Source organism: Schistocerca gregaria, chromosome 6, assembly GCF_023897955.1.
Source record: "Schistocerca gregaria isolate iqSchGreg1 chromosome 6, iqSchGreg1.2, whole genome shotgun sequence".
NCBI lineage: Eukaryota > Metazoa > Arthropoda > Insecta > Orthoptera > Acrididae > Schistocerca > Schistocerca gregaria.
Window position 1 is genome coordinate 269,749,425 of NC_064925.1, and position 129,732 is coordinate 269,879,156.

The following is a 129,732-nucleotide window of genomic DNA, read 5'->3' on the forward strand; positions in this document are numbered from 1 at the left end:
CTCGGCTTTGTTTAGAAAACGAGTACAACTACTGATTATCATTAGTTATACAAAGATTTGTTGTTGTATAGGTCAACCTAATAAATTTTAATGAGTTATAGCCAGTAATAAAAAAATAGTGTGTTAAGATTGGGAGAAACGGATGGACAGTTTAATCACAATAATCCCCAAGAAATTGCGATTTTGTGTGACACGCTTCGCATATCTTTCATTATTATAGTTAGAGGAAACTCCAGGGAAAATGATAATTTTTCTATAACTTGGGAAATCGTGTTAAAATGATCAATTGACAATGTAACAGTTTTATACCTTATGGATACGTTTGTTGTAGTCTCGATTGTAGAATATGTAGAATATACTTCCTTGAACGTTAAAGGAAGGCAGAAATCCGTGCGTGTAATATACTTCCATCATAATAATATTTTGTTAGTGTAATAATAAAAACATTGACATGTAAATTACTAGATGTAGCTAAACCAAAAAAGCTACAAAGCACATAAATTAACATCAACGGTTATTGCTTTGACGATGGTACCGACATTCCGGCCAGTCTAACTCGCTGGTTGAAGAACATTACAAAGAAGGACTTTTGTGACAAGTTTCATCTAACCATATGAAGCTTCTGTGGGTGGTTCTTATGTGGGGACAGGCTATGTATAAAAGCACAATTTTAAATTTCTCTATAAATTTTTATTGTATTCTTTCGGTCATTTTGCACTATCGAAATAATCTGACTAACTCATCACGAGAGTGTTGCCGCAACAGTTAACAACAATATTTGGTAAAACCTGTGTGTACCACTAGCATAAGATTAGCTCACAATTTTCTATTCCAATTCTTCGTGAACTTAAAGGATGAATGAGCTTTTATGTAAATATTGGGTAACGTTCTCTTACATAAACATTTAGTAGATAATTGTGGAAGAGCCGCTCTCTAATGCCTAGTAATCCCATGGGTCTTACGTGATTCTTCTTTATATGTGTCAAAGTCACCCATTAACATCGTCTGGAATATTTTGTAACACATTCGTACTCGTAATTTACTACGAGATTTGCAATGCTCCCTAGAACTGCGGAAAGTTAATTATTTTAAAATAGTTTAATGGTACTTAAAGAAGCTGAAATTCCTCAATAATTCTACATCTACATCTACATCTACATGACTACTCTGCAATTCACATTTAAGTGCTTGGCAGAGGGTTCATCGAACCACAATCATACTATCTCTCTACTATTCCACTCCCGAACAGCGAGCGGGAAAAACGAACACCTAAACCTTTCTGTTCGAGCTCTGATTTCTCTTATTTTATTTTGATGATCATTCCTACCTATGTAGGTTGGGCTCAACAAAATATTTTCGCATTCGGAAGAGAAAGTTGGTGACTGAAATTGCGTAAAAAGGTCTCGCCGCGACGAAAAACGTCTATGCTGTAATGACTTCCATCCCAACTCGTGTATCATATCTGCCACACTCTCTCCCCTATAACGCGATAATACAAAACGAGCTGCCATTTTTTTGCACCCTTTCGATGTCCTCCGTCAATCCCACCTGGTAAGGATCCCACACCGCGCAGCAATATTCTAACAGAGGACGAAGGAGTGTAGTGTAAGCTGTCTCTTTAGTGGACTTGTTGCATCTGCTAAGTGTCCTGCCAATGAAACGCAACCTTTGGCTCGCCTTCCCGACAATATTATCTATGTGGTCCTTCCAACTGAAGTTGTTCGTAATTTTAACACCCAGGTACTTAGTTGAATTGACAGCCCTGAGAATTGTACTATTTATCGAGTAATCGAATTCCAACGGATTTCTTTTGGAACTCATGTGGATCATCTCACACTTTTCGTTATTTAGTGTCAACTGCCACCTGACACACAATACAGCAATCTTTTCTAAATCGCTTTGCAGCTGATACTGGTCTTCGGATTACCTTACTAGACGGTAAATTACAGCATCATCTGCGAACAGTCTAAGAGAACTGCTCAGATTGTCACCCAGGTCATTTATATAGATCAGGAACAGTAGAGGTCCCAGGACGCTTCCCTGGGGAACACCTGATATCACTTCAGTTTTACTCGATGATTTGCCGTCTATTACTACGAACTGCGACCTTCCTGACAGGAAATCACGAATCCAGTCGCACAACTGAGACGATACCCCATAGCTCCGCAGCTTGATTAGAAGTCGCTTGTGAGGAACGGTGTCAAAAGCTTTCCGGAAATCTAGAAATACGGAATCAACTTGAGATCCCCTGTCGATAGCGGCCATTACTTCGTGCGAATAAAGAGTAGTGATTTGATAATAAAATCGTGAAATTGCTGCTCGTAATGAACCCAGTCGTTATGCAGAGAAGAGTCCCATTCATTGTATAGGCAACTAATGCTCCTTTACAGCTCCTTTACTTGCATGCTTTAAAATAATTTATTCTTACTTTGGGTCATACTGAGTAACATCACTGGAAAACATGGTATCGATAGTGTTTTATCTCAGCCCGTCTGTATAGTCAAGCTTGTTAATGCGTCGCTTTCGGCATTCGAGGACGCGGGCCGGCACTGGATTGAATTCGTTCCGAGAATTAAAGACAGCGGTTCGTGAGTCTACTATCCTGGACGTGATTCTAAGACGGTTTCCAACGTCCAGATGCATAAACACCTGGCTTGCATCCTCGTCCAGCCTAAGACGGTACGCAAACATTTATAAAACGCTCTACAACTTAAACATGAATGCCGTGAATAACTTACAGGAAGAGACGAGTTATCGGATAACGATAAGGACATATACATATGGTGGTAGTATCGCACACAATGTATAGAAGGCCAGTGCATTGGGGGAGCTGTCATTTGAAATCAGATGATTATAGGAAAAGGTATCCGACTTGACTGTGGCCGCACGAATGGGATCAATAGATCTTGAATACGGATTGGCTGTTCGAGCTTGACGCAAGGGATATTTCATTTCGGAAATCATTAGGAAATTCATTCTTTCGAGATCCACAGTGTCAAAAGTGGGCCGAGAATACCAAATTTCAGGCGTTATCTCCCACGACGGACAGCGAAGTGGCTGACAGCCTTCACTTAACGACGAAAAGCAATGCCGTTTACATAGAATTGTTATTGCTAACGGACAAGCAACACTGCGTGAAGTAACTGCAGAAATCAACATAGGGACAATGCGGCAAAATTTTGCATTAATGGGCTGTGGCAGCAACGAACGACGCGAGTGTTTTTGCTGATGGCACGACATCGTCTGCAGCGCCTCTACTGGGTTCATAACCATATCGTTTCGACCATAGACGACTGAAAAAACTGTGGCCTCCTAACATGAGTTCCGGTTTCAGTTGGTAAGTGCTGATGTCAGGGTGCGACTGTGGCGCAGACTGCACGATGTCATGGGCCGAAGTTGTCAACAAGGCGCTGTCAACTGGAGGTGACTCCACAACGGTGTGGGCTCTGGTATCATGGAATGGACTGGGTTCCCCGGTACAACTGAACCGATCATTGACAGGATATGGTTATGTTGTGCTACGTGGAGGCCATTTGCAGCCATTCATGGACTTCATGTTCTCAAGCAACGATGGAATTTTTATGGATGATAATGCGCCATATCACCGGTCCACAGTTGTTCGCGACTGATTTGAAGAACATTCCGGAAAACTAGGACGTACGAATTGACCACCCATATCGTCCGATATGAATCCAGTCGAACATTTGTGGTACATAATCGACAGGTAATTCGTGCACAAAATATTGCATCACAATAGTTTCGAAACTGTGGAAGGATACAGAGACAATATGAATCAGTAATTCTGCAGAGGACTATCAAAAACATATTGAGTACATGCCGAGTTGCTGCACTATGCCGGCAAAAATGATGTCCAACGCGATGTTAGGAGGTATCTTCGAACTTTTCTCACTTCCGTGTATTTATAACAATCACTTTTTTGAATTTATTCAGATGTTTCAGTCGTGTATGTCAGTGGGCCAGTTGGCAGCACGTCTGTTAGCACTTGAAACTGCTTTAACTTAGTACCACGGCTTGAGAGTGACAAAACGAGAAGGAAAAACAAATCTGCTATACTTATTATGAACATGGACGTGCCCTCTTGATAAGGAACCGTTCCCGCCTCTTGAATAGTTTTTCAGTTTGCAATGGCTTCTCTTCTTGAAAAAGGTTGCGCACGCATTTGCTTCTTTGAGACATACATTATGAACTTACAAACCGTGTTCGTACCATGTCTGATCAAGTATCACAGCCTTATTAAAAATATCGTAAGGTTTGTCACGAAATGAATGTCTGGCATACGCATAGAAACTGCGAGTTTGTGGAATTGTTAGTTGATTTCAGCTGTTTTGTTATATGTCAACTATCATTGTTTCTTGACTACGAATACAAGTGTTTACCCTAAAATGTATGTTGTTTTAAATCTGCTAATATTTTGGGTGTGAAGAATTTTTGTTGAAACACTGCAACATAACGGTAGACCTTAATGTTCCAGAATAGATTTAAGTGTTACGAAAATATTTCCGTTATTTCAAATGAGTTTCTTTTCATTACTGAATTCCCATTTTTATTGATTTATTTTCATTACAGTTTCACTGATGCGTCGACCAGTATACACTGCTGGAGAAAATTCGCAACACCAAGGAGTTGTGTGTTACAGGGTAAATCCGGGGGAGATGGCACACATTTTCAAAATCACATATGTGAAGTCCCGTGGAGAACTTGTACAACTTAACACACCAGTTGCCTGTTTTTTTTTTTTTTTTACTTCAAAAAGTCTCTCCTCTCTCTCTCTCTCTCTATATATATATATATATATATATATATATATATATATATATATATATATATATATATATATATATATATATGCTAAATAATTTGAACGAAAATGCAAGCAAAGCAGAAATGTTTCCACTTATTTAACACTGTTATTTCAATTCTGCTCGAGTATTCCTAACGAAAAAGTGTGCGGCAAATGCATCTGAATTTACTGCGGTATGAGTCCCGGCCCATAAGGGAGAGACGACGCACCTTATAAATTCATGACCGTGATAGCCAAGATAGCAGCAATAGAATAAGAACATACTGTTACTAAAACTACTCAAATATTTGGAAATATCTGACTTTTAAGCACAGACCAATAGCTAATCGTTACTCTGAAAAGATTTTGAAGGCATATTTATAGACTTACCTCGGTTATCCGCCCTAGAACTTATGGAAAACGTACTCGACGGAACGTGAACACATTTATTATGGCCTTGCATCCACTGAGCAAATAGCGGCGCCTCTTTCGGATTTACTTTAAGCGAAAGTTGGTAGGGCGTGTTTCTACATATGAAAGACGATTTCTATTACAATTTCGCACCGGTCGGATAATAGTGGCGCTAGTAGCGTACAAATCAGGTTTGCTGTAAATACACGCTGTAAGAGTCGTGAGAGTTGATTACCTTTGAGACTGGACATGCTGAGTTGATGTCAAGAATGCCTTTAAGGAGACAACGACGCCATTATCGACACCTCACTGAGGCTGACGAGATCATGTGATAGGGCTATGAGGGCTTCTCCTATATTGCAGAAAGACTTGACAGGGTTGGAGCCACTGTACAAGGTTGCTGACAGCCAACTTACAGGCTCTTGACGATCATGTGTCACTACCACGAGGGAACATCATCGTTTTCGGCAGATGGCTCTGGCGCATCGTACTGCATCTACAGCAGCAATGTGAACAGAAATTGGCACCAAAGTGACACAACGAACTGTTACAAATGTGTTACTTCAAGGACAGCTGCGAGCCACACGCCATGTAGCGTGTATTTCACCGACAGGAAAAAAGCGATATCTGCGACTTAAATGGTGTCAAGCAACGGCTGACGGGTGGGCAGGATGGAGGTCTGTTGCATTCATGTGTTTTCTGGTGAGAGCTGCTTCTGCCTCCGTATCATTTCTATGTGTTGATTAGGAGCACACCTGCTAAGGGCCTGCAACCAACCTGTTTGCGTTTCAGAAAACACCGGATCTGTATCAGGGGTTACCTTCTGGGGCGCGATTTCGCATGAGAGCAGGAGTACTCTACAGTTATCCAAAGGACCCTGACTGCAAAACTGTACGCCAGTCTGATGATTCGACCTTCTGTGCTGCCATTCAAGGCAGGGGGTGTTTCTGGAGAAGATAACACTCCACCCATACCGCTGTCGTAAAGCAAGATGCTCTACAGAACGTCGCTCGTTGAGCAGATCTGTCTACAGTGGATCATACATGGCATATCATCGGACAACAACTGCAGCGTAATTCACAACCAGTATTAATGTCCCTGTACTGATCGACAAAGCGCAGTAGGAATGAACTTCATCCCACATTCTGACATTCTGTACCCACACAAAAGAATACATGGACGTCTGCGTGCTTGTGTTTAACATTCTGGCGGTTACACCGCTTATTACTGTAGCTGCGTTTCACATTTGCAATGGCTTCTCTAGGACTTAAATTAACCTGCGATGCTGCCACGTTGTTCAAATGCTCTAAGCACCAAGGGATTTAACATCTGAGGTCATCAGTCGCCTAGACATAGAACTACTTAAACCTCACTAACTTAAGGACATCAAACACATCCGTGTCCGAGGCAGGATTCGAATCTGCGACCGCAGCAGCAGCGCGGTTCCGTACTGAAGCGCCTAGAACCGCTCGGCCACAACGGTCGGTGTGGACATGTGAACCACTTAACTATGTTAGCTAGGCAAATGTATGCCCAAAATTTAATTACTCTACACTAAGAGTCTGCCTTTTTTCTCCGTCAGTGTATCTAAAATCTCCCTTCCGACTGTTTTGATTGTCAACTTCACCATTTCGTGACACGTGCTATACTTTTCATCACTGCACAGCTACCATACATAACATACTATACAACATAATTTTACCTTTCCCTCCAATTTCATCCACCTGGCCCTTCCGGCGACATTTCTTGATTATCCCACTAACGAGTTGCTTCTTCTAGTGTGGGTCTTAAATAAAATTGTTTCGTACTTACTTTCTTGGTAAATCTGCATTCGTATATGTACCCGTCCGTATTATTTTTACTTTTCTTCAGTAGCAACACATTTTACACGGTCGTAGGTCCTTCTCCATAGTTCTCTTCGATTACATTCCGCTTCAATACAGTGCTGAGTCCCAGACGAAAATTTTCCACAACTTGTTCCACATTTCAGTACAGATATGTCATACCAGAGGAGCATCTTTGAAACCTTCCTGTCTGCTCAATATCTCTTATGTTACCCAACCTTTCCTTCTCCAATAACCTATTAAATCTTCCTTTAGGATGTCTATTTTTTGCTTAATACACTCCTGGAAATTGAAATAAGAACAATGTGAATTCATTGTCCCAGGAAGGGGAAACTTTATTGACACATTCCTGGGGTCAGATACATCACATGATCACACTGATAGAACCACAGGCACATAGACACAGGCAACAGAGCATGCACAATGTCGGCACTAGTACAGTGTATATCCACCTTTCGCAGCAATGCAGGCTGCTATTCTCCGATGGAGACGATCGTAGAGATGCTGGATGTAGTCCTGTGGAACGGCTTGCCATGCCATTTCCACCTGGCGCCTCAGTTGGACCAGTGTTCGTGCTGGACGTGCAGACCGCGTGAGACGACGCTTCATCCAGTCCCAAACATGCTCAATGGGGGACAGATCCGGAGATCTTGCTGGCCAGGGTAGTTGACTTACACCTTCTAGAGCACGTTGGGTGGCACGGGATACATGCGGACGTGCATTGTCCTGTTGGAACAGCAAGTTCTCTTGCCGGTCTAGGAATGGTAGAACGATAGGTTCGATGACGGTTTGGATGTACCGTGCACTATTCAGTGTCCCCTCGACGATCACCAGAGGTGTACGGCCAGTGTAGGAGATCGCTCCCCACACCATGATGCCGGGTGTTGGCCCTGTGTGCCTCGGTCGTATGCAGTCCTGATTGTGGCGCTCACCTGCACAGCGCCAAACACGAATACGGCCATCATTAGCATCAAGGCAGAAGCGACTCTCATCGCTGAAGACGACACGTCTCCATTCGTCCCTCCATACACGCCTGTCGCGGCACCACTGGAGGCGGGCTGCACGATGTTGGGGCGTGAGCGGAAGACGGCCTAACGGCGTGCGGGACCGTAGCCCAGCTTCATGGAGACGGTTGCGAATGGTCCTCGCCGATACCCCAGGAGCAACAGTGTCCCTAATTTGCTGGGAAGTGGCGGTGCGGTCCCCTACGGCACTGCGTAGGATCCTACGGTCTTGGCGTGCATCCGTGCGTCGCTGCGGTCCGGTCCCAGGTCGACGGGCACGGGCAGCTTCCGCCGACCACTGGCGACAACATCGATGTACTGTGGAGACCTCAAGCCCCACGTGTTGAGCAATTCGGTGGTACGTCCACCCGCCCTCCCGCATGCCCACTATACGCCCTCGCTCAAAGTCCGTCAACTGCACATACGGTTCACGTCCACGCTGTCGCGGCATGCTACCAGTGTTAAAGACTGCGATGGAGCTCCGTATGCCACGGCAAACTGGCTGACACTGACGGCGGCGGTGCACAAATGCTGCGCAGCTAGCGCCATTCGACGGCCAACACCGCGGTTCCTGGTGTGTCCGCTGTGCCGTGCGTCATTGCTTGTACAGCCCTCCCGCAGTGTCCGGAGCAAGTATGGTGGGTTTGACACACCGGTGTCAATGTGTTCTTTTTCCATTTCCAGGAGTGTAATAAGAAATGAAATCTTGCCTTTGAAATTAATTCTCATTCTCAATCTTCGCATACAAATTTAAAAGCTGCTTATTAAAAGCGATTTTGTGATTATTTCGACGAAACATATAATGTGTCGGAGTCGTGGCCTTCAGTCGTTACGTGCAATAACCCAAAACTGTTCCTTACCTTTTTTACTGTTACTGTCGCAATCTGACTGTTACATCAAACTGTGACATGAATATACTTACTCTGTTTTACTACACTCTATTAGCTGCTGGTGAGCTGTCAAACCTGGTGTTATTCTTTAATTAATTTGAGTGAAGTTACGTAATTCACAGTTAAACTTTTTCTTGCCATAATTAAATTTTGGAAAGTTTTATGTTGTTGGATTATAATCAGTAACTCAATATTGCTGGCAAATATTAATTGTATTCTGAATGAAATGATTTTACAAACTTTCAAAGGGGACTTACTTTTTACAATAATCTTACAGCTAGGATTGCGCAAATAAACCTCTAGTAGTCTTGAGTTTCACAAAAAAAAATATTCAATAATATTAGTTCCTCTTATGATAATAGTTAACTGATGTCTCTGTACATCTGTTTATAATCTCTTGTAAATCATAGCTGGTGGCTGGCAGGCACACCGCTCCTCTCAACCTCTTGCTTCAGACCTGGTACCGACTCGCTTCACTTCTCGCTTACTGCTGACTTCCTACGAACGCTAAAGTGCGGTCTCTCCCACCAACAATGCATTCTTTTGCAGACAATCCGTGCTACCATTACAAAATGTATCAATGCGCGGTCTTTCCCGCATTTTCTTAAAATGTATCCATACGCGGTCTCTCCCTCCCTTTTTAAAATTATATCAATGTGCGGCCTCTCCCGTCAACAATACTTCGGTACAGACATTCCCTACTAGCACAATTATTTCCAACATGACATATATTAATTATACCTACTTAATCCTATTAATAAAATACAGACTTCTTTCATAAATTGTGGTTTGACAATAGACAATAGAAATATACATGTCTTAAACCTTTGTTGAAAAAAGATTTCCTTGCCTTCAACAACGAAAGGAGCGGATACCCCCAAAGAGCCTCCAACGTACTGCTAGCAGAAAGGCTGTATTTCCCAGCACCTAAAATACGAGGGCTATCCAGAAAGTACATTACGGTTTGGAATTAAAAATAAATAAAGTATTGAAAATTTTTTTAATTATATACAGATGAAAGCCACACTTAAATACTACTTTTCTACATAGTTGCCATTTAAATTAATGCATTTACTCGTAGTGATGGACGAGCTTGGAAATTCCTTCGTCGTAAAATTCGGCCGCCTGAGCCTTCAACCACGTGGTTACCTCTTCTTGAAGCTGTGCGTCGTCATCAAAACGCTGCATAGCGAACCACTTCTTCATTGCTGAGAATAAGTGGAAGTCACTCGGTGCCAGGTCGGGACTGTACGGCGGATGAGGAAACAACTCCCACTTAAAAGATTCGAGAACTTCACGAGTGGCATTTGCCGTGTGGGCCCGGTCGTTGTCGTGAATCAGCAAGATCTTTGAGCCCAACTTTCCCCTGCACTTGTTTTGTATTGCTCTTCTGAGGTTGTGCAGAGTTTGGCAATACCTTTGAGAGTTTATTGTAGTGGCTCTTTCCAGGAAATCCACAAAAATCACACCTTTTCTGTCCCAAAAGACAGTCGCCATCACCTTCCTTGCCGACATTGTCTGCATGCATTTCTTGTGTTTTTGGGGGGAATTTGTGTGCCCCCACTGCATTGACTGCAATTTTGTCTCGCAGTTCACATGCTTAACCCATGTTTCGTCACCAGTAACGATGCAATCGAGTAATGAGTCGCCATCTTTCTCGCAAGCGTCCAGTAACGTCAACGCTGTAGCCATTCGCTGATTTTTGTGAATCTCTGTCAAGATTTTTGGTATCCATCTTGCACAAAACTTGTGGTAACCAGGCTTTTCGGTAATGATTTCGTGCAACAAACTTCGTGAAATTTGTGGAAAACTCATAGAGAGTTCCGTTATCGTGAAATTACGGTTTTCACGGACCGCGGCATCGACTTTTTCGACAAATTCGGCAGTCACTATGCTGGGTCTTCCACTTCGCTCTTCGTCGTGAACGTTAGTTCGGGCATTTTTAAATTTTATGACCCATTGACGTACTCCACCTTCAGTGATTATGTTGTCCCCATACACTTCACAAAGCTGCCGTTAGATTTCTACCGGTGTACAGTTTTTTGCAGTCAGAAACCTTATTACATCACGCACTTCACACTTCGCGGCATTTTCAACTAAATCTGACATTTCAAACTGTCACAGTAACTCAACGGAGTACCGCACGAACCTCTCACTAGCACGGCAGCATGCCGACTGAGCTGCGGAATGCCGTGGCACCAAGATTGGCGCGCAAGCCCCGCCCCTAACGGTAACAAACGAAAACGTAATGTACTTTGTGGATAGCCGTCGTACATTGACGGTTTATGTACACAGTGAGGGCCGACGCGAAGCCCGCCCACGATGCAGTCCGCGCCTGTGGAGCAGCCGGCGGCGGCGGCGGCAGCGGCAGCGGCGGCGCAGGACGCCTGCGACCTGGACTACCTGCTGACGTTCCTGCACTGGACGGGCACCATGCGCCACCCGCGCGCCGGCCCGCTGGCCTCCCGCGCCTACCGAGCGGCCAACGCGGCCGTGACGATGGCCTTCGTCTACTTCGTGTGCTCGCAGGCGGTCATCCTCTTCCGCGGAGGGACGTCGGACTTCGACAGCTTCACGCTCACCCTCAGCCTCATTGACACACAGGGCACGTGGCTGGTGCGCATTAGGCACATCGCCGCGCTCCAGCCTCAGTTCCACAGGCTCGCTTACCAGGTCTCTGCTGTAAATTATACTTCCCGCATTCACTTGCGTTAGAATACCGCTGATCAAACCGTCACGTTTCGCGTTCATGCAAAATACTTTCAGCAAACCGTTGAGGGGTTGGGTTGGTTTGGTTGGGGGAGGAGACCAGACAGCGAGGTCATAGGTCTTATCGGATTAGGCAAGGACGGGGAAGGAAGTGGGCCGTGTCCTAGCAAAGGAACCATCCCGGCAATTGCCTGGTGCGATTTAGGGAAATTACAGAAAACGTAAATCAGGAAGGTCGGACGCGGGATTGAACCCACTACGCCACCTCGCTTGGTAAACAAATCAATGAACATCACTGAGCTACAGTATATAATATCTTGTTTACTGTCGGGTCGCACTAGTCACGCGGGTTTGGGCGAGCAGTCTTGGGCGCTGCAGTCATGGACTGTGCGGCTGGTCCCGGCGGAGGTTCAAATCCTCCCTCGGGCATGGGTGTGTGTGTTTCTCGTTAGGATAATTTAGGTTAAGTAGTGTGTAAGCTTAGGGGCTGATGACCTTAGCTGTTAAGTTCCATAGGATTTCACACACATTTGAACATTTATTTTTGAAACCCACTATTGTCAATAACGTCTGTCTCACTTCACATCTTAATTTCTTATCATAATAAATGATGCTTTTCCAGTTTCTTGCGAAGAGGCCGACAGATATGAATACACTTTGTCATTGACTCATTTGTATTTCAAGTTATGTCGTAAATCTCCTCTTTTCTGTTATCTACTGTGTGCTAATGCTTTTACCTCTTCCTGTTTGTTTTTGCAATAGCCTCTTTAATTCTGTTTTCCACAATTTCCTCTGTTCCTCACGTAGATTTCTATTTCGATCCGTTTCCAAAGGGTCTAACAACTTCTGTGTATATGAGTTAAGGGCTCCCCAAATAGTCCTTCTTTCGCCTATTATTCTTAGTAATGCTTCATCCACACTATCTCTATGCAGTATTGTGCAAAATATAAGGACATAAATAAATTACGCATCATGTATCATTACCACTTAACATAACTCGGTGACAAATGTACGATGCATACCTATAACTGCTACATTATAGCAAAGAACCTAAGCGAAAGACATACTCAGTCAGCTGAACAGAAATTACAGAGGAATGAGATTTTCACCCTGCAGCGGAGTTTGCGCTGAAATGAAACTTCCTGGCAGATTAAAACTGTGTGCCGGTCCGAGACTGGATCTCGGGACCTTTGCATTCGCGGGCAAGTGCTCTACCAACTGAGCTACCCAAGCACGACACACTGCCCGTCCTCAGTAGGTAGAGCACTTGCCCGCGAAAGGCAAAGGTCCCGAGTTCCAGTCTCGGTCCGGCACACAGTTTTAATCGTAGTTTCAGAAATTACACATTTGTTCAAAGGTAAGATTTACCTGAAGTCACCGGAATTTGTGATTGTCGGTCGGCATTACAAAACTTCGGACATCGTTCTTAACTTGTTATCACCACGTAGGGGCAACGCGTGCTATGCGACGTGCTCCCATGCTGTTCATAAGGTTCGTAAGACGTTCTCGTAGGAAGACGTGAGGTTCCTCCACCAGCGCCGCTAACAAATTATAGCTGAATGGTCGTTGGGGTATATGTACGTGTTGCAATACGTCTCACCAGTGGATCCCATACGTACTTCATGGGATTTCAATGGGGAACGTGCCATCCAGTCCGTTAGTCGCACATCCAACACCTCCTCCATCTGCGCATTTCGATTCGGTCATGCATTGTCATCCATAAAAACGAATTCTGGGTTGAATTACCCCCGAAGACAGGCACTTGCGAAATGAGGACTGTGTCACGATAACGTTTTCCAGTGTTGTATCGTGTACAAAAATTTGGTCAGTACGCCCTCACAACATTATGCTTCCACACAGCCTAGCACCTGGACCCCTAATATGATCAGGTTCAACAATATTCCTCGTCCAGATTTCACCACTCAGACTGAATCAACTCTCATCCGAGAGGAGCACACGGCCCCACTTCTCGGTGATCCTGTCCGTATGTTTTTGGCACAACCGCAAATGCTGCCATCAACGTTCGAGTCTGAACGGGCTGGTCGTCGGACAAATAGCCCACAGCCATGCAGTCGCTGTGCCATTGTGGATCTAGAAACTGCATTCCTTGTAGTCCTGTTAATGTGGTGGGAATTGCACCCAATCTTTCATGTGGCTGACCTCTTGCCATTTGCAGTAGCGGTCGTTTGCTGCTGCACTTGACGGTGGTCCACCATCGCCTCTCCTTCTTGTGGGGGTAACTATGGTTCGGAATGCTCCCCCTGCTTGTGAAACAGTGCTGTGAGCAATACAGAACTCTTGGTCTAGAATCGTCACACCCCGTCCTTATTCCATTTTCCCGATAATTCCACTCTTGTAAAATAAGCCAAATGTTGTCTTCTGACCATTTTGCAATGAAGAACACAACCACAATAAATACTCACTGATTGACACACAACCTCTTTTTCACCATTTCTTGAACTCCGTCGTGTTGCAGGGCTAAAATCATCTAGCTTTATAATAAAGCTTTCATCACGCCATATGTCTATGAACTTCCTGTGCGCGACTGGGACACTTTCGGCAACATGCTTCCGTCCTTTGCTTCGTTTCCACAGATTAGTTAATATGTTACGATACTTTATCTATCGTGTCCTGTCGTTTTGAAAAGGAGTGTGATTAACATATGGTATTCTTCTAGTCCACAAGATTTTTATAGCTTGCAGTTTCTACAGTCAGTAATTCAGCTCATTATGAAGGTCTGCTCCAGGCATGCATGTAAACTTCCTATCACTTTAGGAATCCCGAGGGAATTAATTTGGAATACAACACTTTCATTAGATACAACAATATTTTCATCCATCTCCCTTTCCAGCTTTGCCATTCTCTGTAAAGTTTCGTTCTGTCATTGCTTTTCCCTAGTTTAAAGTGTAGTGCTACTCCTAGAGTCGACGCAGCTAAAGTGACTTAAAATGTAAGAGCTGACAATGACGAGTTACATAAGAAAACCATTTGTTTTACTACTATTTACGGAATACAATATACACTGAAAGTCTAAAAACTAGTTAGTGCCTCGAAGTCGTAAACATGAAAGATACCAAACTAAGGATTCCGCAACAATGGCCTTAGTTGAGCCAGAACCCAATCAGTCGCTATGTGGAACGATAACAACAAATAATAATCACAGGAAAGTCCTAATAAACAGCCAGGCAGAATGGAGCACAGTTGTAGGAACTGTTGTGAGTGACGCACAGCACACACTGAGGTTATTGCGCTTCGACCTGTGTTTCCGCCAATGGCCGTGTGTTTAGAAGCCTGGCTTGGCGTCATAAGTCGTACTGGCCAGTACCACGTTTGGTGACGGTAACGGCTGGTGATGAGCCGGTGGTTCGCGGGGACGCAGCTGATTTGTGTGCCACACCAGCATGGGTCTATGGACTACGAACATTTGTCGGCCCCGGGCGTATCAGGTCTGAAAGGTGTTCTCACAACGTCGAAATTGAGCTGTAGCTGTACATCTTTACTATCTCTCAATCAAAGAGGCGTTGTCCCGAGTTTCTAAATTGTTAATAAGCGTCCGTTTGATGGTTTAAATTACATTAATGTAACTTGGTCAGTTAACAAACCTTTTCTAGGCGGGAAGGAGCGCCGGTCCCCGGCACGAATCCTCCCGGTGGATTTGTGTCGAAGTGGGATGAGCCGGCCGGTCTGTGGATAGTTTTTAGGCCGTTTTCCATCTGCCTCTGCGAATGCGGGCTGGTTCCCCTTATCCCGCCTCAGCTACACTATGTCGGCGATTACTGTGCAAACAAGTTCTCTACGCACGCGTACACCACCATTACTCTACCACGCAAACATAGGAGCTACATTCGCCTGGTGTGAGACGTTCCCTGGGGGGTCAACCGGGGGCCGAACCGCACAGTAACCCTGGGTTTGGTGTGGGGCGGCGGTGGGGTGGACTGCGGTAGTCATCGTGGGGTTGTGGACCACTGCGGCAGCGCTGGGGACGAAGCCTCTCTGTCGTTTCTAGGTCCCCGGTTATCATAACACAACAACCCTTAAGAATTTAGATCTGATCTTATTAAGATTCTACTCTTTATTCCGATGAAGTAATGAGTGATATCGGCAGGGGATCTCACGTTGATCACACACTTTCAGGTTTCCATGAATCATTTGACGTCATGCGTCACAAGCGCTTTCTGGCCAGACTGCGTGCCTGGGAAGTAGCTTATCAGTTGTGTGACTGGATTTGCTGTTTCTTGTCAAATAGGTCCCAGCTCATAGTAACTGACTGACGAAATAATTTAGATAATGTACCTACATGGTGCGAAAAGAAGCAACTGATTCTAAATAAATAAAAAGTGCGGGTCCTCCAGACATGTACTTAAAAAGTACGTTAAATTTCGATTAAACCTTAAGTCACGCAAGTTCATAAGTTTTCGAAGCCTGAAGGCACAGACAACTAAAATTGGAGAATACAGAAGAGGGCAGTGAGCTGACATTGTTTCAGGTCAGTGTGAGCATGGACTACAGAAGCGCAAGGAAGCTGACAACGCCGTCTTCAACAGAAACCGAAGACACGTATACACAGCTTTAAGGGTTCCAAGAAATCCAACTGCCGTAACCGAAAGTGGAGATTGCTTGGTGCTGGAAACAGGTTCGGTACCGGTGCACTTATAAGAGTCTAATTGACATCAGCGGCGCCCAGTACCTTCTCTGACAAACACACCGCAATCATCTTGTTGTCTTAACGGAAGCTTTGTCTTGCGGAGCAGGCTACTGTTTCATTCCACCGAAGTACATTGAACAGTCAGTGACTGACCGTCTGCTGACGTTTCTCACAGAGCAAAATTCGGCGATTCTCAACGCCTATCTCAAATAATTTTCGTGCTAGGTGATCGACAGCACTAACAACACAGGGGACAATAACATGTCGGGTGCAGTGGTTAGCACACTGGACTCTCATTCGGGAGGACGACGGTTCAATCCCGTGTCCGGCTATCCTGATTTAGGTTTTCCGTCATTTCCCTAAATCGCTCCAGGCAAATGCCGGGATGGTTCCTTTGAAAGGACACGGCCGACTTCCTTCCCCATCCTTCCCTAATCCGATGAGACCGATGACCTCGCTGTTTGGTCTCTTCCCCTAAACAACCCAACCCAACTCAATAACGTGTCGCACATTGTCCGGGGCGGCGACGAAAATGAGGCTCGTGTTCACCTCAGCAATAATGAGAAAGGTGGCCGAACATAGGGCTTCTTAAGCGAACTACCTAGTAGGAAAAGATTGTGGCAGACGCACCACGTGGTTATACTTGGAGAAACGGACGACGCGGTCGAGTTTAAACAAGTCTTAAGCACCTGCGTCATGCTTTCTGCAACAGACAAAGAGCGTTCGGCAGAGTTTTTCGTTCTCTGCTGTGAGCGTCGTAGCTAGTGGCAGTATTGAACGTGATCATAGCACGTTATTTGGCGAATTTTTAGTCCATTTGTTACGACAAATTCTACAAAATCAAGTGAGAGACTTAATTTTCAGAATACACGTTTTCTTTAAGCGCAAAGCGCGTCAGTACATGTATCATAACTATCGCTCGGAACTGGGAACAATGGAGTCCCCGTGTGTTCCTCGATCTGCGCTAACGGCTATCGTTCGTGAATTGTTGGACTGCAGTTTACTTCTTCCTCACACAGATAGTCTCAGCCTCCTCTTGATATCTGGACATAAGTATAGACTTGCATAAGCAGTTAACACGTGGTGTTTCGGTTGTGATGTGAATGGAATTCCTTTATCGTTCATCAGTTCATCTATGTTATTGTGTCATTAATTTCCTTGCGTATATGAAGCCCATTAACTCTCTGGGTGTATTAATGACTGTTGTTTGTGACTTCTCAATACCAAAGTAAGATGTGAAGAAGCCATTATGTCTTAATAGGACAGAGGGGGGCAGGATGGCCAGGCTAAGGTATTCCTATTTTTTAGGCTGAGTAGCAGTAGATGGAAAAGCGAATAAGCGAGTGATTATAATCTGCATCTGTTGAAGTACAGTATCAAATAGTTTATTGACATTAAGCTAAGAGTATATATTTCGAACATATTCATTTTTGCAAAGCGGAAAATGGCCAGTCTGCCCAATATGACGTACGAGTACTTCCGTTTTTTTTATCTTCCATATGTATCACTAATTTATTAATTGATATGCAAAACTATCAGGAGGATAATGGCAGTTCCACGAAGCTACGCCTATGTAGAAATTGTTAAATCACATGAATCATTAATCGCCTAACAGTAGAACCAAACAGAGTGTTCTCCGGTTAAAAGCAGAATTGTATATTCATTGTAATTTGTAGTTTGCAGCATTCAGTTATTTTTTTATGACTGGATGACTGGTTTGATGCGACTCTCCACGAATTCCTCTCCTGTGCCAACCTCTCCATCCCAAAGTAGTTCTTGCAACCTACGTCCTCAATTATTTGCTGGATATAGTCCAATCTCTCTCTCCCTCTACAGTTTTTGTCCTCTACAGCTCCCAGTAGTACCATGGAAGACATTCCCTGGTGTCTTAACACATGTCCTATCATCCTGTCCCTTGCCCTTGTCAGTGTTTTCCACAAGCCTCCTTCCCTCTTCCATCCCAGATTCTGCAAAGAAACTGCTGTTTCCTTACCTTGTCAGTCGACATAATATTCAAAATTGGTCTGTAGCACCACAACTCATATGCTTCGATTGTCTTCTGTTACGGTTTTCCCACAGTCCAGGTTTCACTACCTTACAGTGCTGTGCTGCAAACGTACATTCTCAGAAATTTCTTCCTTAAATTAAGGTCTATACCGGCCAGGAATGCTCTTTTGGGCAGTGCTAGTCTGTTTTTGATGGTTTCCTTGCTCAGTCAGCCATTGGTTGTTTTGCTGCCTAGGAAGCAGAATTCCTTGACATCAACTACTTCGTGAACATCAATCCTAATGTTAAGTTCTCGTTAAGTTTCTCGCTGTTCTCATCTCTGTTACCTTTCATTACTTTCGTATTTCCTTGATTTACTCTCAATCCGTACTTTGCACTCATTGGACTGTCCATTCCATTCAGCAGATCTTTCAATTCTTTATCACTTTCACTCAGGATAGCAAAGTTATTAGCGAATCGTATCATTGATGTTCTTTCACGTTGAATTTTATTACAACTCCTGAATCTTACTTTCATTTCCGTCATTACTTCTTCGATATACAGATTGAACTATAGAATCGAAAGACTACATTCTTGTCTTACACCCTATTCAATCCGAGCACTTCGTTCTTAGTTGCCCACTATTATTATTCCCGTTTGCCTCTTGTACATACTACTTTTCTTACAATTCGGAACTTATTGCACCATTTTACGCTGTCGTACGCTTTTCCAGGTCAACAGATCCTATGAATGTGTCTTGATTTTTCCTTAGTCGAGCTTCCATTATCAATATATACGTCAGAATGGCCTTTCTGATGCCTTTACCTTTCTTAAAGCCAATCTGATCGTCATCTAACGCATCCTCAGTTTTCTTTTCCGTTCTTCTGTATATTATTGTTGTCAGCAACTTGTATGCTTGATCTACTAAGCTGATTGTGCGATAATTCTCGCACTTGTCAGCTCTTGCAATCATCGGAATTTTATGGGTGATATTTTTCCGGAAGTCAGATGGTATGTCGATAGACTCATACGTCCTACACAGGAACGTGAACAGTCGTTTTGTTTAAACTTCTCCCAAAGCTATTACAAATTTTGATGGAATGTTATCTATCCCTTCTACCTTTTTTGAGATCTTTTAAATTCTGATTCTGATAGTGGATCCCCTATCTCTTCTAAATCGACTCCTGTTTCTTCGACTATCACATAAGACAAATCTTCCCCCTCGTGGAGATCCTCAGTGTACTCTTTCCAACTTTCCGCGTTCTCCTCTGCATTTAGCTATGGAAATCCCGTTGCACTTTTAATGTTGCCCCCCCTTGCGTTAAATGTCACCGAAGGAGGTTAGGACTTTGCTATATGTTGAGTCGGTTCTTCCGAGAGTCATATCTTTTTTGAGTTTTTCTCTTTTTTATGCAGCCATTTCGTCTTAGCATCCCTACACTTCCTATTTACTTTATTCTTCAGTGACTTTTATTGCTGTATTCCTGTATTTCTCTGAACATTTTTGTACTTTCTTTTTGCACCGAACATCTGAAGTATTTCTTCTGTTAGTCACGGTTTCTTCGCAGTTACCTTGATTATACCTATATTTTCCTTTTGAAATTCTGTGGTTGCCCTGTTTAGAGATAACCATTCCTCTTGAACTGTACTGCCTTCTGGGCTGTACCTTATAGCCTTAGAGAACTTTCTTAAAACCACTGTATCCCACTTCTTTGTATCCCACTTCTTCACACATTGATTATTCCTGACTAATGTTTTAAACTTCAGCCTCTTCATCACTACTGCATTGTGATCTGACTCTATATTTGCTCCTGGGTACGCCTTACAATCCAGTATCTGAATTTGGAAACTCTTTCTAACCATGAGGTAATCTAATTGAAAGCTTCACGTAACAAGCGGCCATTTCCATGTACACCTCATCCTCTTGTGGTTCTTGAACAGAGTATTCTCTATTACTAGCGTAAATATATTACAGAATCAATTAGTCTTTCTCTTCTCTCAGTCCCTGTCCCAAACATGCGCTTTCCTTTAACCATTTCTTCTGCTCCTTCCTGCGCTACAGTTCCCCATGACTATTGGAATTTTACCTCTTCTTACCCATTGTATTACCCTTTCAATATCTTCATATGCTTTCTCTATCTCATCATTTTCAGCTTGCGACGTCGGCATGTATACCTGATCCATCGTTGTCGGCGTTAGTTTGCTGTCGTTTCTGATGAGAACAACTCTATCACTGAATTGTTCACAGTAACACATTCCCTACCCTATCTTCTTATTAAAAATGAATCCTACGTCCATCCTTTATAACATTGTCTGCTGCTACTGATATTACCCATACGCATGTGTCCAGAAATCCTTGTCTGCTTTCCATTTCACTTCACTGGCGCTTAACATATCTAGATTGAGCTTCTGCGTTTCCCTTTTCTGATTTTCCCTACCATGTTCAAGCTTTTGAAATTCCACGCTGTCGACCGGAGTGGCCAAGCGGTTCTAGGCCCTTCAGTCTGGGACAGCGCGACCGCTACGGTCGCAGGTTCGAATCCTGCCTCGGGCATGGATGCGTGTGATGTCCTTAGGTTAGTTAGGTTTAAGTAGTTCTAAGTTCTAGGGGACTGATAACCTCAGATGTTAAGTCCCATAGTGCTCAGAGCCATTTGAACCAAATTCCACCCCCCCCCCCAACTCGTAGAACGTTATCTTCCTGTTTGTTATTCAGTCTTTTTCTCATGTTCACCTCCCCCTTGGCAGTCCAGTCACAAAGATCCGAATGGAAGACTATTCCAAATCTTTAACCAACGGGGAGATAATCATAACACTTTTCCTGTTACAGGTCACATGTCTTATCGGTACACTTAATGTGTGTTTAATGCGGTGACCTTCATTGCCTGCTGCATCCCTATGCCGTTGATCATTGCTGATTCTTCCGCCTTTAGGAACAGTTTCCCACCCCAAGGACAAGAGAGTGCCCTGAACCTCTGTCTGCTTCTCTTCTCTCTTTGACAAGGCCGTTGCCAGAATGAGGGTGACTTCTTATGCTGGATGCTTTCGGCACCAACTCTGCTTATTAATCGAAATTTAAGCAGTGGGTGGCTTGAAATCTGCAACCCAAAATTTTTTGATTACTAATCAAAGACGCAACCCCTAGATCACAGGTGCTTCGCAACGACAGTACAAAAGAATTTGTTGCAAGCTGTAACTAGCGAAAAAGAATACATTTTTTGATGTTTACTATATATTTTACAGTGTTCGCCCACATCTTAGCTAACACTTTTGCCAGGCAATATTGGGTTATCTCGTCCGTTTCATTTGGCAGCTCAACTTTTATCGTAAAACACGATTGGAATTAAATTATTTACACTTTTCAAAGTGAAACTGACACTACTTTTGGATAGAAATCGTCGCCCTAGATGCAGCACAACTGTCAATATGTCCACTGCTCTTCTGGCGTTCAATTTGTCATTTTTCCTTCGCAGTTCATGCACTCTCAATCTTCAATCTTCAACGATGTTCCCAAAAACAGGTCTTTGGGGTCCTTGCGCTTCACATTGTTCTTTTCACTGCCTTCTCTTCGGTTGCTTTTCATTCTTCCTTGATTCTAATTTCTTCTTCTTCTCTGTCTTTAATTGGCATTTGTAGCTCAATGCCCTAAGTATTTGTTATAAATATTGCCTGGAACCCTTCCTTTCGGCCGATACCTTTACGTTTTCCCGTGGCCAGATGAGACCCCCGAGGTGGCTACTTTTCCCGTAATGACCCCTTTACACAAAAGCTGTATATTTGTTAATAGCATGATGGAAGTTTCAATAGCTAAAGTAGGATTATGGTGTCAAGATATGAAACATTAAAGAGTTTTATTAAAAATACACAAGTAACATTCCCTCTCCACAATAAACGCACTAACTGACACAGTTAAGAGGACGGACTTGATTGGACTTGATTTTAGATAGAATATGTTGAAATATTTCCGAGCCATGAGAATGCCTTATAACACCGAGGTCCTCAGCGGCCACTTTATTCTGTTCTCCATTACATCCGTAACTAAATTTTTTGCTTTGTTATTTTCTTTTAGCATTTATCAAGCTATGCTCTCTAGGAAAGCATGGTCCAACTAACAAGGGAACTTATTAAGCCTGACATAAGATTGAATCCTATTCACCCTACTCTTATTAGTGGAAATTAATAACTCGTGAAGATCAAGGATGTTGTAACGTTAGATTTTGGAATCGAGAGAGAAGTAGACATTGTAAATCATTCTGAAAGGGTTCCATTAGTTTCACGTCGGGAGTTTGGGCAGGCCAGTCCACTTCAGTAATTTTGCTGTCTACAAACCACTGAATCACAGACGCAGCTCTACGACATCGTTCATGCTCACGGTCATTCAGACAATCATCATCACCGAAGTTTTGCATGCAGTAAATAGTGCTATAAAATATATGCATACCCTTATGCGATCAGATCCTAACGAGGAAAGGCACCCCCATAGCGTAATACCAACTCCTACTTACTTCACTATTGGAAATGCACATAATGGAAGGTACAGTTCTCCACGTTTTCGTCAAATACAAAGCCTTCCACGGATAGCTACAGGGTATAAGACAATTCATCACTCCAGATCACTCGCTTCCATTCATTTACTGTTTGATGGCGTCATTGTTTGCACGTTGTTTAGCACCGACAAGACAAATTTGTGTGTTATCAGGACCGCATTCTTTTAGTCATTTTGGTAGGTTGGCTGCAACTAGCAATTTGGAGTTCATGACTCTTTCCGCTGATTTCATGTACTTTTGTAAACCTCTCCTTTGCAATGCTTGGCGGCTCAAGCTTCTCAGTACATGAGGTCTGCATTGTCTTGCTTAGCTTTAGTTGTTGCTTCGCGTTTCCACTTCACAATCACTACAAGAAACGATCTTGGATAGCTTCAGGAGGGCCGAAAAGTTCCTGATGGATTTGTTACACAGTTGACATTCAATGACTCGTCCACGTTCGAAGTGAGTGAACTCTCCTGACCGAACCATTCTGCTGTTAACGGTTCTCCACTGACAGCACAGTACCGCTCGTCCTCATTCATACAGGCGGCTGCGCCTCTAGCTTCATCTAGCGATCAACTCCTCATTACATAGGTGCGCCCAGATACCTTTGATGAGATAGTGTATACGGGAGCCTTCTTACAAATTGAAGTAGGAATAGTGGGACATTCATCGTCTGTATAACATTTGACACCCATTCATCCCCAGCTACGTTCACATATAAAGATATCTACTGCTAAGATGCTTTTGGAGTCGAATGAATATGTTAAAACCATCATAGATAGGTATCTTGTAGATCCTGTCAGAATCGCACTTCAGGAATTGAGTTTACTCATGCGAACAATGTTTGATATAAGGCATTGATCTAACATGAACTGCATTTTAAATTAAATTCATTTTGGACCTCAGAGCCACAGTTTCTTAGGCACCTGGCCAAGAAATTTATACTCTCCATACTCTGCCTTTCATCTAGGTCTCCTTACATGTTGCTCAAAATCCTATAAATTTATTCAATGGTGCATTAATAAATGTTACGTATTTTGCTTTCTATAACAATTTTGTGGAATTCGTTGTTTGATACGCTGGCTCTTTGGGTCGTAACCTCGTAGAAATACTTTTCGTAAATAGGACGGCTCCTACTTGAGTGATTAGTCGGTCACCCGTTCACAATTTATTACGAAAGCCCGAGTTGTTGTCCAACAAAAGAACACATCTGCAGCGTTCTACTCAATTGTGATATTATGTGCCTGCCTGCCTTTCATCTAGGTCCCCTTACAAAGTCATCACGAGGCAAGAAGCGATGAAATTCTTAACACAAGGTAAAGAGGGCACTAAGAGAACAGTCTTAAAATTGATTACATAAGGTAGTTTTCAGGAAAGAGAGCTCACATGTTGCAAATATTTGTCGAAAATCATGTTGTGTGTCATCACATTATATGAAAGTTTTGATTGTCCATACTAGTTTCGCTTAACGCGAGTGAAGACTGCAAGTGGAATGAATGGCGATAGAAGAATACTTTCGCAATGTAGCTCTTTTTTTTTTTTTTTTTACTAGGAGTAGTGATAATTTTTTAATTATCACCTCAAAAATATCAAACTTTCATTGTGAAAGTAGATGCGTTCTTAAGCCTTCTCCTTCAATGTGACACATATTTCACAAAATTGATAAATAGGCGACAGACTCTGTTTGATGAAGTTCGTATTGTTTCTGTTCACAAAACGATCCATTTTCTTCCCATTCAGGAAATCCTTGCTACGCAATAGTTTCTGTATCTGAAGAAAGAGGAAGCCACTATGTACCACTTCAGGAGTATATGTGGAGTGGGGTAAAATTCTATAGCCGAATGAAGCAGCATGTATAACTATGCACTGTACACAATGAACTGGAGCGTTGTAAGGGAGCAACAGCACCAGACGGCTTCCCTCAATTCTTTGTATTGAAAGCCTCCCATAATTTCGTAAGGAACCGACAGTATGGTCTGTCATTTCCTTTACACTGTCCAGTCATATTAACATGAACCTCTGTCAGAAGCCTGAGTCACCACCTTATTTTTGCTGCGGACCACTGTGAGACATGTAGGAACAGATTCAATGAAGTGATCCCACAGATTCTAGATTCGATTTAAATCCGAGCTGACAGGTGGCCAGGGGCGCACGGTATACTCATCCCGGTGCTGTTATAGCCCTACCACTCCTGTTGTAATTTAGTATGGTTTTACCTGGATAACAGAAAACATTGTCTCGGTGTTGCCACGTATCCCATACCCCAACAGAAAAAATAGTCCTGTCACGTAAAAAGCCACGTCTAACCCTGTTACTAAAATTTAGTTTAGTTTCCAAATAAGGTACACTAAAGGGGTAGTGCTGTTTATAGGGAAATCTAATCAATAGAGTTACCATTTTTACAGGATTTGACCATATGTTGTGTCTAATACATAAGTATTCACTTCTTTTCTTAGGGTCTTACTCTGTGGCTAGACAGAAACGCCGTATGAATAATATTATCCAAAAGCTAAGACAACTCAGTTCCAAGTTCATTTACTGGTTTAAAACTTGTACTAAAGGTCGCCAGCCTATCTAGACAATGAAACAAAAAAAAATGGTTCAAATTGCTCTGAGCACTATGGGACTCAACTGCTGTGGTCATTAGTCCCCTAGAACTTTGAACTACTTAAACCTAACTAACCTAAGGACATCACACACATCCATGCTCGAGGCAGGATTCGAACCTGCGACCGTAGCAGTCGCACGGTTCGGGACTGCGCCCCTAGAACCGCTAGACACAATGAAACAGTGAAGTAGTGGAAAAGGAGAAATTTGAATTCTGCCTACTTTCTTGCTACTGTTTAATTTCGTTCTTCAGGTAAATAGTACTCCACTCAAACAATGTTGGACTACATCCTTATACACTAAGCTTTTAAAAGAGAAAAATTCCAGTGAATAACTTCAATGAAGCTAAAATTAATTGGCCAGGGGGGACCTTTAGAGAAGCACTTTCCATAATCAACAACCTTAAATATTAAAATACTTAGATACTAAAGCACACACTTTTCATACTGAATATTTCACTTCAAGAAAACCCCTTTCTTACTGGAACTTAATTTTAAAAGCTATTACTCTTTGAACTAAATCTGTATAGTCATTTAACAGATTCTAGTAACTTGGCTTCACTCTGATTGCATTTTACGTAAGCAAACTTTAACTATAACAACTTGCTATAGTTAAAAAAAAAAAACCATTTATATGGTGCCTCTTTATATTAACTTGGTAGTTCATAAGTCTGTAAAACAGGTTACTCGGATTAATCATATACCATTAAGCAAACCTATATAGGAGTATGATTAGAATGAAATAACAGGGTGAACCAGTTTCTTTAAAGTTGAAGAATGATGATTAAAAAACAGTTTAAATTAATGGTTCACGCTGTACGACAGTAAAAATAAAAAAGCTCTTATCTAGTTACTGCAGGCTTGGGTGAGGCGAACAACAATTATGACGGCACACTAGCCACAGAACGGCCTGCAACTATCTTGATGTATAAGCTCAACTTCTCTTCTTGGCGTCGTTCAATTTTACGTACAGTAGCCCAACAGCTCGCAAGTATGCCGATAAGCCATTTTCAGTCTTGACCTGAGGCATTTTTGTGAAAGCTTGAAGGTAAAGCTTCTCCTGCTCCACAGACGTGTTGCCTCAAACACTGCTACTTACACACTGTGTGACTCACTTCCCTCACTTGCTCTAGGTAGAGCTCCAACTCGCCCATGTCACCTTTTCCTCCCCCAGAGCCACTTTCGTTTCAAACAAAAGGACACTGACATTTTACGTAACATCCATTTCTTACATTGTTTCTAAGCATGATCATTTCTTAAATTGTCAAATTTATAAAAAAAAAAAATGGTTCAAATGCTCTGAGCAAAATGGGACTTAACATTTGAGGTCATCAGTCCCCTAGAACTTGGAACTACTTAAACCTAAGGACATCACACACATCCATGCCCGAGGCATGGTTCGAACCTACGGCCATTGCAGTCGCGCGGTTCCAGACTGAAGCGCCTAGAACCGATCGGCCACCGCGGCCAGCGAACAATTCATATACCCAAATATTTTTAAATATAAAATGTCATCAGAAAATTATTTAACCTAATAAACAATTTACATAGCATTTTACATAAATTACTCACATACAAAACAAAGAATTTCAATCCCCAGCATAGCACACTTTTCTTTACATCTATAGAAAATAAGCGAAAATTTTAAAGCAAAAAAATTATAAAAATTTAATTGAACAATAAACATATAACGTTATGCTCTACCAACTGCAATCTTTACACGTTGTGTTGTCGTTCTCGTAGATGTGAACGTGCATTTTGAGGTGGACATCGTACTGCATGATAGGTGCCTGCTTGTATTGAGACATTGTGCCCCCAGAATGGTGGGATCACCCATAGAATACCGCAATTACATACCCCAGACTTCAACGCTCCCTTCTCCGGCCTGGGCTCTTCTGATGATTGTTTCAGATTGTTTGCTTTCAGATATTTCAAACCGTACATGTCAATGGCCATCTGTCTGATGGAGCATAACGAATAATTCATGTCGGAAGATCACGGGTCGCTGCTCAGTGGACGTCCGGTTTTCGTACTGATGTGCGAATCTGAGTCTTCATCGCCGATGAAAAGCAGTCAGCATTGTGGTGGGCGGTTGCCACGAGAGGCCGTATTAAAACTCGGCGAGAACTTTCCTTGTGATTGTTTTTTAGCTACAGTGCCCTCGTTCATCTTGATCTGCATCACAGGGCCCCGCAATGCTGAGGAAGCACCACAGTGGCCCGTGTAATGTAATACTGTATCGAGCCGTGGAGTGTCCCACCGCTGGCTGGCTGGCTACGGACCCTATGACGCCCTCAGGACATCGAACCAATGACCCACATTGAACTGGAACGCTGGCGCCCCATCTGCTGCTGGTGGTGTGACATGCCTCACCATCAAGGAGAGCTGCACACTTGAATGAATCTCATTAGAAAACGGCACCTATTTGTATGTGGCTGTTGGCCCCTGGTTTGCCAACCGAGCCGCTTCGTGTGACGTATTCATAACACGCTAGGTTGGCCACTGGACCCCTTCTGCCTGCGACTTGCGCCACGAACAGTGCTGTGTGTGCCCTCCCTGGCAGTTCTACGCCCCTGTGGCCACTATTTGCTTTCGCAACTGCTGATATGCATAACTCACTGCAATCCGGCCCGCAGTTGGCTGTAATTGTGCTCAGAATATTGCACAAACTGAATTTCCCTATCCCAAACGGTCGAGCCGCTACAGAATGATTATATGAACCAGGCGTCTGCTGCAGAAGGCCATACTCAGCAACATTTGCTGGACGATCATTGAGGAACACTGTTGGTAGCCCCTTGGTTCATTTGGGGAGCCAGATGCTCAATAGTTGCACGTCTATTCACCCGTGCACACCTCTGTAGCCGTCGATGACTCCTCTCACATATGGCCCATAGTGCACCAAGTTGCCTCGACGTCGGTTTTGGGTAGTGCCGTTCTGATATGCACCATGTACTTTAACCAAAGTGGCATGCGAACAATTTACAAACTTAACTGTTTCTGAAATGCATCCTCCCTTGGCCTGAAAGCCAATGATTATACTCTTTTGGAAAGATAAATCGCTCTTCTTCGGCATTACATCAACGACTGCACTATTTTCCCTGTTCGCTGACACGTATGATAGACCCCCATCACTACTAGTGCTACTACATGCCATCTGCGAGTGCGTTATTGCACGTTGATGTAACACGTCGGCGGTGGTCACATTAATCTGACTGGGCTGTGTATTAGTACCACACCATGGCACTCCCATAACACAGAATAATCTTGCTCACACAGGTTGGGTGTTCCTTTTATTCAGCTTTGGTGAATCCACTGATTTCCATTCCTCTATTTGCTGCTATGCCTCGGGCTCATAGAATTACACCAGCACTCGTCCAAGGTCATTAGGAGGCTAAGGAACTCGTCTAGATTGACTTGACACAGATGCAGCTATTAGGTCAGTGCTTCGGTTCGATGATATTTTATGCAATGGTGTAGCAGTTGAGGAACATTCTGAGTGCGGTGGCGTATGTGGTGAGTGGGAGGTTATAGGGGCAATAAATGTCATATTAAAATGCGCAAGACTTAAAAAACTAATCGATAGATCATTTTCGCCTCCTAGACTGAGTTGTGGTTCGCCAGTGTTTAAGCACCACTGTCTTCGCTTCTCCAGCGACTCCCTATTCTTCACAGAGACATTGCCTGCATCTTCGTTTGTCGTCATTCTGCTTTGTTTGGCCATACTGGAAACATCTGTGGTTCCTAACCAGTTCTTATAATCATGCAATGGAGCATTGCCTACTGAGGTGTCCTGCAAGCGGATGAGGATGGGAGGTGACTCTATCCACTGTAGCGAAGTCGTTCGCTTAGCTCGTAGACCAAGTATCTGAGAATACAATTTGAAATATCTGAGGATAAGGAAACTCCGTGGGAAAAGGACGACGAACTGTGGCAAATGACTGAGACTCAGCAACAAAGTAGGAATGTGAACTACTACCGAATCCCGCGAGACACTAAGATATTGACTATGTGTTGCAATCCCACATGTACCATGTGGTCTGGTAGGCTTCTGTTTCCTAATGTGCCTACTGACATTAGATTACCCTTGTACATGCACACACTGTACAACATTACCATTCTGACTAATTACTCTTAGCATCTTATGCGACTCATTCACAACACTACCTACCATCGCAGCATTCATATTTGCAGTGTTGTTCCCCTTTAAAAGCAGAAAACCCATTTTCGCACGAAAGTTGTCTTTATCACTTTTTTTGGCATGCGACGGTACTGTCGTGCAAAGACTTGCATTTGTACCACAACTGAAAACATATACCAACAAACACAGAAAATATTTAATACTGGTAGTTGCTGCTTTGAGGATGAGTAGGTTTCTTACGATGAGTGACGGTAATTTAGTAAGTAAGTATGCTATTGTACGCTCAATAACGTCTGCTGTTCTTCGGTGTCTGCCTGTTTGGGTGAGTGTAGCATGATGTATAAATTGTCCCTCTGTCCATCTCTACGCCAACTACGTGACACACTAGAAGTTTGTCACAGGGTTTGCTTTCACTGATGTAAAAAAATGGTATTTTATCCCCTACTTAATAGTTTTAAATCTCTACTTTCCTTTATTTTACTTTCCAACACAGCCTAAGTTCTCCCTTGGGGTTCAAGAGATCTCCATATGTTGTGTACATAGTTCGGCATAGTCAGTGCGTACACAACTTTCCAACTAGAGCGCGTCCCGCTAAGCACAACAGTGCAGGCACAGCGCTCGTCCATCTGTGCACTACGAGATGGTGCTGCCTTAGAGACGGACCAAATTCTGCTTCCACCGATCCGTGTATTAATATGTAACGCAGCCAATGAGATTGCTCCTAACGTATGACTTTCTCTCCTCATGGATCACACTCGCACAGTGATACCTGAACACGCAAGGTACTATAACGAGTGTACAGGCCTCCGATTAGACAATCTGCATTTGTCTGCACCAGTCTGTACCAGTCGGCATTAGTCTGTACCAGTCTATAGTCAAATTTCAGTCTGCACCTAATAAGATTACCATATTCCTGTACAGAGCCATGAAGATAAATGTATAGACACTTTGTCAAGTATAAGAGATATGTGAGAATAAGATTAATGTACCAAGACCAAAGGAACTTCAGACTGTCAGTTGTAAATAGCATCCAGAATAAAGTTACGTAATGTCTATGCTTTTTATTATTTTAATAAATGAGTGTGAAAATTAATCAAGTTATGTTTAAAGTTGGTCACTGTCAATCTGCTACTCTAAGACTGCACGTGGTATTTCTATCATCTGACCAAACGGCAGAAGATAAACACGCCACAATAAGACCAAGAGACATATTGCTGGCACTCGCGTACTTCGTTAGAGCGACAAGTCAAATAATCTGATGGTGTGTGTACCGAAGGTCTTACAGTACGCACACCACACCATACAAACTGCCACTGAAATAGGTTCAGAAATTTAGTCATATAAAGGTAACAAAGACACTTCCGTGTTAATAAAATATTCAACTACGATATCTTCTTTCTGTTATCCGATTTTGATAAAATAATGCCTATCTGTTTCCCCAAGTTAAGCTCACGTTACCTATGAAAAACCAGTGAAAATTCGTTTAGGAGTTTTGGAGATTAGCGTGTTCAAAGAGACAGACAGACATATGGTTTTAAACAAAATTTTGAATCACAATATCTTCTTTTCCCGCCACCAGATATTGACGAAGTAAAGCTTGTAAGTGGCATACTACACTTGTCACCTGTGGAAACTCCCATACAAATTCATCTAGAACCTTTTGTAAATTATCGTGTTGAAATAAACAGACATACACGACGGATTTACGGTTTTGTTATTTGTATATCTACAGTACCATTTATTCAAGGCTGGGCCGCGCAGCTCGGGATTAGCCGAGCGGTGCCGGCACGGTAGCTCATCGTGTTCTGTCAGGGGGTTAGCTGCGCTCTGCAATAAAAAAACGGAGTTTAATCGACAAAAAAACTAACTTAAACGGATGTCATACGACGTCCGCCCCGAGCAGATGCAACGAACAAAATCGAACAAAATGAGACTAAAAAAAAAGCGATCTAAGGAACTGCAGTCATGGACTGTGCAGTTGGTCCCGGCGGAGGTTCAAGTCCTCCCTCGGGCATGGGTGTGTGTGTTTGTCCTTAGGATAATTTCGGTTAAGTAGTGTGTAAGCTTAGGGACCGATGACCTTAGCAGTTAAGTCCCATAAGATTTCACACACATCTGAACTGTTTTGAAAGACTTGCATTTGTACCAGAACTACAAACATATACCAAGGAACACATACAATATTAAATACAGGAAGTTACTGCAGATATGTTCGAGAATGAGTAGTTTTCTTACGATGAGTTGTGGTAATTTAGTAAGTAAGTAAGCTATTGTACGTTCAATAACGTCAGCTGTTCTCAGGTGTCTGCCTTTTCGGGTGAGTGTAGCATCATATATAAATTGCCCCTCTGTCCATCAACTACACCAACTACGTGACACACTGAAAAGTTTTTTCAGGGTTTGCTTTCACCGATGTAAAAAAAATAGAATTTTATCCCCTACTTCATACTTTTAAGTATCTACTTTCCTTTATTTTACTTTCCAACATAGCCTAATTTCTCCCTCGGGGTTCAAGAGATCTCCATACAAACTGCCATTGAAATGGGTTCAGTAGTTTAGTCATATAAAGGTAACAACAACACTTCCATGTTAATAAAATATTCAACTACGATATCTTCTTTCTGTGATCCGGTTTTGATAAAATAAGGCCTATACGTTTCCCCAACTTACGCCCACGGTACCTGTGAAAAACAAACGAAAATTCGTTTTGTAGTTTTGGAGATTAGCGTGTTCAAACAGGCAGACAGACAGGATGGTTTTAGACAAAAGTTTGAATCACAATATATTCTTTTCCCGATATCAGATCCTGACGAAGGAAATCTTGTAAGTGGCCTCATACTACGTTTGCCACCTGTGGAAACCCCCATCAAATTTCATCCAGAACTTTTGTAAATCACCATGTTGAAATAAACAGACATACAGGACGGATTTACAGTTTTATCCAGTTGAACGAAATGGACAGTGTCTTGAAAGGAGGATATAAGATGAACATAAACAAAAGCAAAACAAGCGTAATGTAATGTGGTGGAATTAAGGCGGGTGATGCTGAGGGAATTAGATTGGGAAATGAGATGCTTAAAGTAGTAAAGGAGTTTTGCTATTTGGGGAGCAAAATAACTGATGTTGGTTGAAGTAGAGAGGATATAAAATGTAGACTGGCAATGGCAAGGAAAGTGTTTCTGAAGAAAAGAAATTTGTTAACATCGAGCATAGATTTAAGTGTCAGGAAGTTGTTTCTGAAAGTATTTGTATGGAGTGTAGCCACGTATGGAAGTGAAACATGGACGATAGATAGTTTAGACAAGAAGAGAATAGAAGCTTTCGATATGTGGTGCTACAAAAGAATGCTGAAGATTAGATGGGTAGATCACATAACTAATGAGGAGGTATTGAATAGAAGCGGGGAGAAGAGGAGCTTGTGGCACAACTTGATCAGAAGAAGGGATCGGTTGGTAGGACATGTTCTGAGGCATCAAGGGATCACCAATTTATTACTGGAGGGCAGCGTGGAGGGTAAATATCGTAGAGGGAGACCAAGAGATGAATACACTAAGCAGATACAGAAGGATGTAGGCTGCAGTAGGTACTGGGAAATGAAGAAGCTTGCACAGGATAGAGTAGCATGGAGAGCTGCATCAAACCACTCTCATGACTGAAGACCACAACAACAACATATGTTTCCCCACGTTATTCTCACGTAACCTGTGAGAAACCAATGGAAATTCGTTTAGTAGTTTTGGAGATTAGCGTGTTCAAACAGACAGACAGATATGATGATTTTAGACAAGATTTTGAATCACAATATCCTCTTTTCCTGGAATCAGGTTCTGAGGAAGTAGAGCTTGTAAGTTGCCTCATACTGTGCTTGTCACCTGTGGAAACCGCCATGAAAATTCATTTAGAAATTTTGTAAATTAGTGTGTTGAAATAACCAGACACACACAACGGATTTACTGTTTTATTATTTGTATGTCTACAGTGCAATTTAATCGAGATTATAATGAAAACTTTAAGATTATCTGTCGTATTTAATCATTTCGTTGTACAGTGCCTGTTCACATTAACGGACCACTTGTTAGGCCAGTATTACACTATCAGATTTCTTTGTCAAAGATTTGTTCAAACATGGGATGAAATATTCCGTCAAATATATTTGACAAAGATATTTGACATAGCGCTAGAAGGGTTTACTATACTGTCATCGTATTTTACGTCAAAGTTCAGGATGGCTGAAAACAACAACGTATTATTAACCGCAGCAGTTGCATGTACCTCGAATGCACTGTGTGCACATGCGGATGAGAAGCGGGGGGAAAAAAAAAGTAAACACACGTGGGTGAAGTCGTTTTACGACGACACGATAAAAGCATTCAACAAAACCTGTTACATGAGCTTATAGTGGAAGACGTCAAATCGTACATCAATTACTTAAGAATGGATGAGCATACCTTTTTGGTATGTGCTCAATGAAGTGTATCCTAATATCACGAAGCACAATCCTCACTTAAGAACTGCTACATCTGCAGAAGACAGGCTCACTGTAACACTCTGATTCCTTGCTACGGGAGAAGGTTAGGTTGGGTTAGGTTAGGTCAGGTTAGGTTTAGGTTAGGTCAGGTCAGGAATCCCATCTTCTTACTCTATTTGTGTATTCAGTGTGCCTCATGTTGTAAAGCGCCTCATCAGCTTCATAGATCTCCATTTATTTTATATTTGTCGGCACACACCAATTGTATTTACCGGCAATGTTTATTAAATCACTACAGAGGACAGAATGCTGCTCCGATGCTAGCGCTCCATGTGGTAACATGTCACATCGCAGTGAACAGAAGACAAGTGACTTCTTTGATCAAATCTACAGCGAGGCCCTAGATTTGATCAAATATTGGACGACATTTGACGAAGTTCCATATTGCAACATCAAATATCTTTGACAAAGATATTGGACAAAGATATTTGATAGTGTAATACCGCCCTTAGCTACTTGTCGTTTGCAGGTGGGCCGCGACTTTGGGCAATTCGCAAGCGCGGAGGACGTGGCTTTCCTGCGTGCCGGCAGCCGGCGCATGCGCGTTGTGATGCTGCTCTACCTGGCCTTCGGGCTGGGCGAGTGCTGCGTGTGGCTAACGGCGCCCGCCAGCGAGACCGGCCTACCCTTCGTCCTGGCGCTGCCCTATGACGTCACGCGGCCAGTCGCGTACGTCGCTACAGCCGTCTACTGCTGTTTCATCACGCTACACACCATTATGGCTAACTTCGCCGCCGACGCGTTCAACGCCAGCCTTATAGTCCAGCTGCGAATGCAACTGACTCTGCTGAGCAGAAATATTATCAACTGTAACAATGTTACCGAGAAGCCATACTCGTTGCTAGACAAAGCAGAGTCGGTGGACGGTGTACGGCCGTGTCAGACTTTCAGTACCAGTGATGTCTACTACCGACTGCAGAAGAACATACTTCATCATCAAGCCATTATCAGGTACGACTAGAACAATGCAGTGCAGATAAATTATAGGTTTTGTAAATTTCCTTAGTAATCACTCTGTCACCATGTGCTGGGGTATACAAATTCCTCTGCATTACGTGTCCCTGGTGTCCCCCTACTATGGACACGCCTTATCAAGGCGTTGCATTCAGTCACACTGAAGGAGTGCCATTGGTATGGCGTGCAACTACTGCCAGATGGCTTGTGCCACCACAGTATCTTTTTGGTAGTTGACAGAGGCAATCAAAAGGAGTCTATTGACACGGGATGAGAACAAGCTACTTGAATGGGTGCTTGCGCCCCACTGACAAAAATTTTCACTTGAGCGGGGAATGTATTTTCCTATTGCTCCTGACTTGGGAGAATCGTAAAAGAAGACTACACGGGTAGAAGCTTGTTTGTGCAGCCTTACAGTTCGCTTGACCCTACGAGGGCTGGAATTTAAAGAGTGGGAGCTATTTGTTCACAACCGATACAAAAGAGTTATATGTTTGCACCTGTAACTGCCCTTCAAAGTAGTCGCCAGCGTTGTGTAGAACCCGTTACCAGCGATGTGGAGGGCGTAGTATACCGTGCGCAGAGGCAGTTCTGTTCATGGTACGAATGGAGCGGTCTAAAAATATCTATGAGCACTATGGGACTTAACATCTGTGGTCATCCGTCCCCTAGAACTTAGAACAACTTAAACCTAACTTACCTAAGGACATCACACACATCCATGCCCGAGGCAGGATTCGAACCTGCCACCATAGCGGTCACGCGGTTCCAGACTGAAGCGCCTAGAACCGCACGGCCACACCGGCCGGCGGAGCGGTCTACTGCCTGTCGAATCTCTGGAGCCGCGCGGGATTACCCGAGCGGTTTAGGGCGCTGCAGTCATGCACTGTGCGGCTGGTCCCGGCGGAGGTTCGAGTTCTCTCTAGGGCATGGGTGTATGTGTATTTGACCTTAGGATAATTCTGGTTAAGTAGTGTGTAAGCTTAGGGACTGATGACCTTAGCAGTTAAGTCCCATAAGATTTCACACACATTTGAACATTTTTCAATCTCTGGACCAGTTCGGTATCAAATCAAAGTTTAAATGATTCAAATGACTCTGAGCACTATGGGACTTAACATATATGGTCATCGTCCCCTAGAACTTAGAACTACTTAAACCTAATTAACCTAAGAACATCACACAACACCCAGTCATCACGAGGCAGAGAAAATCCCTGTCCCCGTCGGGAATGGAACCCGGGAACGCGGGCGCGGGATGCGAGAACGCTACTACACAACCACGAGCTGCGGACAAAGTCAAATCAAAGTCACAAGGACTTAAGTCCGGGGAGTATGGTGGATGGTACAGTACTTTCTAGTCCCATCGACCGAACAGAGCAGCCACGACTTGCGTTGTATGCGCCACCGCATTGTCTTTCAAACTGATGGTCAGGCTGCTCAGAAAGTGTCGCCGCTTCTTTCGCAAAGCTGGTCGAAGGTGATGCTCCAAAAACGAACAGGAATACTGTGCATTGACGGTCTGCCGTGGAGGAACGTAATCCGTTTGGATAACACCATCGCAGTCGTACACGAGAATCACACTAACTTTAGACCGTTCCATACGCACCATCAACAAAACAGGCTCTGCTAATGGTATACTACGGCTTCCACATAACTGGCAACGGGTTCTACACAACGTTGGTGACTACTTTTAAGGACAGTAACAGGTGCAAACATGTACCTCTTTTGCATCGGTTGTGAATAAATAGTTGCCAGTATTTAAATTCCAACCCTCTTACTTCCGTTTATCACCTAAGAGGGTAGAAGCATTCACTGTAAGAGACGTAATTTCAGTATATATGAAACATATTTTCCGAAACTCATTAATTCTCTTTCTTTCTAACTCACTAAGTGCTTATATTGCCCCTTTCGCTCCAGTGAATTCTGGTACTTGCTCTCACATTGGCACTTTGTTGCAGGATTTTTCACTGTCTAATCTTCCAGGAAGGCTTTTTTCTCAATTTAATGAACAAAATGGTATATATCGCGTTTTTTAGCATTCATTACAGCAGACTTCACCTCTTCCCGCTTGTACAAAATCAGTTGATCCTCCAAGATTGACTTAATTTTAGTGATTTTTTAGAAGTTCTACAAACGTTCATAAACCTTTGTGTATGGCAGACTAAGAAGGATTCATCTCTGCATAAAACACGATATGTACTAGAGTTTTGTCATACAGATAACAATTCATATGAGTTTGTGACATTTACTTTGTTTCCTTATAGCGCTCATCGGTGAGTGAAGTGGCTTCTGTGTGGTTTGTGCAGGAATGTCGAGCTGCTGCAGAGATGTCTGGGCAGCATTCTGCTGGGACAGAGCCTCTCCATAGGTATTTCTGTGTGCTTCCAACTCTACCAGGTCGCCAAGGTGAGTATTGTTTGTCTAACGCCTGCAATGTTTTTGACTGAAAATATTTCCAAGCAGTTCATTTCAAACTATGGAAGTACCCAAAAACAACAAATCATATACTGTCGAGCTTTAATCCTGAGCTGCTGTCTGTATCCTGTGTCGAATGTGCTCCATTGACTCCCAATATAAAATTATAATCAAAGACGTTTGTTTGGGACATAGCTAAAAGATGGACACTCAACATCGAACGAAATTTTTGTAGCTAACACCTTCGTCGGTGAACTGTACTTCCTGAGGATTCTTTCAATGAATCTTAGTATGACATTTTACTTACCTCGACTAGTTTTGCGTGATCGTTGTACTTGAAATCGCTCCATACATGTAATACCAGTTATTTAGTGGGTTTGACTGCCTTCAATGACTCTTATGCTACCTTATAATTTCTTAATTACTATTCTTTCTTCTTTTTTATGCAATACGTTATATACGTTTATGTTGAGGGTTAACTGTTAACACCTACATCAACCATCTATCTTCTGAAGAACTTGCAATTTTTCTGTGTATAACAGTATCACCTGTGAAAATCCCCGCATAACATCCAACGCTTCCCATTTCGTTATTTACATAAATTGCGAGAGTTGATGGTCTTAAGCGCCCGTGTGAACCATGCCCTTCCTATGGTGAGGAGGCTTCTCTGCCTCGATTATACACATAGTCATATCATAGGTCTAACTACAACGGAGGGATATCAGTTGAGGCGCCAGACAAATGCGTGGTTCCTGAAGAGGGGCAGCAGCCTTCTCAGTAGTTTAAGGGGCAACAGTGAGAATTACTGACTTCTCAAGCCTTGTAACATGAGCCACCATGACCGTGCAGTGCTGCTACTGTGAACAGCTGAAAGAAAGGGGGCAACTACAGTCTTAATATTCCCTGAGGGAATGCTGTTCTACTTTATGGTTCGATGATGATGGCATCCAATTCTCGGTGGGGACCACTCAGGAGTATGTCGTTATCAGACTAAAGAACACTTGCATTCTACAGAGTGGAGCGTGAATGTTAGATGCCTTAATCGGGCTAGTAAGTCAGAAAATTTATAATGGAAATGGATGGATTGAAGCTGGATGTGATGTGGAATTTGAAATTCGATGGTAAGAGGAGTAGGACTTCCGGTCACGTGAGTGCATGTTTATAAATACACAACTGGCCATTAAAATTGCTACACCTCGAAGATGACGTGCTACAGACGCGTAATTTAACCGACAGGAAGACGATGCTGTGATATGCAAATGATTAGCTTTTGAGAGCATTCACACAAGGTTGGCGTCGGTGGCGACATCTACCACGTGCTGGCATGAGCAAAGTTTCCAACCGATATCTCATACACAAACAGCAGTTCACCGGGCGCTCCCTGTTGAAACCTTGCTGTGATGCATCGTGTAAGGATGAGAAATGCGTACCGTCACGTTTCCGACTTTGATAAAGGTCAGATTGTAGCCTATCGCGATTGCGGTTTATCGTATCGCGACATTGCTGCTCGCGTTGGTCAAGATCCAATGACTGTTAGCAGAATATGGAATCGGTAGGTTCAGGAGGGTGGTAATACGGAACGCCGTGCTGGATCCCAATGGCCTCGTATCACTAGCAGTCGAGATGACAGGCATCGTATCCGCATGGCTGTAACGGATCGTGCAGTCACGTCTCGATTCCTGAGTCAATAGATGGGGACGTTTGCAAGACAACAACCATCTGCATGAACAGTTCGACGACGTTTGCAGCAGCATAGACAGTCAGCTCGGAGACCAAGACTGCGGTTACCCTTGACGCTGCATCACAGGCAGAAGCGCCTGCGATGGTGTACTCGACGACGACCCTAGGTGAATGAATAGCAAAACGTCATTTTTTTCGTATAAATCCACTTTCTGAGTACAGCATCATGATGGTCGCATTCGTGTTTGGTGACATCGCGGTGAACGCACATTGAATGCGTGTATCTGTCATCGCCATACTGGCGTATCACCCGGCGTGATAGTATGGGGTGCCATTCGTTACACGTCTCGGTCACCTCTTGTTCGCATTGACGGCACTTTCAAAAGTGGACGTTAGATTTCAGATGTGTTACGACCCGTGGCTCTACCCTTCATTCGATCCCTGCGAAACCGTAGATTTCAGCAGGGTAATGCACGTCCGCATGTTGCAGGTCCTGTACAGGCCTTCCTGGATACAGAAAATGTTCGACTGCTGACCTGGTCAGTACATTCTCCACAACTCTCACCAACTGAAAACTTCTGGTCAATGGAGGCCAAGCAACTGGCTCGTCACAATACGCCACTCACTACTCGTGATGAACTGTCGCATCCTGTTGAAGCTGTATGGGGAACCGTATCTGTACATGCCAACCAATCTCTGTGTGACTCAATGTCGAGGGGTATCAAGGCCGTTATTACGGCCGGAGGTAGTTGTTCTGGGTACTGAGTTCTCAGGATCTATGCACCCAAACTGCGTGAAAATATAATCACATGTCAGTCCTTGTATAATATACTTGTCCAAAGAATACCCGTTTAGCATGTGCATTTCTTCTTGATGCAGCTATTTTAATGGCCAGTAGTGTACATAATATTTAAGTCGTGTCTTCCCCCGGTAGCTGAGTGGTCAGCGCGACAGAATGTAATTCGTAAGGGCCCTGGTTCGATTCCCGGCAGCGTCGGAGGTTTTCTTCACTCAGGGCCTGCGAGTTGTGTTGTCCTAATCATCATCTTTTCATCCCCATAGACGCGCAAGTCTCCGACGTGGCATCAAATCGAAAGACTTGCACCCGGCTAACGGTCTACCGACGGGAGGCCCAAGTCACACGACATTTATTTATTGAGCGGTAACGCAGGACTAAATCTAATAATGAATAAGAATATAGGTATACAGATAAACTACTGTGAACAATGTAGTGAAAGTAATATCGTAGCAAAGACTGACCGGAGGCCCACACCCACCACACACATATATATATATGTCACCCAGCTCCGCACATGAAGGAATTGAAGATATATGTGAAGGTGTAAAGAAAATTGTTCAGATATTTAAAGCGGACAGAAATTTAATTGCGATGAGCGATTTGTAACATTATGACTATTTAGAAGAGCTAATCGGCTACCCGGTGTTTGTACCAGGTAAGATGAATTTGTTGTAGGATTGCAGACCAGGGGCCTGAGAACTCAGGGGTCGCAGCGCAAATACGGGCTTCCTGCTAAGTGACCGGTACGAATGAGTCCAGGTACGAAGACTAGAAACGTCGCTAGAAATGAGGAATCCTGAAGCTGGGAATTTGTACAGCTGGCACTCGCATGCCCTTTGTACAGGAGACGCTTCAGAAAATGAGGGTGTGTCAGACACTCTTAAAGATGGTTAAGTTACAGCTCTTTGAGATTCGACAATAACTCAGTCAGTCAAATATTAGTGCAAATCGGAATCCATCACAGAAACCTTAGACATATCTAATTACACGACAGTATTTCAGTATCTTTAAAACCACAGAAGTTAACATTTCACAGTGAATAAATATTTACACAATGCACCTCTAAATTAACAACTTTTAATAACTGTATGCGTTTTCAACAAACTGCATCTCACATGATACAATTCGACTGTAGCTATAATCGCTAAAGCTGGTGATCTGTATCTTCTTTATTTATGGATTGATGACGTTTTATGTATGTGTTTCATTATGCAAATGTTTACCAGAACTATATATTTGTCACAGTTACACAATAAATGAACACAGCATAACTATCTCACTTCGTTGTACTTGTGTAGTTATTTAATGAACATTTTAATATTTTGCCTTAACTTTCTATAAATATTGATTTAAAATGCTGTTAAAAACCTGTGCTAATTTATAAGCGACCAATCGCGACTGAAAAAAGAAACAAAATTTGCGTCCTTCAAGAAGGTATAAATAGCTGTTTTAGAGATACGTACGGACAATCTGTTGTCATTTGACGTGAGCTCAAGTACGCAAAAATGCTGGCTTATTTATTTATGAATCAACTACGACTTAGATTTATTGTAAATTATCGGAGGGTAACAAAAAATTTGTGACATTTCTTTTTTAAATATTGTTGTAATACATTAGTTTAGTCTGGGAGATAGTCAGCTTTAGTCAGATCGTATCTGTAGAGTTTAAGGGCGATGTACTTTTGGTGGGGATGTCCGGTAGCCAACGGGAAAGAAGACTGTCGTGAAACACTACTGGAGTGAAGTGGATAAGCGATTCTGGACTGCTTATGGTGAGATCTTGAAGAAGACAGATCTATCTAAAGGAACATGAGTGATTCAGGCATCTAGGTGACTGGTTCTGGACGGTGTAAGGCGGATACCAAATTTCAACTCCCAAAAGCCCTTACATTTCGATAGCTCTGAATGTGCTCCAGAGCGGAACTATTAACTTTCGGAACTTGATTTAGAGAACTGATAATAGACTCTGTATGAGTTACTATTCTTCACATAATGTGTATTAGTTAGCAAATCATCATGTTGAACTCTGAACTGTTGTAAGCTGGTGAATCTTTCGGGTACTGTGGTCACGAAATGGACTTACTTTTCTCAAGTTGTTAATGACTATTGAATTTGGGGATTTTGTTACCATTCTCGTATCTCTCTCAACGTAACTTCACTGCATTTGATAAGGGCACATTTGTCTGTTTTTTTGTGAGTATCGTAGGACCACTTTTCGTTTATTTTAGATGACCTTTCTTGAATAAACGTCATTCAATATAATTATCTGCCATCTATATCAATTACAGACATTAAAATGGAGCTCCTGTTATTAAATGTTTCATTATATTGTGTATTTTTGTGTATTTTGTTAACTCGCAATTCTAGCCAAAGCATAGACCATTAGGTTGCAGGATCAAAGCTACAGTTTATTATTCACATCGAATTAACTGCGAGACATGAAAGTAGATGCACGTGGTTCGACAGCATGACTACACCGTGCTTAACTCGAGTACCTAAGATACGAGTAACCACAGGTACAGACGCCGCTGGTTACCTCGTATGGGATGATGTTAGGACGAGCAACTACTCAGCAGCAACCTTTAGCTACCAACGCAGACTGGAATTCCATACCAGAAAAGGAAGAAAATTGGAAATAGTAGATGAATATGGACTGGGGGAATAGAATGAAGAGGAAGCCACATGGTAGAATTTTACAGAGAGCATAATTTAATCATTAATCATAGTTGGGTTAAGAATCATGAAAGGATGTTGCAGCAAAAGGTGAAGAAGAGAGGGAAAATAGCGCACTTGCCTATAAACATGTAGCTTAGACATTTCCTAACAGATACTCCGCCGCATCGGAAAACATCTCATTGGGCACAGGAAGTGGATTTGATACAAAGATGACGGATGTTCCGTTCATTCCGAGAAGATATTTACAGTCTTTCGTAGTAGATCTCTAGCAGACCACTAGATTGCTCGTTCGGGAAACACTAAATGAGTTTCGCGCTCACACACTTAATACATACAGAGGACGGGAAAAAATGGTTCAAATGGCTCTGAGCACTATGGGGCTTAACATCTATGGTCATCAGTCCCCTAGAACTTAGAACTACTTAAACCTAACTAACCTAAGGACATCACACAACACCCAGACATCACGAGTCAGAGAAAATCCCTGATCCCGCCGGGAATCGAACCTGGGAACCCGGGCGCGGGAAGCGAGAACGCTACCGCGCGACCACGAGCTGCGGACAGGAGGGCAGAGGGAAGGAGGGAATGAAAACGAGAGATCTAAGAAAAGTGCTGCACAACACAGACCTGTCCTGAGACAAATACAGATGAAATACAATATTGTCTGTCCGGATTCGTTTAATAGCACTTATCAGTGCTGGAGGTCAACATTTTAAGCATTTCATGAGCCACCTGCAATAATAAACACGCAAACTGCATCTTAGTTACGTGTCTGCGTCCATTTGGTACAGTAGGACAGAAATTTGCCCTAAGTCTTCACCTGTTATTTTGTTACTATTCAAAAATATTATATTTGGTCAAATTCCACATATATTCTACCATTGAAGTTCTATTAGAAGGCTCTTTCCACAGCAACGTGAAATACATATCGTTCGATCCAATAAGTTGTAAGTAGGCTGTTTAGGTTTTCTTATTGGTAACGCCACATAGCGCTCGGTATGAAAAAATCACTGGCTGTGCCGTGTGCAGTCTGTGTTTAGTTAGCATTGTTGTCTGCCATTGTAGTGTTGAGCACTGGCAGCTGGATGCTAACAGCGCGTAGCGTTGCGCAGTTGGAGGTGAGCCGCCAGCAGTGGTGGACGTGGGGAGAGAGATGGCGGAGTTTTGAAATTTGTAAGAATTGGTGTCATGAACTTATAAAGGTAAATACATTGTTTGTTCTCTATTAAAATCTTTCATTTGCTAACTGTGCCTATCAGTAGTTAGTGACTTCCGTAGTTTGAATCATTTAGTAAGTGATTTGTGAAACATATAGGTTAATGTTAGTCAGGGCCATTCTTTCGTAGGGATTTTTGAAAGTCAGATTGCGTTGCGCTAAAAACTATTGTGTGTCAGTTTAAGCACAGTCTTGTACAATTTTTCTAAGGGGACGTTTCAAAGTCGACAACGATAAATGAAATTAAAATCTTACCTGCACCACAAAATTTGTCACACACCCCCTATAACTAAGGGAAAATCGCATCTCGATAAATTTACTTGTTGGGTCGCCTGACTCAGTTCTCTCACGCTGTAGGTGATTGGTGTGACGGGTAGCGATTTTTTCATGCAAATGACGAGAAGTGCAATTCATATATCCGGCTAAACGTATACAACTTACTGTAACTGTAATGGAGTTGCCACGAGATGACACATTGTTAATGCAGGCTCAGTAACTTATACTGAATGTTGCACTTCAAAGTGACGCAGATACGTGATACCATTTTTCAACATGTCACAACGGTCGGTACATGCCACCAAACGTTCAGTTGCTCAACGATGGAAATCTGCTCCTTCATTACGGAACCAATCGACAGCAGCTGTCTGAATGTCCACAGCACTGGGAAATTTCCTTGCAATAGATGGTATTTTAGCTCGACGAAAGTTGCTTGGACTTTACTGTCTGTGTCGATATAAAGAGCTACTGTGCGGCACTCGTGGAAATTTTAGCACCATTTGACAACTGCTAGACACGACGATGGATTCCATTTGACCAGGGAAATCTTTGTACGGCGTGTACAACTCCGAAGTACATACTTTTATAGCTACGATGCCATTTAACTTACATAGTGCGACGCACCTGTCATCCGTCCAGCAGCAGAACGTTGCAGAAAACCATTACATTCTGGAGTGTCTAAGTGTCTACGAATATTAAAACTGATAATTCCGCTATCTGATCAACGTTATTCGTCGTAACACCCTCATGCAACCCTATTAGAAGGCAATAGCTTCTTTGTTGCCTCATGGTGAAAATACGACTACCCTTACGATATTCTTCCACACCTTTGCCCGTGTCGAAAGTTGTTCTATCCTGCATAATGATACATCGATCGTTACATATGCGCCCAGAAAAAGTCCAGTAATATATCTCAAATTTTGTACATAGTTTCTCGAAGTATGTGTCTATGTCTCATAACACATCCGTAGATACGTCCGTGAACTGAACGGTCGGAATACCTTAGTGAGTTCTAGTGCCACGATCGTTTCATCTGTAAATTGATGGGCTATTATTACTTCTAATAGTAAACTGCAAACGATCACAGCAGCACTTTTCCTCATATTTGTATCACTAAATATTTTGCGTTTCCTCCATATTGGAAATATGTTATTGTGTATACAGTTGGGGTCTTGGATAGATATGGTGTCGGTGATTTGTTGCAATAGAACGCGCATAAGGCCATCAGTGGAAGCCTTAGAATGTGTCAGATTTATTTGCATGATTTAGGTATTTTGTTGTGAATCAAGTGTACCGTTCAAATACATCGTCTTACGGGTGGGAAACAACAGCAGCGCAAGTTTTGATGTTACATCTCTTCTCTAAAACAGAAAGCTGTTACCGCTGGTATGCATCTTGGTACATTCTGCAGCGTTAGTAGCAATCTAATAATTTGTGGTGTACATTTATGTCTTCCATCTAATAATTTGTGGATTACTTTTATGTTCCAATAAACTGTCACTGAGCTTCTTAGTTTCCTATGATTATTTGGCTATTAGTACATTTTAATAAAGAGTTCTGAGTCTTCTCGTCATGGACAATATTAATCAGTCTGTTCATACCAGTATGACAAATTTTTCATTGGTATTCCTGAAATTATTGAAGGGCTTTAAGAATTTGAACATCTCAGGCAAATGGGAAGCACGTGAAATTTGAGAAGGATGTATCAAGTTATCTGAGTGATTACAATATCGAGTCACATTCAGATGGAAATTAGCAGTATGAATATACTGAGCACGCGCTTTGGCCTGGTTCCATTAGCTGATATCGTTAAGAAGGGTGTCATAAAGCCACTGTATCCTCACCTGAGACAAGCTGGCACTCAGTTGTAACTCGTCCTTCATATCACAGATACACACACTGCAACGGAGTTAGAGTCTAAGCTAGACCAGGGCATATTGCATCAGGGACAGTTCTGGGGATCTTTCTTGATCAACATCAAGCAGACAAATAACAGGGAAATCTGCCATTCTAGTCGACGATTATCGTGTTGGAAAATGGCACCATAATACAGTCACATGGCAATTAACACTTGTTGACAGGGAATGTCGTGAGGTGCCATTCAGACACAAGAGTTTCCTCAATTGGTGCCTGTTGTGACAAGTCATACCCGCTTGCTCCTCACACCAAGATGTCAGGCGTAAAAATGCTGTGGCTCTCCAAAACATTAGAAGAGTATGATTTTTCCCTATGTCGCCACTTTGCAGGCCGACGATAGTCATCTGGGATAGAACAGAACAGTGACTCATCGCTGAACACAATGCAACGCCATTCATCGGCAGTCCATGATTCCCGGTCATGGTACCATTTCCAAAGCGATCCATTGTGCTGTTGTGTTGACGGCAGTACAACAATGGGACGTTAAATTCCTGGTCCGGCTCCTGTTAATCTCCGACCACTGATGTTGGATGAAGTAGCGTTGCAGGAATCCCATTACTGTCTTGTTATCTGATGATGGACGCATGTGTGAAAGGGCTACGATGTGCTAGATGCGCAATAGGGCGATACTTCATTGCAGCGGTCGTATGTGGTAGACCAAAACCTTGACTACGAGTATGTATGATCCACATGTTCCCATGTAGTCAAAAATCGAACATGGGACCACTAACACATCAGAATGTCCCACAAATCTGGATATAGCCCAGTTTCACCTACTGTACAACTAGATATCCAGAATTAGATAATGATAACGTTGTCTTACACGAGCATAGAGCATCTTCTTTTCCCTTACTCCAACGATGTGTGCGTATACGAAGTAACGTTGACATCTGATCGGTTGTTTTACGTGCTTCACTTTCTCTGACAACTAGTGTACAATAAAAATGCGTAACATTAGGAAGAGAGAATGGAAAATATTTGCTCTGTAGATGTGTGTGGTTTGATTACTAAGTGTTGAATAACACAGAAGAGCAACAAGGTCAAAGACTTTCATCGATTTGTGACGAATATTTTGGAGTAGACTAAATGAACAGTGCTAGCATATGCAATATTATATTATCGTTAGTGCTTTATGTCAGTGTCGAAAACGCGCTAAGTGTTAAACGCAAATGGTACAAACTATGTTACGCCCATATTTTAGATTCATTTAACTAAATTCATTCCGATGCTCGTAATGTTATGACATTACGTCGCCTTACAATCATGCTGCGTTTTTATGACTCATCATTCTGATGTCCGCTCCGGTAGCTGAGTGGTCAGCGTGACAGAATGTCAATCCTAAGGACCCACGTTCAATTCCCGGCTGGGTCGGAGATCTTCTTCTCTCAGGGACTGAGCGTTGTGTTGTCCTAATCATCACCCTTTCATCCCCATCGACGCGCAAGTCGCCGAAGTGGCGTCAAATCGAAAGACTTGTACCTGGCGAACGGTCTATCCTACGGGAGGCCTTAGTCATACGACATTTACATTTACACTATTCCGGTGAACAAAAATTGCTAGCAACTTAGCCACCTCCAGAATACCTGTAATACTTCATGATTAACATTCTAGCCTGAATAATGGCCTGAATTTGGCGAGGAATAGAGTCAGCAAGTTTCATCAGATAAACCATGTTTAGTACAGGCTACTTATTGATAATTTGATCGCACAGAGCTACCTAATGGCAGGGATGTTGGTTGCTACGTTCCATTCGCTGTTCAAAGTAGCCCAAGACCATTTTACAGTGCCTATACTGAGTGTTTTAGCAGGGCAGTCTGGGTTCCTAGGTGTTCGTCAATCCTGCGAACTTCGCTGTTATCATCTTGGATGAAAATAATGTTCTTGTCATACTCAGCACACAGACAGTCTAACGTAACAGTCGCGACCCTCCGCCTCTATTTTGTTACCCACCATGACGGCAGCACCAAGCGGGCGGCAAGTGATTCTGCAGAGTACAGTTTTTGAGTGACTTCAAGTGCTATTGTTGACATTGATTTTTAACAAAGTTTTTTACAATATGGAGTGTATGTGGTGCCGTAGCTGATGGTAACTGAAAAAAAGCACAACATTTGTCATTCATTTGTTTCCTGACGATGCTAGGAGATATGAAACGGTAGATTACAGAACAGTTTATTTACGATTCTCTTGTAACGTATAGATACCTACGAAAGATTATCGTTTACTTTTAAGGACAGAAAATGGCTATTGAACTGTGGAAGACCTGACCTTATGTAGGAAGACTTCGTACATCAGCCCAACAACGTGAAGTTTTCTTCGCTCCACTTCCAGCCAAATCAATGATCGCAGAACGTAGTAAACGTGAATGAAATGTAATTCGTAACTAATTTAAGGTACCAAATAAGCCGCCACGAATTTAGCTGAAGGAAAAACCGCACAGACGTCATAACAAAACGTGAAAAAGTAATAAAATTGTTTCCCAACAGGTAAGAAACCTGTTCGAAAATTCTTGTTGCATTTGAGCAATGAACGGCAAGAATCTTCAATGTATTCGCTCCTAAAGTAAATGTAACTACATTTCCAAAAGTTTTAGTTTATCAGAAAGTCAATTGAATTGTAAGAATTGGAGAATCATTAGCCTCCATAAGTTTTTACGTGTCAAGGAAATTTCCATCATACTAAGAACAGACAACAAAAAAAGTATATTCATCCAATGAAAGAAATATGTATCCACACTACTGGACATTAAAATTGCTACACAAATAAGAAATGCAGATGATAAACGGGTATTCTCTGGACAAATATATTATACTGGAAATGACATGTGATTACATTTTCACATAATTTGGGTGCATAGATCCTGAGAAGTCAGTACACAGAACAACCACCTCTGGCAGTAATAACGGCCTTGATACGCCTGAGCATTGAGTCAAACAGAGATTGGTTGGCGTGTACAGGTATAGCTCCCCATACAGCTACAAAAGCATACGACAGTTCATCACGAGTAGTGACTGGCGTATTGTGACAAGCCAGTTGCTCGGCCACCATTGACCAGAAGTTTTCAATTGGTGAGAGATCTGGAGAAAGTGCTGGCCAGGGCAGCAATCGAACATTTTCTCTGTATCCATAAAGGCCTGTACAGGACCTGCAACATACGGACGTGCATTCTCCTGCTAAAATCTAGGGTTTCGCAGGTATCGAATGAGGGGTAGAGCCACGGGTCGTAACACATCTGAAATGTAACGTCCACTGTTCAAAGTCCGGTCAATGCAACGAGAGGTGACCGAGAGGTGTAACCAATGGCACCCCATACTTATCATGCCGGGTGATACGCCAGTACGGCAATGACGAATACACGCTTCCAATGTGCGTTCACCGCGATGTCGCGGGTGGGACTATCATGATGCTGTAAACAGAACCTGGATTCATCCGGAAAAATGACGTTTTACTGTGGTACATCTAGGTTCGTCGTTGAGTACACCATAGCAGGCGCTCCTGTCTGTGATGCAGCGTCAAGGGTAATGGCAGACATGGTTCCGAGCTGATAGTCCATGCTGCTTCAAACGTCGTCGCACTGTTCGTGCAGATGGTTGTTGTCTTGCAAACGTCCCTACCTGTTGACTCAGGAATCGAGACGTGGCTGCACGATCCGTTACAGCCATGCGGATAAGATACCTGTCATCTGGACTGCTAGTGATACGAGACCGTTGAGATCCAGCACGGCGTTCCGTATTACCCACCTGAATCCACCGATTCCATATTCTGCTAACAGTCATTGGATCTCGATCAACGCAAGCAGCAATGTCGCCATACGATAAACCGCAATGGCGATAGGCTACAATCCGACCTTTATCAAAGTCGGAAACGTGATGGTACGCATTTCTCCTACTTACACAAGGCATCACAACAATGTTTGACCAGGCAAAGCCGATCAACTGCTGTTTGTGTATGAGAAATCGGTTGGGAACAATCCTCATGGCAGTAGGTTGTAGGTATCGCCACCGGCGCCAACCTTGTGTGAATGCTCTGAAAAGCTAATCTTTTGCATATCACAGCATCTTCTGCCTGTCAGTTAAATTTCGCGTCTGTAGCACGTCATCTTCGTGGTGTAGCAATTTTAATGGACAGTAGTCTATATTCCCTTGTTGTTAGCAGAGCAAGCTGCAATTACACACATATTCGAAAGTACTTCTTCGTGTGTATGTTGTAGCTTATGTCACTGAACCAGTGAAATTAAGCTTTTTCTACATTTATTTCATGATAATTCATGTGCCTAGGTAATTTACTAATGTTTGGTAAGAGGAAGTATAACAAATGTTTCAAATGGCTCTGTGGACTATGAGACTTAACATATGAGGTCATCAGTCACCTAGAACGTAGAACTACTTAAACGTAACTAACCTATGGACATCACACACACCCATGCCAGAGGCAGGATTCGAATCTGCGACTGTAGCGGTCGCGCGCTTCCAGACTGAAGCACCTAGAACCGCCAGGCCTCACCGGACTGCGAAGTATAACAATTATTTTATTAATTAAGTAGAAAGACAACAACAAGTACATTATCCTTACGACACATGTCAGTGTCTGCTTACCCACGGCTTGCAGTGATAGTGTCGCTTCACCTGTGAAACAGTAACGAGTTTCACGCCAGAGAGCGTCGCGAGTTATGTCTTCCCTGTGATATAGATACAGAAGCAAGGGCATCAGTAGGTCACCGCGAATCTTAAGATACACATCCTGGCTCATGTTCATGGTAATGTGAATGTGTGGGTCCAAATGACGTTAGGCTAAACATCATGTAAATATCGCAAGCGTGAACACCACCATGCACACACCGTGAATTAAACACCCCATTGGGCATCGGTGCAATCGTCGCTTTACATTATTTGAAGAGAGGAAAAATCACTATTAGGACCCCAGGCAGCTATTGTTGAGTTTAACATTATATCACGGTTAGTGCAGGCACATTATTGTTTCGCTGGACAATATATACGCTCAAGCTGGAAATAATTTTAATCGACGTTAGGCATGTCAAACAAGACTTAAATGGGTTTTTGACCATTTCTGGCTTGTGGTAAACTTCTGACGGCCGAAAAACAGTTTTTCGCTTATAAGCCGGAAACGGTACATCCTACAAAAAATTTTCAAAGTGCTGTAATGAAAGTAGTTGAGTGCAACTAAAAGATACCCATCCAGTAAGATTCCGTAAATGCCGTTCGTTGAGTTTTGTTAAGGACTCCTTAACTGCCATGAGCGTATAGCCCAAAGCACAATTAGTTTATAATCCTAAAACAGGTACAGAATACCGCTATCATGACCAAGAATCTTTGAAATGAAACAAGGCAATACTGCATACATCAAATATTTAATAAAATTTAATGTAATTGTAAAACTAGAATTATTTAAGATAAAATCGTCACAGTAACATAAAAAGCCTTATATATGGAAAACAGTATCTTCATAATAAAATACTATGAGCTCGTAGGCGAACTAGCAGGTCATGATTACAGTTAATGAGCCTGGTCTTTTTTAACGCTACTATAACTGGTGACCAACATCGCACGAGACAGTTACATATTCTTAAGTATTCTTCAGTAGGTTAATTTTTGGTGGTTTTTAAATCGTCTTCTACCGGTTCTTCACGTTCATTTACGAGGTGTTTTAGGTATATTTGATTAATGCTTTACAGCATTAATTATAATATTTCACATGATCGTTCCTATCCTTTACGTGTTGTGTATTTATGTTTCTGGTTTTTGCTTTTGAGTGTAGTGGTTAGAACAGGACCAGGGTTTGCTATTTATTAAGCTCATTTTCCACTGTAGTTCCAGGTAAACTGATGTTCACCTCCCGGGTGAAATTTGTCGTTTTTGAACGAATAAAGACAATTGTGCAACCCAGGACAGTTTTTTAGTATTAAATGGCTTAAACTGTAACTAGTCTATCGAGATGACTTTTATACGCATATTCCCGCCTCATTTTTAATTTAATATGGCGTACCCTCTTAACTTGCTTATAATGCTTTAAATTGTATGCATTCTGTTGCCGCGAAAGAAATTTTGGCACACTGAGTTACCACCTTGCTGGACCTCACACCAACAAGAGGCCGGATTTCCCAGTGTCACGAACCCAGGTACTGATACTCGATGTTAACTGATTTCCCTCTGCTAGTCGTGCTATTACGTGCAGTGTCGCTATCGCCAGTAGCAGATTCAGTAGTCATGTTTCACTACAGGTTAGCAGGCATCTCAAGCCACTATGTGCTCACAAACGGCGCTCGCGTGTCGCAAGTCTCACGCATGCCGCTCTCCTTCTGACTTCAAAGCAGACCGCGGGGTCTGCAGAGTCCTGTCCTCACCATCCGTATGTAGCGTCTGGCTGAGCAGCTGCTCGTGCAACGAGCGAGGGATTTCATCCACGCTGAATCTGTGTTTAAATCCCAACCCAACATCATCCATCATCTCTAGGTTTTTAGTCCCTTGTAGGAGAAGAAGATTGTGTAATAACTATACTGTCAGAAACTATTTGTCCAGTAATAGCTCCGACAGCTTTCTCATCCTCAGATGAACATTTGTCTCTATCTCTATCCCTTTGTTCGCCTGGCGAGATCATCTTGAAAAATTATTCTCAGATGACCAGCAGCTGCGATGTCAATTTGTCGATACATTTGTGGAACGTCTCCGGATACATCATATCGCATTTGACATGGACAATAAGACGACTTGTAAAAGTGCCGGAATAAAATGTAGCATGGACTTGAGTAATGTTTGCAGTAATTCTGGAGGGAACTGAAACCATGAATTCGGCAGAGCTCTCCATCAATCATTAAGTGTGTGAGGTGCTGGGAGCCTCTTTTGAACCGCACGTTGCAAGGCATTCCAGATATGCACAATAATGTTCATGTCTGGGGAGTTTGGTGGACAATGGAAGTATTTAAACTCAGACGAGTGTTCCTGGACCCAATCTGTAGTAATTTTCGACTGTGGAGTGTAGCATTGTCCTGCTGGAATTGCACAGTGAACATGAACTGATGCAGGTGATCAGACAGCGTGCTTCCGTACGTGTCACCTGTCAGGACAATGTCCAGACTTATCACGGGTCCCATATCACTCGAACTGCACACGCCCCACACCATTACAGAGCCTTCTCCAGCTTGAAGAGTCCCAATGGATTCATGAGAGAGTCTCCACACCCGTACATGTCCATCCGCTGGATACAAATTGAAACGAGACTCGTCCGAGCAGGCAACATGTTTCTAGTCATCAACAGTCCAATGTATATGCCTATGGTCCTAGGCGAGGAGTAAATGTTTCTGTAGTGGAGGCATCCCGAGTACACAAAAGGGCCTTCGGCTCTAAAAGCCCATATCAATGATGTTTCGTTGAATGGTTCGCACGCTGGCACTTTTTGTTGTCCCAGCACTGAAATCTACAGCAATTTGCAGAACGGTTGCACTTCTGTCACGTTGAACGATTCTCTTCAGGCGTTGTTGGTGCCGTTTTTGCACGATACTTTTCCGACCGCAGAGATGACGAAGAATTGATGTTTTGCCGGATTCCTAATGTTCACGGTACACGCGTCAAATGTTCTTACAGCAATATCCCCACTTCATCGCTACCTTCGAGATGCCATGTCGCATCGCTCGCGCTCCGATTATCAGAACACGTTCGAACTCGCTTAAATCTTGATAACCTGCCATTGTAACAGGAGTAACCGATCTAGCAACTGCGCCAGACACTTGTGTTATATAGGCATTGCCGACAGCATCTACGTATTCTTCCTGTTTGGATATTTCTGTATTTGAATACGCATGTCTATACCAGTATACACCTGAAGGTGGCAAGGGTCAAACACAGCGAGCGAAAGAGCATTCACAATTTGCGCAGTTAGAAGAGTCGATGGGCAGGAAAGGGTAGCAGTGAATGAGAACGGATTGAGAGAGGGTTGCAGCCTATCTGCGATGTTATTCAATCTGTACAGTGAGCAAACAGTAAGGGAAGCAGAACAAAAATTTGGAGTAGGAATTAAAGTTCATGGAGAAGAAATAAAAGCTTCGACGTTTGCTGACTACATTGCAATGCTGTCAGAGACAGCAGAGGACCTGGAAGAGCAGTTGAAGGGAATGGGCAGTGTCTTGAAAGGATACAAGAAGAACATCACCAAAAGCAAAACCAGGATAATGGAAGGTATTCGAATGAAATCAGGTGACGCTGAGGGAATTAGATTAGGGAATGAGATACTTGAAGTAGTAGATGCGTTTTGCTGTTTGGGGAGAAAAATAACTGACGATGGTCGAAGTAGAGAGGATGTAAAATGTAGTCTGGCAATGGCAAGGAAAGCGTTTCTGAAAAAGAGAAATTTGTTAATATCGAGCATATATTTAAGTGTGGTGAAGTCTTTTCTGAAAGTATTTGTATGGAGGGTAATGATGTGTGGAAGTGAAATATGGACGATAAATAGTTCTGTGGTGCTACGTCAGAATGCTAAAGACTAGATGGGTGGATCACGTAACTAATAAGGTACTGAGTAGAATCGTGGAGAAGAAGAATTTGTGGCACTACTTGACTAGAATACGTTATAGGTTGGTAGGACACGTTCGGATGCATCAAGGAATCATCAATTTAGTATTGGGGGGAAGCGCAGAGGGTAAAAATCGTAGGGTGAGACCAAGGGACGAATACACTAAAGAGATTCAGAAGGATGTAGGTTGCAGTAGGTACTGGGAGATGAAAGCTTGCACAGGATAGAGTAAGGTGGAAATCTGCATCAAACTAGTCTGTGACCTGAAGACCACAACAACAATCAGTTTCTTGGGCCCGTCGGTATAGTTAGTGCAGTGTAACTGAAAATTACTGTAGCTCGATTATTTTATAACAAATATAAATCCCAAGAGGAGTACCCACTGGTAGTATAAAACGCAAAGCCCGCGGCTCAGCCGCAAATAAAACATAGTTGTTCGGAAAAATATTAGTTTTATTTATCGAGGTACATGCAGAAATTTTATTTTTAGTTTTTAGTTATTTTTAATTTTTATTTTCTTCACAACAGTGGTGACTGTGGTAACAGTGGGCTTGTTTTGTATTTGTATACGTTTGTTCTAGAACGCAGAGAGCCTCCAAGATGCCGGAAAGTACAGCAGCTACCTGTTCACCATGTTCGCCGAGCTCTTTGTCTACTGTTGGTTCGCAGATGACTTGATTTCAGAGGTAAGTTCCTCAGAGGCTCTAAAGATCATCGTATGAAATTCTATAGAATCGGAAACGCTTGACATAAAGACGCACTGAACACCAATGACAAGGGTTTGGTTGTTATGAATACTGTTATTCAATGTAATAATGTAACACAAGACAGCTCTCACTACCGTTTGCATCAGTGCGAAGATTCAAGAGATATCTGTTGTGTTCTCTTGTGTTAACCGTCGGCGTTGCTCAGTGCTTCTCATTCCTCATCGAAAATGTTCTCGATGTTTCGGTACACAGATACTCCTCCTTAGCCCTCCGTTATAATTTGATATTACCCCAACAATTAAAACCAGATCTGGTCCATCTCATTAAAAACCCTTTAGGGCGCAGTGGTGCATTATCTTATAAAATACTTTGAACCCAAAAATGGTAAAATAGTAAAATAATCGACGTTTCAGCGGTGTTACAGTGGAATTCCTCATGTCATAGAGTTTAAAATACTGAAACAATCAACGTTCCGGCCTTGTTGTGGCATTTTCTCTTAGTAATTTCTCATTTTAAGTGTTTCACAGGACCACGCTGCTGTACACCCACGATTATCTCAATGAGATTAATCGTGGAACCCTACGTATATATGTCAGAACTAACTTATTTCCGCCACACATCTTCCGCAGTTTGTGTACCAGGCTCTCCTCTTTTCTTCGAAGCTAGAATGATAAACTCTATAGAGATGTCTCCTCCAAATTCCTCTCTATTCTCGTTTACAAGCAGCATGAACAACGTTTTAAAAGTATCAAATCACTCACAGTTATAATTCTTTCGCTTTTCTTCCCCCGAAGCTCAATCAACTATATTTTCACAAGCTAACAGAACAAACACTTGCACTGATCGGGGAGAGTATAGAGACCACACATAAGAAGATACATAAAAGTTATTATTCATCCTTGCGAATTATAAAAATACGTCGTAAGTGCTTGAAAGTAGCAGTTCTGCAAGAACAGATCAGTCAGTTTTTGTAGGTAATAAGTAGGATTGTAAAGAGCACTAGCTACTTGATCACTTTGCTGCTCTGGCTAGTAACATTACCAGACTAGGAGCCCAGAACACAGTGTGGAATTTAATTTTGTAGTTCTCAAATGACTACGGCACCACGCTGATCTTTGTTAAAGCGAATGATCTTTCTCCGTGAAATTAAGTAATTTCGACTTTCTTGCTGAGAACATAGCTTATATTCCAGAAACAGTAGACATCAGCGTCGTATGTGACTCAGTACTACGTGGAAAAGTTAAGAGTTGACAGGGGCCGTGCTTGTTGCAGAGTGAGAACGTGGCGCAGGCGGCGTACGACGCGGTTCCATCGCTGCTGGAGTGTCCCACGTCCATTAAACGGTCGCTGCTTATACTGATGCAACGAGCTCAACGGCCGCTGAGCCTCACAGCTGCCGGGCTCTTCCCTCTCTCCAGGGAGTCCTTCGTGTCGGTGAGGATAGCTACTTCACCCTTTCTTAACATACACTCTTCACTGTTACATCACTACATTTATTTCTGTTTGAGGATGGCCACTGTGCAGGCATTTCTTTTTCTACTCTGCGGGACACAAGCGTTGCGAAGGTTGTTTCAACTACGTTGCAGAAATTTCACCGGATGGCCTTTACACACCCTTCATACAGTCCGGGTTCCTCCCCATCGGATTTCCGTATTTTGGAAGCTCTAAAAAAAAGGTTCAAATGTGTGTGAATTGCTATGGGACCAAACTGCTGAGATGATCGGTCCCTATACTTACACACTATTGAAACTAACTTATATGAAGAACAACACAACAACACACACACCCATGCCCGACGGAGGATTCGAACCTCCGGCGGGAGGGGCCTCACAATCCGTCACATGGCAACTCAAACCGTGCGGCCACTAACGGCCGTGGTGTTGCCTCAAAGGAAAAGTGCACGCCTGGATGCAATCAAGTTTCAGTAGGCAACCACAAATATTTTCCTGGAATGCGCTGGCATTATTGTCTCACAATGAGATAAATGTATTAATTAATTTTGAAACAGTAAACAGTGTACTTACGTTTTCTCCATGTGTCTCGTTTTACTTTGAGTGTACCATTGTGTGTAACCAGTGTTCAGACTGGTTTGATGCGGCCGGCCACGACTTCCTCAACCTTTGCCAACCTCTTTATCTCAGAGTAGCACTCGCAACCTGCCTCCTCAATTACTTGCTGCATGTATTTCTCTAGTACCACTGAAGGTGTTCCGCGATGTCTTACGAGATGTATTACCATTCTATCCCTTCTTCTTTTCAGTGTTTTCCATAAATTCCTCTCCTCCGTAACTTATCAGTACACGTGATTTTCAACATTCTTCTATAGCACTACATCTCAAATGCTTTGGTTCTTTCTGTTCCTGTAATCCCACAGTTTATAATCCACTGCCGTTTAATAGAGTGCTCCAAGCGTACATTTTCATAAATTTCCTCCTCAAAATAAGGCCTGCATTTGATACTAATAGACCTCTCTTGGACAGAAATGCCCTTTTTGCCAGTACTAGTTTGCTTATTATGCCCTCCTTGGTCCGCCTATGGCGCCTAGGCTGCAAAATTCCTTAATATCAACTGCTTCGTGATCACAAATCCTGACGTTAAACTTCTCGCTGTTCTTATTTCTGCTACTTCTCCTTACTTTCGTCTTTCTTGATTTACTCTCAATCCGTACTCTGTACTCATTGAACTATTCATTCCATTCAGCAGGTCATGTAACTCTTCTTCACTCGGTCTGAGGTGTCTTGTCACTGTCAGTGCGGCTTCCCCCGTCGGAGGTTTGAGTCCTCCTTCGGGCATAGGTGTGTGTGTCGTGCTTAGCGTAAGTTAGATTAAGTAGTATGTAAGCTTAGGGACCGATGACCTTACCACAAATTTCCAAATTTTGTTCTTCACTTTAATTGAGAACAGCAATGGCATCAGAGAATCTTATCTTTCCATCTTAAGTCATTGGACTTTCGGTGTATAGATTGAACAAATGGGACAAAATACTGCACCATTCTCTTCCACCCTGCTTTAATCCAAGCACATTTTTTTTTATCTTACACTATTAATGTTACCTCTTGGCTCTTGAACTTATTGTATATTACTCATAGTACTCTAGAGCTTACCACTATTTAGCTCTGGATTTCGAACACCTTGCACATTCTGACGCTGTCGATGGCTTTTCTCAGGCCAACAAAACCTATAAACGCGTCTTGGTTTTTCTTTAGTCTTGCTTCCATTGTCAGCAATACCGCCAGAATTGCTTATGTGGCGCGTTTACCTTTCTTAAAGCCAAATTGATGGTAATCAAGCACATCTTCAATCTTATTTTCCATTCTTCTGTGTATTATTCCTGTGAGCAATTTGGATTCATGAGCTATCAAGGTGACTGTGTGAAAATTCTCCCACAACTCGGCTCATGCAGTCTTTGAATTTCTGTGGATGATGGTTTTCCGTAGGTCATATGTTATATCGCCAGACCCATGCATTCTACTCAGTAACGTGAACAGTCGGGTTTTTTTGCCACTTCCCCCAATGATTTTAGAAATTATCATGAAATGTTATCTATCCCTTCTGCCGTATGTGGTCATATATCTTCCAAAGTTCTTTTAAATTCTGATTCTAATACTGAGTCACCTGTCTCTTCGTGGCAAAATTCTACTTCGCCATGAATAAGTCTTCCCCGTCATAGACGCCTTCAGTGTACTCGCTCCCCATATCCGCTCTCTTCTCTGCATTTAACAGTGCAATTCCCTTAGAGTCTTGTGTTACCAACTTTGCTTCTAATTTCATCGAAGGATGTTTTACTTTTCTATATGATGAATCAGTCCTTCCAATAATTATTTCTTCTTCGATTTCTTTATATTTTTCATGCAGCCATTTTGCCTTATCTTCCCTACGCTTCCTACTTATTTCGTTCCTAAGTGACTTCTATTTCAGTATTTCTCAGATGCCCTGAACATTTTTGTGGTTTCTCCTTTCCTCTATCAACCGAAGTATTTCTTCCTTTACTCATGCTCTTACTTTCGTTTTACATATGTTTCTCTTCCCAACTTTTGTGGTTGTCCTATCTAGGGATGTCCAGTCTTCTTCATCGGAACTGCCTAATGGGTTATTCTGTATCGCAGGATCTATAGCCTCAGAGAACTTCGAGCGCATGTGTTCAATCCTTTGTGACTCGGTATACCACTACTTTGCTCATCGATTCTTCCCGATTAGTCTCTTCAACGTCAGTCCACTTTTCGTCACTGCTAAATTGTGATCTGAGTCTATGTTTGCCCCAGGGTATGCCTTACAACCCATTACCTAATTTCGAAATTTCTGTCTGACTATTATGTGTTAGACCTAAAATCTTTATGTATCTCCCGGCTTTTCCAACCGCCTTCCCTTGTCTTGTTTCTTGAACAGAGCATTCATTATTACCAGGTGAAATTTATTGCATAACTCAATTAATGTTTCTCCTCTCTTATTCTTAATACCAAGCCCATATTCTCCCATAACGCTATCTTCTACTCCTTCCCCTATAACAGCATTCTCTATGACATTTTCATGTCTCTTTCAATATTCTCATATCCTTTCTCTATCTCTTCATCTTCAGCATGCGACGTCGGCATGTATACCAGAACTATCGTTGTCCATGTTGGTTTGCTGTCGATTCTGACAAGAACAGTCCTATCACAGAACTGTTCATTGTAATACACTCTTTATCCTCCTAGTCGTAACGAATACTACTCACATTATACCATTTGCTACTGCTATTGATATTACCCTATAATCATCTGATCAGAAAAATTCGTATTCCATTCAATTCACTTCACTGACCCCCACGATATCTATACTGAGCCTTCGCATTTCCCTTTTCAGATATTCTGTCTTCCCTACCACGTTCAACCTTCTGCCATTCCCAGCCCCGACTCTTAGAACGTTATCCCCTCGTTGGTTATTCAGCCTCTCTCTCATAGTCAAATCCCTCTTGCCAGTCCTCTCCCAACAATACGAATGGGAGATTAGTCCGGAATCCTTTACCACTGGATGTTCAGTATAGGCTATGTGTCCTGTGGATACACATTACGTTTCTTTAATGTAGTGGTTTCCATTGCCTTCTGCATTGTCATGTTCTGACACTCCACTCCTTTCCACATTCGTCAGCCATCAGCAAAAACACCCTGTCATTGTGTTAGCGTCACTAGAGTATTACTGGGGTTTAGAGTGAAACCTCATTCTGCAACAGATTACATCGTGGTTCAGGTGTAAAATTTGTTTAATTTCTTTATTGTTGTCAAAGAAGCACATGGGTTCACATAGGTTCTGACATGAGAGTTTCACAACAGTTGTCAAGATAACGCATTACGTCCTGTTTAGCAAAAACAACAGTGAACACAACAATATCAAACTTAAATAGTAGGTTCCGTTACTTCTAGATAGTGAAACACTGTCTGAGGTGGTCAATATTGCAACAGATCATCCGATACCGTTACTTCTAGATAGTGAAATACTGTCTGAGGTGGTCAATATTGCAACAGATCATCCGATACCGGGTCTAAGTTCAGTAATATTTAGGATCACGATCAAGTCTATGGAGAATGGTTAGTTTTCGTGACAAAATGAGCAAAAAGTTAGTCGAGGTTGGTCATGTTCACAGTGGACGTAAGTTGGTGATCCATCGATTTTAGCTGCGACATGCTGTCAGCTGCATGGCTGCTCTCACTCCCTGAAAATCCTATAAAAAGCTAATCAAAATCTTTACTGATTTTTTTAGCTGAAACCATCATCATCCCTAGTCTGTAAAATACGGCGATATAGACATGCATAGATGGAGCAGCGTGGACACTTCAACACCCTCTCAATCTCGCAAGAACAATCAACCACATGGATGTTTCGGTTCTCCGCTACCAGAGCTCAACAACTCTTCAGCTAATTTATAGCTGAAGGTCAGCCAAAGTGAACACAGTGTTCACAAAAAAAATCCTCTTTTGGTATAGTACAGAGCGTGATGCTCCCTGTTCTACACTTGACACTGGTTCAGAGGAAAGTCCCCGAAGTTTTCGGTATTGTGTCTTTCGTAGCAAACTGTCCCCCACCTGTGTTCTTTCGTGCTTCACTTCATGGCGCTTTCAGACCAATGGGAACGTTCCGTTTATCTTGTGCAAACTACCCTGCCAATCTCCTTCGGATTTTATTTCAGCCAACTTTACATTTTGTGCCCGCTAATGACGCCTCAAAGTTACACGTGTTCATCACGAGAGCACCACAGATCTTTCACATGATCAACTGTGTCACTGTCACAGGCAGCGCTGGGTCGCTACCTGTTCCCTTCGATGTGTCACTCAGCGCATTCATTGTCTCTTTCGCTGCATGTCACCAACCCCAGTTAGCAACCATTCATTGTATGCAGGCCGTGACGGCGCAACTCGCGTCTGCCCCCACACTAAGGCGTTTTTTCCAGCAGCTTTTTTCACCTTTTGCTCATTGACATGGAGAATTTAGGTTCGGCGTTTTAATACCATCGAACCGTGTGTCATCCCTTTGCATTACATACTGTACATTTTGATAGGCAAATCTGCTCACTATCGCCGAAGTATGTCAAGTGACATATCCATCTACTTTTATGATGTATAAAATCTCATGTAGGGTGAAAAAATTAACATTCATTCAAGCTGCCATCTGCCTCCTTTTGTATTCAGTTTTTAGCTGGGTCAATCAGCGGTTGAGCGATTGATTGAGGTCAGTCCAAAATTGTTCTCAACTGCTGAATGTACGAATTGTTATATATTGACCAACTCTATATTTTAATATGACGTAGTCAAACGGGTGACTTTCAGTCCCTTTTTTTTCCTTACCACAATTGATTTACTACACATTGCTGATTTGAGCACGAAAGTTTTTTTTTCAGAATTTAACATGTTTTCACTAGTTTTCTGATTTAATACAAGTATTTAAGTAATATGAAGTCTTTTATTTCGATTCTATGGTTGAGTAAATTTTAATTTTAAATTTAAACAAACTAGAGATTACCTAGAAATTTGCGACACTCACAATTTTTAAATTTCAGATTCATTCTTTTTTTTTACATAACGACTTATGTTAAATGATGATGGAGTTGTATGGAAGTTAAGGAAACCTTCATTTAAAATTATCCTCCCCTTTCACAATACCAATGCCTTAATTTCTGTCTCTTAGTAGCTTCTGTGGCCATTGTAATTCAAGGAAGTTTCGTCTATTACAATAATTTCCCAACTTATCTTACACTTAACAGCATACTTTGTCACATATGCGTTATCCTCTCTGACTGTTGCTTCCGTAAAGGCATTTCCTTTTGTCATCTCTAAAGTTGTCGTACCAGGCACCCACACTCATTGTTCCTTCCTCTTATGCCTGACCACTCTGACCACTCCATTCAGTTCTGCTGTCGATCTGACTGCAATTACAATGCATTGTTCTTGATGATATCGTATATAATACAACATTGTGCACACTTTTGTCCATCTTACATCCCCAAATTTCTCTAATTTACATGTCATTACCACCTATCGTATCACAACCCTTTCTCCCTTAAGATACATTACAAGCGTTACAAACCCTAAACTGCTGAGAGACGTTACAAGAAGTCCGTATTTAAACTATACATAAGATGCTCTTTATTATACTCTTCATAACTTTACATCTTTTATCCCCCTTATATATGTACATTTTCCCCTTTTTTCCATTAATATTATCCTAGTCTTTATCACGATTGCCCCCCCCCCCCATGAACCATGGACCGAGCCGTTGGTGGGGAGGCTTGCGTGCCTAAGCGATACAGATAGCCGTACCGTAGGTTAAACCACAACGGAGGGGTATCTATTGAGAGGCCAGACAAACGTATGGTTCCTGAAGAGGAGCAGCAGCCTTTTCAGTAGTTCCAGGGGCAACAGTCTGGATGATTGACTGATCTAGCCTTGTAACAATAACCAAAACGGCCTTGCTGTCCTGGTACTGCGAACGGCTGAAAGCAAGGGGGAAATACGGCTGTAATTTTTCCCGAGGGCATGCAGCTTTACTGTATGATTAAATGATGATGGCGTCCTCTTGGGTAAAATATTCCGGAGGTAAAATAGTCCCCCCTTCGGATCTCCGGGCGGGGACTACTCAAGAGGATGTCGTTATCAGGAGAAAGAAAACTGGCGTTCTACGAATCGGAGCGTGGAATGTCAGATCCCTTAATCGGGCAGGTAGGTTAGAAAATTTCAAAAGGGAAATGGATAGGTTAAAGTTAGATATAGTGGTAATTAGTGAAGTTCGGTGGCAGGAGGAACAAGACTTTTGGTCTGGTGACTACAGGGTTATAAACACAAAATCAAATAGGGGTAATGCAGGAGTAGGTTTCATAATGAACAGGAAAATAGGAATGCGGGTAAGCTACTACAAACAGCATAGTGAACGCATTATTGTGGCCAAGATAGATATGGAGCCCACACCTACTACAGTAGTACAAGTTTATATGCAAACTAGCTCTGCAGATGACGAAAAAACTGAAGAAATGTATAATCAAATAAAAAAAAATTATTCAGATAGTGAAGGGTGACGAAAATTTAATAGTCATGGGTGAGTGGAATTCGGTAGTACGAAAAGGGAGAGAAGGAAACGTAGTACGTGAATATGGACTGGGACAAAGAAATGAAAGAGGAAGCCGCCTGGTAGAATTTTGCACAGAACACAACTTAATCAGAGCTAACACTTGGTTCAAGAATCATAAAAAAAGGCTGTATACATGGAAGAAGCCTGGAGGTACTGACAGGTTTCAGATAGATTATATAATGGAAAGACTGAGATTTAGGAACCAGGTTTTAAATTGTAAGACATTTCCAGGGGCAGATGTGGACTCTGACAACAATCTATTGGTTATGACCTGTAGAATAAAACTAAAGAAACTGCAAGAAGGTAGGAATTTAAGGAGATGGGACCTGGATAAACTAAAAGAACGAGAGGTTGTACAGAGTTTCAGGGAGAGCATAAGGGAGCAATTGACAGGAATGGGGGAAAGAAATACAGTAGAAGAAGAATGGGTAGCTTTGAGGGATGAAGTAGTGAAGGCAGCAGAGGATCAAGTAGGTAAAAAGACGAGGGCTAGTAGAAATCCTTGGGTAACAGAAGAAATATTGAATTTAATTGATGAAAGGAGAAAATATAAAAATGCAGTTAATGAAGCAGACAAAAAGGAATACAAACGTCTCAAAAATGAGATCGACAGGAAGCGCAAAATGGCTAAGCAGGGATGGCTAGAGGACAAATGTAAGGATGTAGAGGCTTATCTCACTAGGGGTAAGGTAGATACTGCCTACAGGAAAATTAAAGAGACCTTTGGAGATAAGAGAACCACTTGTATGAACATCAAGGGGTCAGATGGAAACCCAGTTCTAAGCAAAGAAGGGAAAGCAGAAAGGTGGAAGGAGTATATAGACGGTCTATACAAGGCCGAGGTACTTGAGGACAATATTATGGAAATGGAAGAGTATGTAGATGAAGATGAAATGGGAGATACGATACTGCGTGAAGAGTTTGCAGAGCACTGAAAGATCTGAGTCGAAACAAGGCCCCCGGAGTAGACAACATTCCATTGGAACTACTGACGGCTTTGGGAGAACCAGTCCTGACAAAACTCTACCATCTGGTGAGAAAGATGTATGAGACAGGCGAAATAACCTCAAACTTCAAAAAGAATATAATAATTCCAATCCCAAAGAAAGCAGGTGTTGACAGATGTGAAAATTACCGAAGTTTAATAAGTCACAGCTGCAAAATACTAACGCGAATTCTTTACAGATGAATGGAAAAACTGGTAGAAGCCGACCTCGGGGAAGATCAGTTTGGATTCCGTAGAAATGTTGGAACACGTGAGGCAATACTGACCCTACGACTTATCTTAGAAGCTAGATTAAGGAAGGGCAAACGTACGTTTCTAGCATTTGTAGACTTAGAGAAAGCTTTTGACAATGTTGATTGGAATACTCTCTTTCAAATTCTGAAGGTAGCAGTGGTAAAATACAGGGAGCGAAAGGCTATTTACAATTTGTACAGAAACCAGATAGCAGTCATAAGAGTCGAGGGACATGAAAGGGAAGCAGTGGTTGGGAAGGGTGTGAGACAGGGTTGTAGTCTCTCCCCGATGTTACTCAACCTGTATATTGAGCAAGCAGTAAAGGAAACAAAAGAAAAATTCAGAGTAGGTATTAAAATCCTTGGAGAAGAAATCAAAATGTTGAGGTTCGCCGATGACATCGTAATTCTGTCAGAGACAACAAAAGACTTGGAAGAGCAGTTGAACAGAATGGATAGTATCTTGAAAGGAGGATATAAGATGAACATCAACAAAAGCATAACGAGGATAATGGAATGTAGTCGAATTAAGTCGGATGTTGCTGAGGGAATTAGATTAGGAAATAAGACACTTAAAGTAGTAAAGGAGTTTAGCTATTTGGGGAGCAAAATAACTGATGATGGTCGAAGTAGAGAGGATATAAAATGTAGACTGGCAATGGCAAGGGAAGCGTTTCAGAAAAAGAGAACTTTACTAGCATCGAGTATAGATTTAATCGTCAGGAAGTAATTCCTGAAAGTATTTATATGGAGTGTAGCCATGTATGGAAGTGAAACATGGACGATAAATAGTTTGGACAAGAAGAGAATAGAAGCTTTGAAAATGTGGTGCTACAGAAGAATGCTGAAGATTAGATGGTAGATCACATAACTGATGAGGGAGTATTGAACAGGATTGGGGAGAAGAGAAGTTTGTGGCACAACTTGACCAGAAGAAGGGATCGGTTGGTAGGACATGTTCTGAGGCATCAAGGAATCACCAATTTAGTATTGGAGGGCAGCATGGAGGGTAAAAATCGTAGAGGGAGACCAAGAGACGACTACAGTAAGCAGATTCAGAAGGATGTAGGTTGCAGTAGGTACAGGGAGATGGAGAAGCTTGCACAAGATAGAGTAGCATGGAGAGCTGCATCAAACGAGCCTCAGGGCTGAAGACCACAACAACAACAATCATGATTGATGGTGATGAAGGTTAGTGTTTTCTTTTTTAAAACTACAAGCGCATCATCTCATAAAAACTGCGCACCTTGACTCTCTCCAGCGTCTATTTGTCTGCAATCACTTCTTTTTGCTATTATCTGGAACAGAACTTTAAAATATACCTCTGTCTGGTTTCCTTTTCCAAACATTCTCCACTGTCCAATGCCATTGTTCTAGAGCTTGTACTTTTATCAGTTGTAGTTATCAGTATCTCCTTCTTCTTAACTTACTTTCTTCCCCTATATTACTCTTCCTTATTGAAATCATCCCTGTGTTAAATTCACATACCTCTGTCTACATGCTCGCAAGAAATAATATGTTTCTCGCTTTCCTTAATAATTCAACTCTCTCTTTTATTTCTTATCTCCTAACAACCTTTTATACCTATCTCCCTCAACCTCTTTTTAATATTAACTTGTAGTAACTTCCACAAATCATAAAACCTTCTCATATTCCCAAAATATCTCCTCAACAAAATGTTCACCATCTGTGACGGAACAAACTACAAACAAATATTTCTTTCTTATGTAATTCATTAGCCATAGTTTCTTGGCTTCGCTTTGTCCACAAAAATCAATTTCTTTCTACTTTACACTACATTTTAAGAGACAATCTACTACTATTTTCCAGCCGCGGTGGCCGTGCGGTTCTAGGCGCTCCAGTCCGGAGCTGCACTGCTGCTACGGTTGCAGGTTCGAATCCTGCCTCGGGCATTGCAGTATGTGATGTCCTTAGGTTAGTTAGGTTTAAGTAGTTCTACGTTCTAGGGGACTGATGACCACAGCAGTTTAGTCCCATAGTGCTCAGAACCATTTGAACCATTTGAACTACTATTTCGTCAAACTGTCCACGTGCTAATCTCTAACTTTCTCCTTTCTTTCTACTCATTCTCCATAACACATTCCCTCTGCAGAATGGTTATTTTAGTTGTCACTTTATTGTTTTTCCTTCATAACTATCTTTCTTATACACTGAAAAAGTTAACCAATTTTTTTAAATTATATAAGTACAAATTAAAATTTTTATTTCTATCAATTTTCTTAGCTTCCCTTGTCTTTGACTTCTACACTTTTACTCTCATTTGAATCTGGATATTTGATACAACTATTATTTCTTGTGGAGTTAGTATTTACTGTTTTACCCTTTATACACTTTCATGTGATTCACATGGTGCTAGCCCAGTGATAATCAATTCGACTATATCATCAAGAACCACCTTACTTACTTCCATAGGCACTTTATATAAAGGAAGGAATTTATGGCTTTCACGTTTTTTCTTGCTAGAGAGTTGGTGGGTTCTGACAACTACCTTTTGTCCTAGTGAAAATACTCGTGAGGTTGCCGTTCTGTCCGCACAGTTCTTTCTATTTAACGACGCAGCCTTCGAATTGCTCAGTGTCAATTTTACTAGATGATGATGTTTTACTCTGGGTACTGGTGGGTATTTAATTATTATCTTGATAAGTCCATGTCCTATGAACATCATCTGAAATGTGTATCAATACTGGTGTTGCCAATGGTGCATATCCTCTTGGCATACCGTTTCTCCCTCGGTTTCATATAAATGAACTATATCCTCCACAATTTGGTTATCATCAGTTTTTGTACAACTGCATACGTTAACTGTTGCCAACTCTTGTTCCTTATCATCGGAAGATTCCCAGTTAGTTGTCTCCCAGCATGCAGGCATTTGTATCTGATTACCCCCGAAATCTACTTCAGGATCTTGTTGATTGAAGTTGAGTCTTTTTACACATTTAATTATAAAATAAACTTAATTTGGTGATTGAATCTCTTGTGACAGGTCTTAATACAGTTCATGCCATCGATTCTGTTTTTTACCAGGGTTTGGTGTACCTCAACTCGACCTGCTGTACCTGTTCATCTCACATGTGTCGTCCTGGTGAAGTCTGATTCTCCCAATCTTGCTGCGGTCTAGGCATTCTAGTTCCATCAAATAATTTGGGTTTTGTGATGGAAAACCTCTAAACCTTCTTGCTACGTTTGCATGGTGATCATATCGCGAATTATAGTTACCATCATAATTTCTGGAACCAAAGCCATTATAATTCCGCGGTTCACAGAAACCATAATTACTGTTTGACCTCTGCGAGTTGCCAAAACCATAGCCAATATTATCCCTTGGGTGCTAACTATTCTTCCCAATACGATTACCATTCCTTACTGCCATTGCTAGTATTATTAAAGGCCAGTTGGTTTGTATTATTCCCCCTACTATTGGTTTCTCTCAATGTATGTTGTTTCTTCTGGTCATCTTCACTGGAGATGAATACATCCCTTTAAATGCCTGTATATTATCTCCAGCTCTGCCAACCAACGATTACTGATAACGCAAGGGTAACATCATTGTGTACATACGTATCAGTTGCCCATTATTGTTTGGATTGTCTGAACACTGATTCATCCTCGTCGCTTCTTCAAAAAATCTACTGGCTTCTTTTCTCCCGAATTTTAAAATGACGTTTTCTGTAACTATTCATAGCTTATCCTACTTTGGGTTTCCGCGGATCAGTATCGCACCAAGAATGCTTACTTAAATTGTTCATACGACTGACAGTTTGCAGAGACTCTTTGCATCGTTTCGGCTATTGCACCTTCCATATGACCACAAACGATATCAAGCTTATGTCTGAGTGGGCAACTTTCTAGTGAACCGATTTGGAATTGATGTATAAACGTGCGGAGGTGTAAGCTGTTCCAGTTTTTCATGGAATGTTGGAATTTTCTGACTAGAGAAAACTGTTCATTTTCAAATTTTTCTATTGCACCATATGGCGTAAATCGAAGAAAGACGAAAGTAATGAGAAGCAGCATAAATGAGAACAGCGAGAAACTTAACATCAGGACTGATGATCACGAAGTGGATTATGTTAAGGATCTGTACTACCTACGCAGCAAAATAGCCAATGGCGGACGGAGCAAGGAGGACATAAAAAGTAGATTAGAACTGGTAAAAATTACATTCATGGCTAAGAGGATTCTACTTGTATCAAAGATAGGCCTTAATTTGAGGAAGAAAGTTCGGAAAGTGTACGTTTGGGACCCATGCCAAAATGGAGGGTTATCTTTCTTGTTTTCGTCGTGAATGAGGTAAGTTACGAGCCATTGTACCTTGGAATTTAGCAGATATACGGAAAAGGTAACCAAGGCGTGAAATCTTTGTGTATTTCAGTGTATGGCTGTCGACCATTAGCAGCATGATAAAAGGTGTTTGGTTTCCTCAAGGGAGTAACAGAATATAGAAAGTACAGGGATGTGACGCCCAGTCATACCGGACCAGCGTCATTATAGGTGTGTTACGATAATCGGTTCAACAGTAATAATACTATAATTTTATAATTCTGTTTTTTCTTCTAATACCCAAACTCTTAGTTTACAGTACCAAACATTTGAACGGCATGTATGCAACAAACAAGCATAAAATGCGTAAAAAATTAATTAATGCCTCTGCAAAGGCATGTATAGATGTTCTCTAATAATACTTGTTCTGGATCTGGAATGTACTGCATCTTAGTAGCCAGTTTCGTTGTCATTAATGATGCTCGGTTCGTGCTTCGACGAACTAGTTAAAATGTGAACTTGGTTTTAATATCCTATCATCGTCATCATCATCATCATCATCATCATTTAAGACTGATTATGCCTTTCAGCGTTCAGTCTGGAGCATAGCTCCCCTTATAAAATTCCTTCATGATACCGTATTCAGTGCTAACATTGGTGCCTCTTCTTATGTTAAACCTATTACTTCAAAATCATTCTTAACCGAATCCAGGTACCTTCTCCTTGGTCTGCCCCGACTCCTCCTACCTTCTACTGCTGAACCCATGAGTCTCTTGGGTAACCTTGCTTCTCCCATGCGTGTAACATGACCCCACCATCTAAGCCTGTTCGCCCTGACTGCTACATCTATTGAGTTCATTCCCAGTTTTTCTTTGATTTCCTCAGTGTGGACACCCTCCTGCCATTGTTCCCATCTACTAGTACTTGCAATCACCCTAGCTACTTTCATAACCGTAACCTCAACCTTGTTGATAATATAACCTGAATCCACCCAGCTTTCGCTCCCATTTAACAAAGTTGGTCGAAAGATTGAACGGTGCACAGATAACTTAGTCTTGGTACTGACTTCCTTCTTGCAGAAGAGAGTAGATCGCAGCTGAGCGCTCACTGCACAAGCTTTGCAACACCTCGCTTCTAGTTCTTTCACTATGTTGGCGTCCTGTGACAATATGCATCCTAAGTACTTCAAACCGTCCACCTGTTTTAACTTTGTTCCTCCTATTTGGCACTAAATCCGTTTATATTTCTTTCCCATGGACATTACTTTCGTTTTGGAGATGCTAATCTTCATACCATAGTCCTTACATTTCTGATCTAGCTCTGAAATAATACTTTGCAAACTTTCAATCGAATCTGCCATCACGACTAAGTCATCCGCATATGCAAGTCTGCTTATTTTGTGTTCACATATCTTAATCTCACCCAGCCAGTCTATTGTTTTCAACATATGATCCATAAATAATATGAACAACAGTGGAGACAGGTTGCAGCCTTGTCTTACCCCTGAAACTACTCTGAACCATGAACTCAATTCACTGTCAACTCTAGCAGCCGCCTGGCTATCTATGTAAAGACCTTTAATTGCTTGCAAATGTTTGCCTCCTATTCCATAATCTCTTAGAACAGACAGTAACTTCCTCCTAGGAACCCGGTCATATGCCTTTTCTAGATCTATAAATCATAGATACAATTCCCTGTTCCACTCATAACACTTCTCCATTATTTACCGTAAGCTAAAGTTCTGGTCTTGACAGCCTCTAAGAGGTCTAAACCCACACTGATTTTCATCCAATTGGTCCTCAACTAATACTTCTCACTTTCCTTTCAACAATACCTGAGAATATTTTATCCACACCGCTGATTAAAGAGATAACTCTTTAGTTGTTACAATCTTTTCTGTTTCCATGTTTAAAGATTTGTGTGATTACTGCTTTTGTCCAGTCTGATGGAACCTGTCCCGACTCCCAGGCCATTTCAATTATCCTGTGTAGCCATTTAAGACCTGACATTCCACTGTATTGGATGAGTTCTGACTTAATTTCATCCAGCCCAGCTGCTTTATTGCACTGCAATCTATTGACCATTTTCTCCACTTCCTCAAATGTGATCCTATTTCCATCATCATTCCTATCCCATTCTACCTCGAAATCTGAAACATTACTGATCGTATTTTCACCTACATTAGCAACTTTTCATAATATTCCCTCCATCTGCCCAAGGCATCCACAGGATTCACCAGCAGTTTTCCTGACCTATCAAAAATACTTGTCATTTCCTTCTTACCTCCCTTTCGAAGACTGCTAATTACACTCCAGAATGGTTTTCCAGCAGCTTGACCCAGAGTCTCCAACCTGCTTCCAAAGTCTTCCCGAGATTTCTTCTTGGATGCTGCAGTTATCTGTTTGGCTTTGTTTCTTTCTTCAACATTACTTTCTCTGTCTACCTGAGTTCTAGTATGTAGCCATTTTTGATACGCCTTCTTTTTCCTTTTACAGGCTGCCTCGACTGTGTCATTCCACCAAGCTGTTTGCTTCATCCTACTTTTACACACTACTGTTCCAAGATATTCTTTAACCACTTCTAGTACTGTGTCCCTGTACCTTGTCCATTCCTTTTCCAATGACTGTAATTGACTACATTCAACTAACTGGTACCTTTCTGAGATCGCTGTTATGTACTTGTGCCTGATTTCCTTATCCTGAACTTTCTCCACTCTTATCCTCCTACATATGGACCTGACCTCCTTCACTTTCGGCCTCACAATCCCAATTTCACTGCAGTTTAAATAATGATCAGTGTCATCAAAGAATGCCCTGATTACACGTGTGCCCATCACAGACTTCCTGAATTCCTGGTCTGTTATTATGTAGTCAATGACAGATCTGGTTCTCCTGCCTTCCCAAGTATACCGGTGAATGTTCTTATGTTTAAAAAAGGAGCTTGTGATTACTAAGCCCATACTGGCACAGAAATCCAAGAGTTGTTTTCCGTTCCTGTTGGCCTCCATATCCTCTCCAAATTTACCCAAAACCTTTTCATACTCTTCTGCTCGATTTCCAATCCTGGCATTAAAATCACCCATGAGCAGGACACTGTCCTTGTCCTTTACTCTAACACCTACATCACTGAGTGCCTCATAAAAACTATCCATCTTATATTGATCTGTCCCTTCACAATGCGAATATACTGATACAATCCTAATTTTCTTGCTAGATACTTTAAAATTTATCCACATCAGTCGTTCGTTTACATACCTTATTGCAACTACGCTGGGTTCCATTTCTTTTCTGATGTGAAGCCCTGCACCCCATTGTGCTATTCCTGCTTTGACTCCTGACCGGTAGACCTTGTATTCTCCCACTTTCTATTCTTTCTCACCCCATACCCGAATGTCACTAACAGCTAAAACGTCCAACCTCATCTTACTTGCAGCCTCTGCCAGCTCTACCTTCTTCCCAGAGTAGCCCCCATTGATATTAATGGCTCCCCATCTCATTACCATTCGTTTGCCAAGTCGTATCTTAGGAGTCCCTGCTTTGTCAGTTAGAGGTGGGACTCCGTCACCTCCAAAGTTCCGAGGCATTTTGCTCTGATTGTTGCCAGTATCATATTTAAAGTACCAGGGAAGCAGGTTGCTAGCCTGACTTGCCCCAAGTCCCATTGGGTTTTACCCCTAACGGTTGAGGGACTAACCGGTGGATTTGGTAGTATTTGCCATATGAGCACAAAGGTGACCACGACTCAGAATATGTCCGAGATGCCCAGCATTATTCCAAAGTAACTGGTATCCCGACTGTCGGGACCAGTTACTTGGCCACTCATACTTTGCCCGTGGTTCATGAACTAGGGCATGACTACAGGAACCCACACCATGAACCATCTCCTAAAATGCACTAAATTATCTTGTTCTGCAAAACTGCTGTTCAGATTATTTATTTCAAAGAGTTTAGTGCGATGTTTGTTCACTTCTATATAGTCACATGGATTTCTAATTATCTGACTTATGATTTTGTTTCTGTAGGCTATACTCGTATTTTTTTATTAACCTCGCTTTTTTATTAATAAATGTGTCACGACTTAGAAATAGAATCGTTTAGAATAAGTTTTAACTATAAAATACTAGCGGACCTTATCAAACCCCGGCAGACGGGTGAGCATTATTTCTACTTACGGGCTCTACAACGCCGTTGTACTGCAGACGGTGACTCGCGAAAGAAAAATGGGCAAAATGTAGCAAAAATTATATGTACCATCGATGCTGTGGTGCATTTAGAAAGATACTTGTTGTTTCAAACCAAACAGTGCGTAAAAGAGCTCTGGTTATATAAGAGTCGCCCCTACCCCACCCACCTCCGTTGTTCTAAACCACCAAAAGTGTTTCACTTGTAAGTAGGATGTTTAAGTTTTTATGTTGGTAACACCACGTAGCGGTCTGTATGAAAATCACTGACTGAGCTGTGTGCGTCCCTGGCTGGTTGGCATTGTTGAAATATTCGCTATTGTAGTGTTGGGCACTTGGAGGTGAGCCGCCAGCAGTGGTGGATGTGGGGAGAGAGATGGCAGGACTTTAAGAGCGGACGATCTGAACGTGTGTCTGCCAGAAAGAGTAAGTCTATCAGCAGTTAGTGCCTTCAGTAGTAAGATTCTTTTATTTAGCTGGCAGTAGTGGCGCTCGGTGTATTGCAATAGTTCGAGTAACGAAGATTTTTGAGAGGTAAGTGATTCATCAAAGGTTATTGTTAGTCAGGGCCATTCTTTTGTAGAGACTTTTGAAGGTCAGACTGCGTTGCGCCAAAAATATGATGTGTCATTTTAGTGTTGATCAGAATAAGTAAAGAGAGTAATGTCTGAGTACGTTCAGTTTTGCTCAGCTGTTTGAAAATCAAATACCGTAGAGGTTTACCAACACAGTAATTCATTAGTTTTTCTAAGGGCACGTTTCACACTTTAGTCAGGGAATTCATAAAATGTGGTATAAGAGGCACGCAGTATGATTTGCAGTGCATTTCCATCCGATACTTAAAAAGATCAGGCCAACGCATCTTTGGATTATCTATCTGAGTCGTCGTGTAACATTTCCTCCCACCTGTTTTGCCACAAAGCCCTAGAAATTGATGTCTGTCACAGAAGCAGTATTAGTGCTACCGGATTCTCTCGAAAGTGCCGTTCTATGTTCTGTTATTTCTAAGTGATGAAAGGGTAAGCTATATTATTTGAAACAATGTTCGTGGAAACCCTTAAGATGTGATTGTTTACGAAAACACCGTATTTTCATTATAGATGAAACAATATATTACTTATTAACGCAAACTAGTCATTCTTAATGTACAATGAAGCTGGAAGAGGGAGAAAGGAAAGGAAAAAAAATGACTGATAGCTGCATCGGGACATTACATGGAATCAGTGATGACGAGTGGAAACGGGTGCGGGAGTGGGATTCGAAACCGGAGCTTCCTGTTTAGTAGGCTGGTGCGTTCAACACTGGGCCACCCGAGACACAGTGTTATCGCAGCTGTGCGGACTATCGCGGCACACAGCCCCACCTGGCGCCACATGTCCGCAGTCCCCGTCCATTTACTCCACGCTCGCTACTTTGAGATTCCCGCAGGATGTCGGACGCACTAGTGCAACAGCACTGACGTGGGTGGACCCATTGACCATCTAGCTGAATCACATATGCGAATGTGTAGTGTCTGTTCTTTGGGATGAATTCATATAGCAATATCTGATACCATGGTTTTGCGACAGAACTACCAGACTGGCTACTATGGCGCTCCCTCTAGATCTCGCTCTTACAGTCGTGGGACATCTTAACCGCTCTTACAGCTTCGCTATCTTAAAAACGGTTCATCTGTTTTTTGAAATGACTACTTCGCTGCCTCGTGATTTTGTTGTAAGAAATTCTTTTTGACCAGTTGACCTAACCTAAGAAAAGTAATAAAAAGTAGCTGTTATTACTGAATATTTACTAAACAAATTGAACTAGTTCGCGCCAGGATGGCTGCGATTTCACTGCGTATGGTGCCCTGCCGTAACTATTTGCCATAGCTAGCCTCAGCACACCGTCTACCGTCAACTCCAGATGGTCCAGCGGCGACTTCAGCCAATATGGGAACCGTAATCTTACTCCCTGGTATGCACTCTGCAGCGCTGCCTGAGCGTATTGAATGCTACTGATTTTTGCAGGCGCAGTATAAAATGAAAATCTGGAAAATAATGGAATCAAATGTAATTAGAAAATGAGGGTTACCTTACAGTTATAGACCACAGAGAGTGGTTGTGATAAGCATTTCCAAAAATCTGTATTGGAGATTAAATTAGAACAAAGTTTATGCTGTAGTTATCGGCTTTCTCATTCTAATGGCCGTCAAAGTTCATATATTTAAGTAAACTAGTTTATGAGACATAGCAAGCATTGCGTGAGCACTGTTTATTTCTCGACATGCCTTAAACGTGATCTTTTTGTTGCTGTATATAATGCTTACAGGACTCAGTATATCAGTAACACTTAGCGATGCTTATCCATATTTTCAGTAGAATTATTTGTGAATTATGTTTATCACACTTGACTTATATGACTTCACATGCTACAGTTCATAAATTTGTTTGTAGCCGTAGTAGGGGATTGTTTCGAGAGAGAAAGAAAAAGAGCACTAAAGTATCTGCGCTGGCAGAACAGAAATGCGGGAAAATGGTCCGGAAACAATTTATTAGACTCAGCAAAAGGAAACAATAATACAGTGCCCGAAAGAACATCAGACTGGATCCTTATTGCGGACCATCAATACCGAATAATTGTAATAATAAAATAGAAAACGCCCGACTCTTCACGGGTAGCGAAAACAATAACTAATTCCACAATGTCAATAGATTCGTCGACTATACCATCTGCAAGAGATAGGCCAGCTGGAAGAGGCCTCTGGCTGTGGCTGCTGGGGCGGCAGCTCTGTGTCATTCAAAGCGGTACGTCTAACTGCCTTTTTTCCGGTAGTGTGCCGCCTTATAAGGGCCGTTGGTGGAGGTATCTGCCGGAACTATTTGCGATCACATGCCTGGCGTATCAGAGTAGTTCCTGCGCTAACTGCGACCTCTGGTGAAGCTGTTCTGCATGCTCCGCGAATGGGTAGCAGTCCCTGGCGGTTGTTGGTGGAGACGTGGTGTTCTGTTGTGTTGTAGCCGCCGGTAAGTATTTGCTCTGACAAAACAGACGCCGTAGGTTTCTCTTGTGAATGTACGCCCTGTGATGCAGGCATCGCATGTTGCTTGGACGTGAAGTGGGATGCCAATGTATTGGGCGCTACCATGTGTGAAGTGGGCGGCGACAGCAAGTACAGCAACGAACAAAGCCAAACACAGCGAAATATTAGGTTACACCGCTTTGAAACTGAAAATAATGAAACACGCTATATAACTGATGTGGTACGAGGCTTGTAATGTTAATAGTACCTAGCAAAGTAGCAAGGGCTGTGGTCAAACAGAAGACACTAGACAGGAGGGTGATGGTTGAAATCTCCGTCAGACCATCCATCTTAGTTTTCCCATGCTTTCCCGAAACCGCTTGAGGCGAATTCCGGTATGGCTCCTCCGAAAAGGACGACCGATTTCCTTCCCCCTACTTCCAAACTCCAAGTTTGTATGTTTAGTCTCTAATGACGTAGCCATCGCCGTGACGTTGAAACCTGATATTCTTTCCCTTCTTAACATGACATTGTCGTCGGCGTGACGTCAACAATGGTAGTTCAAGTTAACGAACGACATTTCTTTCTGATATACTGGCCGTAAAAATAACGTACGTAGCGATGTAGACAATTTTGAGGTATCCACCTCCTTTGCTCTAAATACAGCGAATGTGTGTATGTGTATCAACAGTGAGGTATCGACGAAGCTGTTATTAGATGACTACCTTTCCTCATATTTTATAGTTCATTATCCTTTCATTGTTAATCGCTTATCTTGCAATAACAAGGGGAGGGAAAATAAGAGTGTAATGTAATAGTAATTAATAAACCCTTACTGTACCTGTCATTTATAACTTCTTCTCCTGCTTTTTTCACAGATTGTCAACGTGTCCTACTCATTCTTCGCCATCCTCCGTAATTTTAAAGAAGATTAGAAACTCTTCACTGTTTGCAAAGCTGTTCCCGAAAGTCACGAGTTTGCTGGTCATGCCACTGAGAATGCACTTTCTCTTTTTTAAATGACCATATGTCGTAGTGCTGATAATTGGAAGCATAAAATGAAAGATAACGTATTAGCACCTAAGCAGCCTACATTTAAGCGATAGTAGAATTGTACCATAACTATATATGACAGCTTGTATTATGTTTCACATATAAATACATCATTTAACCACATTGTATGATGACACAGTTCAGACTTAGTATCGTTTAAGTGATGAACATAAAAAAATGTTCTTGCTTCCCTCCTAACACACCGTGTAATTACATTCAAACCGTTTTCGATTCTAATTAAATCTATTAAAATTTCTTCATTCTCCATGTCCGTTGCAGTAGTATTTCTTACCTAGATACTGGGATACCGTAGTAAAAAAAGTGTATTATTAACCGAATGGTACAGTGGTTTCCTTTGTATTAGGTTAATTTGATAATACAGTGCAAATCATCGACCACTAACAATTCTTCCACGTAATCATGACACACGGAGGCAGACTCAATGGACATGGTACAAAATTACATTAAAATGAAATGGTTTCTCAGTACATTGATGAGGCTGGCTTCAGAGGGGATACCTGAGATGTTTGCTGTGACATATACACCTGGTTTTAAGAAAACACAATGCATTGACAGCAACATTTCTATTTGTTGAACAAATAATATGTGACGGAACATGCATATTGAACTCTTCCAATATTAAATCACGAGTAATACAATTTAATTCTGAGGTGAGTGAGTGAGACGACCGATTCAGCTCTTGCCGTTGAACACAGAGTCCTAAGCAAATTGGGGCAGCATTTATGGCTCTATTTAATTTGAACCAAAACAGTGCTAACTTCAGGTGCGTTCTGTATGTATATCGAGAGAAAATTTCGTATTAAAACAAGTACTACGTCAGTATGCATATCCATTGTACTACATGAAGTAACTTACCTGTGAATATGGGTAAATATGTGGTGTTAGTGAAGGATCATAACACAACTGCCTTTTTAGGGCGTACGACTTTATTGCTAGAAGCTTTCCACCCGAACAAACTCGCGTAGCGTCGTAAAGAAATATACATTACAACCGTAAGAACAAATAGCTTACAGCGTTATAATGAGCTCCGTATTTCATGATGAATGTTAATGCTTCTCAGTTCTAAAAACACATTCAGTCACGAGTTTCTATAAGATCACATACAAGCGCGGTAAACCTAAGGCCGTCAGATTGCTATGTCCTTTTGCCACATGCATTCAACTACATTTTAAAACTCCCTGACATATTTTATGTTGAATAATCAGGTTTCATCACTAGTATGTATCTACGAAGTATTACAGAGCGTGAGATAAGTATGCGTTTGTAACAATATAAAACTCAGTTTCAACAACTAAATATCCCAATTATTCCCAAAGTTCAACTACAGCAGCGAGACCATCTCCTAAATGTGCCATCCACTAGTTGTTACCAGGTCTCTCTCAACACGACCAACCCGTATTATAACATAAAAACACGTACCACACTCAAAGGCAACATAGACATATTCCATCGCAAATCTATGACTCCATTTATTGGTACAAAAATGAAAAGAGACAAGAGTACAACTCTCTTTAACCCGGATAGTAACAATCATGGAGGGACATATAATATAACGTTGACTGCTTGGTTTAATTCAAGTGATACACTGACGTGAAGTGACCGACACTAGTAAAGTAATCGACACTATCGAACTAATCAACGAAAAACTATTGTTTGCAATCATTGTACCCACTTTTCGAATAACCCCACATTTTCTGGAAAATTTCTTTGTTATTATGGGAAGTATCAGTGTAAAATGTCTCACTTAAAAGGAGAAGCCAAAGAAATAACTTCCCTGGACTAATTTGAAAAAAAAAAAATAGTAGCCTGCAGATCATAATACACAGTAGTTCCACTGAAAGAGACCTAGCTGGCCGGCCGCGGTGATCTAGCGGTTGTAGGCGCTCAGTCCGGAACCGCGCGACTGCTACGGTCGCAGGTTCGAATCCTGCCTCGGGCATGGATGTGTGTGATGTCCTTAGGTTAGTTAGGTTTAAGTAGTTCCAAGTTCTAGGGGACTGATGAGCACAGATGTTATGTACCATAGTGCTCAGAGCCATTTGAACCTGTTAATAGTACTGCAGACGTCTTTTAAAGAATAGTTAAGTATGTGTTTGCAACGCAGAGATTTCTCTGGTGTTTTCACTTATCAACTTATGTAGACAAATTATTTATTTATTTATTGCTGTTATACTGAAATGTCAATATAAGACGCTCTAGCTCTACAATTGAAGACATACATGAGCTTCGTGGATTAACACTATACCCAACACAAATGTCTCGTTTAAGGGCAACAGCTGTTCTTTCTGTTACAACTTTATCTGACTGCATTATACAATACGGTGTAACGTCACCACCGTTTAGAATAGGGAAAATTAGTTTAGTGCGATATTCTGAACACAAGTTACAGCCAGGTGCGGGCCAGCTTGCAGTGAGTTACGCATACCAGTCGTTGTAAAGGCATCTAGAGGACACAGGGGCGTAGAATTGCCGGAGAAGGGACACACAGCAGTTTTCATGGCGCAAGTCATAGGCAGAAGGGGCCCACTGGCCAACCTAGCATGTTATGCATACTTGACGTGAAGCGGAGTGCTTTGCAAAACAGAAGTGCACAGGCGAGTATAAATAGGTGCTGTTTATCTAAAGAGATTCATTCAAGTGTGCCAGCTCCACTAGACAGTATGGCATGTCACACCATCAGCTACACGCAGCAGCAGATGGAGCACCAGCATTCCAGTCCACAGCAGGTCGTTGGTTTGACCCCCTGAGGCCGAAGTGGGGTGCAGAGCCAGCCAGCCAGTGGCAGGCCACTCCATGGCTCACTATCACGGGCAGTCAACCTGACTTCCGACACACGCCGATGACAACTGGGGCGAGGGTCGCAGGCTCGGCAGTGGGTCTCGTAACGGTCAGCGGGCTGCTCGGCTGCTCCTTGGAGCGGCATAGAAGTAACGAGTATGGGGACAGCTGAGTCAGCAGGGACACAGACCACCAAGTCAGCTGTGGCATCCTGATGATGACGCAACTCCTCTGGAGTACAAGGCCGGCGTGACACAACATTGCATTACACGGGCCGAGGGGTGCTTCCTCAGCATTGTGGGTCCAGGTTATGCAGACCAAGAGAACAAGGGCAGTGTAGCTAAAAAATAACAATAAATCACTTGGGAAGTTCTTGCCGACTTTTAATACGGCACCTCCTGGCACCCATCCACTACAATGGCGTCAAGAACTGGAAGTTCGAGCAGACGAACGGATTTCAGAACAGTACTTATGCATTGGCATGACATTAGAGGTACAAGCAGTGGTCTTCTGTAGGAGGCCATGAATAAGTGCCCTGAGATGGTTCATTTTATTCCTCATTCCCTGAATTGTAGTTTGTTCTGCTGTACAAATAACACCACCTTTCAAGGAGGTGCACAATGTTCACAGTAAGAAAATGACATTCAAACATTACGATATTACTGAATAAGAGAATTTAAACGTCGTCACATGTATGGAATAAAGAGGAATATCTTTAACTTCATCCTTCTGCAACCTCCGACGTAGTTAAAGAATTTTCAATTTACTGACACATCTGATAATTTGAATGATTGGTCTGTATCCCAGATGCCTTTAAACTGGTGATATACTTGAGAATAGATGTGAAACCAGTCACTATTTTGATTTTTTCAATTGTTAATTGTTAATTGCTAATTGTTTAATAAAGGAAAAACCCATTTGTTATCCTGAAGAACCACTTTTAGATTTCATACTTTTACACCACTCAGTACAGCTGTTATTTCACAGTGCCACAACGAGGACAATATACACAAGATCAAATAGTTTTTAAGATAAAGACACGTACCAGAAGGAAAAGAACGACTCCAAACCAAATTCTTAGCAGAAAAGATATTCGAAATGTAAAAAAAAAATCTGTTACAAAAATATTTTTGTGTGCTTACGTTTAGTGCAAGTGTTGTTCATGTGAAGTTGTTATATTCTGTACTGAAAACCTGTGAATAAGAATCGAACAGATACACAGTTCCATTTCGAAACTCAGTACTGCTTATTCATCAGTATGAGTAATAAACGTTCATTACTGTTAATATACCCGTATAATCGTTTTTAAAATTTAAACAAAGTACACATCTTCAAGGAAGATAAAATTTTTGTCCTTCTTCCTTGACTTTCACTTGTGTGTTGGTGAAACGAGATCCACTGTGTTTTATTGCAGTAACATATCAATCTGTGAACCAAAGGGTGATTTTTTCCCGCATCATGATCTCCCCTCCCTCTCCCCCAGCCACGTAGCGCTCTGATGAAAATCACTGACTTTGCTGTGTGCAGTCAGTGGCTGGTTGGCATTGTTGTAATACTCGCCATTGTAGTGTTGTGCAGCTGGATGTTAACTGCGCGTAGCGTTGCGCAGTTGGAGGTGAGCCGCCAGCAGTGGTGGATGTGGGGACAGAGATGGCGGAGTTTTGAAATTTGTAAGACTGGATGTCATGAACTGCTATATACATTATGACTTTTGAACACTATTGAGGTAAATACATTGTTTGTTCTCCATGAAAATCTTTCATTTGCTAACTATGCCTATCAGTAGCTAGTGCCTTCCGTAGTTTGAATCTTTTATTTAGCTGGCAGTAGTGGCGCTCGCTGTATTGCAGTAGTTCGAGTAACGAAGATTTTTGTGAGGTAAGTGATTTGTGAAAGGTGTAGGTTAATGTTAGTCAGGGCCATTCTTTTGTAGGGATTATTGAAAGTCAGACTGCGTTGCGCTAAAAAAATATTGTGTGTCAGTTTAAGCAGTCATTTATAATTTTTCAAAGGGGAAGTTTCACAACAAATACGAAAACTTCTGTATCCTTATTATGTGTGACTCTGCACACAATGCCTGGCTTACGACTTCACTGTGTAGACGTGTCCCTTCGGTCTGTCACCCAGCCCAGCCTTCCGCTGGCACCAGTGCAGGTATAGCGGAGTTGTTCTGCCAGTGACATGCCTCGAGGAGGGGCTGCTCTGTTTGCCCTGTATGGCTGTGAGCCTGTCCGGCAAGATTTACTGAGGGATGGGCTCACCGCCAATAGCTTTCAACTCCCAACATGAGTTTCTATGAGCTAAGAATCATAAAAATACCAATACTGCTCAGGCCATTAAATTTCTAGAGTCTCGCTTGAGATGCGTCAAGTTATAATAAAACTTTTAATAATTTTCAGTTTACGAAAAATAGGTGAGAGGGTAACTTGTCCTCTCTCATGTCTTCAGTCGCAGCTGTAATTTATAATTGAATAAACATATCTTTACCATACATTTGAAAATTTCGCGAGAGTATAATGTACCGATAGCAGATTTCGTACCTGTTATGGGATAAATAAACGGTACCGCTTATATTTTGTTGCAGCTGCTATGATTTGGAGGAAACCAAATGTGATTTCTTGTACTGATTCTTGTGCCAGTAACATAAGAGGGGCGTCATGCAAATCAAAATACACAATTTACTATGCCTCTTCTCACCTACAAAGTGACTAAAAATAACTTGTATTCTGAAGTTAGTGAGTAACAATTGTAGCAAAATTCTCATTTTAATTAAACACATAATTAACATATGGCATCAAGCCGTCAAAGAATAAAAAAAGAATGACACACATTTTTTGCAGCCGATTTCAGTTGAAGAAAAAGGGGGAATTTATTGTGGAGCTACTGCACTACTGGACATTTCTATTCATATTTCCTGCTCCTGTTGGGTTTCTCAGAGGTGTGTGCCCACAGGACTCTTCACCGCGTAAGACAGCACACCATAAAGAGTACCAAGGACCGTATGTGCGGAATTGCTTGCCTCTTGCAAGTCTGATAGTGACAGTTTTTGTCGAACATCGTCACAAGTGGTGAAAGGTGGGTTCACAAGTTTCAACTGGAAGTAAAACGGCATTCCATGGACTGGCACCACACCACCTCTTCTATGGAGAGCAATATCAGGGGAATCTGAAGATTTTTTTTCTGTTTGATGTCCTCTCTCGTGGTGCAACGATCAACTCTGAAGTATATCATGCTACCTTCAGAAAATTGAAAGAGCGATTTCAGCTTCTACATCACTACAATAATTCGGAAGAAGGGTTCACTGGGGGCCGAACTGCCCAATAACCCTGGATTAGGTGTGGCGTGGCGGTGGGATGGGTGGAACGCTGTGGCCTGTTCTGGGATTGTGTACCACTGTCGTTTCTACGTCCCCAGTTCAATACGCAACAGTTAAAATAACGGAAAGCATTATACGACTATACCACGAGGTACCAGTCGTAATATGATCCTGAAGAATTAATTTCCAAGCCTGAAACACGTTCTGAATCAGATCATGATTTCAGGCTGGTGGCTTGTATCAATCTCTGTGTCTTCCCATAGCATACCCAGTGTTTCCTGCAGACGACAGGTCAGAGCTGTCAAGGATGCGTACATCCTCAGGCAGTTTTCTGTGTGAATGGCAGCGGGGAATCTTGCGTCCCTCACTTGGAATATTCTGTATATTGTGCTGTTCGTTACGGCACTCGAGAATCGTATTTTCCAGTAACCTTTCACCAGGTCGTCTAAACACAGATGCAAGCCTTGTCTCTGAACTAAGAATGCCATTCATTGTCCCTGTTGGATGTGGATGTACACGATACAGGTGTCTGTTGCCTGTGGTATGATGGTAAGCTACGCATAGAATCTCACGACTTCAATCAAGCTTCCAGCAATCTATTCTCGATGGTTCGAGCTGCCAGCATTCTTTGCTCGAATTTTAGATGTCGTCAGACAGTCGAACAATCCTACGATCTCCTGACACTGCACTGCGAAGGAACTCTAAATGCTCTTCACGACACACTTTCTGAGTCCCTCTCACCCCTACACATTCGGTAGGATACTCCATGCCTAAGGTGGCAATAAGTTGCACCTCTCAGAATGAGTTCTGATATCCACCATAGATGTTGCAATTTCGTTAGATGTATAGAACATCCATCATGTTTTCTCACCATTCCTTGTCGGTAGCAACAATTTTTCTGAACTGAAAATAAACTTCCATGAGGATGAAGTTTTAATCTAAAGGTATGAAAATTCTGGTGTATTACAATTACTGTGTGGGACACTGCAGACTGGTTAATGGATCATGGTCTTGAGGTCACATGTTGGATGTAAGAAACCTTCCTTCCCTTGCGGTTGTAATGAAAATACACTATAATTTCCTGTTGATTGTCCTGAGCTACATATGCAACAAGTTAATTGCAGCTGGCGCAAGGGATTTGCAAAGGTAGTCAAATAAACAGGTTGAGTCCGCTGACCCTACATATGAGTTTTATGCAACCCGTAATGCCTCAACTACCACAAGCAAGATTTTCATACTCTTTCCCTTGCTACAGACAGACTATTTGTTCTACAGACAAAATGAACAGCCCATATGTAGGGGCAGCTGAATCACTTCTGTATGCCTATATCCCGCGTCAGTAACTCTACCAAAAATGTTAGTAATGTATGTCTCATTTTCCAACAAAGTTTTGACAAATGCACGTTTTAAATGTGCTAGATTTGCAACTCAGGAATGCTAGTCTGAGTTTCAAGTATTTAATCAGCATTTTACACTTCTGTTAATATATTTATGTTGTTTTTAGATTTAATTCACCAGCTCCATCACTGAAAAATCGACTGTGGGTTAATGCGACTTGTAGCTGTCGCTCCATTTCACACATCTACCAAAACACTGTCAATCTGCGATCTTAGGTAGAGACTCGCTGTATCGTGGGTACGTGCCAAACTTCACCAGCCTGTCTCTTGGCTTTGTTCGGTCATCCTCGGAAGTACCCAGAACAGCATGACATCTCATTCTGAACTGACGTGCAGTATTATGCGGTCAGCACAACTCTCACTTTATCCTTCGCTGTTAGTTCGTGGTGGCGCAAAAAAAGTAGTCTAGCCTGCTACAGTCACAGTCCTCAAAATGAATGGGAATGACATTAGAGAGGTATGATAATTCTCAATCCGCGTAAGCGATAGTTACTGCATATTTGATATGAAACAACGTTACAATACCATTCACAAAGATTTTAAAGATTTAGTTGACAATGAGAGAGCAGAAAATGAAGATCGATAGACGGGATTTGCTGTTCTGCAAATCATGGAGCACTTTGTGCTGGATTTGCAGGCATGGAGCACATGAAGAAATTAATGGTATGAATAGCAAAATTTCTGGAGCCGGAGGCGTTGTTCCATTGTTAATTGCAACAGTTTTCTATGGAACGGTTGGAGAGAATGGAGACTTCATATATTACTACATTATACATTGGGACACGCCTGGAACGATATTTCGATTTTTAAAACTCGCTATTGTTAAATTTATATAGGAAAAAGCGAGCACGAAAGAAAATTAGAACATCCGGAATGGGTGGCAGACCGCATTTTAAATGGGTTTGACTGGACACTGCCAGTAGTAAGGCATTATTAGGTAACATATTTATGATTTGATGGAAATGCATGTAAAAAGAAAATAGCGTTGTAGAAGGGACACAATCTTAAAAAGACAGTAAAGTTTCCTACGTTCACTTACGTTAAAGAAAATGTGAGGTCTGAAGAACTCATTGTGGCCTTGATAGAATTGCAAGTAAGGTTTGGGACCTTTTGCCGTTTCACTTAAAAGCACCCCTGGCATCTGCAGAAGTGAGTGTTTGCTGTGAAAGTTAACGTTAAAACAGTCTAGGCAGTCTATTTTGGTTTCCACGGGTACAGTATACACATCCCGCTAATGAGGTTGCAAAAGTGTTACAATATTTCTATCAACAGGTGTGTGTTAAAAACGATGTTCACATTTTGGGACTAAATAAGTGACGATTATGCGGCAGCCTGAGTGCGAAAATCTGTGGAATTATCTGCCGATAATTTGTAACCAGATGAAAATTATTATTTTAATTGAAAATGAAACGCCTCCAGCTGTACTTAAGATTTCATATTTATTTCGCTACTAGTTTCGACGCTGCGTCAACGCCATCGTCTGGCCCTATGTATGACATACGTGGTATCCATACGACTTTCACACGCCTTCATTCAATATATCGACTCTCGATACTAAGCTGGCTGCTCCTTTGGCAATGGATCTTAGTCGATGAAGTTATCTGTTTACTATATTTGACCCAATGGTTTCAAATTCACACTAGTTACTGCCCGCCATCCATCTGGATCACGTATTGGTCTCACAGCGGACTTCTAGTACTCAGCCACACACAACTGATATCATCGAAGTGTACGGTGAGTTATCTGTAAAATGTTGCCTACATAGACGTCCCATAAGTAATAATAACGAAATACGATCGTTTCTCTATTCGTATACCGTGTGTTACTGTCACGTCACTTTCAAAATGACTTAGCTGCCTTGCAGGCTAGAAGTTCATGTGTTTCACGTTTGCTACGAATGTGGTTATGTAAACGACGTACTTATAAGGAACCCACTCCCCATATGTATGTACTGAACTTTACCGGATCATTTTCAATAGAATAACCGTGTACCTGATATATTATACAATAAGGCAGCATGGTATATTTTGACGCAGTAACGAATAGGAAACTACAATCCAATCTGTATAGTCAACTTATTTATTAAAGTATTTAGTTCCCTATTTTATGCATTTAGATGATTATGTAACTAGTGCTGGACGAACGGAACGTTAGACAAAGTGGGACTTTCACCTTCGGTACAGAGTCTGTTTCTATGCCTCCTGTTCCACTGCAGACGTTAACATGAACTTCAATTACACGTTGGTTAATAATACCGCCATGAGATTTTTTCATAGTGAACGCCATTGATCCCGAACGTTTTGCGTCCATACAAAGATCTGTATATTACATCACAGTTCCATACTAGTAGTGACTACAGGATCGTCAGATGTTTGCAGTATTGCAGTATGTTATTGGTAGTGACAGTAACGAAATCCTCACTTGAGAAAATAAGACTATATTTCTCCTACGGTTAAACAATGCAAGAGATTGTAGTTGTAGTTTCGTGATGAAATAATGATGCCGATGTGTTCTGTTCAATGATTATTGCACAGTAATAACGATTGTGTAATTGGACTCCTAATTCTTTGATCAGTTGGCGTCTTTGCAATTTTAACCATTACTTCTGGTAGCCTCTGACATAGAGTATAGGACATTAATGGCCGTAGTATGAACAGTAACTAAACCCTCCCTTTGAATGTGTTTCTTTGGTAATATACATTAATAATTTCATACATTTTTACAAATGTAGTGTTGTAATATGACTGACATTATTACTTCGATCACATAATTCATTATTGCGAGGTAAGTCCTTCTATTAACGGTTACCGATTGTCTGGTAACCAGTATACCAATCAGTAGGAAGGATTTTTATGGTTATCCGTCATATATATGGGAGTTTGGCACTAAATTGTGCCGAGTCTAGTATATTTGGATTGATTCCCCTGGTGTGATGATTTTTCCGTTTAGTAATGGTTACAGGACAAATAGTTCATGTTTCTGTACTCGTCTATTGTTGTTGACTTACGTCTAACCTTGACTAGATTACGTGTAACAATACGAGAGTTATACTTTGTATATCTTACTGTGTACTCTTCTTTAGTAATTAGTTATTAGAGTAACTACAAGTATTTTACATAAGTGACGACCTGTTCTAATTGACAACATCCTGTTCACATTTATTGGGACCATTCTTATGTGCTTGATCATTCTTTTATTAATGCAGGCCTATTTGAATTACATTATTTTAGATGTGGGTTACGGCCATAAATGAGGCACCGGCATTGGAATGGTACATTTTGGTGGTATGTTCGCTTACATTTCTCTCGTTGGAATGAGTAGATTCATAAACTGACTCATGTGTATTTATTGTACACCATTGACTAGTTTTTTATATATTAATTGCTAACAGTACCATCTTCCAGTTCCTCCCCACTTGCGTTTTCTCTCGCTATGAAAGATGTCTCAGTAAACCTATTTCACTTAGTTACTTTATAATGATGACGATACGGTGTTATGCAAACGTAGCTCTTTTACACCTTTCCCACCTCTCACTATTTATGAACAATGGAATCATATCTTACATATGTCTGATTAGCACTACATATTTTCCTTCCTGTAAATTAAATTGTGCACACAAAGAATGGTTTAGGGTACCATTATTCGTTTTGTAACAAAATTTTACTACTGTTTCATGCCTATATTTTTATCTCTAAGAGTAACGGTTTGTCACCCAGACTTATATATACCCCCCGTTCATTCAAATGCCTGGTATTGATTTGTAATAGAAATAACCGTGTATATATAACCTTATTTGTACTTTTTCATATCATATAAATTACTAATATCAAGGTAAACTGCATCTATCGAAATGTAACTACTTTTAATAAAGTCATCATTTATATAATATGGTTACAATATATTTATTTAGTACAATAGCTCATAGACTACTGATGTCTCAAATTGATTGTCTTATGTATCATGTGTTATATAGGGCCTAAAGATGGCGTTGACGTAACGTCGAAACTAGTAGCCAAACAAAGATGAAATATAATGTACAGCTGGTGGAGTTTCATTTCTAACAAAAATTGTACCAGCTGATGTCCCACCACCATCCAATTTAAATATGGATGTACGAAGATAAAAATTATGTCTAGCATGCAAGAAAAAGGGAAAAAAAAGAAATCAAACAATACTTAAAATTTGTTTTGCTTTTTATCTATGTTGTTAGGAAATGTAAAATATAAAACCAAATGGTATGTACTGCGACTGCACCGCCATTCAAATGCGGCGGTCAGACAGCATAGCGGAGCGATGGGGGAAACATGCCAGCCAGGTTGAGCGCTATGGTACTTGGGCCAGGACGCCGTTTGTGAGTCGAATTATTTGCCACCCTTGATGTAAACAATTCGGCTGGCATCACCTTCTATTAATGAGTTGATAATGAGGGATGTGATAAAGAAGCTACCAGAAATATATGTATTTTAAATACGATGGTATATGAAGGTCGTAACGTTTGGACACATGTAGTTTGATGCTGTTATTGGCTAAATATGTCTGCATTATAGCGAAACCAAAGTCTCATGCATCCAAATAGGGATAACCATTTAATTAACAAAAAGATCGGATCACATTTCATCAACATTTTGTTTTTGTTAAGCAGTGAACTTCTAACACACAACCCCATTTTTATGACCCGTCTTTACCACTTGCCACGCACGGAGATATCTGACGGAACTAAAATGCGAGTGGAACTAGGCCCTGCAACTTAAGGAGCTTCCAGATGAAGTCACGATTAGACATCAGAATAATACATGCCCTAAAATACTTCAGTGATAAGTGTAGCCTCTACTCTAGGACACAAAAACGACTGTTACCTGTACTAAATCTTTTTACTATAAATTCATCATAAACATTGGCTTCAAGTTCTTAGATGGTGATGTTGGAAAGTCCTCTGTAATTAAGAAGATCCTGACAGTTAATTTACAAATTAAATGAAATTAATCGTGATAAACATGAAAATATAACAAAAGTGTTCCTACATGAGAAAAAACCCACAGCATGACTTACAGTACAATGATCACCAAACAATTTACCATCCAAAATACTACATTCCCAACACTCAAATGTGCCGTATTGTCTATTCTATTTCAGCCGGTCAATAACGTATATTTACCGATACCTTAATTGACACATAGGCCCTATGAACAAACTCGTGATGCTAGATGGTTAGCATGGACACGAGGGAGCTATCTCCAACATAATTGAAGTGCGTTCACAAGCTAGTGACTCCCTTACTGAGCGCCTGAGCAGACGTGATATTTGCCGTGCTTTGTCGCGACTGCTGTGTATGGGAATGGCGAATGATGACGGTGGTTCATCGTCTCTGTTTGGACATGTAAACCTCAATATTATTTTGCCCTTGACTCTATCAGCAGTAGGAAAGTGGCCTGAGTTTTCGTGGGGCGAAAACTGTGTTTTCCCTAGCTAAACTATTGGCAGTGTCCACTCGCTTTGGCTTAGTGACACCTCTGCCCTCTTTCATTGTTCCGCAGAACATAACTAACTCGGATAGAAATCCGTAATATCCACTACGGAGACGTTATGAGATTTTCGAACCCCATGAATCCAAAGGTTCATTAAAAAGCTCTTCTAGACCGACAGAACAGGAAATGTTTCATTTACACACGGCTCTGGTCTAAAGAGACCTCCTCTTTCTTCTCACGGCCCCGATCTGTACATCTTTCTTGTTCCCCTCAATTCAACCATGTTCTTATCCCCTATCACAGTTCGTAGTGGCCAATGCTAATTGTGGTACTAATTGCGTCGTTTATTGGGCAATGAAGCTTGCGAAGTTTATTGGGGATGGAAACTATTTTCCTTCTGGCCTATAGCGCTCTTGTACTGCCAGACTTCGCCTATACACGAGCTGTCCACATGCAACCTCGTGTTCTCCACGCCATCATAATATGATATCAGAGTATTTGTTAAAAATATATGTGCTTTCCACTGTGGCCTGTTTTCTGTTTGAAAAAAAAAAAACCATGGTGACAATTGCAGACACACATATAAACCTGTGGGTGTACGGCTTTATCAAAAAATGAAAAAAGGAATATGGGTTTCATAAAAATAGTAAAATATTAATGCACTCACTTGTAAGTAGAACAATATAGTCTACATACATGTACATCAATTCAAAATATTCAGTCTATTCAAAAAAGGAACACCAAACTTTATTCCTATCCCTCATAAAATGCACTAGTTTTCGTCATGTCATTCATTTAAAAGTAATTTACTGAAAAGTTCTCTGGATTTTTTTTTGTTAACACAGCTTGAAAATATTTTGTATAACGTTTGTATTTAATGGTACATTTTTTTTCATGTTGATAGAGTAGTGCTCTTCTCGTTTCAGATTTGGTGCCTTATAGATGAAGAAATTGGGAATCAACACAGAATGAGTGATATAAGAGAGTGTGGCATTGTAGTTAGTCTCCTGACACGTCCAAAAACTATATCAACTCTGTTCACTATTCGTGTACGTGGTAAATGACTTGTTGATATATAATTGTATTATCGATCTCTGGATGCTGCTGTACTCAGGAATGTAGGGAAAGAAAGTAGTTTTGAGTTCCAGTTAATAATTTATAGATTCTGTTACCTGGTTTGATATTAATAAGTTCCTAAGGATGGAATGTGGGAAGGTATATTCTTCCTTCTTCTAGTCCATCTTCTTTCTTCTGTGTCTTCTACTATGACTCTTCTGTATTTGCTACTTCTTCTGCTCTTCTAGCTTGGGTCTTATTTTTTCATTGGGCCGGCATAAGATAAATAGAAATTTTAGGAATCTTGACTATTATTTCCCATGAATATCTGATGTGAGTCATTGAATGATGTAGTATGTGGTTACTATGTTTGTGTTATAAAGTAGCTTGCAGGAGACCTTTTTGCTTATGTGTCAGAGACGTGTTATAGACTTAAACTACCTTAGTGTTCCTGGAGACGCTAATTTTGTAGTAGCACTCCCATCATAGACTATGACTCTTATTGTGGCGATGAATTTCTTACTAACCTATGTAGATCTAGGCTGCCTCGTAGAACAGGTATTTTGCTGATAGGCACTTCTCCATTGCAATTACCATACCAGCAGCTGCATGCCACCTCATTCCATCTTCATTGATGAACATTCCTGGTAAGTTGTTCTGGAGTGTTCGCTCCTGCTATCTGCTGTCGAAATAGTAGGAGCTGTACTGCTTAATGCTTCTTATCTGACTCTGCCTTCTCTTCTCGTTGCTATACAGCCATCTCATCTGGGTCTTGACATTCAGGTTGCCCCCTGGATTGTCGGCCACTCGTCAGTTCATGTTGTGATCCTCGATGTCTACTCGTGTTAGAAATTTCTTTTTCTCTTTAAGCTATGATCAACTACTAACAGTTTTCACAGTTTCCCACAAAACATAATCACTTCCTTGTAAATCCATTTCGCTTTACAAATTTAAATTCGAAAATATTATTGTTCCTCAATTCTACCTAAATTTCCCCATCTTTTGAGAGAAATAGTTACAAGTGAAGGAAATGGTGATGTACTTTGCTTATCATTAGTATGTACATGAAGTTAGTATGTTTTAATCCTAAACCTTGTTAGTCTAATGCCAAGAAAATGAAAATGTCTCTGTCGTGTATTCTCTCCCTGGTTTGCCACTTGCACTCTTCTCTACTACCGAATCCTGTAACATAAATGTTCTCATCTGATTAACCTAAACGTATATAAATCTCTACTATTTCAGTCGTGGCTATCAGCTTATCCTGATACCTGCGCACTTACTGTATTGTTAATAACTGCATTTACTGGCTCTCCTGCATTTTTGATCTTATGCTCCTCTGCTCTCCATCATCAGCACTTTGAATCAGAACTTTTCTAATATCTACATAATAATCTCAAATCCTCTTCATATTAATTCAATATCCTTTGCCAATCAATGCAACTATAATTTACTCTCTTGGGTGATTTGTCAACAAAAAGTATGTTAAGGTCACGTCAAGTAGCAAATTAGCAACCCAACTGATCTTGGTCAAACATATGAACTTTGATGCTTATAGTTCTAATCATCATATGTCTTTAGGTGGGTTATGCGCTGCATTCCTAAGGATTTTCCGGTTTTTGGATTGACTAATTCCACAGCATTTGCATGTATAATTCTACAAATTTCTGCTGGACTCTTTTATGCAGAAAAGAACTTACAGTATTGCTGTTTTTATTTGTTAGATAAATAATGTTTTCTACAAAAACTTATTATTCTACTATAAACACTCATTTGGAAGCTGTTTTGTCTGCCATGGCCTTCCTCTTCATGGCTGCCCAGCGGATGTTGTTTAATTGCCACAAAATTTCAGTGTTGCACTTTTGTGGTTATTGGAAACTTTATTAACTCCCTAATTCTGTTTGTCGCTGGTTTATTTATTAAGTAGAAGAAAAGTGGTGCTATGTGGCATTTCATTGATCACAGTCTGAAATTGTGCCAAATACGTATCCCATGTATTATGCTTTTTACTGCAGTATATGCGACACAATGTTCCTAATTACTTAATTGTCTGTTTAGCAGGATTTACACTTAGTTTGTATTTTGCAATGTATATGGGCTTCATTAGATGCTCCTTGAGTGTGGTCTGCCATTGTTTTCACCTGTATTGTGGTCCCTTGTCAGACAATATTTTGTCTACTCTGCCCATTTGCTTTAGGAAATCTTGATTGTATGCTTTTGTGTACCCAGTTGCCTTTTCCAAGGGAGTGAGGGTAACATACTTAGGTGTTAATTTTACCACAACAAAATAAATTTGTTTCCCTTATTTGTCCATTGCAACAGTACCATTAAATTGGTTGCTGTGATGTGTTTTAATTTTTCAGGAATTATTAGATGTGTAGCTGGTCTGGTTTGAAATGTTATGTGCTTAGCCCTCTGACAATCTTTGCAGTTAGCAAATACGTTTCTAATTCTTTTTTTCCATATTGGAAAAATAACATAACTGTTTTAATTTGAAGTAACATTGTTGTGGGCCATACTGCCCATTGCTAAGTTGTGTATACCAGATGTATGTATCAAATAACTCTTCTGGAATACCTACTTGCCATGAACTTGTAGCTATATTTCTTCTCTGAAACATGATGTCATCTTTCACGAGATAATGGAGGTGGATGTCGATGGCGTTCTTATCTTTTCACTTATGTTTCATTTCCAAAATCTCAGCCTGTTTGTTTTGTTCTGTGGATATTTATTCGAATGCATTGGTCAGATAGTTTTCAAATGGTACATTTTCTATGTAATAAATTCCAAACTTTCATCACTATTTCCTGTGCTGTCACCAACCATTCAGGAGATCATGATAGCGCATCTGCTAAAAATTTAATTGGTCCTGATACATAAGTAATTATGAAATCATACTCTTGTTGTATTGATATCCAGCGAGCAAGTCGGCCATGAGTTAGCTTTGCTATTAATAAAAACTCCAAGGCCTTCGGTCAGTAATCAGTTCTGTGTTTCTTCTAAATAGTACGTATATAAACCTTCTGAATCCCCAGACATTCGCTAATGCTTACAATTCTTTAATGGAGTAATTCTGTTAAAATTTAGTAAAACCTTGCCTGCCAAAGCAATAGTTTTGTTAATAATTGGTCCCTCTTTTTCGCATTCCTGAAACAGTACTGTTCCCAATCCTGTTTATGCACGGTCTGTGGTGACTAAAAATCTAAGGCTAAATCGGGATGGGCTAAAATGGGTACTTTTGTTACAGCAATCTTTAATTTCCGAAATTCCTTTCTCTGCTTGCTGGTCCAGAATCCATGGTTTATTTTTGTCAGTAAGCTGACATAGCATGGTGCTGCTAATGTGTCAGTCCAAATCAATCTTTTTTTAAAAATAATCTACGTAGTATCTTTCGATTGTAGGGCATTTCTAAATCCCTAACCACTTGCAATTTATTTGCATCTTGTCGTATCTCTTCTGCTGAAATTATACGACCCAAGAACTCTTATTTGCTTTTTCCCAAATGTGGATTTTACAGTATCTACTGTAACACCACAGTACTTTTATGTTTGGAGGATTTTTTCTAGAACTACACTGTGTTGTTCCCATGTTCCCAGTTAATATATCATCTGCATAAACATACCAGTTTTTCTTGTAATTCTTTATTTAAAATTATTCCTAGTGCCTTATAAAAGCTGCAGATGATATGTTAAGCCCAAAATGTAATCTGTTAAAATGGTAGCACCGCACAAATGCTAAAACGGCTGTATACTTCCTAAATTGTGGTGCTAGCTCAGTTGGCCAAAATCTAGATCTTAGATCAAGGGCTCAAAGGATGTTGCACCATGAAATTTCTGAAGTAATCCCTCTAACTTTTGTGGTCGGTCTGTTTCAGTAACAGTTATTGTACTGATCTGTCTCGAATATAGTAACAACGTATACTGCCATTTTTCTTATCTACAATCATCACAGCACTGTTGTAGGTTGATGATGTGGGTTCCCTTATCCAATTTTCCCTCATTTTTTGTAGTTGAAGAAACACTTTATGCATAAACACAATGGTATGGTGTAAGATGGAACCCTCAACGGTATGTGTTCTCTTACCTGAAACTTGAATTGAACATGCTTAACTGCACCTGTCTCTGGTAAAAATATCTCCACATTACTACACAGTACTCTCTCTCTCTCTTCATCATATTGAGAGATGTTAGTTACTTCCTCTAACATCTTACCTATTTCCTGAAGAATGTCATATAGTAACCCTGAATCTCTTATCTTTGGTTCATCTGTCCACTTGTACCCTGGATGCTTATCTTCTGACACCTCTTCCTCAATTTGCATTCTTAATTGTATGTACCCACTGAGGATCTTGTCCTGTCCAAGCTTCTCTTCAAAGAGAATTGTAACATCACCTAATGTCACGCTCCCTTTTCCAATGTCCAAATTTGGTTGTTGTTGATTCAAGAAATCGGCCCCAAGAATCATCTCCATTGATAATTTTGGCTGTTACAAAATTATCCACTACAGTGTATGCTTAACTGCTCTGTGGCCTGAGTGGAATGACCCATAATTCACTCTCACTTTTTGTGTTTTGCATACTGGAAGTTCACTTTCACTGATACATTGATTAAACAGCTGTTCTGAAATGACTGTCATTTCACTTCCAGTGTCAATTGTACTGTCGTCTGTGGGTCAAGTGTTATCCTCTTGACCCCCACTTCTACAACTAGTCAATTCATACGTTTTTCTGGGTTAGGTGGCCTCATATGAACCTCACTCTGTTCACCATTTCGCCAATCACCATTCCTGTTATTACTGTCATTTCGGAAAAAGCCACTGTGTTGCTATTGTTATTCCGACCTGAATTCCCTTAGCCTTGATTACATACATTATTATGTCCTGAGTTCTGTATATACTTATTACCATTACCATTGTTTCCGTTTCCTGGCCTCTGTCTATCACTGTTGTTGTTCTGCTGATTTCGACGTTTCCTTGCGTCATCTTCGCTGAATATGAAGTCTAATTTACGAAAAATTCCTTTGAAAGCTAGCACATTATCTTCAGTTGTACCCACTAATGATTGTTGATATTTTAAAGGGAGTTTCATTTTGCACAATCTTATTAATTCTCCGTCCAATTACTGATTGCCTACGCGTCGGTTCTTCTTGACTTTGTTCTCAGATAATCTAATCGGACTCTTCTCTTTCAAATTTTCGCGCATTGTCCTAAAAAGCAATTCATATTTCATTCTGTTTTGTGCTTCAAGCGACCATTATCACGACACCAATGATAACTTGAGCACCTCATACAACTTACATTTTGAGCTATACTCTGCATGGATTGTGCAATTACTCCCTCCACATGTGCACAAATAAAGTCTAGTTCGTAAGATAGTGATCAGTGTTCACCTTAACCGACCTGAAATTGATTAATAAACGTTCTTGGCTGTAAGGAAAGTCCATCTTCTTTGTAGTGTCGAAATTTCCTTACTGTGAAGAAGTGGTTATTTTCACATTTTGCATATGAACAGTATGGTGTTTGACTCCTGCCTCCTATCACACATCTATCAAATTTGTTTGTGCTCTGTACCGCCATTGGGTACTGCGTGCTATAATGTAAATGAGTATCACATCTTCGTAATGATACGAAATTATTTGTCCCAGGTTGAGCTCTTTGCCCTACATTCCCGGTCATTATCACTGGTTTTCTACTTTGCCACATACTTTCGCTTACAAGATCTGTGTTCATTCTTGTCAGTCTTGTCAGATTTTGGTATGGCCTGTACTGTTCTGCGTAAGAAGTTACTGGTACCTGAGTGACATGTTGCAGTACAGCATACTGTTCTCTTAAAGTTTGATAGGCGTACGCCACACTAAGCAACTGAAGTACTGGCTTTTGATGTGCTGCACGTAATTCCGACTGTAAATTAGGTATGATCTGTCTCTGTTCACTTGGTACCGCCCGTTGTAACCTATTTGTATCCATTGTCTGCATCGAAATGTTTGTTTTTTCACTCTTTTGGTTGCATTGGACATTTGTGAATTCAGATATGCCGCTACACGCGCGTCTTTCTACGTTGTCGCGATCTTCTTGAGTCTCGTTAGCTGCTTTGAATGGCGTTCCTGCGACCTTCATAGTGTCACTATTCGTATTTACCGTGGACTCAGGCGTCGTAACTGAATCTGAACACACGCTGTCGTTATCACCACGACCTTCGCTACTTCCCAATAATTCGACTCTCAGTCTTTGGAAGTTCTCCTTGGTTTACGATTCGATCTTGAAAATACGATCATCGAATCTTTTTAACGCTGCTTTTGTAGCCCTTTTTTAAACTGTCGTTTTTCAATAACCTGCTATGCTTTTAGAGATGTATTTGTCGTGAAGAAATTGACCTGTTACTTGACTTCTTTGACAAACTGGTGAGTTTAGTTACGTTACTTTGTCATATCTTTCTGTACCTCGTCAATATCTGCTGTCTGTGCTCTACCATTAGAGCCTCAGTCAATCTTGTGACTTCTTTCGAATCTGATCTTGCCTTTGTTCTAACTTTTGTATGTCTTTGTTTGTCTGTGAACCTAGGTCTTGTAGGTTCGAACGCGTTTCTGTACTTAGATTCAGTATGCAAGTATTCGTTTGTTTACCGTTTTGAATCAGATACTGCAAAATTTCGAACACACTATTAGATACATTTGGATCTTTAGCAGTAGCCATTCCATTAAACTTTCCACTTTCCTGTCTAATTTGTACCGGTTCTTTAACCTGTGAATGAAGTGCAGGTGCATTGACATTGTTTCTATCCTATCACATGACAACTGGTCTCTTACGATTACACAAGGTTCGAGATACTGCAACCTAGCATCATGTGAAATTACGTCTGTGTCTTGATCAGCCTCTGCTTCGATTTCATCATCAATTCCTTGATGTGAGTACCTTGAACTTGTCACACTTTGATGACGTTCATGACGCGACATTGTGGCCGCTGCGTCGCGTTGTTCATGCAACTGTTGTTCCTGTGAAACACGTTCCTTCTCTTCCACCTTGTCTACCAACTGGCTATGAGCTGTCCAATGTTCTTCCATCATTTCCTATCATTCTAACGCTCTCTAAAATTCGCATTGTTTGCGCACCTTACTTCGCGTTGACGTATGATCAAGACTTAACACGCCTCCAAAACAACATACATAGCTCCGGACGAATTCTAGTTTACATTGCACACTTTCAGTTTAATGCAACAATTTTTTCAACAATGTTTGGAACAGAATCCAACACACAAACAAGAATGTGAGAAACCTGTGCGCCAGCCAAACACAAAAATTAAATTATTAAGCATACCTATGTACTGACTTTAATTGAAGTCCTAACTTTTTTTTCAAATTTAATCTACTTACAAAAAATCACACCTTTAACACTAAATTGTACTTACAGATTTAACAAAGTTTGGAGTTACTGAATAACATCCAACAAGATAACGCCACAACTCTTACGCGCTGCTACTGTACTCATTCTCTGACATTTATTAAGATAGCCTTACCATTGTTAACACAGAAATGTGCTAACAAACTTTTACCAGTCCAAACTTCAACAAGGTAACACATCCCTAGGCACAAATCATTAAGTATATTACTTTCCGTCCTCAAATTACCCTCGAACAGTCTTGTGTCCCTACCACAAACATAAACTAATAGTGTCCATTACTAAATTAACATGGGGCTAACAATTACATACGGCTAAAAATATACAGAATAGAAAACGTATCCTAGCACTCTCCCATCAATCACAAACGTATTCTGGCAATTTTCCACTGTGCTCAAAAGCACCCAGACAGTCTGATTTTTCAACCAAAAACGTCCCTGATAGTCCCGCTTAGAACTCAAATGTATTCTGACAACTTTGTCTGTGTACAAAAATATCTGGACAGTCTGAGTTTTCCATCAAAAAAGCATCCTGGTAAGCTAATCTCTCAACCACAAACGCATCATGGCGGGGTCGCAATTATCTGACATACTCCCTAGTCCTTGGGACCTGTCTTTACCACTGGGAACGCAGGAGGATATCTGAGACAACAGAAGTGTCAGTGAACCTATGTCCCACAAGGTAGGGAGATCCCAGATCAAGTCACGATTAGACATCAGAATAACAGCCATCATACATGCCCTAGAATACTTCAGTGAGGAAACGGTAGTCTCTACTCTAGAACACACAAACAACAGTTACCTGTACTAAATCTATTTATTACAGAAACACCATACACATTGTATTCAAGTGCGTTGTTGGTGATGTTGGAAAGTCCTCTGTAATTAGGAAGATCCTGACAGCGAATTCACAAACTAAATAGAATTAATCGTGATAAACATGAACACATAAAAAACTTTTAGAAGCGTTCCAACATGAGAAAAGAACCCCTATCATAACTTACAATACAATGATCACCAAACAAAGTTACCAAGCAGAATATTAAATTCACAACACTCAATATGCCCTATTGTCGATGCTGCACGATAACGTATATTTACTGATACCTTTATCCACATTACAGTGCACACACAAGCTAGTGACTCCCTTGCTGAGCACTTAAATAAACACGATATTTACCGTGCTTTGTCGGCGACTAGTGTGGTCGACAGTGGCGTATGACAAAGTCTGTGTGGACCTGTAAACCTCAATACTATTCTGGCCTTGACTGTATCAGAAACTGGAAATTTCCCTGAGTTTTCAGGGGACAAAAACTCTGTTTTTCCCCAGTTAATCCATTGCAAATGTCCACTCGCTTTGGCCAAGTGACACCTCTGCCCTCTTTCATTGTTCTGCACAACATAACTAACTCGGGTCGAAATCCGTAATGTCCGGTTCGGAGATGTTACTAGATCTTCGAACTCCGTGATTCCAAGTGTTCACTGAAAAGCTCTTCTAGGCCATCAGAAGAGGAAGTGTTCCATCTATACTCGGCTATGGTCTGAGGAGACCTCCTCTTTCTCCTCGTGGCCCCGTCTGTATACCTTTATTGCCCCCCCCCCCACATCCCCACACCCACTGTAGCTTGTTTTCATCCCCTACCACAATTCGTAGAGGCCAATTCTGATCGTAGTACGACTTGCGTCGTTGTCTGGTCCAATGAAGCTTCGCCCATACTCTAGATGTCCACGTGCAACCTCGTGTTCTTCACGCCCTCGTCACGTGATATGCGAGTATTTGTTAAAAATAGCTGAGCTTTCCACTGCGGCCTGTTTTCTGTTTTGGAAAAAAAAAAAAACATTGTGAGAAAGTTTTTCGCGATTTCAAAGGACTCCTACTGTGATTCTGTCAGCATTCCTTTCATAGGAGCTTTCCGAGGCATCATGTACGTCTTTTTACATGTATTCTGTCCAGGCGTCTCTGCCCCATTGGTAACTTTATTTTGTGCGACTCAACCTTTTTCGTAAATAAGAATTCCGTATATTGATCCTCCAAGAACGGCCACTTAGACCCCTGCTCTGCTAAGATATTTCTTTCCGTTCCACGCAGGCTAACAATAAGTTAGTAATGTTGCCTGCCTCCCCGCTGGGAAGGATCGGCTTTCTTATGGACCCTCTCGAAATGCGTTTCTTGTTCTACTTCTCTCGACAGCTGGGAATTTCCTGCATCCACGCCAGCTAAAAGTGATGGCGATGGTACGCGACTATTAATATGCAGGGTATGGAATGCTTGTTGTAACGAATTCATGTCGGCCACGTATGAATGATTACTCTCCGTACTACGTAAATTAGTATCACGTTACTTGAAGTAGGGCTTGAGTGGTGTCATACTCCTCGGATTGATGTGTGGATTACGTTTCTATATTTAAAATTGTATGTCAAGGGGCAAAATTATACCCTCACCTTACAATTTGCTGAAAACAAAAGAAAAATGAGCCTTACGTATCTTTGCGGTTACGGAGATTGTTAATGGATATGAAACTGTCTTAGATGCACGATCTATGTACATAGTGGATCGTAATAACCAAAGAAAAATAAACTTTCGCAGTAGCGTCACTGCTTTTGAGATTATAATGAAATGTGGCTGCTGACGGTTGACGTCGCCAACGTCGCTGTTTGTTGCTAAAAGCTTCGTGTGATGTCCTACACCCCTTTTGTAGCATCCGCTGTTCTTCAGTAATCGCGCCTGCTATGAATCACCGACTGACAAACAGAGTCCTTGGAACCACTGTGGTATTTAGTTAGACCATAGATGATACATATCGCGAATTTCGTTATTGTAATGAAACTAATATTTTCTCCGCATGTGGCTTACGAAATAAACAGTAATTATTCTTTATTTTAGTGTTTTCGGTAAAACTTTTCGATTAGAATGGTGAGGTCATCTGTAGTTTTTAGGTAGACCGAAACAATGCGAAAGAAAGTAATACTCTGTGACAAAAGAAGGTTGTTACAAAAGGATGAAAAGGTAGGAAACTGTTTTACCAGATCAAGTAAATTAATTATGGGGTGGAACTAATGAGTATCGCTACTCAGCTCAACTGAGTTGCGCTGCCTCGTGATGACTGGGTGTTGTGTGATGTCCTTAGGTTAGTTAGGTTTAAGTAGTTCTAAGTTCTAGTGGACTGATGACCATAGATGTTAAGTCCCATAGTGCTCAGAGCCATTTGAAGAATTTTTTCAGGTGCATTGTCTTGCATTCGAATGTATCTATTTGTGTATTAATTGAGTGAACGGCGACAAGGACGTATGCGATGGATAGCGTTAATAGCGATGGTCAAGCATAGACATAGAAAAAAGAAAAAAGACTAAACATAAAATTTTTTTGCCAGCATATTTTGAGACTGAATTAAACTCACCCAAACTTGTCTGCGCAGCTACTATCTTACATCCCTAAGAAAATTGTACAGTCAGCCTACAATCCCATGGAGACCAGAACCTCTCACGCTAACGCAAAGGGTAAGATTAGGAGAAAGAGTTTATCAACGTCCTTTAGGACAATCAGAGTACTCTGCGAGGTTCTGTAAATACACGTGAAGTAAGATACGATACAAAACATTGCTGCACAAAACAAAAGAATACACTGGGATAAGTTTGTACAAAGGAAACTGCAATTTGACATATGGCGAAAACCGTACAAGGTACTTACTCGAAAGTTAAGGAACATACTGCCATGTCCACAATTCGTAAAGAAGATAGCTCAGTGACGGCTGGGTGGAGGGAGTCAGCAAATTATTGCGAACCACCCCACTTCCAAATGATGATACGACCACAGATACTGCAATACGACCACAAAGAGCGAATAAGACAGTCAAGAATGCTGATGCAATTTCCAGCTCAAATTTGGAAAGGCATCTGTACTGGATGGTGTCTGTATTTTTTTTTTTTGCTTCCCCCAAGTTTAGCACCCAATTGTACTTTTATGGATATGAAGTTAAAGGAAATTATTATATTCATGTATCAATAGTTTAGAGTTTCATTCCCTCTTAAAATAAATATAGCTGAAATTTGGTTCAGTTTGCGTATAAATCTCTCAGAAGAACTAGGACTGATTTTTTAAAAACAGCTGCTATTATCAGAGTATTACCATTCAAAATGAAGCAAAACTTCAGAAGATGGTTCAAATGGCCGCTAAGCACTATGGGACTTAACATCTGAGGTCATCAGTCCCCTACACTTACAGCTACTTAAACCTAGCTAGCCTAAGACATCAGATACTGCAATGCCCGAGGCAGAATTCGAACCTGCGACCGTAGTAGCAGCGCTGTATCGGACTGAAGCACCTAGAACCGCTCGGCCACAGCGGCCGGCAAAACTTCAGCACAGAAATGGTTCAAATGACTGTGAGCACTATGGGGCTTAACATCTGAGGTCATCAGTCCCCTAGACCGTAGAACTACTTAAACTTAACTAACCTAAGGACGTCACACACATCGATGCCCGAGGCAGGAATCGGACTTGCGACCGTAGCGGTGACGCCGTTCCAGACTGAAGCGCCTAAGACCACTCGGCCACACAGGTTGGCAAAACTTCAGCAGAGAAATATTGTGCACATACTAGGTAACTTGAAGAGAGGGAAAATAAATGGGACAACCTAATTCGTTACAGATTCAATAAACGTACTTTTTATGTTTTCATCTTTCCTTAGTTGCCCGTCTATGTTCTTGGAGATACGGTCGGTCGTGTAGGTAAATGGAAGGTTGTTTCGTGACACGCCTTTCGCTTCTTTTTGTGTACGAAGCTTCTTAAGGGGCCTACAGCGTAAATTTGCTTGTATATGTGATTACTGTTGTGTTGTAACGATACTACGTATATTATTTTCTTACTGTATTTACACAAAAAAAACAATGATACGTTAAAGAGCCAAAGAAACGGCATACCTGCCTAATATCGTGTATGGCCCCCGTGAGCACGCAAAATTGCCGCAACACGACGTAGAACAGACTCTAACGATGTTTGAAGTAGTGCGTAACACCATAAATCCTATAGAGCCGTCAGTAAATCGGTACGCGTGCGAGGGGATGGAGATCTCTTCTGAACAACACGTTTCAAGACTTCCCAGATGTGCTCAAAATGTGAACATCTGAGCAGTTTGGTGGCCAGCGCAAGTGTTCAAACTCGTAAGAGTGTTCCTGGAGCCACGCTGTAGCAATTCTGGACGTGTGGGGTCTCACATTGTCCTACTGAAATTACCCAAGTCCTTCGTAATGCATAATGGACATGAATGTATATAGGTGATCAGACGGGATACTTACGTTCGTGTCACCTGTCAGAGTCGTATGTAGACGTGTCATGGGTTCCATAAAACTCCAACTGCTCACGTCCCATACGATTACACAGGCTTCACCAGCTTGAACAGTCCCCTGCTGACATGCAGAGTCCATGAATTCGTGAAGTTCTCTCCATCCTCTCGAGACAATATGGAACGAGACTCGTCCGACCAGGCAACTGTTTCCAGTCATCAACAGTCAAATGTCGGTGTTTATGGGCCCAAAGGTGGAGTAAAGCATGGTATCATGCCGTCATAAAAGATACACGAGTGGGCATTCGGTTCCGATGATGTTTTGTTGAGTGCCCACTTCATCTCTACCTCCGAGATGTTGTGTCCCATCGCTCGTGCACCTACTGTAACGCCACGTTCAAACTCAGACAAATCCTGATAAGCTGCAATTGTAGCAGCAGTCACCGATCTAACAGTTGCACCAGACCCTTATTGATTTATATGGGCGTAGCTAAACGCAGCGTCACATTCTGCCTGTTTACACATCTCTGTATTTGATTACGCATCCCCATACCAGTTCTGCGTAATTGCTATTCCATCCACCCAAAATTCTCCGAGTGGAGGCCCCACCATACACACCTGCACGCGCGCACACACACACACACACACACACACACACACACACACACACACACACACACACACACATGGCCATGGGTGTGTCTGATGTCCTTAGTTTAGTTAGGTTTAAGTAGTTGTAAGTTCTAGGGCACTGATGACCTCAGATGTTAAGTCCCATAGTGCTTAGCGGCCATTTGAACCATCTTCTAAACTTTTCCTTCATTTTCATCGTAGGCAGGAACTAATTTTACCTAGCGGAGATTCCGCTCCATAATTCTGTTTCCCACATAACAACAAGAGAACAAAAACTGTAATGTAAAGACATATTACAGGCCACTCAAATTACCTCACAAATAAAAAGAAATGAAACGTGGACGCAAAAACAACAATTTTTTTTAATTTAGATGCATAAATGGGCACATCTCCAAGACTATCGAGTAATGTTCATCTTTACATACGCAAAAAAAAACTAATATACAGACGAAACCTGAGGAACAGGATGGGCAGTTAGTGGCTGTATGGATAGGATCGCTATCACAGTGCACACATTCAAAAGTGCCGCATAGCTGCCAGATTTTTGGCTATTTGTATGGCCGTCCTAAGTTTGGTTCTTGTTTACGCCTTTAGTGATCCTATATTAATAATACTTGCAACGTGATGTTGCACGTATTTAAACCCAAATGAGATATTAACTACGTGCACTGTGAGTTACGCGCAAGCCGCCGAGGTGGCGCGAATTCAAATTGCTCACAGCAAGCGGGGACGCGAATGATACGTCTCAGGATCTTGCTGCTCAGCCACAGCGTTCTGGCTGAGTTCAAGAGCTGCAGACTAAAGGCAGATAAAGGCTGTAATGCAGAAGGAACGTGACATAAACACCCCTTATATTTAACAATAATTAGTTAACTGCAGTAAGAAGAAAAGAACGGAAACAGAAAGGGATCGAACCTCGATTAAGTAGAAGGTCTCGGACCGGGAACAAATGCCAAAGCAAATCTTCTCACTGTCAGTGGAGGGTACGAATTAAGAAGTGGTTGTGCTTCTCTCCACTAAACAGCAGATAAAGGAAGACGGTGGAAATGTTTAAAATTTTATTGGGATGTTAATTAGGGGGCAAGGGCCTCAATGGAGCGACATCAATTATTCAGACGAGCTCAGGCGTGGCCCTGGTTTTTCAGAGATCATCAGAGAAATGCGCTACGTCATAATACGGTAATAATAGTAGGGTGGGCAGCATTTGTGGTGAAATATGATTAAAAGATGATTAAATCACACAAAGAGAGCAGGTATCCTCACGAACCAGAGCTCTTAAATAGCTGTACACGTGGTGGCATCACGATGTTTCACAGTTTCAACTACAGTGAAATCGTCGACATTTGCTGTGTTCCGTGAGGAAATTTCCGGGTAAGAACGCTGCATTTTTATAATAATGAGTCTTGCAAACTATACTACGTATACTGCAAGAAATCTCAACTTAACATACTTTAGTGTATTCAGCGAATAAATTAGCACAAACTCAGTATTTGTTTGTAAAGATTGTATCGTCAGGTTGAAGACGTTATGCTCTTCAAACTACGAAAGGTATACACATTAAGTGTATAAACCATTGTTTATAAATTTTTAGTTACTGTATCTACATGACGGTTTTTGACTTTTTTATCCGTAATTAAAATTGATACTCCGTAAGATAAAGATTTCCAATTGTTCCCCTCCATTATACACGATGGTTGTACACTGTATATGTAACGCTAGGGGTCCTCGGTACATCCAAATTTATGAAAATTTCGCTGTTATTCTTACGTGAGTACTAATTAGTATTTTTGTCTGACTTGTTAAATATGAAATGTTTCTAGAACAAGGAGTGCGTAATGCCATTTTTCCCTTTTTATTACATTAGTTTATTGTTTACGTTTCTGTAATGTTCACGTGGGGACTGTAAAAACCTGTGATGACTCGTCGAGGTTTTAGAATCTTCTGTGTACCATGATTCCAAACTTGTTAGACTCCTAACATTATAAAAATTAATTTTATTATATTTCAAAAATTTTTGTTGTGTTAATAAGCGGAGGAAGTGCATTTAGATTTGGCCGGAGGGCACAGGAAGATATCAGGTACCTTACCTCATTGTGACATATATATATCGAAATCATATTCTGGGTTTGAAGGCGGAATGAGGTACACATATAGACTCAGATAATAATTTAGTGAAGACTAATTACCTGCTCGTCTTCGCACGGGTGAAACCAAATACCTACGCAAGATGTACTGCCTTACGTAGCGGTGATACATTAATATACCGGAAGCTTCACTGTTAACTAATTTGCCCATTAATGAAAACTTTATCAAAATTCCTACAGTAGTTCTTGCGATTGTCCTTCATATGCAGACAGAGAAAGAGAGTCAACGTTTTTAGGCCAGTTGATACAAAATATTTATAAATTATATACGCAAGCCTTCTTCGTGAATCAGTATACATATTTGTGAAAATCACAGCATACTTACTGATACTAGTTTCCTGGAGTAGCAGCGGGTGTTGATGATGCAAACAATTCATACACCCACTCCTGAGCGGATAAAATCTCAGAACCGGCCGGGGATCGAACACTGAGTAAGTGATCGAGAGTCAGTAACGATAACCACAAGACCACGAACTACTGAGAATGCCTAGAGAAATGAAAGAATTCAGCCAAATAAATCATTTCGAAATGTAATCGATAGGAAAATAAAGAGGCCAGAGAAGATCCGAATAGCACAGGTTATCATTAGGACTGATTGAGCGTACGCAGGAGTCCAAGTTACTGACAAAGTCATCAAAATTAAAATTCTTATTTCGCCTGACCTCTATTCCGTATTTTCATGGTATTTCCAAGTTAACCTATATTTGGCAGTGTCAGCAGTAGAGGATGGACGAATTCCCCACCCCCACTACCCCTTTGAAACAAGCTGTGTAGCCTACCTGACTGCATGTATGGTGTTACACATGTGAAAGTCTAAGAAAATGTTCAAAATGTTTGCGAATCAAATGATTCCGGACGTGAATATCAGACCACTATACACGTAGTCGACTTTGGGTAATAGTACAAAAACTACCTCTTTCGTGGCCACCATAATTTCAATTTCCAATTTATTGACACGAATTTATACATATTAACAGAAACTCTAAATAGATCGTACATATTCATTAATCATGGTGACATACAATGATTCAGATTTTGAAACTTCCTGGCAGATTAAAACTGTGTGCCAGACCGAGACCCGAACTCGGGACATTTGCCTTTTAATTTGGCAGGAAGTTTCAAATCAGCGCACACTCCGCTGCAGAGCGAAAATTTTATCCTGATGTTTATACTGACCCGCCAGGTTAGCCGAGAGCGAGAATGCGCTGCTTCCTGGACTCTGGTAGGCGCGCCAGCCCTGGATCGAATCCGCCTGGTGGCTTAACGACGGAGGCCGGTGGGCCGACCAGCCTGGATGTGATTTTTAGGCGGTTTTCCACATCCCACTAGGTGAATACTGGGCTGGTCCTCACGTACCGCCTCAGTTACACGGCTCACTGACATCTGAACACATTCACACTATTCCATGGATTACACTATACGCAGACAGTAGGGTTACAGTAATTCCGTCCCGGGAGCTACGGGGTGGCGGCAGGAAGGGCATCCGGCCATCCCTTAAATTAACCTTGCCAAATCCGATTAACCATGCCGACCCTGCGTCATTGAGGGAAAACTGCACAAGCAAAAGAAAGAAATTATATTTTGCTTATACTAATAAATTATATTACCAGCAACTATTTGTAATATTAATGTAGAAATAAAGCAGAAAATTTAAAAGAAGAGTAAATTAAAAAGCATAAAATAAAAGGAATTGACTCAAATTCCAAATGAAGAACTTCCAGGTTATATCACTACGTATGTTACTGGCAGCTTCGGAATAACTCGAGGTTTGGCGATGTAATAGGGGATCAACACGAAGATCCCAGAACAATGAACCAATTAGAGAGCCTTGATGACAGCCCTTGGTAATCTGATCATGTTGCTCTTCTTTTCCACTCGATAATCTACAAAGCTCTTATACAGAACTTCAGGGGCACCGAGATCTTGGCAACATACAAATATTGCAGGCTACCAAATATTATCGAATGCCCCAGCGATGTCAATCATGTGTGCGATTACGTACTTCAGTTTCGAATTTTCTACAATATGTACAATATGGAGAATTCTGTTAAGAGCATCATCTATACACTTCTCTTTTTCGAATCCGTATTTATGCTGATTTAGACTCCAGAATTCTCTGTGCCTCTGCAGCCGGTTACAGAGCAGACACTCCTCTACTTCGGCCAACATTTTTAATATGGAAATCGGTCTACAGCTTTTCAATGACGCCGGGTTTTTATCCTTTCGTTTTTAATCACTATTGCTCTAGCTGCCGGAATCCCATCTATTCGCAACGCCTCGTTTAGTAATTCTGTCAAACGTGGCACTGTAAGTGACCCTACCGTCTGTAGGACCTCAGAGTAAACGTCACTCGGACCAGATGTATTTCTAACATTAAGCTTGGAAATCGTGGCAGTACGCTAACCGAAATGAATCACCGACATCTGATTTGGGTATTCGTTATTTACTTCACTTCTAAGTTGCGCACGTATTTCAGTGTCTGCTCTAGCGTTGTCATACGAACCAGGTGGTTGGCAGATATTCTGCTGACTCCCTCGATCCTGTGCCCATTGAGCCATCTTATTTACGAATTGTGGACATGAAAGTCGGTTTCTTAACCTTAAGAGCCAATAGTTTATGTGTTTCAAATTGCAGTTGCCTAAGTACAAACTTATCCCGCTGTATCCTTTTACTTGCCTAAAGCGATGTTTTGTATCGCATCTTAAATGCCCTGCATTTATGGACCCTCGCAGTGCGCTCTGATTTCCCTAAACCACGTTGATAAGGTCTTCTGCTTGACCTTACCCTTCGCCTCAGCGTCGAAAGTTTTGAGCCTCAAGGAACTGCAGCCACACATTTCACGATTTTCTTCGGGTTATAGATGTTCTGTGCCCCCTACAAGAGTCCATGTTAGTTAATGGTCAACAAAGTCTACCCGTACGAAAAGGATAAAAACCCGGCGTCATTGAAAAGCTGTAGACCGATTTCCATATTAAAAATGTTGGCCGAAATACAGGAGTGTTCCATTCCAAATGTAGAAGCTTAGGCAAGTAAGGTATCTCAATCCGTTTTCACATTGTCTGAGAAAATCATGCTTTCCTCCACTGGGTTCCATCTGTTATTGGAACTTTTCTCTTCGATGACACTTGGATGTTAGGATCTGGAATATTTGGCAGCTGTTAACCTGTTGCCGAAAGCACGCTTCTGTCCGTATGGGTCGTCAATAGTAAGAGTGTAAAGGAAATTGCTCATTTAAACTCAGGAAAAGAGAGCAGGGAGCTGGACAGAGTACATACTGGTCCCCTAAATGTGTGACGAACTGCCTGCTGAGGAAGTAATGTATATGGCTTTGGAGATACGGGACTCCAATATTTGAGTCCGAGTATGAAAGAGATTTGGAAGACATAAGGGGTAGTCAACATTTGTCTGGAATTCTAAAAGCCCTGCAAGTTCTTATAATTTACAGTATTTACGGATTTCTAGCCTTAGTAAGTGATTTAAGTTTGCTCCATTTATAATCAAACTGTTGCAGATTGAACTCTGTAATTGCTGCTTCAACGAGAAGTGAGAAGCTTCAGCGAGAAGCAAAAGTCACTTCAGAACTGAGTGCTGCACTCCAGAACTCTGTCAGCATCAACACAACACAAAGGAAATTCGATAAGCAGGAAACTGTTTTTGCCGGTTTACAGAAAATCAGGCGGCCAGTATGGAATGGATCCAGTTTTCTTCATTATCAAAACAACAGAAAGGAAATTCCATAAGCAGGGAATTGCAGGGCGAGCTTGAATTCCAGAACGACTTAAGACTGATGCATATCTTCGTAACTAGAAAACGTTGTGCGTAACCCATAAAATCTGGATTACAGAGCAATGGGAGAATGTCCGTAACATGGCGGTGGCTCAGAGATGATTAGATCAGAAATATCGTGATATTAAATAAGTACCTTGGCTATTTTGTGCGGTTGCATTGCTACCAAAGATTATATGAGCACTATGGCTCATTAGGTCCATGCCATAGTTCAGTGTTTGTTCCCCACTGGTGATGGTGTTCCATGACGACAGAGCCCCTGTTCACATAATAGAGAACTGGTTTTATGAGCACGATGATGTAGTGTCGCATCTCCTCTGGACACCAACGTAACCAGATCTCAGTATTATGGACCTATTGTGATCAAATTTGGAGAGATGAGTGCGTGATCGCTGTCCACCTTCTAACACACTCTTTTACCAGGTTTCAGCTGAAAATGTTGGATTAACATACTCTTAGATTACGAATCTTTGTTAAGTTCAATGAGATGCTTGAGCGTGTACTACATCTTCTTTCTTTCGACGAGATTCCCCCACTAATTCAGTGTTAAATGGGATGCACAATATTAACTGTTCCACTGTAGGAATCCAACGAGTCAAAGTCAAAAGACGATGATATTAGATAATTTTCACCAACACATAGTTTGCATTTTGTGCTAATGTTTATATTGTTCCAGAACATTAGTACGATGCGTAACTCAAAGAAACAGGCTTAATATCACGTAGTCGAACTAACTGGAAACAACCGCAATTCTACTGTCACCTCTAGCTCCGATTTCACAGCTTGTAGAGTTTCTCAACAACACAAGTTATTTGAAAGTATTGTTCAACAAAGCCACGTTAATAGACTTAAAATTAAAATCGGTTGTTTCTTAAGAAATTACATTAAAATTTTGAAGGTAATAAATGACTGTTTGTAACAAATGTTAATTCTAAAATTGATTTTAAAGTTTAGTATCAAAATTCTGCTTGCGAAATGTCACTGACCATACTTGATACAAAATAATCAATATATCTTTAGTTACAACAGGAATTTTGATACTAATTTATTATGGAGATTTCGAGAATCAAATTTTCCACAATAATCCCGTTTTGGGCAAATGACCGAAATAATAGTTTGCTTATGACAGATAACTTCAGAATTCGTAATTACACAATTAATTACAAGTAATCTAATTTGAGCTCGTATAGAAACATAATCTTTTGAGAGTGAACGTAACTTTCAGTGCGTCAGTTACCCAGAAATATTTCAAAAACATAATTTTTTCCGTTTTACACTCTAAAACAATCGACGTTTGTCAATTAATTTTCCATTTAATGACTGAACTAATTTTAACACCAAAATTTTTACGTGGTCATTGTCCGATATTATTTCCGTAAATTTAGTAAAATTAATGGTTACAATAAGACACTTTTCCACTAATTAAAGACTTGTGTTAATTGTATTTAAATGATGTGGTAGTTGTCTAAATGGTGTGTTACATTTTACATATCTTGACTACAGTGCTATTTGATACAATACAGAGCACCAAAAATTATATTTTATCATTTACAATACTATGAAATACGTATCGAATAATATGTAAAGGTGTGGCACCCAATACTTTATACAAGGCTTCCTATAGTATGTGCTATTACAACCTCCATCATCCTTACCTCAACTTGCCACTATTTTGAGAGAAGATCGGTATAAGATTCCCTCGAAACACATACAGGATCTTTATTTATCCACTGCAAGACGATTGGAAGCTGTTTTGAATTCCAGCGGTTTTCCTATGCAGTATTAGGCACGTTAACGTGTTGTGATTTTGCTGTCTCCTTATTCTTGACCAACCTACGTATTTGAACAAAATCGCTTACGGTGGCTGCAAATAAACGCATAAGATCCTTTTTTTTTATAATGCTCTTACTGGGTGATCTGTGCCAACAGACAATCCGACGTTTCGTAGAAATTTCTCCGATGTCTCATTACATCATAAGCTACATCATTAGCTACGAATTGTTAACGTCAGATCTAGCAGGTTACGAGAACAAGTTGATTCGACAGTGTATATGAGTACTCATGCAAAATATACATTAAAAGAGGATATGACATCTCTTTATGAAACCTTATTGATATTTCAGTGACTAATACTCAGCAACCAAAGTGAAACTATAAATAATAACAGAGGAATTGGTACAAAATATTATTATTGTAATTTATTAAATATATCCTTCAGGGGAGCGGTATCTCCTTCTCCTATGTAACTATATAAACCAACTTCCATGTCCAGTTGTAGAGGGCCTACAGTTTAACGTGTAGTAAGAACTTAGAAATATCTTTATATTTTCCGTATACGGTTAACTTTACAAGATGGTGTAGCCGTTTTCAGTGCTAGGAAATGTACGAATTTGCTGTCTGTAAGCTCAACACACCGGGAGGAAAGCATCGGTCTCCAAAGTAAATCTGCTGGTGTCAAATAGTGAAATCTCATTGCAGAATATATTAATAAAATACTGGAACAGGAGCAGAGTGTTCTTGTAAGGTGTCAGGCAAATCCAACACCTTCCATGAACACCCTGACATGATAAGCAAATCCAGCAGTGTGTCACATAGCTCCGAATAAATCGTGACATTAAATTAACCAAAGTAATACGAGTAACGAGTGAGCAAATGGAATACCACAGACTAACACAAGAATGCCTAAATGCATGTCATACCTTCCCACCGTGAAACAGACGCAGTTCTTAGGGGAGAAACGAGAACAGAAGCCGAGAGCAGAACCGTGTTAAGCTAGAAGGCCCTACAATAAGGGACGGACTGGACACCCACGTAGCCACCTAACCACTAGGGCCACACCAGCCGCAAGTTTTAGCGTGAACTTTTTCGCATATCTGTTACGTTAGGATCACCCCCAGCACATGTTAAGAGATAGAGCCCTCCAAAAGAACAGTATAGATCTTACGATAACGCTAAAAGGACTACACCAGCTGAGAGTTGTAGAGTGAGACTTTTTAGCGTCTCTGTTACGTTGCAAACTTTAAAAACATTGCCCCACCACGAAAAGTATAACGTTTCTTATTGGATAGACAGAATTTTTGTAGGCGGAGCTTAAGGTTAACATTGACACCCTGATTGGTCAGATGAAAACACAGCCAGATAGTTTTTTTTTTTTTAACCAACTTCCGTGAATGGTAGTAAGGAGAAGTGAGGAGAGGAGTTAGTTCCGAGACGGAGAGCTGGATGGCTGCTGCGCCGGCTGCTGCCGCCCTGACGCTGCCTAAACACCGACAAGGTAATGAACGCACACGATGCCGCATTTTTGAGCGCATAAGGCTTCACTCAGAACTCCAGAAGTCTCATCTGTTAGACCCCCTTTTTGCGTAATACTAGTGTCGATCGTTAATTAAAACTCATGGTGTTCACATTTGCCACTTGAAGTAAAGATTTGAATCACGATGATTTTTCTGTTATGTAGTTATTGAGAAGGCACATCAGCCACTGTAATTTACGACAAGTTAGATAAGGAATTAAAGATAATTGAGGGGCACTGTAGACCATTTTCATAGTTTTATCTTCTGTGAAACTTAATTTAAACCTTGATTATAGACGTGATATGGCATAGGTGATCCTTCGATCCATTGTAGAACTTGGAAACCCATTCAGGGAATATTCGTTCACATTTTAGTTAAATGCAGTTGGTTGTTACCCTCCTGTATTAAAACATTTCCTTTTATCAATAGTGCAATTTATAAACAATATTTTGTGAGTAGAATAAAATTTCCAATGGTAAACTTAACTGCTTTTTCGACGTTATTTTACCAGCCAACTAAAAATAGGAAAGCCTTGAACCCCTTCCACTAAATTTAGTAAGTATTAAGATTCTTTTACAGGGAGTGCAGTGGAGCTGACGTTGAGATCATTTAGTATTTGGTTATATTATCGCTAGTCTCACTGAACTCTTCTGAATTCTACATGTCATGTGTGGTCTGGCGTCTCCTTACCAGCAACAGGTCCCAGGTTCAAACTAGTCAATTCCCTAAAAAACACGCTCAAATCGTCGTTGCGCGAAAGTGGTAGGGAGATACGATATAGAACAAACAGACACCACCATGAATGTTTAGATTCTAAGGACGTGAAAAATGGACGTGATTTAAGTTGTTAAGCCATAACACGCTCTACATATTCCGCATTGTGTGGCTAAATTAATTTTCAGCAAACTTCCATATTTTGGAACCCACTGCACTAATTAATTTAGAGAAATAGCACACAAAGCTGGCTGTACCGAGCTGAAAATCCGATATTCGATTAACGCATGTAAATTTGCCGTGTGTTCCACTAGAAGTAACTGTTATCAAGTGTGTAGAATAATATGGAACGTGAACATAGTAATAGCTTTTAAAGACAACTGTGGATACGTTTAAAATGTAGGGTTACAAATTATATTTAATATTTAGTGGGCCGATAAATCATGGAATGAAAAGTACTCGAAGATGATTTGTTTAAAGAGTAGGTCACTCCAGAGAGGAACGATAAAGTCAGCTTCTGGACATGTGCTACAAACTGTAAATGGTCCTCACTGTAACAGTTTTATAGTAACGAAATGATTATAGGTACTGAACAAGCAGCGGTAACAAAGCGATAGTAAGCCTAAAGAAGAGACGTCTTATGTCAAAATTTTACAGAGTTCACTGTAGAAATTGTCCGTCACTATGAATCAACGCTCTTCGGCTGTTGTTTTTAAGTGTATATTGATTTCGCAATACTAGCACTGTAGCTTTGCCTAGTTCGTCTATGAACTTTAATAGTGCCATAGAAGAGCTGCAGCAAGTGGTAAGTGCCAGAATCGATCAGCTGGTGACAGAACAGATCAGCATAAGTCATTTCTGTGGACCTCGTTTTCTGTTTCATTTTATAAATTATTTTTCTCATTGTTAAATAGATATCAGTAACTGAAAATTCAGAAAAATGAGTTTCAGAAGTGATATTCAATTAGGAGCCAAAACTTTTTTTGTGACTACCTGTTTAACAGTGTGCTGGCCCACATTTGCAACGCAGCACAGGAGAGTTTCTGCATGTCACTGATTCTACAAGCCGTTGGTAGGTTTTCGGCACCACATCGCTATCAACAGGTCACGCCACTGCAAGAAATTACGGGCTGGAGACTTTTCGGTGCTGATGTGGTGCCAGATAGTGTCCCACATGTGTTCCATGGGATTTACAATAGATTAGGCGAATTTGGTGGCTAAGACACTAATATGGATCTTGTAGCAATGTCTGCAAACCAGTGGAGCACCACTCTGGTCTTGTGAGAGGCACACTTATCCTACTGGAAGATGCTGTCGCCACTGGGCAAGAATAAAGTTTCAGGGGATGCAGGTGGTCCGCAGTAATGTTGTCACGGTGTATTCAATTCTCACCTCATGTTCCATGGAGGCCTAGGTTCACGTACTCCCCATCTCCATAATACCCAAGTCGGTCTGAGTGCTTGGCGATGTACATGCTTCGAGTAGCTGGATACTGCCATACCCGGTCACAGACTTTCTCCTGGCATTATAAGAATGCGATGCATCCAATCTGGCACATCGTTTCCAACGATTCGAGATCCAGTTTCGACGATCCTATGCCCTATTCATTTGCAACAGACAGCGTTATTGGAGCAACGTGCGAACAGGTAGGGTTCAAATGGCTCAGAGCACTATGCGACTTAATATCGCAGGTCATCAGTCACCTAGAACATAGAACTACTTAAACCTAACTAACCTAAGGACATCACACACATCCATGCCCGAGGCAGGATTCGAACCGGCGACTGTAGTGGTCGCGCGGTTCCAGACTGCAGCGCCTAGAACAGTATCCGGCGTGGAGTTACATATTCATATGTTTGCATTACATATAAGCCCATGGAATATATGTGGGACACTATCGGGAGCCACATCTCCACCTACAAACCACCAGCTCATAAGTTTCTGCAGTTGTGTGAGTGCATAGAAATGTGGCACTTACCTCGAGACCTACCAACGACCTGTCGAATCAGTGTTGCAGAATCGCTACCGTGTTGTGTTGCTGTGACAATTCGATATTGAAGGGTAAACACAGCTAAGGCTCTGATAGCTATGCCACTACGCTATCTGTTGGTGGACGTGACTGAATCCTTTATCAGTACATCTACTATACCTTTGGGTGACTTACGCCGTCATCGGATCAAAACTGACGTCGTCTTCCAGGTGTATGAAATTTTTATTTTCGCTGTCCGAGGTGGCCAAACCTAGGCGCTACAGTCTGGCACCGCGCGACTGCTACGGTCGCAGGTTCGAATCCATGCGTCGGGCATGGCTGTGTGTGATGTCCTTAGGTTAGTTAGGTTTAAGTATTCCTAAGTTCTAGGGGACTGATGACCTCAGAAGTTAAGTACCACAGTGCTCAGAGCCATCTTTTTTTCCGACAGTGCATTTTATACGTCAGCATAAAAATTATGTCACTGATATTGAACTAAGTGATGAGGATTGCTGCTACATGATGTCACGCATTTTGAGGATTCACATACCCTTAAAATGTAAATCAGGCTTCATCCGGAAAAATGAAATCTCTGTATGCAAATTCCCAGGAACCGCTTAATTCAGAAACATAGGGCAGTAACGAACTAGTAAAAGAATGTCTAAAGGCATTAATTCGTACATAACAAATTACATGCAATATGAAACATCGAGGTTTTTTACCACAACATCCATCATACTGTCAATGGTAGTGATAATATCTGAATGTACTGTAGATTTAATGGTGGTCGGATTTGTTTTAGATAATGTGATTAAAAGTATACCGGGACCTGACTGAAAATGACTTATAAGTTTGTGGCGCCATCCATCAGTAATGCTGGAATTCAGTACTTTGTTGGCCCACCCTTAGCCTCAACGACAGCTTCCGCTCTCGCAGGCATACGTTCAATCAGGAGCTGGAAGGTTTCTTGGGGAATGGCAGCCTATTCTTCACGGTGTGCTGCACGGATGAGAGCTATCGATGTCGGTCGGTGAGGCCTGCCCAGAAGTCAGCGTTTCAGAACATCCTAAATATGTTCTATAGGACTCAAGTCAGGACTCTGTGGAGGCCAGTCCTTTACAGGGATGTTATTGTCGTATAACGACTCCGCCACATGCCGTGCATTATGAACAGCTGCTCGATCATGTTGAAAGATGCAATCGCCATCCCAAAACTGCTCTCCAACAGTGGGAAGCAAGAAGGTGCTTTAAACATCAATGGAGGCCTGTGCTGGGATAGTGGCACGTAAAACAACAAGGGGTGCAAGCCCGCTTCCTGAAAGACCCCGCCACACCACAACATCGTCGCCTCCGAATTTTATTGTTGGTAATACACACACTGGCAGATGACGTTCACAGGGTATTCGCCATACCCACATCCTGCCATCGGATCGCCACATTGTGTACCGTGATTCGTCACTCAACACAACGTTTTCCCACTATTAAATTGTCCAATGTTTACTCTTCTTACATCAAGCAAAGCGTCGTTTGTCATTTACCTGCGTAATGTGTGGCATATGAGCAGCCGCTCGACCATGAAATTCAGGTTTTCTCACTTCCCACCTAAATGTCATTGTACGTGCAGTACATCCTGATGCAGTTCGGCATTCCTGTGTGACGGTCTGGATAGATGTCTGCCTATTACACATTACGACCCTCTTCAACTGTCGGCAGCCTCTGTCAGTTAACAGACTAGGTCTGTTTGTAGACTTTTGTGCTGTACGTGTCTCTTCACTTTTCCATTACACTATCTCACCGGAAACAGTGGACCTAGGGATGTTTAGGAGTGTGGAAATCTCACGTACGGATGTATGACACAAGTGACACCCAATCACCTGACCACGTTCGAAGTCCGTGAGTCCTGAAGAGCGCCTCATTCTGCTCTCTCACGATGTCTAATGACTACTGACGTAGCTGATATGGAGTACCTGGCAGTAGGTGGCAGTACAATGCACCTAATTTGAAAAACGTATGTTTTTGGGGTTGTCCAGATACCTTTGATCGCGAAGTGTATGCTGTTAGGTTACGTAGTCACGAAGTGCAGAAGACACATACTGTCTGGTTCTATTGCCAACGTAGCTAATTTGCAGAAACACTGTTTTCGGCTTAGGGGGTAATAAATGCATCCTTTCAGCACTATAGCTGCCGGAAAATCTGACACTGGACAAAATCACCTCATCACCATAAAAAGACCACACATTACCATACATAATACGTAGGAAACCCCCTGGCACTTAAAAAAGCTTCCAGTCGTCTCGAAATGGACGGGTCCACGTCGTGAATAGTATTCACTCTTTCTTGAAAACACTGGCAAGTTCAGCTAATGATCTCGCACCGTTCACGTCAAAGTAGATTACAAAGGCTCAATAATATCGAGATCTGGTTAATACAGTGGCAAAAAAGATGTAAAATTTATTCTTGGTGTTCACAAAACCAGTTCTGGACATTGCCAGCTGTCTGAACATGGGCACTGTCACCTTGGAACGCAGAATATCCATTGGAGACGAAACAATGAATCATGAATTGGATCTGATAAGCCAAAATTGTCACATAAGCGTTGGCAGTAATGTGACCTTGTGGGGTAACCATGGTGGACCAAGAAATAATTCTATATGCTTGCCAAATTATCACCAAACCTGTGTCATGTTTCACTCTTGCGATCTAAATTAGGTCAAAAGTTGTAAACAGTGTGAATATCATGTTTCACTCTTGGGATCTAAATTAGGTCAAACGTTGTAAACAGTGTGAATAAAGACTCATCCGATGACACTACGTTATTACCTTGGTCCATAGTCCAAGTTTTACGGATTAGGTACGACATTTTAAATTTACAGACGCTTATATCACCGATCAGTGGGTTTGGAATTGTAGCTACTCCTGCGATTCCCTGCTTCCCGAGTTCGCTTCGTCTTGTTTTCGTGCCGACAGGCTTCACGGGTGCGACATTCAATTCTGCAGTACCGACCACTTATTTTTCGTCAAAATATTATTCAATGAACGTCAGTCACTGTCAAGCGAAAGACACACTCGTCCTAGTTGTAACTTAACAAGATCATTTATTACCGCTTTCCCTGTAGCAGGAATAAGTCATCGATTACGGTGTCTCATGAAACACCAACTTTTCGGCTCCTTTTGTTACAGAAATATTCACCATACGAGCACCAGCAATCTGCCCGCGTTTGAAATCACAATGCAGTCACAACTACACAAATCAATGTTATGACCGCGAGTGACCGTTCCAACGTGCTGAGAATATTATACAGGTGCCATTCGTGGTCAAATACCACAGTAAAACCTGAAGGATTGGTTTTCTTTAACATTTAAGTCTAAGCATGTGTTTCTCGCGGCGTTTACCCATGTAATCCAACCACTGTATGTATGACAGCTAAATTATTTGGCTTATTGCTTTCTACGTATGCGACCATCTCATTTACACTCTGTTCAAGTTCAAAGATTTTGCTCTTAACACCAGTAATTATAACTTGCGACACACAAAAATATGTTCCATGATCTGTTTCATTAATATATTTCAATATTTAACGTCGGCCGTCCAAGCATAGAGTGATGACATGAGTATCTGGTCCAGCACACGATTGCTCGAGACTGAAGTTTCGGATTTATACTGCAATTTTTTGCTAAATAATTCCCAAAATTTTCGAATTCGATAGCTGAAGACTCCAGTGAGAACGCACTTTGCTGAGGTACCGTTGCTTGCGTGCCTCAACGATAAAAATAGCCGTACCGCAGAAACATGTGGTCCCTCAAGAGGGGCAGCTGCCTTCCAAGTTCCTGTAGATGGAACAGTCTTGATGGTGGACTGATCCGACCTTATAACATGCGCCAACATGCCCTTGCTGAGATTGCAGAAAACAAAGGGAAATTACGACCGTTATTTTTTTCCCGAGTGCTTACAGATTTTCAGTATTGCTTAGTAATAATGGAATGCTATTGGGTAAAATATTTTCGAGGTAAAATAGTCCCCAGTCCAAAGGTCAAGATGGGAAAAAGTCAAGAAGATGTCGTCATAAGGAAGAACAGATCTGGCAGTCTACGAGGCACCACGATGCATGTTAGATCCTTATTGGGTAGATGGGTTCAAGAATTAAAAAGGATATTGGAGAGGCTGATGTTAGAAATAGCAGAAATTACTGACACGTGCTGACACGAAGAAGAGATCTTCTCGTCAACTCAGTAAAAGATTGTAAACACAACATTCGGCCTGGAATCGAACGCAGGGCCCTTTGACCGATAGTTGCAAATCTAACCACAGTACCACTATCTGCTGACCATTCACAAGCTCAAGTGACGATGAGATGTGGAGGGTACTACTGGCAGAGTTTTTTTTCCTCCCTCAGTTTTTCATTCGTTCAAGGAGTATAGGAGGAACAACAGTCAAAAAAACCTACATAAGTTCTGATTTATCGACTCTGTTGTCGTCGTCGTCCCGTGAGACGTCTGTGAAAGATATAGCACATAGTTCTACCCTTCTTGCAATGTATTGTCTGAAAAGTTCAACAGTAAACTCCTCCGTAATGCACAACGTTTTTTTGTGACATCTACTACTCGTGCTTGTTGATCATCTCCATATCGTCCTTTCGCTTTCTCAACGATGCCGTAACAATGGATATCACTCTACATTTGATATTTGATCTCCTTTCCATTTATTATGGAACGAATGTTTTGTACGCCCCTTCAATCGTGGATGAACTAGAGCCTGGTATTTGTTTTTCCTATAATTGGCTTTATTTGATCATTCCACATAAGATCATTCCAGCTGTTTGCTCCTAGGTATGTTACGATAGTTAAAGCTTTCAGTGATTTATCGCCAAGAGCGAAATCAATTTTTTAGCCTTCTGAAGCACAAAGCAGTACATTAATTAACGTTAAAGCCCAACTACCAGTCGCTGACTCATCGATACTCCGCGGGAATTTGCACAATTCGTTAATCTCTTCCGCTGCTGCAATCTTGCTATTGATAATGGCATTTTCAACCTTGAGCCTCACGGTGTTTGCAACGTTTACCGTGAGATCTTTTATACAGTTCCATATTGAAGCGGAAGCAACTGAATAAACTCCGTTGAGTTTCTCCCAAAATTACCTTCATTACTGTCTATTTCATCCCGTATATAATCTGTTTTTTGAGATTTTACCTCGCCGGTGTTTCTGAAAGGAACTACAAATCTGACCCTGTGTTGGGTAAGTTCGTGTTTTGTTCTCACAACAACACAGTGGAAATAGACAGAATGTGTTCCAAAAATCAGGGAACACAGTATTATCTGGATGCCTTTGTCTACGGTGCCCTGGATCTCTCGGACTGACAGAGTGAGCTATGTTTCTCAAGGCCTTTGATTGCTAGATCAAAATCAATCTGCACCAACGTAATAATGCGTGACCATAAGACACACTGTAGGCAAAAATTTACGAACATCAGTTTGATGACCATTCTGGAAGAAAGGAATGACTAGTGCTTTCTTTCACTTCTCCGCCATTTCGGAATTCATGCAGTGATGGAAACGAGGAAGCGTATTACGATCTCCCACAGTAAAATACTAACGGGAGCCTGAATTCATTGTTTCAGCCTACCTTCTGACCTCTTCGATGCCGGAGCTGATCGTTGAGCGACTGATTACATGATTTCGATCCCCTCATGATTTTTAGGTAGGCTACCAACACGTCTTAGTATTTTTGGTAAGATAGGACGGCAATGAACCCTTGGCATAGCGGTGATCAAAACGTCCTCGATCCTGGGTTAAAACCACTCCATTGCTTAAATTTTGACTGAAAATTACAAGCAATGGCGCCCGAAGACTTCCAGCCTGAGAAGTTACATTGATTCTGCCTATGGCAAGATCTTGCCAAGGAGAGTGTAGGTGCGTATAGTGATTCAGGGCTCTCTTTCTACATTGGGATGGGAACGTGCGGCTAAAAGGCGGAAGACTGAACAATGATCAACGGAATGAGTACGCAGAAGAAATGGGACCACAGTATTAAAGGCACATGAGGCGTATCCACTGGACAAGTAGCCTGTAGTTAAAATTTGTGTCTGTTGATATCTACATCGGCAAAAGATTCCGCGCTGGACTCCATTCCGATCTCTGGGAGAAGATTTCCAAGGGAAAGAAAATTATGTAAAAAGATGGAACAGCTACAGAAAGGGAAACATTATACGAGACGGAGCGTGAAATGTAAGAAATCTGAACATGGTAACGAAGCTAAAAATTCAGGGTAGAGAAATGCAAGGGTCAGTCTAGATATGGCTGGAGTCAATGAAGTGAAATGGAAATACGATAAGGATTTCTGGTAAGACGAATGTAGGGCCACGTCAACAGCGGCATAAAACTTTATAACGGGAGTAGGATTCGTTAAGAACAGCAAAGCAAGACAGAGAAGGATTTACTGCGACGAGTTCGGTGTGAGGGTAATTCTCTTTAGAACTGACACCAAACTACGCCGACAACAGCACTGAGGTATACATAGCAATGTCGCAAGCAGAAGATGTAAAGACAGAGAAAGAATATGAGGGAATAGAACGGGTAATTCAGTAAGAAAACGGACATGAAAATCTGGTACATGGGGAATTGGAATGCGGTTGTAGGGGGACGAGGAAAAGAGAGAGTTACGGGAGACTACCAAATGGTAGTAGTAACAATGCTGGACAGAGAGGCGTGGTTATTAAGAAGATAAAAGCGAAGAAACCTTATGCAGCACAAAAATAAATTAATCGACGAAACAAAGTACAAAAATGTTCAGGGAATGCAGGGAAGCCAAGGAGGAATAAGAAGAAACTGAAAAAGAATAATGGTTGGGAGGAGTGATTAGGCATATTGAAAAGTGAAAACCACATTCAGTGAAATGAAAAAGAAGGGCAGTGACAAAAAGAGTGCAATAGGAATTGGTGGAAAATGTACAGTGAAGTCCTGTATGAGATGGTTTAATTGTCTGATGGCGTGATAGAAAAGGGACTAGAGGAGGTATATAAGAAATAGGATATCCAGTGTTAGAAACTGAAAGAGCTTTGGAAGACCTGAGATAAACTAAGGCAGAAGGGATAGATGACAGTTCATCGTACATTCTATAATCTTTTGGGAAGTGGCAATCTCATGACTATTCCAGTTGACGTGTAAAATCTATGACACTGGTAACATACCATTAGATATTCGGAAAAATTTCATTCTCACAATTTAGAAGGTAACAGGAGCTGTAAGTGCGAGAAATGTAGCGCAATCAACTTAATTGCTCATGCAGCCAAGATGACGTCAAAGATAATATATAGAAGAATGATAAAAAAATTTGAAATAACTTAGACGGTGATCAGTTTGGCCTTGTGAAAAGTTAAGCCAACAGACGGAATGTTGAATAAAAATCAGGACATGTTCCTAGGATATGTTGACCCAGAAAAAGCGTTCGAAAATGGGTGGGGTAAGCCCAGGAGAGTTTTACCACTGGATGAGATGGAGCAGTGGCGTGTTTTACAATTAAACCGTTAGAGAGGAGCTTCGGCTGCTTGTGAGAAAGTAATCCTTGGACGAAGCTTTCTCGAACGAATTTGGGTCAGAAGTGTTGCTCTTAATTGTCTGTCAGTTCCATAGAAATGTAGCGTATATAACACTCTGTTTACATAAACGGAAAGGTGTAATCGTGTAATTACGAATTATAGCATTTAGGGTTACTTTGCACAATATTGATGAAAGTTTTTTTCTTTTTTGACTAGATGCATTTTTTAAAGGGTGTTTCAAAAATGACCGGTATATTTGAAACGGCAATAAAAACTAAACGAGAAGCGATAGAAATACACCGTTTGTTGCAATATGCTTGGGACAACAGTACATTTTCAGGCTGACAAACTTTCGAAATTACAGTAGTTACAATTTTCAACAACAGATGGCGCTGCAAGTGATGTGAAAGATATAGAAGACAACGCAGTCTGTGGGTGCGCCATTCTGTACGTCGTCTTTCTGCTGTAAGTGTGTGCTGTTCACAACGTGCAAGTGTGCTGTGGACAACATGGTTTATTCCTTAGAACAGAGGATTTTTCTGGTGTTGGAATTCCACCGCCTAGAACACAGTGGTGTTGCAACAAGACGAAGTTTTCAACGGAGGTTTAATGTAACCAAAAGACGGAAAAGCGATACAATAAAGGATCTGTTTGAGTAATTTCAATGGATTGGGAACATGACGGATGAACGTGCTGGAAAGGTAGGGCGATCGCGTACGGCAACCAGAGAGGGCAACGCGCAGCTAGTGCAGCAGGTGATCCAACAGCGGCCTCGGGTTTCCGTTCGCCATGTTGCAGCTGTGGTCCAAATGATGCCAACGTCCACGTATCGTCTCATGCGCCAGAGTTTACACCTCTATCCATACAAAATTCAAACGCGGCAACCCCTCAGCGCCGCTACCATTGGTGCACGAGAGACATTCGCTAACGATAGAGTGCACAGGATTGATGACGGCGATATGCATGTGGGCAGCATTTGGTTTACTGACGGAGCTTATTTTTACCTGGATGGCTTCGTCAATAAATAGAAATGGCGCATATGGGGAACCGAAAAGCCCCATGTTGCAGTCCCATCGTCCCTGCATCCTCAAAAAGTACTGGTCTGGGACGCCATTTCTTCCAAAGGAATCATTGGCCCATTTTTCAGATCGGAAACGATTACTGCATTACGCTATCTGGACATTCTTCGTGAATTTGTGACGGTACAAACCGCCTTAGACGACACTGCGAACAACTTGAGGTTTATGCAAGCTGGTGCCCGGCCACATCGCACGGCCGACGTCTTTAATTTCCTGAATGAATATTTCGATGATCCTGTGATTGCTTTGGGCTATCCGAAACATACAGGAGGTGGCGTGGATTGCCCTCCCTATTCGCCAGACATGAACCCCTGTGACTTCTTTCTGTGAGGACACTCGAAAGACCAGGTGTACCGCCAGAATCCAGAAACAATTGAACAGCTGAAGCAGTACATCTCATCTGCATGTGAAGCCATTCCGCCAGACACGTTGTCAAAGGTTTCGGATAATGGGAATGATGGAAAATGCATTTTAATGAAGAAGAGATGAACTACTATTAAATTTAGCTAATATGATCATCGAAATCGGTTTTTAATTGGAATTTACTAACGTGTGTCATTTCGTAGTTGGTATTTTTCTGTTTCATGAATGTGGCAATTAATTACAAAGGATTATATATAGTGTAGGAGACGAATGGACTGAAGATGGGTGGGTGAATGACATGAATCGAGACAATTTCATGACATAGCCGCAGCTAAAGCTTTCTGTACACCTAAAACTACGATAAAAAGGAAGGCTACAGGAAAAGAAAGTATGCTGAGGGTCGTATGTTACCTCACCCTTTACTGGGGATTGAGAATGAAAGAAACTTATTGCCCTTATTAAGATATTCCAAGAGCGAGGTTTCGCAGCATTTACAGATTTTTTAATGTGTATGAAAGTTGAATTAGCAGAAAGGCTAAATGTAGCACATCCCTTCCAAAGGCAATAAAGGAGGCAGCTATGTCCGGCTTAACTCCTTTCTTAGAAGTAATCAAATTATAAGAAAAATACAAGGTGTGTTACCCACTCGAGCTAAAGTGATAAATAAAGCCACTGTAAAAGAGAATTATTTCAGGCTCCATTAAGCTATAAAACAAGAAAACGATTTGTTTGGCAAATCAAGCCACTTATACAACATGGACGAAAACGAACTGCAGCTGAAAATCACACCTGGCAGTGTTTTAGCAATAAGTGGTTCCACAAACATTATGCCAGTCATATCTGACAAGGAAGGGAAAACCATTTATATTCTGTGTTGAGTCAATGGCGAAGACACATGTCTTCCTACCTTTTATGTAATGAAAGGCCGAATCCTGAAACAATTGCAAGATTGTGCCGGCAGTCTGCGTTTATAAACAGTGGCACTTTCCTACATTTGTAAAGAACCATTTCCTCTTCCTGGGAACCAGCTGTAAAGTGTTTCCTGCACTTGACAGATACGCCTCTCACACAAACTCTTTGGAAACGTTTGTAGGTAGTGTTTCAATCAGTCTACCTCCACATGTAACCCACTGGTTCCAGCCAATGGACGGTTCATTTCTGAAAAATATTTTAAACTTATTCTTAAAACGCCTACAACACTTACATAATGAATAATCCCACCAGAAAAATTAACCGTCTTCAATTTGGAAAACTGGTAACTCAACGTGGGCTAAATCAACCAACGCTGAAAACGATATTAGTGGCTTGAAGGCATATGGAATAATCCTGCTGTGTACAATCACTGTCCCAGCTTCTTTTTCCTCCAAAGGTATGTCTATGCCAACAAGCCGAAGAACAGTATCTCACACGGAGGCCAACCAACCCCTTAAAAGCTCATGAAAGACTCGTTGATCCCAAGCACATCAAAAGAGCAAATTCCTTGACTGATACAGTTTCGAACTGCATTCCACTACACCCAAAACTTCCCAGATGCCCACTTCAAAAATGTCTTCTCCTAAGTCTACACCGACAGACCGTCTGAAATTCTTAGAGGAAGGAAACAACAGTTTACAAAGAGCTAAACTCTGATGAAAGTATTGCAATTATAAGGAAAAAAGTGATGAGAAAGGAATGGAAAAATAAGAAAGCTACAAAAATTATCACCAAAGCAAATACTAATGAAGAAAAAACAGACTGAAAAACCTACAGAACAAAAATACTGCAAATAGCTGACTGTGTTCATCAGGTGCAGGAAGCTATATCCTGAGGAGATTGTAGGAGATTACGAAAGTAGCTTTGATGACTGCGATGAAGATGAATGTGCCGGATGTGGTGAAATGTATTGCAAAACTAAAAAAAAGAAAAGAAAATACGCTTTGATTCAGACTGTTTCCTCTTCACAATGGATACATAAATGTTGTTCAAAATTTAGTGGAAAGTGTAATGGCTGTGGTAAGAGAAAGATAGGCTAATCCTTGAACAAAGTCAACACCTTTTCACCTGTAGGTATTTTATCATATGTCTTGTGGGGTAAGTTATAGTGTTTCACTAATATTGTGTACTGCACTTAAGTTTATATGACACTTTATATGAAGAAGTTTCAAGGATAAAAAAAAATATGCTGTGGGAAAATGGTGTTCAAACTCTCTCTGACTCAGGCTAAGTTAAAAGGGAAGACGAGTACCGTACAGTATGTACAAGAACGAAAAGGGAACAATAAGACTGGGAGATTATAAACAAAGTTATCGGATTAAAAAGATGGGAAAACAGGGATGCAGTCTGTTGTCCATGTTGTTCAGTCTGTGCATGGACGTAGCACAGGGGAAATAAAATGAAAGATCGGGATTAGAATTCAGGGTGAAAGGATATCAATAATAAGACGTGCTAATGACATTGCTACCATCAGTATAGGTGAAGAAGAATTACAAGTTCTGGAAGGAACACTCCAACCAGGGAAGAACACGGATTGAGAGTAAATAGAAGAAAGACGAAAGCAATGGGAGTAGCATAAATGAGAACAGTGAGAAACGTAACATCAAAATTGGTTATCAGAAATAGATACAGTTAATAAAATCTGCTGTCTGGAAACAAAAGGACACAAAACGTCGGATAGCACCGACAAAGTGGGTGTTCGTATTTAAGACATGTCTGCTGGTATCACACATAGGCCTTAATAGCAGAACAGAATTCCTGATGACGTACGAGGGTGAGTGAAATCAAAACCTCAAATTTGTAATAACAAATCGAAATTTCGGCCCGTTATCCTGTAAGTTGGTAAGCCTGCTACAAACCGCGAGAAGAATGGCCTGTAGGTGGCAGCATAGTGCATTAGTATAAAGATGGCCGTCCCACTTGCGACTTGCGCCATGGAAGAACAGCGTTCTGTTATTCGGTTTTTGCATAGTGAAGTGTGTAACCTGTTGACATTGATCGACGAATGAAGGTGCAGTACGCTGATGCATGTTTGTCACAGCAGCAAGTCTATGAATGGAGTAGGAAGTTCGCAAATGGTGTGGCTTCAGTGGAAGATGCGCCTCGTCCAGGTCAGGCACAACGAGTTGTGACTCCACAGAACATTGCAGCAGTAACACTGAATGACATTGCAGCATGTTCACAAATTAGACATGGGTCAGCACACCACATTGTGCATGATGTGCTCCAGTTTCATAACGTGTCTGCAAGATGAGTGCCACGACAGCTGACTCCTGAAATGAGAGAACAACGTGTTGATGCTTGTGAAGAATTTTTCGGCGCTTTTAACGAGAAGGTGATGGTTTCCTTGCAAGAATCGTTCCTGGGGACGAAACCTGGATTCACTTCCACCAACCGGAAACAATGGGAGCGAGCGAGGAATGTCGCCATTCCTCATCACGAAAACCAAAGAAGTTTCGAACAGAACCATCAGCAGGGAAGGTTATGTTGACTTTCTTTTAGGACGAAAAAGGAGGCTTTTGGAGCATTACATGCCTAGAGGGACCACTGTCACCAGTGCATCGTACACAGATCTCCTAAAAAATCATCTGCGGCCTGCAGTCAAATCAAAGCGACGTGGATTGCTGTCAGCAAGTGTCCTTCTGCAACATGACAATGCAAGGCCTCACACTGCCCGTACAACAGTTGCAACAATCACAGACCTACATTTTGAGTGTGTTCCTCATCTACCATTCTCACCAGACCTTGTCCCAAGTGATGTCGATATGTTTGGACCATTCAAAGACGCAGTGGGAGGAAAGAAGTTCCATTCTGATGAGAAGGTACGCCACGCGGTACATGGGTGGTTGCGCGGACTACCAAAAGAATTTTTTTCTAAAGGAATTTATGCATTTTGTAAGCTCTGGAGGACTTCCATTGAGCGTGGGGGAGATTATATTGAAAAGTG

The 129,732-nt window shown here is 41.4% G+C and overlaps 1 protein-coding gene across 1 annotated transcript; it reads left to right on the forward strand.

The window, feature by feature from the left end:
• Positions 1–11,272: 11,272 nt before the first annotated feature.
• On the forward strand, positions 11,273–77,628 carry LOC126278827 (odorant receptor Or2-like). Its single transcript, XM_049979102.1, has 6 exons — positions 11,273–11,632; positions 34,561–35,042; positions 37,354–37,453; positions 55,127–55,231; positions 56,525–56,686; positions 77,423–77,628. Exons 1-6 carry the CDS (start codon positions 11,273–11,275, stop codon positions 77,477–77,479), a joined length of 1,266 nt encoding a protein of 421 aa, XP_049835059.1. The 3' UTR covers positions 77,480–77,628.
• The last annotated feature ends 52,104 nt before the right edge of the window (positions 77,629–129,732 follow it).

What these genes read in the sequence shown, in the direction of transcription:
- LOC126278827 (XM_049979102.1), top strand. Translation starts at nt 11,273, where the DNA reads ATGCAGTCCGCGCCTGTGGAGCAGCCGGCGGCGGCGGCGGCAGCGGCA. An exon ending in TCGCTTACCAGGTCTCTGCT is followed by an intron (nt 11,633 to 34,560) that starts GTAAATTATACT and finishes TGTCGTTTGCAG; the next exon opens with GTGGGCCGCGACTTTGGGCA. An exon ending in AACTCTACCAGGTCGCCAAG is followed by an intron (nt 37,454 to 55,126) that starts GTGAGTATTGTT and finishes CGTTTGTTCTAG; the next exon opens with AACGCAGAGAGCCTCCAAGA.